Genomic DNA, 122,093 nt, shown 5'->3' on the forward strand with positions numbered 1-122,093 from the left:
TTTTAGCAAGAAGGAAAACACCAGTTTAGCTGAAGACAGCTGGACACAGTACTGAAGGAAAGCACAGATGTCCTAATTCAAAGGAGTCCTGCTGTGTTTGAAAAAGATGAGACAAACAGCAAGGTTAAAACTGAGTGGATGTGTACAAATGCCACTGCCCTTGTGGGGAGAAAGATATATATGGGTAGATGGATATAGCAGAAATAGAAAGCCTGTACTTCAGTAATTCTTGGGCCTTCAAATAAGCACTAGATATGCAGGAAATCCTAGTGACCTACAGCAGTGGGGGTAATAAACTCTTTGTACTTAAGGGATTCCTCCACAGCCATCCATTCAAAACTAATGGACTGCAGAGGTCAAGAACATACTCTGTCTTGTTTTCCTTTATCCAGTATTGGATAATGATGTTGAGCATTGGCCAGATATCCATGTTAAAATGTCCAGCAGAAACTAAAGGCACTATCAGCAGCATTTCAGGTAGATGGTTTGCATGAATAGCCTATTACTTCCTTCATTTCTATGGGTTTTCTAAAATTGGAGGAAAAATCCATCCAATAAGGCTTTGCTGTGTATACTGTAAAAATTGATTACAAGTTTTATAAATCTGGAGACTGCTTCTATATTTGTCTCTTAAATATGTTAGTCTACTGTAAGATACCAAGACAGACATATGTTTGCCATATATACTGGATTAAAACCTCTATAGCAACAGGAAGGATTACACAGGTAAGCCCCATTTTGTGTGGGTAGAGAGACAGAAAGTTCCTTTTTTCCTATCAAAGGAAGGTACTGAGTTAAAAAATAGTTCAACAGGACTAACAATAGCTCTTGGTAGCTACTGCTAGATATTAAACTGGAAAAAAAAGGAAAAAAATGGAAAAGTAAGCCAGGCTTACATACATACATACTTACTTGCATATATAAAGAGATTTTCCATGAATGCTTAAAACCTCAGTATTTTCTCTTAGGATAACATATATATAGTGTGCAAGATAAAGGCATAAATTATGATTTGACCAAATGTTACAAACACTGTTTCTGTAAGCAATCTGGCTGGTGGTAACAAGGGAAAAATTTCATGGAGAAAGAAAGCAAAATGATGACAGCCTCAAGAAGAAAAGGTGAACGATGAAACATTTTTTCAGCCCTGATACAGTACTATGGGCCTGAAAACAGGGGTTTTTTGGTCGTCCAAAGAAGATAAAACTGTGTGTGTTTATATTAAGACACTTGATTAAAGATAATTTGATCTCTTCATTCCTTGTTATTATGGAAAAGGTAGATAGCAAATAATACTGGTCTGCAGCTTAGTTTAAATTATACCTGGAGAGACCTGACCTGTTGTGGTTTCTGACCAAAAAGAGGAGTCTGGAGTAGAATAGATATTCTAGATTTTTAAGCTCTAACCTCTGTATTTCCTATTTAACAAAATGTAAATAAACAAACTAGCAATCAAAAAACTCCAACAACAGCAACAACAAAAGCCACTACAATAACCCAGTAACAAACCTCCCCCAAAACTGCCAACTAAATACCACCACCTCCTAACTCAAACATTTTATTCAGAGTAAAATGAAATTTTTCTTGATTTTGTTTATCAATTGGGATTGTTCTTTCATTACTGCAAAAAACTTTGCTCCTCTCTGTCTTCCACTTCCCATCCTAGGTAAATCCATTTTTAGTTTTGATTCTCCTAAGGTGATCTTCAGCACTTTTCAGCCTAGATCTACCAAAAGCCCAACTGGTCTCTTTCCATATACAGAACTTTCCAAGCTCTCTCCTGCCCCAGTCAAAAAGTGACAATTGCAGCCTTTGTTAAACATCTGATGACTTAAAAATTGTCAGATTATTTTCAAGCATATCCTTGCAGAATTTCTTCCTTGGGCAAGTGCTAGCTTTGTAGAACTACAAGTGGAAAAAAATGCTTTTCATTGAATTAGGAGGGAGGAGTGAAGTAACAGTTTTAATGGAAACTATTAAAAATGCTCAGCTACAGGATCTCTATAAGAGACACGTATATGCAGCTGCTAAGGTAGGGACACACTCTCAAACTACATGCAGGGTGTAAATCTCTGTAAATATGAAGATTAAACTTACAGAGCTTGTCAGGGTGTACTTCAAAATGTCTCTGGAGGTGACAAAATCTGTAAGACAGTGCAGGTGTGAATCCCAGGTGCTGCTTGCCATTTAACTGCTGCTCTGTCCTGCTCATACCTTCAAACTTTCTTCTGATAAATTTGGCTAAAATGGCAGGAGAAATGTCCATTCCATGTAGGAATTTGTATCACTGCCTGTGTAACGCTGGATGGAAGGATGTTGGAGGTCGTATTTTATTCAGTAAGTGGAGGTTGTGAGCAGGCGGGAGGGGAAGCTGGAGACGCTGTGCTGCTGCCTGTCAGGGTACACAGCAGTTAAAGACAGGGCTGGGTAATGACAGGGCTGGGATGGTGTACAGCAGTAAGGGGTGTCCATCCATAAATACAGTAGGAAGTTTTCGGCAGTGGTCTGACAGGAAAGTCTACACGGAGTCAGATTTCAGAGCTGGAGCAGTGAATTGCAGTGAGTCACACAGAGAGCCTGAGTGCTGCCTTTGTTCCACTTGTGTCTGAACGTTGGAGGCGAAACAGCAGGCTCCAGTTTTTATTAACTTCTTATTTTCATAAGCATAAAACTCATGTGCACTGCACTTTTTTCTCACTTAAGTTCTTTCCACTGACTTTCAGAAAATGCTCTCATGGTAAGAACTCTTGCTTCTAAATTTTACTTTTTCTTTTTTTCCCCCCATGTGTTTCTGTGTTATACTCTTTGGTCTCATTCTTCCCCCACCCCCCTTTTTTTGGCACACCTGCTCCAGGCATGCCTGGTGGACCTGGGACTTGTCGCTACTGCTCTTTGGCTTGTCAATCCATGCCGGTGCAGCAGCTCAGATCATAGAAGGTAAGGCTTCTCCAAATCATGCTTATTATTTGAGAGTAAGTGTGGATTTTAAGATTTGCCTTCCTAATATGGAAAGAGACTCTACCATTTCAGATCCTCATTTTATCTGCTGCTTACTGCTTTATCATTTCATATAGGAAAGCTGCTGTGAGTTAGGAGCCTAAATTCCCATTCATTCTGGATGAGGGTAAATAAATACATTGGTTCTCCAGGTCTAAGGCAGCCTATCATGACAGCTTTCACAACATATCTTCAGAGTGTAATCATTAACAGAAAGTACTGTAAGGAATTCAGAATACTGCATGTTTTTACAATTAGGATAGACAGATGTGTCACTGTGGGCACATCAGGAATGTGCCAGGCCTGGTGTGAGTGCAGACATAGATGTGATGCTCCTTCCAGTGCATAGAAATTTCTCCTGGTAAAAGTCTGAACAAATTGAGATTTTCTAATCTCTTGAGTTAAATGTTTCATTTTACCAGTCCAGTCTTCATGGACTTTCAGTGAAAAGTCTTTTTGTAATTTCAGATCATACGTTCTTGTAACACAGCCAAATTGCTCAGCATCTCTGGAAGGCACAGCCTTACATTTAACTAGTGAGAGAGAACACTGGTTTAAAAGTTTACATGTAATTTTGAGAAAAAACTTTCACATATTACTTTGCCATTAGGAATGGTGATATTTACACCAAAAAGCTTTTTGAACTCTCTTGCAGAACTAGTTGGCATTTGTTATGTAAATGACCTCTAGATAACTGTGTGATAGGAGCATTAGAAAGTATTGATGGGAAGTAGACATTAAAGTCTTCATGTTACTCAATGGTTTTTCCCTTTCAATTGACACTGTCATAGATCACTGACACTTTGGCATCTAAAAGCCAAAGCCCCAGGTAATTATTTCAGTAGGAGAAAAAAGTCACAGATTAGTTATCACTAAAAAATGCTATAGGTACAGATGAGAAATATGTAATGATGTACATGTAATTAATTAAGGAAACAAACAGAAACCAGCTCTTAGAATTAAGAACTGTATATTTAAATGGTGACTGATATATTGTTTATCCACTGAAGGCAGATCTGTTGCATCAGGTAAAAATGTTTTTCTTGAGCTAATGAATTACAGTGCATGAGAGAGGTCTGGACAGGAGAGAACAAAATTTTGGCACACATAAGTAAATAATCAGAGGATCATTAGAGCAGCAAGTAAAGGGACAAAACCTGCAAATATTTATTTGACGCACAACTTCTTTTTGGTGGATCTATGCTTTCCATTACCTGAAGATCTGGTTTTTTTTTTTTTTTTTTAATCTCCTACCTGTGAAAGTCAGATCAGATGTCAGAAGTAGGAAAGATAATCACTATTGTTTCTGGACAGTTTCTTCCAGTGCAGAATTTTACTGCTGCTGGAAGGACTCCTAACCTTACCATGAATGAAGATCAAGTGAGGTTATGGAAGTGTCCTAAGATCACTGGAGACTTAGACACTGCTCTGGGAATATGTTTCATCATGATTGTCTTGGCCTTATATTCCCTACTCATTTGTCTGTTAATACAGAAGATTCTGTTCCCAAATGTTTACTAAATATTTTCACATCTGATTTTTAAGTGCTTGATATAATGGAGGTCTCATGCTTTTCATTACACAGCACCTTTTCCTAATTCTTGATTTAAATTATTTCATCTTCTGAAATCAGGTGTTGAATGCTAGAGAAAGGAATAATATTCCTTTCCTTCTGGTGCTGCAAATACATAACTAATAGAAACCCTACCTGTAACTGAAGAGAAGAATTTCATACTTTAAATCTTTCAGTCTAGCTTCTGGAGAAATAACCTCATTTTCCTTTCTCACAGTTCCGTTCAGCAGTAAAGTGCACAGAAATAAACTGTGTATTTAAGATGAAAATGCTTGGAGACACAGAGTGATGAATTGGCTCTGTGGTATTCAGCCTTTTGCTGCTAAAAGTATGCTTTATCCAGTGATCTTTTGATCACTGTCTCCTTCTAGGTTACTGCTTTCCAGGATTCTCCAGCCCTGTGAATAATGCTGTACTGCTTTTCTGAGCCTCACTCTACTCCATCTACCCATAGCACAGACGGGTATCTCTAAATTCATTTGAATGAAAGAGAAACTGTGAATGAGTAAGTGCAGTTTAGAGCAACAGCACAGGTGCCTTCTGTTGTACCATTGTGCTGGCTACATGCAAAAAGGAAAAAATACCTTCAGATGTTCTTCAGTTGGTTAAATAATAGCAAGACAATTATTCAGGGATTGAACTATTCACTGAGGGATGGGGAAGGGGTAGCTTATTTTTTACAAACCTGAAAACAATGCAGTGACCCTCAGATTTTAGAAATATTTGCCATCTTTGCCTTCACCATCTTTGTCCTCTTGTCTTCCCCAGGGGACCACTGCATTGTGGACTAGGGTTGAGGGTGCTGAATAAAGCAAAAACCTCAGCAGATGTCCAGCAGAGGGCTTGAGCTCTTTTATGACTTTGTGAGTGATACTAGAAAGACCAGAAAATTTTAATTTTTAAAAAAGATTTCCTATCAGGAACAATGTTTTGACCAAGTCTTGTTTCTCTTGAGGAAATTGTGTATTATGATCATTTCCTACATAGAAAAAGGTGTGGGGGCGAGAATGATGGGAAGTTGTCATTCAGATGACAGTCTCTGAAATTGTTTGAGAACTTCTGGGCTCTATTTTAACTTTTTAGTAAACTTATGAGATGTTGGGTCTTTTAGTAGAAGTGTTGCTTTCATTTCCAAGTCCTGGAATTTCTGGCTACTGCTTTCATGGTAAAATAAAATAGCAAATAAAAAAAAAGAAAGTATCTAAAAACTTATATTTGAAGAAATGAACTACTAGTTGTAAACCAAATATTTAAAATTTTGAAATATTTAGTTCAAAACTTTAAAATTCAGTTGCACGGTCTGCAAATTGATGGGATTTGATTATTATTTCAACAGAACTTCAAAGAAATAATGTCACCTTGCTTCAGGGTGAAACTGAAGAGGAGTTCTGACATCGCAGCAGTTTCTCTGAATTAGAATGATGAATTTTACTATCTCTGCTGAAAGTTTTCAGTCCATTTCATTGCAGCTAGCATTGCACATGTGCAAATAGGTAAAGAATAAAATGCTTTCTTCCTCTTCACCCATATGTTGTGTTATTTGAACCATGGGGACCTTTTGCAGTTTTTCTCTTGTGTTCACAAAAATTTTGCAAATACAGTGCCCTATTCTTCTTGGGTCTGTGCAGGAGGACTGGAGATATGTTCGTATCTTAATTACTTCATCACTTCTCTTTTGTTCAATTGACAATTAAGCATGTATCTATCTGTTCATAAAAGTGTGGTCTGTCTTATTCATCTGGCACTGCCTTGCAGTGCATCTGCTTGGCCCTTAATGATGCCTGATAATGTATCTTGATTTACACTAATTACCCTGGTTGCTTTTAACATGTTTTGCTTCTTCAACAACAAAATAAGTTAGTGAACTGAAGGTACTCAGAGCAAAGCCTTAAACTTGCTAGCACCCAAACTGTGGACAGACATAAAGTTAGAAAATCTCAATGCTAGCCTTGCTGAAGTTTGAGTGATAGACTTGCTCTAGCTTCTTGCGGAAGTGACATTTATTTTTCTAGGCTATCTAGATATTTATCAGTGTTTTTCAGTTCTTTACAGTCAAATCAGTGCCTGCATTTTAAAAAAATGTTTTTAAAATGTTTAAATGTGTGTGGCTCTGCAGCTTATGTTATGTTTATGAGCTCTAAAAGAAGCTTTACAAATTTCTCATTGACATCTGTGTTTTATTATTAGCCAAGCTGAACAGCTCTTTCTTGGCCTAAGTAACATGCTTAGCTCTAGTTTACATAAAGTAAATATTTGTCTCTTTCATTGGCCCTCTGTACACAGAAAGGCTGTCATTAGGCTGTTGACATAAACTTTGCGCTCCTGACCTGCTGAGTTTAATGGAGGAATTGTGAGATATTGACTTTCATTGGCTGATGATCAGCTGGTGTGATTCTTACAAGCAGAGAACCGGAACTTCTGTTCACAGCAAACTGACATTATGAGTGTAAACAAACCTGTCTATGCATCCAAAATCTTGTTTCTACCAAGTAATTACTGTACGTGCTCTGAGTGTCAAATGTGGGCAATCACATGTGTCATGGGGATGGCTCAGTCCATTCTTTCCAAAGACAGGACACAATTACCGTGATAATAAAGCACAGTCCTCCTTAAAGAGAACTCAGATGGCACTGCAATCCTCTTGTACCAGAATGAGCATTTGGACATCATCAAACTGCAATTAAGTCTAAATTGAATGAGCCACTGTGATCCTTCAGGCACGTCTTCAAGCTGTTACCAGCTGTTGTGCATGTTTTCAATGTGGAGCTGAGCCTGATTTCATAGTTGATAAAAAGCCTTTCCATGCAAAACACAGTAATTTACAATAGAAAATCACTTTGTTTCAGATGGGGCCATCTCTTTCAGTAGCTGAAGAGACTAATAACACCAGTAGAACAAACCTGATTTAGAAAATTTGTTCCATTCTGTCACTTTTCTAAATGGATTCTTTTTCTATGCAACGCTCTCTACATGTTATTTCTCTTGGACTATAAACTACATGCTTCCTAAGCAACTCTACCAGGCAACAGAAGACATTTTTTAGCTTTTTTTTTTGAGGCCTCAGAAGAGGAAACCAGCTGGGGTAGATATAGTGTTATAATGACAGTCTTCATTTCCTCTCTGAAGGCGTCCTTGGGCACACTAGAAGTCTGGAGTAAGCAGTTGTTTCCATGATCTTGAATTGAACTCAAAATCACATTTGTGTTTGCATTTGCCACTTGTATTTAGATTTGAAGGATCATTCCAATAAATGAGCATCAGGAGGAAAGATTTGACTGTATTACTTATGTTTGGTATATTCAAAGGGTTCCAAAGAACATATTTCTTACTCCAAAGAACATGTTAATTATGAGATCAAATGCTTGTTTTGGAGGATGTCTGCCCCTTTGGTTGTGATTTCTTCCCCTTGCCTTTGCTGTGTTAGCTATGGATCAGGTTTTTCTTGTAGTGGTGTCTCACATTTAACCAAATTCATGCAGTACCTTTGCCAATTTATGCAAGAGTGCCTTGTCTAGAAAGACAGTAAATTTTACAGTTCAGTGAATTCTGATTGCTTTATTTTGGCTGTCATTAATGGTAACTATTTAAGAGAGTATGTCTATTTATCATCATTAATTTTAAGTCCTCAAACAATCTTTTGCCATTTGGCCAACCCACACGATTACAGCAGGTTCATAAAACAACAAAATCAAACAGCAGTTTAGACTGTGGTTAATTCTCTTCATGAAACCTTCCCATCTCTAGCAGCTCCTGCTCCCAAACCTAAAAATTCATAAATGTTGCAGAGGGTCAAATACAGATAGAATTCTCCCAAAGAATGAGTAAAATTAGCAAACCTCAGTTTTAATGCATTTGCAGCATGAAATGACAGATGTATTATTCAGGATACTGGTCAGAAAACCTTGGAAAAAGCAACTGAAGAATGTATCCTGAAAAAGAATTGGAGTGTTTTAAATAATTTGTAGCTGCCTTACAGCCCAGTATGAGGAGAACTGGAGTCTGTACCAATTTTTCCTGAAGGGTTCTGAGAAGAACCAGGGTTTTCTGCAGCCACTCAAATGTGTTTCATTCCAAACATTCAATTGCTGGAAGCCTAAATCTGGTAATAGTGATTCAGCAATGAGATTTGAATATGAACTGCCCCATCACTCATGGGCTTTCGCTTCACCTTTAGTACAGAAGACAAAATATTAACAAGTAAGTGCTTTAGCCAGTTCATTCTATATTTGAGAACCTCTTGGATCTTATAACATTGGGTCTACCTCCTCTGCTGCTTCTGAATCCACTTCTTGCTGTGAAGAGTTACTGCAGTAACTTAGAACTGCTCAGGTAGCATTAACTTCCAGTCCTATTTGTGACATATCTTCCTCTGAACTGTGAAATGAGAGTTCCAGACATAGTCATGATGCCTGGCTCTGCTTCTTTGGAAAGCTGAATATAGCTTTTGGCTTTCTCTGTACTTTTTTGGTGGTTGGTGACCAAGACGGCATTATAACATCTATCATTACTGATTGCATTTTATAATCACTGCCCTTCTTACAAGTGACAAACATAACCTAACTCAAGGAGAACAGAACCCACCTAGAAATAATTTTAAATTCTGTGCTGCCTGCTAAAGAGTAAGTTGACGACTCTTGAGAGAAAAGAATAGTGCTCCAAGACATGCTTCAAAATTTCCTATAAGCAGGGGATATTTTGAATAGCCTGTAACTGGAGTTTGCTGAAAAACAGTTTCAGAACATAAACCTGTGTGACATCCAAGCTCTGATTCATCTCTGGTGATATTTAATGTAAGTACACTCAAACAGCAAAATGAAACATAGGAAGTTGCAAACAGGATCAGGTAGCATGGGAAAATTATAGAGACACTGTCTGAGAGCATTGGAATGAGCTCAGGAAAGTCAAAACCCAGTTGGGATTAAATTTAGCAAGGGAAGAGAAAAGCAACAAGAAAGGCTTTTACAGGTATACCAGCAGAAAAAAAAAAAAGTTTACAGCACTTCATGAGACACATCCATGAGGGCTTATCAAACTGGCTGATACCACTGAGATAGAACTTTGAAATACAATCTTTGAAAGATTGTGTTGATCAGAAGATCCTGTGAATGGAAAGAAATCCAGTGTCACTCCTGTTTTCAAGAGCAAAGAGCAGGACCTGGGGATCTGCAGGCTGAGCAGCTGACCTTGGTTCCTGGGAAGGTGTGGGAGCACATAATTGTGGAGGACATTTTAGTAAGAACAAGGTGATTAGGAATAGTCAGCACAAAAGTGGGAAGGGGAAAATCTTGCCCAAAAATCTCATAGCCTTAAGGAATTAAATGACCAGCTCAGTGTGTGAGGAAAAGATAGCTGATATTCGTGGTCTTGAGTAAGACTTTCAGCACTGTCTCCTGTAACTTCCATGGAAATAAACTCTTGAAATAAGGACGAGATGAGCAAGCAGCTGACAACAGCCTGACCTACATGTGCTTGAAGGGGTGTAACCAGTGGTATGAAGTGCAGTTACTGGGTGCCAGTGTCCTCTCCATCAGTGTACTACTCTGTGGTGCATTCTGAGCCCAACACTCCTTAACTGAACCCTGAGCATCTCAGGTAGAAGCCGGTCCTGAAATCAAGAGCGATCCCTTCAAAAATGTTATAACTTGAGTACCCTGGCTCTTGGAGCCCGGGCTGGCTCTTGGAACTCTGGCTCAATGCCAGGAGTGGGGAACTGCCTTGGTGTGGGGATTTACCAGGGGCAGAACCTTTAGAAACACTTGCTCTAAGATGCCAGACACAAGCCAAAGGACCAGGCAGAGGAGAAAGGGGAAGGCTCTCCATCTTGAGGTTCCACAAGAAAGCGATTCCATGTAAAGCGATCAGAAACAAAGAGCCTTGGGCACGCCTGTGCAAGGGGCTGAGTTCAGATGCAAGTCAGGGGGTGGATACAAACAGCTAACCAATAGGGAATCCTCAGGGGCAGAATGAGGGGATTATATCGAGTGTCTGGGGCCAGTTGGGGTAGGAGGGTGGAGAGGATGGGTGGGCCAATGGGGCTTCCAGGAGTAGGGGAATTCCAAAGGGATGTTGCAGACAGGGATTGGCCCGAGGTTTAAGTGGCAGGGAAGGTTAGGGAACAAAAGGGGCTGGGTTGCTTTGACAGGCAGGGAAAGAAATGGAACAAGGGGCGCAGAATGGCATGAGGGACAGCTTTGAGGGAGGGTGAAACCACGGGTAAACCAACACAGGGAGAACATGGGGGTACAGCAGAATGAACCACTTAACAAGGAATCAATAAAATAAATTCGAACCGCAATGCTTGAGCTGTGAGCCATCCCATGGGAAACAACAGGCAACTAGAAAGAGTGGATCTGTTTGGGGCTGGAAAAGAACTGTATATCTTTTCTAAATTTATTATTTTCTCCTCTTTGACCTTACCAAAGAAATGGAACCAGATGACAGTATGTATCAAGATCAGATCTTGTATCTATGTATCTTTTTTCCCCCACCATTATGCATATACACTGTATCATTGTATGTTTGATGTCTTAATTTGATACTAACAGCTGTCAAGCACATGCTGCAGGTACAACATTTCTAGAAATATATGAATTTAGAGTTGTTGCTGCTTGTCCCTGTGTTTCTTTCTGTCCCACAGAAGATGTCTGTCTCAGCACTGTTATGTTGCATGAGAAAGTAAATCTTCAGGTGTAAAAAAGTTGTGAATAATTAAAACAAATGTGCTGGTAGCTTGAATAATTATTAGGCATTAATGTGTACATAGTGGTCTACAAAGCAAACTATGGGGAAAATTATGCAAAAGCTAAGGCTTTTCTAGGAATCCTCTCATTTTTGGAATTCTTAACATCAAAATATCCATTGATCAGGAATCCTTCTTGCCAGTGCTTTGGCTACCTCACAGAGGGAGGTGTGAGGGAGCAGTGTCTCCCCACAGTAAGGATTTTTACTTCTGCCATTCTGCTTTGGTTAGCTATGGACCAACTTAATACACTGCGTCACTTGTGTGAATGTGATGCTTTTTTATTCTCAGAGGGCCAAAGTCTTAGCTTTTCTTAGTCTTCAACTTTCCAAAGGCTGTTCCAGTTCCATCTGTTTCAACACTCTGCCAAACCAGCACAGCTCTTGACTTGGTAAGGCAGAACCACTCATCTGTAATGAATGCTCCACAGTAGTGCTGCCACTTTGTGGCGCTTGTGGGTGTGGGTATACATTACTTGAACCCTCTCATGCTTTCCACAGCAAAAAACAAGAAAACATTTCATCCTGTTCAGGCTGGCCATAAATGTGGTTTAACCCACATGGTTTGATTTTTTTTTAGTTTCTGTCTTTAGTTTCTTTCACATGCAATTACAGGAAAGGTATAAAACACATACTAGTTTTGAAAGTTGTCTCAGCTGAACAGATCTGGCTCTTGATCAAAATAACCTATTAGTTATTGTAGTGAAATAGTATTAATGTAAAAATACTTACCTAAAAGAGTTTTACTTTTCAGTGTTCTATAATATCATATTAGTGTATATAGCTCCATTTGTTTTTACTAAACAATACTTGACTGAACTCAAAGTACTGCTTAAGTTGTCCTTATATTATAATCAAGGCTTTGATTCTACATCTATTTTTGTTTGGTTTTTTTGTATGTTGGGTTTTCAGGGGTTTTGGGGGTGTATGCTTTTTTTTTTTCTGATGCACTTAAAGTGAAACTTAAATCTATCACAAGATGCAGATCTGAGAAATTAGTACCACATGGCAATATCCTGGTCCAGAGATATGATGAGTTGGGGAGTGGGGGTGGTGTTTAGTGCAAGTGTAAACATTCATAAAATTTCAAGAATGCTTTCTCAGTGGAAAAATAAACAAACCACTGGTGACCTGAGTATTGCAGCTCCTTTTTTATACTTCTCTTGCAGAATTCCAAAAGACAGGATGGAATTGTGCCAATTCTGTTACTGCTTTGCCCACATGAGCTTTGATTTGTTCAAAAAAGTTTTCATTAAAAAAGGAAGTGAGGTTAAAACTGCTGCTCCAACTAGGAGTTAACACAGACTCCCAAGTATTCATAGTATGAGTGTTAAATGAATACTTGCTCACAAGCCCTCTGACACACTGAAGCTACTCATATTTTAAGTGTCCTATTTCAAGACATATTGTTTCCAGACACGTTGCAGAATTTCCATTAAGAGCAGTCAAAAGAAGCTGCTGTCTCATTTAGCTCCTATACAGTCCACCAAACAATAGTAAATACATGAGCTGGTACAAGTGCCTGAAACAACTATAGGGAAAGCAAGACTATCTACATGAATACCTTGTCTTGTCCTCTGTTCTGTGTGTAATTACAGTACCGTAGACGTACACTGAAGTATTTTGGAAATATTAACTATCCCTGTTATCTGTGTGTGATATGTTTATCTGATATGAACAAAAGGTTTTCCTGTGTCTGAATACTTAGCTCTGCTGTGTTTTCTTCATGGATGAATTTCTAAACCTACATCAGTGTAACACAAGCAATGCAGACTGAAATCATGAAAGAAAATTCATGTGGAACAGTCTGTTAGAATGACACCATCATCAAAATGCTTGACAGATGGTAATTTCCTCACTGAGGAGGAAACACTGTGTGCTTCCAACTTCTTTCAGCCTTTCCATTTTTGATTCACAGTATATAGAAGGAGCAAACTTTGCATTTTGAAATCAGAAGAGGCAGGGAGACACTCAGCACTTGTCTCCTCATCCTCTTGCATCTGCACAAGGATCAGAGAGGAACTTGGTCGTAACACCTTTATCTGTCCTGAAGTGGAAGTGGATCAGTTTAACAGGCTTCAGATGGTTCTCTACCTCTGTAGTGGACATGAAACAAAGAGTTCTCAATGGCCAGTTTACTTAAAATACATCTCATAAGGTGTAGGGAAAGCCTAAAGATTGAGGGTCATATTCACATTATCTGTGGGTGTCCCAAACTGAGCCTGTCTTGCTGCAGTTTAGAAACTTCAGACATTATTCATCTGAAGATGAAGCTTTTTTGTTAAGCGTCTAGAATAGTCTGCAGTGTACAGCACTTATCTCTGACAGGCTCTCTCTCTCACTTCATTGGTATATCAGCATTTTGTCAGCTGCTCCTATTCAATATTCTAGTATTGTTGACTTGTAGATCCTAGGTGTCTTTCTTAACAACTTCAGCTACCTTGTACCTCAAAAAGTTTCCACTCTTGGGCAAGGTGATGACATGGTCCTCATCATCTCTGTTTGAATGGTGGTAGAAACAACAGAGGCAGACTCTTTTTAGAGAATAAAACAGAGCAAAAGAATAAGTAGCAGCCAAAAGATGCAACAAAGGAAATTTTGATTGAGCAAGTAGGGAAAAAAAATCTTCACCATCGCAGCAGTTAAGTCCTGGAAGAAGTTGGTGAGAGGGTTTGTGGAATCTCCATTCTTACAAGCGTTCTAAACTTGACTAGATAGAGCTCTTGACAACATTATTCTTCAGGATAGCCCTGCATTAAGCAGCACATTGGATTAGATGACTTTTGCAAGGCTCTTGCAAACTAGTTTTACCTGTGATTTTTAAAAAGGGAACTTAAAATTGGGTTTTGCATAATTAATTTGTTTCTGAGCCTCATTCTCAGTGATGTGATCATAGAAAAGGGCAGTCAAAGATGAAGAAAGCGAATATAGTTAATTCTGAAAGACCTGGATTGTGCTTGGCTGTCTTAATCCCTTGCTGTTTGTGAGCCTTGTTAGAATAATCAGAGTCCTGATACGCTGTTATACCCTACAACCATATGGAATCAAATTACCCTTTTCCACTTTATATGCTTGTCTAAAGATAGGTCAAAGGATATACCCTTTTCGTTATCCATTTTTTGCTTTTTCCTTTTTCCCCTTTCCTTTTTCCCTTTCTCCATTTTTATTTCTCCATTTGCCCCTTTCTCCTCCTTTTTAATTTCCACTTCTGTTTCTTATTTTATTTTGTTTTGAAATTCTGTAGAATGCCTTTGGGAAAATAATCTTGGAGCAGAACACAGGAATATGTTACTGTAACCTTATGATTTCTCATCTTTCCTCATGGTTCTGCAGATCATGAAGCTCTTTAAACAATGCTCTTTTCCTCCCTTTCCAAGAGAGCAGACATGAAAGATTTTTTAAATTTATGTGCCTTCTTGCTCTCTGACCTTTCAGGGACTCATGGTCAGGCAGGCTACACTGACCACAAACTCTGTGGTCCATCCTTCTCTGCAGCTGTTTGCACTCAGTATCAGAAGGATCCCGTCACAGTGACTTTAGTCACAAACTTCAGCTGTTTGGACAGAGGCAGACTGTACCTCTGCATTAACTCAAGCAAACCTGTTACTGTCATGACTGTGATGGCATTTGCTCCTGAGTTATTGTCCTTCTACTAATGCACTAGATAAACTCTCAGTATAAAAAGTCTCCCATTTCAAGAAATACTTCTCAAACCAAAACAGACCTGAGCATGGGCACGTATCTCAGGACAGAAAATGAAAAGCTGTTGTATTAACTATATGACTAGCAAGACCAATATAGTACATAGGACCAATTGAATTTTTTTGATGTCCTGTTTACATATATTTTGATTTTTGCAAATGGAGGAGAATTTCCCCTCTGTCTAACTCAAGGACCTAATTTGTTACCTGGAGTTAGTAATTTTAAACTATCCTATTCTATCTGATAGGCTTGCCTCAAATTTAAAAAAAATGTCAGACCCAGAAGACTGTACTAAATGGGCCAGAGTCCTAAAATATCAGTGACTATGTGAGCTAAGCTGAGACTTATTGTTCTTATTCTGTGTTATTCCTGCTATATGCATGTCACAGAAAGTAGCATTCTATTTTTGGGTAATCACTGAACATTATGAAGGGTTTCTACCTGCAATATAAATGGAAATTTTAAACTTAAAACCGACAATGAGTCCTTGCTTAAACTGGTGCTTTATTTAGCTCTTAAAAGCTAATCTCAGCCCTGTAGGGTCAAGGCTTGAATAAACAAAAAAGAGTATGCTGTAAGATCAAGAAAGCAAACACATATTTCTTCCCTTAGAGGCCAAAATTCATAAAATGCAGTAAAACCTCGCTCAGTTGTACTGTCATTGTCTATACTGTTTTCTCCTCATTTTAACTCAGAAACAAATACATCTGTTCTTCTTTAACTGGAAATCATTCTGCTGGAAGAGACTTGGGTCTGGATAAGTTGTGATATAAATCACTAATAAATTCTTATGTGTATTTCTCATTATATAAAGTTTTACAGCCATGCCACCTTACAAAGAATTAGTTGGCTGAATTTTATCCTCAAAGCACTGCACTTAAAAAACTCTTTGTGTCTTCTTATTAATCTGATTACACATTGCATGTTTCTCTGGATACAAGAAAGTTTTGATGCTCTGTTACATGAATATATTTTTCATTCATAGTTTTTCTTCATTTTGAAGCTATATCATGAATATATGTATGCTCTAAATATATACTTGGCAAGATGTTACTGTAGTTTTCATTTTCTTGATAGCAGGTGTAGACTGTCAGAGAACACCAAAGGCGGGCTGCTCTGCAGTGGTCAGGGAGCTGGAAGCCAAACCTCTGAAAAACTTACCTCACCAGCAAGGACATGGTTCCACAGAAAGAAAGCAAAATTATCAGAGTAGTTTGTTGGTGGCACCCAAGTTCAGCCAAGAGTCTGCATCATTGCACAAGTCCACAGTGATGAGGAGGCCAGAAAGTCAAGCCAGGAATACAAGTTTTTGGGTAAAGCCCTGGGTCTGAGTCAGCAGGACTCATGGCTGGCTGGACATGGAGTAGCCAGCTGCAACATAACACAGGCATGGGCCAAAGGCAAGATCCTCAGTTTGAAGGCAACTGCCAAAAGAAGGAGTGAGGGAAAGCCCTGCTGTGGCTTCTTCAAACTGTTTTTACAGGGAATGTTAAATGCATGAAACCTACACTGTCACAGAGCAATGAAGTTTCTGTACCTTCTCTGGAGGTGAAATTTTGTTACTGACTTGTCTTCAGATTTTAACATTATAGTGGAGAGCGCTGTCTTGGTTTCCTGTCTGGACACAGAATAAAAAAGGTCCTCCTAGCTTTTACTACAGCTGAAGTGATTACTTACTGGATGGTGTCTAAAATTGTCTCAGAGAGAACAGTACTTTCACTGCAGGATCTTCTGATCCAGACTTTCACTTCAGGATGTTGCCTTATTATTAATTTGTGACTATTGTGTGCCTTTGTAGCAGAGAAGCAATGGTGCCAGCAGCAATTCTTGTCAGATGGAAATGGCAGAAGGGTTGAATATAAGCCCTAACAGATGGTCCCATAAGATATTCCTGAAGCATTTTGAACTTTGTACAGCTTGAACTTTGTCTCACCTAGTTATGGAGGAAGGTTTGAAGGGTTTGTGGTGCAGGGCAAAGCCTCACAGTAGCACAGGCAGTTTATGATTTGGAGATTGAAAAGCTTAGAGAAGTCACTATACAAAATGCATTCTTTTACACAGTCAGAAGTTATTCTGTCATTGGTGATGATGATGATGATGATGATGATATGAAATCTTTCTGGGTCCTGGGATTCCCTGTTCCATCATACTTTTACAGGACTATTTATGCTTGCACACTGAGAAAAAAATATGCCTATTTGCCAAAGCAGAGAACTAGATCTTTTCTGAATTTGCAATGCTATTTCAATGATTAAAATTAATAATTAATATGGTAACTAATATGATAACTTCCAACAAGAAAACCTACAGAGACCTGTGTGCAGCTCATAATGACTTTGGGGTACCATAGCTTACCCTTAGATGCATGATATTTTGTCCAGAGAAAACCATGTTGCCTTCCTATTAACAATAATTTGGTTTTAGTTTTGCTGCCTTGCATCTGTTATTTTAATGTGGTCAATAGTAGAAATTTGAGAGATGCAATGGCATATGTTCCTTGAGAACCTCCTTTCTAGGCAGACAAGAAAAATAAAGGTGGTTTGAAATTCTCTTTACTCTGTCTGACAAAACCCAGTGGCCTTGTGGCAACTGCAAAACCTCATGTATTTCAGAGATCAGTTTTGTCTGTGTTCATGCTGTCTTTTTTTCATGCCAAGGGTACTGACCAAATCCATTGTAACTGTCATTTATTAAACTGTACATTAGGAAAAGCATATGGGAATAGCCACATTGTTCAGAGAGAAATTGCTGTTTGTAACTGCTTCCAGCTTGCTCTTTCTCTATATTAAAGCTTTCATGCTACAGCCAACTGTTCAAACATATAGTTCTGTGTATGTAGAACATTGACACTTTGAAGTCTGGATCATTTCAAGACATACTGTCCTCTGCTTTCTGAACTCAGTATTATTACTGGCTTCTTTTTCCCCTGATTGATTTGAATTTCCGCCAAGTGAAGGCAGTTTTGCAGTAGTTGAATGTAGCTCTTCTCCAGAAAAGTTGATTGCAATGTGTTGTATGGAGAAAGTAGTTTTATTTTCTTAAGCATTTCTGTAATGCCTCTGACCCCTGGCCATAAACCAGCACATTTGTGAGGGGAGGTGTTCCATGTACCCAGAGCGAAGGTACACAAGTCTGACACAGAGGGCAGCCGTTGATCTACAGAGATTAATGAAGGAAAACTGTCTTTGGATATCTGTCAACTTCTAGAAATTTTTCGTTGCAGCAGATGGTCTTGGGTCATTTACTAAAGGAAATGAACATTAATTTGGATAAACTAGATGCTAAAATTCATGCAACAGCATGAATTTTTAAGGTCTTTTTTTTAATAAAAACAAGGACTTCATTTAAAACATGGCAAGAATACAGCTCTTGTTCCTCCAGGAACAAGCTGACCAGTAAAAAGATGTAAGGGTTCTGCAAGATTTAAAGGATTAATTTTCCCAGTGAACAGTCTATTCCATAATTACTCATTTCCTTGTGTTCTGCCTTGGACACCGGCCACCACTGAGGACTGAAGCAAACAGATGTCTTGTGAGGTAGCAAGAAGGTGCCTTCTTTGTTGCTCACAGAGTATGGCTCACATTGTGCAGAAAAACAGCTGGCACCTGCTGAGGCTGTGCTAAGGATTTTATTTACATCTTTTACTTCCACTGTAGTCCAAATTTGGTCCAACTGCTGCTGGATATATTCTACATTTGAAACTGTGCCAAAGCCAAGGGAAACCTGCTATGATTAAACATAATAAAGGGTTTTAACTTGTAGCTTTGCCTTCCTTAAACAGGTTTATGCTTTCCCCACTTATGGGTGTCACTACAGAAAGGTTGCAGAAGTGAGAAGAAGCTGCAGAATCTTTCTATAGATTTAGCTCTAGATAAAGTCTACATTTGCTTTTCTTAGGCATTTCTGATACTCTTAAAAATGACAGTAGCCATAATAATTTGTGTTTCTTTTTAATGTAAAGTGAAGCATTGACCTTTTCTCAACAATTTTCCCACACTTATTCTGTAAGATATGAAATTTTACTAACCCTTGGAAATGTGTTCCATCATCTCCCAGTTCATTTGTGGTTCCAGAGAGTCCAACTCCTACCTCTGTGACAGCCACAAAATGGAAATTTCTGTATTATGGAACTGTCCTGAAGCCTTGAACTTGAGATATCCACGTGAATTGAAAAAATCAGTTACAATTTTGTGCTTGATTTTACATAGCAGGCCAGACCCATCTAATGAAGCATGACTGTGTTTTGGCAGAAATTCATTGGCACTTGCATGTTTTCTATAATTTTTAATCAGTAGGCTTTTTAAAAAACTTGCTTCATTATGAAAATCCTCCTCAGAACAATTAGGAAAAAGAAATTAGAGCTATGGACCTGAATAATAGGAGTAGTTTATGTGGTATTTATTGTGGGAGATGAAAATTCAGGCCAGCTGGATGCTGAAATGAATACAAAAGCAATGGAAAACTGGAGCCAGAGGGGTTGAAATCTTTGCTGTTTTCTGCAAGCTTGGATCCTAAACCAGCACACAGTGTGATAAAGCCGAGGTAGCATCATGGAGACCCAGCACTGCCTTGAAAACAGAAACTGCCAGAGAAAAGAGTAAGGGCAGATGGGATTTACTAAATGCTGCCAATTTTCTTTCCAGCTTTGCCAGTTAGTGACTGTGATATGATCAAATTGTTGCAATCTATGAGTAACGAGTGGTTCAGTCATTCTGTGTTTGAGCTGGAAAAGTTCAGTAGACACTGGAATGGTGTCGACAAAATTTGTGTCAAGACACTTTGGAAGATGGCTTCATTGCAAAACAATTAGTGCTGTCCAACATAATTATGAGTGCTTTATACAAATTGCTATTAATTCCATGGGTGAATATGGATTCCCTGCTATATCAAACACATACAAATTTTTGAACAGAGACTTTTTTTTAATGGCTGGGAACCTTATGAATACTGTTAAGATCAAAAGGATTTTCATAAAAGATATAAATCAGAGAAAACATTTTCAACTATCTATGTGGAGAGATTGTGAATTTGTTGCTAAATTTTGTTTTCAGAAATTCTGATAAAAGTTTGAACCTTGAGGAAGAAAGGAGAAAAAATTGTCCTAAATGAAAAATTTTATAAATATTAGAGAGGAATTTTAGTTGGCCAGTCTTTTTCTATTTCTATAATCTGCCATGTAAAATGACCTCATGAAATTTGCCAAGTAAGTGATTCTTTGTGTTTTATTAATAATAAGCCTAAAGATAACCAAAAGTCTCTAAGATGTCATTGTCTGTCTCCCTTAGCTGACTTATATGGGAAGTATGAAATAACTGGAAAAATTAAGAGCTGATTTGTCTTTCTACATTATGTTGTACAAACAATTTTAATTGCATACAAATGAGATAAATCTGTAATGTACTGCAAATTACATATCTTTTTTTCTTTAATAATGTAATGGCCATAGAGCTTGATTCAGAAAGCCTGGACAGGATGTTTGGATGTTGGTATTGCTGTCTTTGTTAAAAGAAGTTATAAATAAAGCAGATAATCAAAGGCAAAACATTCCTATGGTGACTAAAAAGTAGACAAAAAATACATGGACCAAAGGCATACCACTGTCAGTGTTTCAACCATTTCATCACAGTCTACAATCAATCAGAATACTCAAAAGTAAAAATTTGAGTATGAGAAAGACACAGAACTTCTTGAATGTGTCCTGAAGAGGGCCATGAAGGTGGCCAGAAGGATGGAGCATTTCTCCTATGAGGACTGATGGACAATTGGGGCTGTTCAGCCTGGGGAATAGAGAAGCTTTTATGGCATCTTACACTACCTTGAGGAGGCTTAAAAGAGAGCTAAAGCTTGACTTTTTACAAATGCACTTCATTTTGGGACATGGTGAATGCCTTTAAGCTAAAAGAGGGTAGGTTTAGATTATATATCAGGAAGAAATTCTGCTCTCTGGGGGTGGTAAAGCACTGGCACAGGTTGCCCAGAGAAGCCTTGGATGCCCATCCCTGGAAGTGTTCAAGGCTAGGTTGGACGGGGCTTTGAGCAGCCTGGTCTAGTGGAAGGTGCCCTTGTCCATGGCAGGAGGTTTGGAACTAGATGATCTTTAAGGTTCCTTCCAGACAAAACCATTCCATGATTCTATGATATTCTGCCTCTGAACTGTATAAAAATAAATTAAAAAAAAATCCTATCACAGTCAGACACTGAGACATCTCACAGAGCCCCTGTCTCTCCCTTGCTAAATGCCAGGTTCCACAGTAAATCCTAGTAGCTCAGGGATGGGTGCTGACATGCAGTTTGGTTTATCTCAAGAAAGTAAATCCTTGCCAAGTAGTTTTGCTATACATTTGCTAGGCTCACTGCTGGCTTTTCAAAAATGACAACATATGCAAAAGTAGTGAGAGTATTGTAACATCAAGACTTGTTTGGAAAAATACTTTGCAATGTTTTCAGTAAGATTCTGAAGGATTTCTGGGAGTTACTAGTTTAAGGGCATGTATTTATTTCTGTAAGTTTTGCCTCATTTGTATAATTTTCTTCCTTCACATTCTCCATGTGCTTTCTTTAATGCTGTTTCAAGGATTAAAACATTTTTAGTTTTCTTAAAAAGTTTTTGCTTGGTCATCCGCTCAACTTTATTTTATCTGTTACAGGTGACAGAGGGGTATCTATTCTGAGGCTTTTGAGATCATACTTCTCCAAGTCTATCTCTCGTATACCAGCAAAAATCTCATATCATGTAGTAAATCTAATATTGATAAGTTGCTTGATAAACTGTTAACAAGATAACAGAAAAATTTTACTCCACAGTCTTTCTAAAACAATAATATTTGTGAAAGGAAAGCTAACATAAATGCTATTAAAGTCTCATGATTTGCTTCTGCAAAATGTTCTGGACTATATCACTTAGAGTGCTGTTAGTATATACAGCCATATCGAGCATGTTAATTATAAAAAAAACCCTCCCTGCTGCATGGAAAATATTTTCCATTATATGATCCATTCCACAGTGTGTAGGATGAGTGATGAAATAAAAGTCTGATTTCCTACTGGTTGCAGTCAGATTAAAGAATTACACGAGGATTAATCAGTTCTGTAAGAAGCAGAGTAACAACCAGATTCACTATTAGCCAGTATCACAGAGCTGGACAACCTGTCTGTGTCTAAGACAGGTAACTATTTCAGTAACTCTTCACACAAATGTGCTTTTTCTTTCCATTTGAAATAAAGAATCCTTTAGCCTTTAGCTTTACTTTTGAGGGAGTTCCTGCTGCCTATCAGTAGGATATCTGTTATCTTTTCACAATAATGCTATTGGATAGGATTATTTTGCTGCAGCTATGAGAAGCTTCATGAGATGTGAACTTAACATAAATTTAACCAGAAAATACAAAACTGTGTTGTCAGGAACAGTGAGGATATCACCAGACAATAGAGGAGAAGATTTTCATCTTTTTAAAAGCACAAAGATGCTCAGCCTTTTAAATGATCATGAATAAGAAGACAGGCACAGCCACTGCTCAGGAGAGTATTTGAGTATGTCTCAATTCTTAGAAACCTAAGTACTCACATCTGTGGGGTGATGTCCCAAAAGATACATCCCTAAGTACCGTTCTGAACCAGTGTATAAAACACCATCCTGCAGCCTACTGACGCCTTGAGATGAGGCTTGAAAATATCCAGTTTCTTCTGAAACTGATAGAAGTAGAACTTGGCAAGCTGCTCCTCTATATGTTCCAGGATTGTGTTCATATTAATTATTAGGAGGGACAATACCTGGCAAGCAGAGACATAGGAATGTTTAGGTGTTAGTAGCCTTGGCATTTACCATGCCTGGATTTTCACAGCACTCCAGGAGACTGCAACATCTTCCAGGTTTCCTTTACTGCAATCCCTATTCACCTCATTTCCTAGCATTTGTTGCTTGCAGCTCCTTCTCATCTCCACATGCATTTCTATAACAGTTTTGTAAAGGTTTCTTCAAAAGAAATTCTGTCTACAACTCTTCTGCTCCACCAAGATTTTTCTAAAGTTTTGTTACTTCCTTAGCAAATTGGTAGAGCAGGCTCAAGTCTGTGCATTAAAGTTTGTGAAATATGGTCTCAGCATTCTCATAGTGGAGAAAATCCCAGCAATATTCACAGTGACCTATCAGTGAGAAATGGCAGCTACAAAAGATTCTTTTCTACCTGTAAAGCAAAATAATGGAAATGTAAGTTGGAAGGAAAGGAACTCTGAAGATCATCTATTGCAACTTTCCATTCAAATTATGATTGTTATTACTAGATAAAATCAGCTTTGGCTTAGCTGGTTAGCCTTGAACTTCCTAGATGTGATGGGCCTACTTGGAGACCAGTATTTTAACCCTTCTAATGGGTTAATATACATGGCACTCCCTATAGCCTGGCAATTGAAAGGAAAACACCATGTTTCTTGGGTAGGTGATCCTGCAAAGCAGCACTGGCAATGTCATCCTCTGCTGTGTACACTGTTGCTCCATTCCACCTTGATGTAACACTGGATTCCAGTCTGTGTCAGAAGGGTTTGTACTCTAAGGCCAAGGAAGAAGTATCTGGTTTTATTATCTTAAGAAGTTCCAGTGTCAGCATTTAAGAAATGGGAATGAAAAATGAACTTACATTTTAGATACATAAATGGTGTAATTATTTCAAGAGAAGTTATTTTATTCTGTAATCAAATATTTTCTACATTATCTACTTATTTCACTGGCATTAGAAAACAATTTGTTGTGAAATGTGTGCATGGAGAGTATATTAAATAAGCACAAAATTCCGACTGCTTCTAAATATGATTTGCAAAATCTGTGCTTAAAAATCTGAGCTATTAAATGTGATTCTAAAATAAATAGTTTTGCTCTTCACAGCCTTTATCACCCTTAGCATGCTAGGGACAAATGAAGTGTCTCTTCACAAAAAAATATTTAAAACATGGCAGTGGCTCCTTTTTTAAACAGATCTGCACCTAAAAAAACATCTTTCACAAACTGTGAAGCCAGACTGCTGTAAATCAAACAGTTACTCCATTGATCAATGTAAGGAATGGAAGAAATTCCTATGGAATGTAGGAAACTCTAGAAAGAGAAAGGTAGCTACTGGAGCACTTTGTAGAAAGAAAACAGTAAAGCAGTGTGTGCTTTGAAAAAAATCTAATTTTCTTGCAATCATGATTTGGATCTGATGTTGATTGAGGTATTTAACATTTAGATGATATGTTTACCAGATGATACTTTGCTGGGCTTCATTTTTTGAGCTAAAACACATTTTGTCATAAGTGAATCTGATTCACAAGCTAAAGAATAAATTTCCATCCATTTTTACCATCAAACTGAAAACTGAGAAATTAATTTTAAACTGGTTGTCAGGAGCATGGCTACCATAAATATGTATGATGAAATTATAAAGACATGAATAAAAAAGTGAAGCAGGATTATGTTTTGGTGTCCAGTTAACTTGCTTCCTCTTTCAGCTTGGGATCCTCTTGGAAACTAAATAGAAAAATGTGACAAATATTCAGTAGTCATTTCAATTTACCTTTCCCTAGCTCTAAATTGTTAAAAGTTGAAACCAAATGTGTTCTGTAAAGCATTATTTCTTTTCTGTAGTGGAGAATGTTTAGTTCATTGAAGAGAATTAACTCTAGGAAGTATAATAATGGAGTAATATATGCACTATAAAAATCTCCTGTGGATTTGGTTATATTTCACAGTTTCCAAAAAAAAAAAAAGAAATTGAAAGAAAAGGCTGAAAATCTGTTAGCCAAGTAGAATAATTTCAGCAGTGAAGACCCAATCCTCTGAACGAGCTGAAGGAGTTATCATTTCACCTGCAAGTAGGTTGCAGAATTGGGCAACCCAGGAATATCCAAATTCAAACATTAATTTGAAACACATTTGAACATTAAGCTCATTAACTGAGCTCAAGACTCAATCCCATCATATTGGCTCTATGGTACCAGCAAGGAGACAAACAATTACTCGCAAACTGTAAAGGAATTTTACAGACTCTACAAAGCTAAACTGGAAATTTCTGCCTTAACATTAGGCGATGAGGATATTTTTATACAATTGCAGAAACCTTGGAATCCAAATTTACTGTATTGTTAAACCATGCCAGAATTATAATCCAAAGACATTTGGCATGGCTTCATGTATTATTTTACAAAGAGATAATTTATATCAAAGCATCCATCAAAATAATTATTTCTGAATAATAAGAATTGTGTTGCACCGATTTCATCAATTAACAAAGGCTAATTAAAAAAGTTGTAAAGCAAACACAAAATGGGTGCATGAAAATAATCACAGTCCACAAAGTATTTCCAATCCCTCTTGAGGGATTTTCTTTCGCCTCAACAAAGTCTCCTTTTTACTCAAAAATGGCACAGTCAGGTAATTTTATTGATGATTACAGTAAGCAAATGCTTCAGTCCTGTTAGCTCTTAATGACCCAACAGTAAAGTAAATTTTCAAAGGAAGCATGGTTTTTCCCAGTTGTCTGTGGAGGGTATGTGCTTTGTTTTTCACTTTTCAGCATATTATCTCTCTGCCTTGTGTCCACTATTTGTGGTTGGGTTGGGTTTTTTTTCAGGAGAGAAAACCACAACCATTCCTGCTTGAAGAACTCTGCATATTCGTGTTTGTTGCATTTGGGTACAGGAAGCATGCCATAGAATTAGGCTTTTTTTTTATTCTCTTCCACTACTGGACTAAGTACAAATACAAGGACCATTTCAGACTTGTCTCAGTGAAAATGAATGAGCAATAAATACCTGATTTTTAGTATGGAATATCTATAGCTGCCACATAGGCAAAACTGGATCAAGCAGCATAACGCCATGCTGTTAGCAAACACTTCACCACTGCTTCAAAACTAGACTGAGCAGCTCTTGTTAAAAAAAAAAAATCTGCTACCACATACTGTTTTAATGTTTAAGGAAATTCCAGAGCAGTTGCATAATTTGAATTAATTTGTCACACTTCCATGTTTTGTTTCATGCAGCCTCAGAAAGAAATTTTTTATCATTATATAGTGACAACTAGATAAGTTAATTTTTTATAAAAGTGTATTTTTATGTAGAAACCTGTCTATACACACATGTACCTGAGCAGCTTTGATCAACAGGAGAGTTCAGGCTTGTAGGCTTTTGGTGTATCACCTGCTATCATGGTTAACTGCCTGGGCAGTCTGGCTGCTTGCACAGCAAGATCTATTCAGTCTTTGGTTTTTAGACAATTTCTCCTTAGTGGCACATTATGTTAAATAACATAAAAATTATGTTAATGAATTGATGCTTCCAAGTGGGAAGTCAATCAGTGTGTCTTTTCACTATGAAAAACATTGAAAGTAAAGGACAAAAAAAATTGGGGAAAATAAATGTAGTCCATTTATAGGTTGAAGGGGACCTCTGGAAGTCATGTGGTCTAGTCTCCCTGCTCACCTGTTGCCCAGCATCATGTCCAGAACATTTTTTAATATCTTCAAGGAAGGAGATTCCACAAACTCCCTGCATGACCTGTGTCAGTGCTTAGTCATCCTCAGGGTGAGAAGGAGCTCCCTCATGTCAGAGGGTTTTCTGCGTTTCAGTTTGTGCCCATCACCTCTTTTCCAATCCATGAGCACCACTGAAAAGAGTTTGGCTCCATCCTTTTTCCATCCTTGCTTCATGTTTTTATATAAATTAGTAAGATTATAATAATAACTCAGATCTGTGTGTCAGATCATTGTCACTTTTTAAGAAAGTTGCCTCTAATAGCTACAAATATAAGAGACTTCAAAGGATCCAAGCACTCTTTCCTCCAGCCACATTTCCTCTGGAAAACATATGTGTGAGTGCGTGTAAAAATATGAATATATATAAAGAAACTCTGTCAGGTTCTTTACAGATCATTCCTCCTTTGATTACAAGGAGTTCTTTGCTACATCCTGAAGTCTTTGACACTGTGATCATACCAGTGGATGAGGGTACCACTTTCTCCAAAGGTGTTTATGAAGAAAAGGAAAAGTCATAAAAGGAAGGACAATGGTGAAAACATCCATTCTTTTATATCTACATGTATTATGTTGTCATTCAAATACAGCACAACTTCATAAGTAGATTGTTTGTTACTAGCAGATCTGCCACTAACTGTGTTTCTAAGTAGATATTACTTTTTGTAATTAATAGCAGTTACTATTAACCAGCAAAAATTGCCAAGTAAGATGCATGTAATAAAGATACTGGCAGTATTTCTGGTATTTCTTTTGAACACTGTTTTTCCTGCTGATCAATATTTGTATCTTTCTGTTTGTTCCCTTTCAGTCTGGCACAGAACCTCTGCTGGGACACAGTTCTAGATATCTACTAAGGGATTTTTAAAACCTGTCTTTATTTTCTGGCCTACCAGAATTCACTGGGTTACTTCAGATCACTGCAGATGTTCAGATTCCAGATATGAGAGTGTAGGCAAATACATTAATATCTGTGTGGCTTTGGCTATGTGGTCATGATGTAACAGAACCACAAAATTTCAGCTGCAGAAAGAGACATCCTGTCAGATCCAAGATAAACCTCTTGCCCCATTGAGTCTGAAGTCCTGTATTTGCATTCTATAAGCCAAAGTAATTTTGTGATTCTTTTCCTTACTTCAGAATAACAGAAAAGCCCCGAGACATGATCTCACAGGCTGTATCACTCAGTTCCAAAGCAAGCAATGCAGCTGCAAGACAGACCACTGGGAACTGACCTGGCTCACAAGGAAGCTAATCCATATGGAAAATTTCTTGAGGATGGATCTTTCAATCTCTGCATTGCAAATTTCAATGTTCTGTTTATACCCCCTGCATTCAGCTGCTGTGATCATGCCATTGTAATTTATGTTTCTATGGAACATACTTAGCATTTTAACAAGAAGGTGATGATTAAATAAGAAAGTGATGACATAACTGATGCCTACAAGTTTGGGTTTGCCATCAGCCATGTGTTTCCATACTTGCAGTCTCAATTTGGGTATTGAGTGGCTGCTGTATTATGTAAAAATTATAATTGCTGTACTAAAAGCAGCAGAATGACCATGATTCATCCCATGTGAAAATTACTTACATTTCTTTTTTTGACTGTATGTAAAGAGCTCCTGAGAATCAAAAAAGCTATTTAACAGCAATGTATTTTCCTCAATTTTCATAACTGTTTCAGGTGTAACCTACTACAGCATGATTCTGTTGGTCTTTGAATACTTTTTATTCCTGCTGAATTTTGTGCACAGAGTAGCATGTACAGAGAGGGTCAAAGCTCACAGAATGTAAACTGAAGCCCTAATGTTCAGCCTCCAGGCAATGAACCAGAACATACTGAGGTTTTTGTCGGCAGCATTTGTGACCTGTGGACAGGTTATCTCTATGATTCCAGAGCAGTCGTGTTAATTGCCACATACCTAGAATAATGTACATTGGTATTACTATTCAATGACTAGACTAGTTTGCAAAAAACAAAAAAATTAAACCATATAAGATTAATATTCTTTTCAAAGACTGATAAAGGGGAGGATAGTTACATCCTGTTCACCCTAAATTTTCTTGATAGGTCTGCAAATGTAAGTAGGGAATGGGAAACAGGAAGGGAAGGTTTGGAGGGTTACTGTGACTTTTTTGTTGACAAGAATGTTGACAGACTCAGAAGAGGCTGAAGACTTTGGTGCCTGTTGGCTCGTACAAGCTCATTGCTGCTCACAGATCTGACGGTATGTGCTGCATGTGCCAGAGAACAAGAATAAGCTGTGGTACGCTCTCAGGGAAAAGGGTGACAGCACTGCCTCTAAGATTTGTCATAAAGCTTGCAGTTGGAAAAATGCCTCCTGAAACAGCAGTTCAGCACATTGGGATGGCATGTCTTTGTCCAATGGTCTTGCCAAGAAGCTGCTAAACAAAGAACAAAGATGAGGTGGTATTTGACTATATAGGGAATTCTAGAGGAGGAAGGTGATTCCAGCTGATGGTGGAAGAAAAAGGAGGTGAGAGCAGACAGCTGAAAGGTCTGGAGAACTTACTGCTCAGAACATGGAAAACACAGCCTTTAGGCTGCATGAAGCTGTAATTTCCAGTACCTGGAGACTTCTGTTGGAGTCTGACCCATCAAAAGGCATGCTTTAATTCAGACCTAATTAAAATTTTACACAACATAGTTGTCCTATTACTAATACACAGCTGTGCTTATCATGAGTGAAATTGGTGAAACCAGTCTTAAAATACAAAGGAGGGCTCAGACAGTGAAAGTATAGAGCAAAGCATATAATCAAAGGCAAAAAATGCCAACAGCATTGTGCTTTGTTGTTTATGGTGTGAGTTTCTTTTTTTGACTTTCTGAATCTTCAGTTCAAACGAGCATTAAGAAAAAACACAGTAAATTCTGAGAACATCACTCTTTCTTATTCTTATCACAACACTAATGGCCTTGAGAAAGTAACCTTTGAAATTTAAGCCAAAAGAATAACATTTTGTGTCAACCAACTTTTTTAAAAGCAGAAGGCCAATATGCCAACACATTTTAAATGGATTTATAAATATTGGATGCAGATGTAAATCAGTTATATTTTCCAAGTTAGGAACAGCATGCAGTTGAGACTACTCTGGGAAAGACTTTCAACTGTATATCCAGTATCAAGAACTAAGAATTACTGGTGTATGCTACTTTAATCTCTTTCTATATTTTCAGCTCTTTTCTCAAATAATATTTGAGTGAACTAAAAATATAGTATTTACCAAGACTAAGACTTCATCTATTCTCTAAATACTCTGGAGGAAATGAAATTATTTTTAGCCATGCATATGTAAAACATAATATATTCTCTGTGTGATTTAAAAAAAATATTCATTTTCCCCCTTTGTTTATACAGCTTTAAATCCTGAATAAAATATAACAGATGTTTCAGTTATTCTAGACAGAAGCTATTGATTAATTCACATTGTATACAAGCAGTGGAGAACTGCTCATGAAGTCAATAAGCTGTGCACAGAATTAGTTCAGTAATTAGTAACATCAGAATTAGTTCAATAATTCTGCATTATAGTAGACCTGTTAAAATTAATGTCACCAAGCTGGAAAATGCATTATCTTCTACTTCCCTTTGAGTCAGTGTTCTTATGGTTAATTGTGATCTGGCAATCTGGTCTCTGATTTAGTCATCAGGCAGTGATCAATGATGTCACAGCTAGATAACTCAAGATTTGATGCACATATGTGTACATAAAAGGTCTTAGTAGCATGCTAGATCCTGATTAAAACAGTGAACTGCATTGCTAAAAGGTCTGATCAATAGGGCTGTTCCAATGTTGCCACACGGTTCCTGCCATATTTCCGTGGAAATACACAAGAGAAATGCAGCTTTGAATCAGGGTGAAGTTTGTTTCATCTCTCTCAAGTTTCTCAAGCTGCTGGTTGATACAGCATTATGGGTCTTGTAATGATAGGTAGACAAGGATGGAGTGAAAAGGGGAAATACATGCCTGAAAATCCAGCTACACCATAAGGAAAGACTCCTGGTCATCATCTACATAGAATAACATATTTCATAGCATGGTCACTTTCTTCATGATGTCTTTTTGGAAAAAAGTCAGCAGTTTATGGGTGTTCCATGGTAGTATGTCAGTGAAAATATAAAAAAATTATAAATCTTGTTTGTAGAACTAATTGACACTTTTTGAAGTATTTGAAAATACAGCAGTGAGTAGGTCTATATCTGAGGATTTTATCTGAACTTCCAGAGTTTCTGGTTGTGAAAAAGTCCCAAAACTGGATAATGTAAAGTATGAGACTGTGCACATTTGAAGCTGTGTAAAAGTAAAGTCACTGCACTGCATTCTTCATGTGTATGAAGGGGGTAAAATACCTATATCCAGCATCTCATTTTTTTACTTCAATTGTCTTCTAAAGGAAACTTCTATGTTCTTGTTAATAAAGACAGCAATTCCTCTAAAAGATACTTGACAAAATATTTGTTTATGAAGTCAGGTAGGTGAAACCAGATTTACTTGGTTTACTGTTGCATGGGACCATGTGTGAGGTCCCTAGTGGGAAATCTGTGGTTTGTAAGGAGTAAAGCAGTTACTCCACTGAGCTGAAAGAAAGAACCCATTATATTTGTGTTTAAGAGGATATCTGTCGGCAGATATTACAGTGATGCTTTGAGTTTAACTTGGTTTCACTAGGAAATAATGCACATATTATTGCAGCACATGTCTGTGCAAAGATTTCTGAGTCTGCTTTGAGCTTGAACTTCTATGCACCAAATTTGACATCACGAATGCCTGATGGCCATTAAATCCTTACAAACCTCATGGATCAGGAACAGAGTAAAGTTGGGAAACATACTTGTGCCTCCACTTAGAGAGGGATTGTTTGAAAAAACAACATATTTGCATAAGAGGCCTTAAATGCTGGAAAAGCTTTTGTGAGTGCTTACCCTTTCCTAGCAACAGAATCCAATCATAACACAAAATTCCAGGAAATTATATCAAGTAATAATTGTAAAAGCAGAAAGTCTTTCACTTAGGACTTTAGCCAGGACTTCAGCCTAGAGCTTTTTGACTAGAGATGACATTTTTATGCTATCTTGTTTAAAATCAATCAACTTTTTTTAAAACTTCAGTGTGTTCACTGGGGAAAAGCAAAAAACTAGGAGCATAATAAAAGCATGTGTGATTTATACTAAGATATAAAAGTACTGTAACACAGCTCCTGGGAAATGAAATTCTTGGGAAACAGGAAGATGGAAAAAGAAGGACTATGTTGGCTAGATTTTATTTCTGCGTTCTTACTGGTGCATTCATGCTATAAAAGCATTTAGTTTTCAGAAATGTTAGTGTTCAACACAAGACACTTCTAGTATTTACTGTTCCCATATCATCTACCTCACAATCTTTTTTAACTTCTCTGAACCCTGGCTTTTTATAAATCAAATCTATTAGCTACTAAATCCAATAGTGTAAAGAATACATGAGAATACATTTAGAAGGATAAAAATAAATTCTAAATTTCAGGTGCATAAATTTAAGAACATTTATGAAAGGGATGCTCTTAGAAGAAAATAGAAGTCCTCCTAAGGAATTGAAAATGAAACATTAGTAACAGAATATCAACTTCTGTTGCTTAGCTTAAAAGAATGGATAGCTTAGTCATCTGAGAGAGGCACACTGTCCACCAGGTCTCAAAGTGCTGTGGAAGAGTCAAGGATGCATAAAAAATCCTCTATCTTACCGGGTTTATAGCCCTTAATTTTTAAAAATAAAAACCAACAATAACAAAACCCCAAAACAACGAAGTCCAAAACGTAACCTCAATTAGTGCAGCAATATTTATCTTTTTCTGTTCTCACCTAGTCTGAACTGGAATAAAGTGATTTTCTACTCTCAGCTTAGCTGTGTGAGCAAGGTCTTATAATGCTGAGCCTAAAGCTCTGATGCTGTGTTATAAATGTATCAGCCCCTATCACACAGAGACCATAGAAGCTACAAAAATATCTATCAGCACTTTGTTTCTTTCATGTTCCATTCAAAAACTACTAAAGGCACCCTTTCCAGCCATATAGGAGATAATGCTTGTCCTTGGGTGGTCTTGGGTAGGGTCTGCTTGCAAGATCAAGCTGCACACAGCATACAAAGTCGGCCTGAAGGCTCACTGAACATACAGACTTTTACTGCTGTGATAAAACAGATGTCCTGACAGTGGTGTGGGCAGGGAGCATGGCATCTGTCTCCTTACACAGGCACTGACTATGTACATGATTGCCAGGAGCAGGATTCCCTGATGAGAGAGAGCTTTCTGGTTCGTTCGGTGCCAGAGGAGAAGCAGGAGGGCATGATACTCATGGGAAACACAGGGAGAAGGCAGTGTTCAGGTCATTCACGTGTGAGGAGCAAAGGAGAATTTTTGGCTGAAGGTTTTTAATTTTCATTGAGCAAATTATAACTCACAAATCCCACCTGTCCATATCCTTCTTATGCCCCTGTTCTATGACAGACCCTTGCAGTGGAGACAGGGTCTGGCAGAGACAGCAGGGGCAACTGCAGGAGCTGCTGATTAAGTGTTCTATATCCTTGCTTCCCATTCAACCTCTTTATATGGGATGAGAATTTATATTCAGGTCAGTGTGCCAGACTATGCCAGTGTCTGTTTTTCCACATTTGGGCAGAGACTCTCTGCTGGCATGTACAACTGTTAAATCTAAGAGCATCAGCTCCCTCAGCCAGAATTTTCTTCTTTTTATGTCCCCCCCAACCCCCCTAAGAAAATAAACAGAAGACGATGTACTTTGTCTGATTTTCAAGGTCATTGTGAAAGAAGAAGGGTAGGGTGATAATTCACATCTGCTTTGTTAGACACGTAATGGAAATTAAAACATCCTAGCTTAGATGCTGTAAAAGAGCTTGCACAGCAGACACTGGTGATTCATAAGCAATGTTCTCCTCAGCCAAAGTTCCCATCTGATTTATGAAGTGCTGTGTTGCTTCCTAGTGGTGAAATGCAAAAGCTTCTGCTCTCCTGCAGTCATTAAGGGCTACTTGTCTCTCCAGCTGGCAATCAGACTGCTCACTCACAGCTACACACGTGCATCACCACAGACTTTATTTCATAAAGTCAGTGTCCAACCTGGTCACAGGTGCCTGCTATTGAACAGCTGCAATATTTGATGCAGACTCTGTAATTCTTACGCAGGTTAGTTTTGTTGAGTTATCTTTAGGAGTCTGGATGTCCTAACAAGTCTGGAAATCTTTTTCCATGAAGGGCTTCTAGCTATTTGCCTTTGCTTTTTCCAGTAATGCATATGGAAAATATGGAATATATGGAATATGTGCAACTGTAAAGAATAATGTCTTGAAATTGATGGGCCTGGTACATCCCCAAGGGATTAGCATGAAAAAAGGATCCCTTTCACAGGTAATTAAATGGCTCTAAAGGCCTCATAAGTAGACTGTGAACCTTGCATGGTAGGAGTAGAGCAAATCCACACACGTCAGGGGGCTGCAAACTCAGAAAGAGGAAAAGGACTCTGAGTTTCCAGATAGTGCTTTCAGTCTCTTGACCCGGTTAACAGCTCAGTTAGCTTTGCCTCACTACTGGAGTTGAATGGCTAAATATTTCCCACTTTTTCCTCTTGTCCATTTGTAAGGAAAGAAGGACAATGAATATTTAGTGTATATGCTGTATTTTTTATTATCTACTGCTGTGGCTCAAGGAAACAAGTGTATTTAAAAAATAGATTTTTGTCATTATAAGAGTTCATTGAGTACACATTAAAAAGCCTTGGGTTTATGTACAAAAAAAAAGGTTCCCAAAAATATGTAGTAGGTCTCCTAGTAGAACAACTGACAAAACAATAAGAAAATAGTGCAGTATTAGATCAGGGGGAAAAAAAAGAAAACCAGAAAAACTGATTGTATGGAAGACACCATGTTGGTGGCGGTGGTGGTGGTTAGTTTGAAAGCATTGAAATGAAATATAGTTTCTCAAACAAGATAAAACGGGGACTGGGGGGAGCCCCCAAACAGTATTTTTTGCAAAATAGATGTTTATTTAATTGTCTATATTTAAGCTCTTTAGCCCAGTAGAGGGCAGAATGACAATGACGTTAAAGCAGGAGCAGGAGGAAAATGCTCGAAAGCGGTTCTCTCAAGGGAGTGCCCGCCCTGCCCTGGCGTGCCAGTGAATACCCCAACCCCTGCTGGATGCAGCCCGACTTCCAGGTGTGCAACACCACCAGAAAGCGCTTCTGAGGTCTCCTGAGTCATCTGGAAGGAAACGCTGCAGCCTTTAATACCAACACATTCTATCCATGTTTTCCAACAGTGTATTAATGGCAGCTAAAAATGTGTTCAAGCACAGTTAACGCTGTTTTTTCTGGTAGCAGCAATGATGCTGGCCTCTTCCATTTCATGCAGCACATCTGGGACTGTGTTACAATATTTCCCTTCTTTTTATCTCTGCAATACTTGATTAAATTTTATTCATTTGGTAGATGTGGAAATCCTTCTCTGCTTAATGGTATTGCTACGAATATTTCTTGCTAGTTCAAAATAAAAGTACTTTGGCAGCAGGGAAGAAGGAATTCTCTTACTGCACATAGTAACTGCATTCTGTATAAAAGAATGTTCTGTTAAAGTTACAGCATCTCTTTGAATGCAGAGTAGGGAGAGCAGAGGCACTGCACCACTGACACAGAGATGGTTTCTTTATGCTGCTGGAAAGGGAGCTTACAGCCTGGAGTTGTGATTATTTGGATGGGAAGAGGACAGGGAAGCAAGGTCACCTTGGCTCAAGTTTACAGACAAAAGAAGTGCCTGATCTTGGCTGCTCTGAGCCTGGTTTGGTTATGAAAGCCTCAGTAGAATACTGCTTTTATCTCATGTCATTAAAAGAACATGGAGAGGAGCTCCCAGCAAGGCTCATGCAGCAGTGGACAGCAGTGGAATGAGCTGTTCTTACACAGGATGAGAGTCCACAACCATGGAGTGAATGGAGTTTTACAGGCATGGGCCAGGGGCAGCTCAAATAAAAATGTCTGAAGAGGAACAGGGGGAAACACAAGGTGAAGTTAAGCTAGAAACAAAGGGAAAATAATAATTTTTTCATTCGAAAGCCAGCACCCATCCCACTCCCACCTGTGTGGAGCCTCCCAAGCCCTCCCTTGAGCGAGTTAAAACCAGCTGTCATAGTCTTAGCAAAGGGTGGTTAACTTCTTATATTTAGCAAATAGCAGTATGCTAGAGCATGTTATTCTGACCCTTATGTACCCATCATGGTTCATTAACCTGGAGCAGAATTGGGCTAAATGTGCCAGCTGATATACCTGAATAATTTTTAACAGGCATTTCTAGCTAAAAACATAACAGAAAACCTAAATGGGACAATCCTTAAAATATCAGCTGAATGAATATTACTGCTAAAGTGTAAGCGGTTGGGGCCAAATACGACAAACATCTGTAATTTCAGTCTTTGTATTCATGTAGTTGAGATAGTTCAGCTCGAGCATCTTCTCACAGTGAGGAAGACAACAGCAGTGTGTTTGTTTTGCAGCAGTGTGATTTGGGTTGATCTGACTATACCACTGCCAATCATGTTCTTTTGCTCAAAGGACTTGTCAATACTCCTTTTTTTCAGACTTGGAACATGGGAATTGCATATTTTAAAATTAGGCTGAGATGGGTAATTCTGTCTGTGTCAGAGGTGAGGGCCTTGCCTTTGAACTCTGCTTCCATTTTCTAGTGGTGAAACCGTGGATAAAAGTGGACTGACAGTGTCCTTATCTGTAACCCTGTAGCCTTTGACTCTGTTGCAGTAGTTTCCCAAAGTCTGTGCGGCAGTGTGCTTTGAAGTTAAGTTGTGTTGAAGTGTGCTGTACCAGCTAGAAACAGGGACTGTGTATTCCAAGTTTTATATGAGCTCTTGAAGACAAGATATACAAATACCCTACTCCCCGTGAATATCCTCATGTTTTAAATTATTATTTGTAAGAAAATTCTTGATTCTAGTAGCTGGATTCCTAGAGTAGCTTTTAGTGTAGCATCCTGATAGCATCTTCTCTGGAGAAGAGAAAGATTTCAGGAAACTTTATAGCAAGTTCCAGTACCTAAAGGGGCCTACAAGAGAGCTGGAGAGGGACTTTTCCCAAGGGCATGTAGTGGTCAGACACATGAACTGAAGGATAGGTTTAGGTTAGATGTTAGGAAGATATTCCCTGCTTAGAAGGGTGGTGAGGCAGTGGCACAGGTTGCCCAGAGAAGCCTTGGGTGCCTCATCCCTGGAAGTGTTCAAGGTCAGGTTGGATGGGGCTCTGAACATCCTGGTCCAGGTGCCCGTGCCCATGGCAGAGGGGCTGGAAATACTTGACTTTGAAGGTCCTTTCCAACCCAAAGAATTCTATGATTCCATTATGCAGCTTGATCATCCAAGGGTTTTGCATCAGGCCTAGCACTGGGGCTACCCTGCTCCATGATGGAAAATATGAGGAGGAGGCAACCAGGATGACATAACACATGTGCACAGTCCAGAAGCAGTGCTGTGGGTGCCAGAAACTGCATCTGAAAGGAGGCTCCTAACCAAAAAGTCACAGTGTTACAATTAAATTATATGAGTGTGGACCTTTCTCTGCCTCCATTCCCTTTTATAATATATAAATATTGTGTTTGTGCCCCAACATCTAAAACAAATGTAATAGGGTCCAAGCAAGTGGTTATTTTTTCTTTCCTCTACTTAATCCCTTGTAAGCAGTGAAAAAGCATTTTAGATCCCACAGATTTGAAATTCCACCCTGCCAAAGTAATTACATGCAAAAATTGGAATAAAAGAAAAAAAACCCCAACAACCTAACCCCTACTATTGTAGTCTGCAGTCTTGAAACACTCCATATACTGACTTACCAGATGACTTTTACTACACATTGGTGCTTCTCAAATGGTCCCTGAAGCTACTCAGTGGGAATGGCTAGCTATCAGCAAATTCTATAACAATTCCAACTATGACATACACTAACAAATAGTAACAAATTAAAAGTACAGCTCATAGCTCTAAATTATAAAAGTACCAGCCCAGTTTATGGGGTAATGCTTGTTGAGCTAAAATATAGCTAATGTTAAAGCTGCTTCTGTACTATAACTTCCAGTCCCCCAGGTCTAGGAAGCATGGATATAAATTAGATGAATTCTGGATGCTCCCCAATATCCAATGCCTTAGTAGTGTTTGAAACAAAACTATTCTGATGCAACATAGTCCTCTGCTGGCCTACAGGTAATTAAAATAGCATGGCATTTACCTATTTATGTAAGGGAATAAGTGAGTAGTTTTATTCTAAAATTAATAAATGGAGCATTAGGGACACGTTATTTTGTCATATATAATTGAAAACCTGTGGCTGTAGGTCTGAATTCTGCTTTTAACTGTGTCTATAGGTCCTCATAAATCCATTAAGAGCTGGGTATGAGATGTAAGTATGGAATTTGGCTGGACACTTGTTCCGTTTTGATTTTCTGCAGTGGACAGGTACAAGCTTCTACCCCAACCTCAACTGAAGTGCAGACTCTTCCTGGGCCTTCTGACTTATTTTACTCAAATGAAAATCCTGACTCTTTGCTGTCTTTGCTGCCACCTTTTGCAGACACATTTTGTTTGTCTTAGAGGCTAAAAGAGCTTGTGTTTGGGGCTCTGTCTGTTACTGTTGGGTGAGTGACTGGGAAACTGCAACGACACTGCAGCTCTGCACATTGTGTGGGGAGAATGAATGGTTCCTTTCCAATCACTAGAACTTCCCTTGCGAATGGGAAATGTGAAAACTACAGTTGTATTTATTGATTTCTCTCCTAGGATGCATCCTGCTGTCCAAGCCTGATTGCTGAACATCTTAGCTATTGCCCATCTCCTTTCTTAGTCACTTTACCATGACTCTTTGGATGTAGCTTTGGAATCAGTGTACAGCTCCTATATTATCCCTCAAGATCACTATTTTCCTTACCTTCTTACCCTTGTGTAATGGCTTGCGTATTTTGTTTGTAGTGCAGGTTTCTTTTTGTGCTTGTATGTGTGAATAGGAAACATGACCCAATATTAGACTGACAATCAAAATATTGTTAGCTGTGTTTGGCCAGCAAATAAGTATATCCACTTCAGCTGTTGGGAAGGGGGGGGGGGGGGGGGGGGAATCTATCTGGCAAAGCATTTTAAAGTGCCAAAGGGATTTGGTTTCTGGATGAGGAGCTAGTTTTTCTAAACAAAACATCTATAATTTTAAAAATATTTCAGAGCAATTGTTTCTGTATGAAGCACATCAGCCTTTTTTTTCAGTTAATGAGCTCCCTTTGGAAGTGTTCAAAAGGTGTGTGGATGTGGCAGTTGTAGACTTGGTTTAGTGGTGAACATGGTGGGGCTGGGTTTACATTTGGACTCAATGATCTGGGAGGTCTTTTCCAACGTTTTCATTCTATGATTATAAAGTACAGAGAATAAGATAGATTAGGATTTATTTCAATTGTGCTATAGCATTTTTGGCACAGGAAGAACACTTGACAATTTCTTTGCAAAGCCAGTAGTACAATGGAAGACACTTTGCCATGCATATTCCAGGCTGGTACTGCATATGAACAATGAATAACAGAAATACATTGCAGCTGAATAAACTATCTAGCTTTTCATTAGAACCAGCTTGCCAGTTTACAGAGCAAAGAGTAACATTCTTTTGTTTTGCCTGATTTTAATCAGGTATTTTAAGCAGTTTTTCAGTTCATTTTGCTTGTGGTGTTCAGATGGACTGTCACACCTTTTCCATTAATGATCCATTTGGATTCATTCAGCCTATATAGCTGTTATATTCACAGGTAACTGAGTAAATTTAAAAATTGAAAGAGGATTTCTGTATAGATTCAGATCTGAATTGGTCATTATGATTAAAAATCTTTTCTTTTCTTGCTTGCTTTTACTTCTTAGAAGAAGAAAATTGGTTGTTGTGTTTCTGATATTTTGCTAGACTGTGCCACCCCAAATTTCTAGTTAAAATTGGGCACAAATATTTAGCTATTGTCATTGCTTCTTCATTACCCGGTGGGAGTTGTCTCTCTGGGCATGTTTGGCAGAGATACATAATTCTGTCTTTTTGCCAAAGTGAATTCTCCTTACAAAACTGAGTTTTCATTGCTGAATAGTATTTGTTATATATGCAGTGCAATTTAGGAGGCAAATGTGGAAATAGGGCATAAATAAAATCTAACCTCTGTTGTAGACATAGGTAACTGCAAGGGATAAAGCAAACCCACTGCAAATTTTATCCTGTTTTGTGAAACTGTGTCATGCTGTTTGTAGAGAAATATTGCTGGTTTTTTGAGAAAAAAAGGATCTCAATATATTTAAGAAATCAAGTGTTGCTCATTTTCCACTGCATTCACTATGCAAGCACATTCAGCATTTTTTGCAGTTTATGGACAGCTGAAGTAAATATATGTTGCCAGAAATACTTGTTGCCATTCAATTTCACCAAATGTTTACATGTGCCTTCCTTTAGTATATGAGTAATCTCTATTAGTCAAAGGACAAATAATGACGTGTACATACACTAGATGGGTTTAAGCACTACCTAGACTGTGGCCTGAAGTACCAGAAGTATGTTCCTGGTAGAACAGCACTGCATTTCAGTTTTTCAGGCCTTTCTTAAATCATGTGAATCAAATGGGCTGCGCACCTCTAGGACAAATAACACTTTTTTTTCTCGTGTACAGAACGAGGCTCGAAAGGACACCTTGACCTCACAGAGTTAATAGGAGTCCCTCTTCCTCCTTCTGTCTACTTTGTGACGGGCTATGGAGGCTTCCCAGCTTACAGCTTTGGTCCCGATTCCAACATTGGCAGACTGACCAGTGCTATCATACCATCGCCTTTCTACAGCGACTTTGCTATCGTGGCTACCGTGAAACCAAACAGTGATCGTGGAGGAGTGCTCTTTGCAATAACAGATGCTTTCCAGAAGACAATCTACCTAGGACTGAGGATTTCCCCAGTTGATGACAGCACCCAGAGAATAATCATGTACTACACAGAGCCTGGATCCCATATCTCCCGAGAGGCTGCTTCCTTTAAAGTGCCAGTGATGACCAACAGGTGGAATAAATTTACAGTGACTGTTGAGGGAAATTATATTGCTTTGTTCATGGACTGTGAAGAGTATCAGAGGCTTCAGTTTCAAAGGCCTGCTCGAACCTTGGTATTTGAATCTGGCTCTGGCATATTTGTTGGTAATGCAGGAGCCACAGGACTGGAAAAGTTCACAGTAAGTGCTGTCTCATGAATCCACATGCCTCAGTGTTTAATGCATGTACTCCCTACCCAAGAAGTCCTTCTTGATGTGGTTATATCCCAAGTGAGGGTCAAATCATACAGCTTGTATTTTCCATAGCTAGCTAGGGTTTGGACAGTGAAGTTATATAACCTCTGATTTAATATACAAATATTCTGAGAGCCTCAGAATTTTATTAATAGTCCAGATATTAAGCCAAATCTTCAGTTTGAATATAGGCTATATTATGTGACATACTTATTTTCAAAGTAAATACGTCACATAATTTTTATAGCCTATCTAAGAAGGACAGATTTCAGAGAATTAATTTTGTTAATTTTTGGGAATATTTTACTATTAAGCCAATTATTTAAATTGTTATTAGTTAGGTATTTATATTCAACATCAGAAGGAGAATGATGTCATCAAAGGGAAAGATAGTTGGAAGATAAGGGTGTATTTTTAAAATTTATTTGTTGTTTGAAGCATATCAGGCGCTTTAGGAAATAGAATGCGCCAAAACCTTTACTACAAGGCTCCCAAGCCTTCTTAGATTGAGTGCAAGCATCCTTTCTGTTGCATCCTGACTGCAATTTTCAGCCACTGAGAGCAGACACTATGTCTGAGATCAATTCTGTCAAATGGAAAGGAAAATGTGACATTTTGTCTGTCCTATTTTTGTATTTCCTATACTTCAGAACTTGTACTGTGTTTTGTGAAATTAATATCTCCTCTAAATTTGTCAAGCAGCAGCACAAAACAGAGTGGATCCTTTTCTTTAGGGAATAAAGGTGTTCTTTCCAAAATTGGCAGGTTGTGAACTCCACCTGGTAAGCAGCAAGTTTAATGTACTTTTATAATTTGTCTGACTAGTCTAAGCATCTAGAATCACAGAACTATATGGATTATCAGAAAATAAAGGGTGGAAAGTGATATGTAGGAAAACTGCATGTTGGTGCTACCTTTCTTAGGCAAATAGGAGGACTGGAGTATTGTGAATGCCTGACCACTAAGTAGGATTCAGAAACATTCAAGAAAAGGAAACCACTTTGGTATCTGTCTTGGTTTGAAAAAGACAGGTGTCTGCTAAGGAAGGCAGGAGCTTCCCCTGAAATGAAAAATGTAAAGCCCCTCCAGTTGTTATAATTTTGAAATTAAGGGGCTCTCAGGCAAAGATATGGGAGCAGGAATAACAGCTCCTTATTAGGGAAGAAAATAAAAAAAGAAAATAAACAAGCTGGTAATACAAAACAACATAAACAGAGTCAGAATATGACCTGACATCCTGTGGGTCAGGGTGTTGGTAGCAGCCCTATTGAAATGGTGGCTGCAGTCCTCCTGGAGTGACAAATGTGGTTCTGTTGGAGCAGGGATCCTGTAGAAGGGTGTAGTCTTCCTCTGAAGATCCAGCGGTGATATAAATGGGCCTGGTCTTCCTCTAGGAACCCCGTGGAGAAGAAAGCTGCTCCTCTGGGAATGCAGGGGAGCTGACTCTGGTGTTTCAAATCTCAGAGTATATGCTGGTAGGAGTGCCTGGCTCGTCCCCCTGGGTGGAGCATCTCACAATAGGATGATGTCATTTTATCAGTCATGCAGTGAGATTCAGTGGCCCATTAACAGAACGTATCTCCCCAGAGGCAGGATTGTTTTGTGGAAGAGATAAAGAAAAACTGCCCAATTAACAGAAGATAACCGCCCCACCTCTAACAGATGGCAATAGAATACACACCCCCCACCCACATCTTGCAACCCAGGACATTATCCCACCTGGAAAACACATGTGGTGATCCCTTGCTGAGATGATCACCAATAAATCTGTAAATATGATGACAGAAATGCATGGTGGATAACACTGTAATGCATTTCCATGGAAACAGGCTGTTCTGTATGCTATATTGAGTACATAAATTTCAGCCAATACTCTGAGTGCTTCATTAGCACTAATTATGACTTGTAGTCTAGGTTTCCGTGCCTTTATTTCTTCTTGCATCATATGTCACAATTGCTTTTGAGTAGAAAAACTGAATGCTTGAACCTCACTCAAACTCTGTTTCTATGCCAAGAACTGTTTACATTAATTGCCCGAAACAGAAACAAATCATAGCAGATTGTGCAAATGAATAGATGTCAGATGGTTTCCTCTGGCTAATGGGAATTCATGTGTCTAAGGCTGTGCTTGTCAGACACAAAAGGACATAACTATCATCAGTTTTATTGAAACCAAAGGAAAATCTAGCCCTGATGCTTGTAAAGAAAAGTAGAAACCAGACAACAGCCAAGTATAGCTGAATCAGTGATGATGCCAGATGCTGCAAACCAGTTTTCACAGGGAAGGCAGCAGCAGCTATAAGACCCAGAGAGGGAGTAAATATCACATACCTACTACCCCTCTCATGCAGACTGGTCCATGATTTTCCTAGTTGGAGGAATCGGCTAGCAGTAACACTTGGGAAACATTAGAGCTTTCCATTTTACTTTATCATCCAGGGCCACAGATTAGAGCAAGAGGAGAAAAATGTGCTCTCCAAATGTGATTCACTTGTACTGTGAAAAAAAAGAGATCACTTCCAAGAGACTGCTTAATTGGTTGTGCCTCCTTTCATGTATGATTTGTCAGTGAATTGTTCAGTCAGTCTGACATCGTTCAATATCTGAGTTGCCCATTAAGTTTTGAGAGAAATGGGATGTTGAGATTACAGAGAAGGATGCTGCGGAAGTCCAGCAAACTCAGGAGGCACCAAGCACATGAGTTTCATAATCTTCAAAGGCAGATAAATTAGAGGATTTTTAAAGATAGAATCAAAAATTTTATTCTTTTCTAAAATATTCTAGGTTGTGTGTTACATAGAAACATGTTCTCAACTTGAATATCTATCTTTGTGCCCTATTGTGCATCATGTGAAATCTTGTAGTAAGGAAACATCCCCCACATTTCTTAAAGCACTGTGAGTCTTTGCAGAAACAATAGTTAAATGATTTAAATGAAATTGTTACTGCTCCTTCAGCATGTCAGACTGAGAAGTACAGTTGGTGACTCTGAAAAAAGAAACATTTATTATCAGAAAATCCATCTCCTTTATTTCCATTCTGGAAAGGTTTTACTTGGTTTCTTCCTAACTCACTTCGTCACTTATTGGTATTCCTTTCCCATCCTTTGTCTCAATTTTTAGGGGTTTCACATGCCACTTCTGGAGCTCCAGTGCACTTCTTACCTAAAAAAGCAGAGTTTTTTACAGCATGTGTGACATAATCCAGGACTAGATTCTTCAGCTGGGGCACTAACAATGCAGTGTGGTGATCACAGTGTCACTGGGACATGACAGTCATTATATTCTGGCAGCTTCTGTTTGCTCAACATTTTGCAAAAGAAAAATTTGTGAACATATTTATATCTTAAATTTGGATTACTGTAATGAAATTTTATACTTTAGACCATTTTCCAAGTAAATCAGAGCACAATTTGGGGAATTTTGTTGCTTTATTTAATTTCCACCCCTCCACCCTCACTCCCCTTCACAAATGCTACTTAAAATATTACTTCCTTGAAATGTTTTTGGTGTTCCATGTAGGGCTCAATTCAACATCTGACAATCAAATCTGATCCAAGGACTACTGAAGATCATTGTGAAGATGATGACCCTTATGTAAGTATTCTTATAAGCACTACCTCAGCACCTCAGAGATTTCAAAGTAAATTTCTATTTGACATCTTTCATAACACTAAATATGGAAATTTTTTTTCTTGGAAACATTGTATTGTACTTAAAACGATATGTGGGGTGGATTTTGTCTCCTGTACAATCCCCCAAACCTATTTTTTCAAAAGTATAATTTTGTTTTGTGAAAAAGAGCTTTCAGGAAATGAACTGTGGCTTTTATTTTTCTGAAGGGTCATTTTCATGGAATGCTATAAGTACTGAAATAAGTTAACATCATGATGACACTGAGGCTTCACCAGCCAAAAAAAGGAGCATTTTTCTGCATTTAAATAGCCAATTCCTTGGAGATCATGCTTTTTTCCCTGACTTTTATGAACTTTTCCCCAATAATTTGCTTTTGCACAGGCTTCAGGGGACAGCAGTGGCAATGGCAGCATTCAAGAACATGACAGTTCTGAGGCACAAGAAGCTCTGGCACCTTCTCATCTTCCCATAAGGGTAAATTTATTTGACTTATCTACTTTAAAACTCTGGTTTAATATTACTCTTTTAAAGGGTGGGGTCTGGATTTGATGAATGGCTTTCATAATTGGCAATTTCCAAGGCTCCTACAGAACAATGTGCACCCATCCATGAGAATGATGGCACAGTGCCAGATAAAAGATCTGGTATATTTGATAATAATCAGCAACCAGATCTTGGGAAGAGTGTAATACAAGATTGGGAAAATACATATGACACTTCCTGGGAACACTCTCACTCTGCACCAATTTTTATCTCAGGAAATGCTTGTGCTAAGACTATATGTGGTTAGTAGAACTCAGCTGAGCTATTCATCTTTGAATTTCTTGCTCTGTTGTTTGGGACTTTTTTAACACATGAGAATTTTACCACCCTCTGATTCCTGCTGCATAATTCCTTAGCTAATTTAATGACATGATTTGTGAAGGACGTGCACCTTTTTCTTGCCCTTCTGAACATGCTGACTGCCACTCTCATTTGGTAGTTAATTGACTGGATAACAGAGTAAACAGCCGTTTCTTACCATTTTTAGAGATTTCCAACACATTGTGTCCGCCCCACTTTTTGTACCTTAAATATTAAGGTACAAAGGCTTAAGGCCTTTTTTTTATTAAGGCTTAAATATTCTAGTCCATTCCTCACAATGAAGATTTCCATGCTTCTTGTGTCAAACATTCTTTTTTTATTTTAAATATAAGTTCTCATTGGTTCCTTTAGAGAAAATCAGTTGTTTTCTGAGAAATGTCTTCACAGAAACTATGCTCACATTTGTCTGATATTGTACACGCTTCAGCTATTTCACTATTGAATCTTACAGAACCCATGGGCAAACACTTTTTGGTCGTGATGTCCTGTCATTCGCTTACTGTGTTTCCAACCGTTTTCAAACAAAGACTTCCATTTTAGTCATATTCACTGCTGAATTTCCTAAGAATATCTTCCAGGGTCATGAATGGAAGAAAACCTTATTTTCTATTATAGACTTCAAATTCTCTGATCACTCTTTTTCTAACTTTATTAAGTATTGACCCAGCCTCCTGCTCCTGATGTGTTTAAATAAAATTTTATTACTTTTTTGCCTTTTACATATAGCTCACCAAACTCATTTTGGCCTGCCTTGTGCTTTGCACAGAGTCACAGACTAGTTGAGTTTAAAAGGGACTTTTGAAAATTGCCCTGTCCAATTCCTTTTTCAAAGCAGAGCCAAATACAGCAGCTTGCTCAGTAAGCAGGTTGTTCAGTGCCAGTTGGTTTTTGAATTTCTTCAAGAATGGAGACTCCACATCCTCCCTGTTTCAATGGATGTTTTTTTCTGACACATAGCCTCAATTTCTTGTATTTCAATGTGTGTCCATTGTCTCTTTTCCTTTCACTGGCTACAGAAAAGGATCTGGTTCTGTCTCCTTTACTCCCTCTTGTGAAGATCTTCTACATATTGATAAGATAGTTCTGAGCCTTCTTGAGGCAGTCCTTCCTCTCTCATCTTTCTCCAAGTGATCAAAAGACAAGCAGCTGGCCCCAGCTGGTACTGCTACGTGGGTAATTCCTCACTGGATGCAGGATTTGCAGTTTACTTTTCCTGAATTTTTGCAGCCAGGTAGGGTTTTTCCAAATGGCAGCAAAATCACCCCAGTGCTTGATGACTCCTCTGCATTTTACATCACACCACAAAATTTAATCCAGGAAATCTTACTGTGCCTTGACTTTTTCTCATTTGGATAAAACTATAGCTCATTCAGAAAATATGTCTAGCTTCTTTATCCAGAAAAATATAAATTCTTTTAGCTATTGTTTTTAGCTTCTGTTTAAGAATCTTCATAATTACCACACTATTCAAAGTTACACACAGCAGTAGTAGAATTTTTGGCTTTTATTCCTCCTTATGAAAGATGTGATTCAATCCCAGCTGGCCACTAAGCACCATACAGCCATTTCCTCATTGCTCCACCAATGGGAGGAGAAAGAATTGGAAGAGAAGTCAGAAAACTCATGGGTTGAAATAAAGACACTTTAGTAGGCAAAGCAATACCAAGCCAAGCTGGAATGAATCAAGCCAAAGGTCCTACCTCAAAATACAGTCTCAGACAAATGTATATTGCTTGTGATTTCCTCCCTCTCTATGGGTTCTCGAGTGTATATCCCTTGCTTTGGAGGAATGGAGTCCAAAGGTACTGCACTATTTTTTGTCAGAATTATGGTTTGCTTCACAGATATGGTAGTTATGATTACTGTGCTTTAAGGAAGGTAATCTAGTGATTCTCCCTTTAAAACATGTGATAAGCCTTTACTCTAAATCATTCTTTGGGTTTTTTTTTTTTAGCCTGAAGATTCGTTGGCAGAGCCAGTGGAAGCCCCCCCGACCATACTGGCTTATTTGGAAGAGAATGATTTCTCTGGAAATCACAGATCAGAAGAAACCTCAGAAGCAGCTAAATTTAAAGAACAAGGCACTGCTTCAAGTTTTGGGGCTTTTTTTTTTTTTGGGGGGGGGGGGGTAGGGTCATTTACATTCTCTGGTTTTGAGTCTGTCATTTCCCCGTGTATGGAAAGCCACTGTCATATTTTGAATGCTGCCAGGAAAGTAAAATCCTATGGTTTTGGACATCCTGTGTGCTAGAAAAGAACTGGCTCATCAAACATTTGGTCTTTCAAAGTGCAGTCTGATAAATTGCAATTTATTAAATGCAGCAAAGGTAAGTGATAGCAACTACAATCACTGTTCAAAACATCTCTAACTTCTCCCTCCATATAGGGGTTTATCCCAGACTCATTGTTAAACATGCAGAGAATGGATTTACCCTTCTATAGTGTGGAAGTTTCAGTTACAGAATTGTAGTTAATATTTTAAAATCTTAAAAAAACATTAGTTGGATAAAACTAAGAAACTGACCTGAGGAGCTGCTGGGACAATCTACTAAGAAAAAAAAGAAATGCAAGTGTTAGGCAAAGGGAATGAAAGGAGAAAAATCATCTTCATTCTGCTCAGGCTGGTGAGAAGCATGGCACCCCTTGAGTCCTACCTCTGCAAACTGTCCTGCTGGCTCTAAAACCACATGGCACCTTTAAAAGGGATCTAAGATGGACATTTATTTGATGACTTGGTACAGTAAAGCACAGCCTTTCAGTAAAACTGAATCCTGCCAAGGAATAAACAACTATTTACTACTTCTATTTCCTCCAAAGGATGTGAATGTGCCTAATGCACCAGTGGGGTGTTTTGGGTGCAAGAGTAGGCAGCAAAGCAATGACAGCAAGGCATAATGCAGTGAGGAATCCTGTTCTCCACAGCTAGGACAACTTCAGGACACTCCTAGAAAACAAAAAAAAAAGCTTAATATATTAATAAGGCCAAAGACAATGTTGCTATTTTAACTCCACACATAGTTCAGATAGTACCTGTTGTAATTAACTCTCTTTTTTTTGTGTTACATGGATGAAAAATAGGCAACCATTAGACTAGAGCTTGAGGAAAACATGATGATGCAATACAGTTCTGGACATTAAAATAGACATATTTTGTAATTTTACTCTCACCTTTTTCTTTTTTTTCTTTTAAAATTTTCAGAGTTGTAAAATGACTAATATTAATCTTTTGAATGTACTTTAGTAATAATTTGAATAATTTCTTTTTTCATAAAACTAGTAGCATTTGTCTAAGCAGGTTTTGTTTTGCTCTGTCATTAATAAGTGATTGTTTTATTTAGATTTAGCTGTCATGGAAACTGGACAAGACAACAATGAGTCTACCACTGTCACACAGAAAATGTTAAGAGAAGAAGATGGCTCTGGTGCTGGTATTTTGCCAGGAGTAAGCAGAGAGGAGGTCTGTATAACAGGTGGATCACATGCCTTATCTTTTAGTCCCAAGAACATAAAAATCTGGGCTTTGAAACATATAGCATTTGTAAGGCAGTGTGTAACCTGAATTCTGTGTGGTTCTACAAATTAGAATTACATAGGTCACCCATTTGCAATCCTGTGAGCTACTGGAATACTTGCCCTATTTGTTGTTATGTTTCAAAATTATCATCTGGCAGTGCATTTTTTATTGATTAACATTCCTACTTCAGCAGCCAACACAGATTATTCTAAGCAAAAAAAAAGTAATGACCTTTCCTTCCTCTTGCCTTGAGACTCCCACACCAAAAGTTCATTCTTTTTATTATTTAAAACTACATTCATGACTGCTTCTTTTTGCCAGTAAACACACGGTGTCATAAATTACAGAAATTTAGAATAAAATTTCCACATCATGTGTGTTTAGTTCAAGTGTTTAAGGCTGCTCCTTGCAGGGTCTTCTTGTGTTCCTGTGTTTACTGCGGTAAAATATAGCAAGAGGTGAGACATTAAGTTAAGGATCATCCATTAGAGCTGACATAAAGAAGTTCTGGTATTTGTTGGAGAGCTTCCAAATATAATTCCTCTAACATTTTCATGCCGGCATTCTCATATTTTTAAAGCAGCAATTCTAGTATTAATTTATATAAATAAATAAACCAAATATCAGATGAGCTATTACCATCTTGTTTTTTTTCATTTTGGGCCATTTTTCTTAAATAAAAAATCAGTCTTGATTTAGTAATTGTGCCACATTAAGCTTAAATCTGTTGTGACAAGTAGTTTTGCTACTTACTGATCTTTATAAGATTTCCTTAACTTTATTTCAATTTCTACATATTTTTCATTACATAGATACCCAAGAGGATTATATATTATAATAATGACAAATCATTTAGAAAATAATAACTTTAAAGAGTTGTTACTGCCACTTCTCTCTCAGCTTTTGCTTTGTTTAATGCTATTAATCACTGCTCAATGCTCCAATCTCTCCCTTTGCAAGGCCTCCTGTCCTTCAGGAGCGCCACCAGCACCTCCCAGTTTGGAATCATCAGCAAACTTGCTCATGGTGCATTCAATTTCTGCATCCAGATCACTGAGAGATATATTGAACAGAACCAGCTCTAGAATGGAGCCCCAAGGAACACCACTGGTGACCAGTCACCAGCCAGATGTGGCCCTGTTCTCTGCAATTCTTAAGCTCTGTCCTTCAGCCAGATCTTCACCCACTGCACCATGAGCTCACTCATCCCACAGCTCGAAAATCTGCCCCAAAGGATGCTGTGATGGACAGCATTACAAAAACCTAGGGAAATTACATCCACCTCTGTCTCTTCATCCTTCATGTGGGTGACTTCACCACAGAAAGAAAGCAAACTAGTTAAACAGGATTTTGCTTTGTGAACCCAGGCTGAGTGTTCTTGACAAGTGCAGTGTTCTTTAAATGCTTTTCAGTGGTACTCAGTATAATCTTCTCCTTGATCTAGCCTGAGTTTAGGCAGACAGAGCTGTAGTTCTGCATCTTCCCTTACACCCTTTTTGTAGACTGGAATAACAGTGATCATGTTCCAGTCAACAGGAACCTGCCCAGACTCTCAAGATCTTCAGAAGATGATTGAGAGGGGTCCTGCCATACCATCTGCTACCTCCTTCAGTACTCTAATACTGAATCAAGAATCCTGTTGTCTCATTCAGGCTATGATCCCTACCCACAGTTTAACCAAATAGATTCTCTTCTCATTTTTTTTTTTTCCAGATGGAAAATAATTCTGTAATTAGTCCAGATTTAAAAAAAAAATCCTGGTGTTTGGGACCTTTCCTTTTAGCAAAACCCAGAAAGGTCTTTTAAAAAATGATCTTACAGTTCCTTCGCTGAAAGCTGTCATCCTGTTAACTTTAAAATGCTTTGAGATTTATTATACTTCATCCCTCCTAGTTTCATTAGCTGCTAATGGAACTCAAAATATTTCATTAGTGCTTTAAAATGTGAGTAAATTCTAGTGTTTCTTTCAAAACACAATACTGACTTAACGTGTTTTGTTCTGTATACTTGTTTTTCATTTAAATATGTATTAATGTCCAAGCTTCATTCCTGGAAGGTTTTGTTTTGTTCCTGGAATATTTGAATTATTCCTTTTGTTGTTATTACTTTCTCTTGACCAAATACTAATGTTTAGCAATATTTTAGTCTTTCTGTTGTTCATTTGCACTCTTTGTTTCATCTTCTGCCACTTTTTAACCAACATGTAACTCTCCTTTGATAGAGTAGAGGATCTTGGGGAAGTTGGCTAAAACACTCCAAAACATGTCTATCTTAACTCTTGCAACGTTTTCCCTGGCAGACTGAGTATGTGAAAACTGTACTTTTTCAAATCTACACTATTGACTTAGACTATGCAGGTTTATATGGATATGAAATTAGATCATGGTCATTTGCATCTAGGTAACCAGCTCAGAGAGCAATTTATTTTTAGGTGCATGAATGATCTTCAACATGGATTGCCTTTGCTGAATGGAATATACAGTTTGCATGATGCCTGTCAGGTTCTCACTGCATAGAACAAACCAAGGCTTGGAGGAGAAAGGGAAGGGGGAGGGGGGTGGCTAGAGAGAAAAATGGGGAAAGTAATACAACATATTTTTCATATTTCACATTTTAATTACTCAGGGCCAGAAAGGTCAGGAAGTAGAGGACGGGTCCACAGAGTCTCTAGGAGGGTCAGGAATAGAAGATGTGGAAAATAAAGATCAAGGACCTCCTGGATCTCCAGGGAAACCTGGGCAGCTTGGTCAGCCTGTGAGTATTTTCTCTCTGTTGAACAGAACATGTATTTTAGAAAGGGTAATAGTGATCCATCACACATGCATGGAGAGCTGGAACTGCACAGCCTTGCACACTGTCACCAGTTACACTTCTATGAGATGGATTTTAGCCCAGCAGCTCAGGAGGATCCTGCCTGCACTGCACACTTGCCAGGGGCAGGGGCCTGGTGGCAGCCACCAGAAAGCAAAGGCCAACAGCTGCTGTGCTGACACAGAAATGTTCTCAGAGCAGCAATTCCACCAACTCCTTGGGCAGTACTGCAGCACCCTCCCAGCTGTCATGTCTGAGTGCGGACAAAGGTGCAGAACTCACAGGCCTCCTTCAGTGGCTTCTCTATATCCAGGATGTTTCACAATTCAGATCCTTGTGAACCATCAGCACAAGATGCATGGGATTAAAGAGAGGCGCAAAACATTGCACTGTGCTTGATACAGTTCTGGTTTGTCATTTTGTCACTTCATGGCACATTGCAATTTAATTATTTGCTTTTACCTTTTGTTACTTCTATATTACAGTGTTTTGTTTATCTTTCTAACAAAGATTTTCTATTTTAGGGCATTCCTGGTAAAAATGGGTCACCCATAAGTATTTTTTATACATATTTTGGTTAACTGAATTAATAAAAACACAACATTTTTTATGAGGCTCTGCTACATTGAGGCTTAAGCAGCCTTCTTCATCTCCCCTCTTTAGAAGACAGTTCTGGTGCCATAATTGACACCCTCAGGTTGTTAAGAGAGCAAAATTCAGGTTTCTAAGAGAAATTTATGATTTCCCAGTTGCAAAGAAAGTAAGAGGCATGGCATTGCATAAGCAGCTGTACCAGGAATTCAGCTCCGGTGAAGCTGGCTTTTTTTTGCAGAGGAGAATTTCAAAAAGGGGACATAGTCAGACCCTTTCTAGAGGGGTGCTTCATTGACCCTCCATAGACACATGCTTCCATGTTGCCTGCTCCTAACTTCAGCTGCAATTAACTTTGTAGTTAATTGAGAGTACTTTTGAGTTAATTGAAATGTACCTCTCACCCCTTTAATCTTGCGCAGTAATTCAACTGCATCATCTATTCATCATTCCTGCTTTCCTTTCTCTGAGTTCCTCTACTTTACCCTTCTCTGTCACATTTGCTGTCGTCTTCCTGGGGTGTTCCTTTCCAGCTTCTCCAGACAACTCCCAGCCCTGGGTCAGTCTACCAGTTGCTGATAGCCTGCACATGTGTCCTCTGTGTGAGGTATTGCCCAGCAACACACAAAAACAAACCTGTAGTTGTCACATTCCATGCATGTCTCAGCTGCTGTTCTGTATATGTCCACCACAGATGTTCTGCTGCCTGGCTTCTTTGTTTCCTTTCTCATTTGTTTGTCACTGCCACTCTGTGTATCCTTCCCTCTCCAGGACCTTACCACCCAGAGGCTGTCATCATTCCATGCCGGCTCCTCTTTTTCTATTCTAACGTGTGCCAGTGCCAGGAGGTTCCTGACCCTTCCTGCCCCTGCAATTGAACCTCAAATGAAACTGGTGTGCTTTAAGATATTAAAAAAATAATTCAGTGGTCATTCATGGGGTGCATTATTGTGCTCCTTCCTGAATGCTGCCTTCAAACACTGGTATTTTTAAAGAAATATAGCCAGGTTTGCAAACATTTAGCCAAAACCCAGGTTTTGTGCCACTAGGGTGTTTTTGAACAAGAAGTTTATATTTTATGTATTAACAGAAGTCTGATTACTTTCATGCAGCATATCTTCAAAGAAAATTCGAATAAACCAATATGTCTTAGAGAAAATTCTTCAAATGTAATTCAAATTCTTCAAAACCAATTGTCTTCTCCTTGTGAACACAATCCCAATTTCTATTATAGACATTTTGTGACAGTGTCTTACATTTTTGTAGTTGCACTTTTGTCCATGTGCATCTGGTTTACAGTCTTACATATACCCATGCAACTTTACTTTTGGTTTGATGGGGCTTCACTCATCAATGAAATTAGTGTGTTCTACAGTTATGTTAGCAATGTGTTTGCTGCTTTTCTATGAACTTGCTACCAGTTTCTCTACAGGAAAAATCATCATAGGAAAAAAACATCCTTCAGTCTTAGAGATACATTTTTCTCCCTAATGACTTTATATAACCCATCTTTAAAATTAGGGCAGTCCTAAAACTTGTCCAGTAGAGTCCATAACCCTAGCTGTTATGATTCCCAAAATGCCAAAATAGTGGGAAAATTATTTATTTCCCTTCTGAATATTGTCTTGAGTGTCCTAATTGAATTCATAACCAGCCCCATTTTATAAGAACACTGACTTTAAAGCTGGTGGAGTTCTTTCTAGCCAATGAATGAGCCTCTATACATATTGTATGGAGGTGATATGAAGATGTAAAGAGTAATTTGGAATTAATTTGACTGGTGAAGTTTAGAATGGAAAATGGGGTGAAATGCTATCTAGCATACCACACTGCCAGTCAGAGGCATCTTCAGGAAGGATACTAGTTTTAAAAGTTGAATAAATTCAAGTTGGTTAAGGAACAAAAAAGTTTTAGTAGATGGAGGGAGCAGGCTTAAGTTAATGGTATGATTTTGTGCACTCAGAGAAGCAGCTGGTAGTAGTGTGTAACCAATATTACAGTTTTAAAAATCCTTGTCATCAGAGCTGTGGCAGTCCTGTTGGCACTCTGTCAAATCCAAATGCAGCCTGCAGGTGTTTCCATCAGCATCCCCCAAATAGGCTTCTCTTCTCTGTGGGAAGAGTAGGCATATTTTTTGGGTACTGCCAGGGGCATTCTATGCCAAATCTCTTACTTCCTTCCACTGTACAAACCAAGAGTTAGAAAGAACCTAGCACCATTAAATCCAGCCACTGCTAAGTGTACAGCCTGTTCAACCTACATGAAAGAAAATGTCTAATTAAAAAAAAATATTTCCTTTTAGGGCAAAAATGGACCTCAGGGGTTGCCAGGACAGAAAGGAAAAGCAGGCCAAAAAGGTGAAAAGGTATGTGTCCTGTTAATCCCCAACAATCAGTCAGATACAATTTATTCTTAGATATGTATTAATTTGGTACAGTCTGAGAGAGGCATAAAATATGGAATCACAGAAAGAATTTAAACATCCTACTGTTTATTCATGAATGGCTGGATGGCACCACACCAGAATAAGTATTTTTCAAGGATGTGAATAAATTTCAGCAGTAGAAAAAGTTGGGCTTTCACAGAAGAGCTAAGGAAGATGTACTGAACACTTAATAAAGAAAGGTCAATTGTTGTATATAACCGCTCTGGGCAACTTACTCTACTGGGTAAGTGATTTAACGGAGGCAGTATAATCATATTACCCTTAGGAAATGAACGTAATTGAAATAAGACTGAAACCATCTGAAGTAACAGCTTGTATCTCTTCTGAGATGAAGTGAGATGTACTGGATTCATCTATTATTAAAGTACGTGTTGTACACAAAATTGACATACAGATAGTAAGTCCAAGTGTCAAATTATTAATTCCTTTCATCTGTTTAACACAACAACACAGGCTTCATAAATTCACAAACATGACCCTTATAAATCTCATCTATTCAGATTAGTTTGAAATGATCCAGAATCATTTAAAAGGTAAAATTACTCTCCAGTACAGGAATCAGGTAATGAGATTGCATGGCAACTCCCCATCTCTCTGTATAGCTGTAATAGAAATTTGTTGAGCAGAGTGTTCTCATAAACTGTAGAGAAGTGAAAGCATGTGGGGCAGTCAGGGAGCATCTCAGGTACATCATGATGGAGACACTCTTGCTCTCCTCTGGGACCTGTCTCAGGTACGTGTTCACAAAACCAGGCAGTGTGGGAGACAAACAGGAGGACAAGTCCATGCACAGTCATAGGGCTACCACTTCTCAGAGGTTCCAGAGATATGGTGGGATCACTCACAACAGGAGTGCTACAGTGTATGGAGACAGGCCGTCCAGGAAAGACAGGCTGGTGTTATGTTTGCCCAATTATCCCATCAAAAAAAACCAAACAATATTTAAGGTAGCAGCAATTTTAATTGAATAGTTTAGAAAATATATAAATAAGGGATAATTTGGTTCCAATAATAGCGCATAAGCAAAAGATACTGCGGGGTACGGAGGGCAGAGTTCTGGAACCCTTGCGACCTCATGTACAAGCTTGCCAAGTGAAAGTCACCCCTTATATGCCATGTGTCAATGCCATCTCCTCCTATTTTCAGTTCATCATATCTCTATCTCCACCCTCATTACCACCCTTATCACGCATGCACCACCACTCAGTTTGGGGGTCGCACAAGTCTTTGGGGGTCGTTTTGGATGAAGACCTCTCCTCTTCCTCTTTGTCCTTTAATTCACCTTTGGGTTACACATGCGCATCAAGCCAGTACAATGTAAGCCAAGACTAACGTATCACTAGATCTACATATCAAGGCAATAAATCCCTTATAATTAGCATTTTCTGGGACTCAACCAGGTTCTTGGTAATTTTTAGCAACTGTATCTTCAGCTTCTTTCCTGTGGTCCTTGAGAACATCTGCTGGGAAGGGGGGATGGAGCCCCTCCTCTCCCTCTCTTCTTTGGCATAGCAACTTTTAACTATTTTATTATTCTCAAATATTAATTACTGTATCAATATTGATTACTGTTTCAATTTTTATCAGCACAAATCATACTCATTTATCACACTGGGAAGGCAGATTATCATTAAAATACTCTGTCAGTTGCCAGCAGGCATCACAGGCACATAAATGTCATTTGACAATTAGTTTTTTAGGTTTCTTGCAAATCTGCTTTGGTCCTTCTTGTGACCAGAGTTATTTCTAGGGTACTTGGTACTGACATAAATAATTCATCTGTAGGAAACCAAAAGATCAGTCAGGATTCTTTTAATGAAAACAGAGCAAACTGAAAAGATGCCAAGATTATTTTGCAGCTGCTGTAGTGGCAGCTTCTGTTAGGTGACCATTCCAATCTTCAACAGAAAGTGCTACACCTACACTGGCCCAGGAACTGATTTGCTGATGGTTCAGACTTGCAGGCATGGTCCCTGACAATGTTTTGGCCTGTATCAAAAAACCCTCACTCAGACAATGCTCAGGCCATCAGTGGTTAACTACTCCTATCACACTGCAAGATGAGACTGAGCATAGGCTCTGTACTCCTCCAGTGCCATCCCAGGAAGCTTTTAACTTTCAGATACTCATGTTGATAGAATTCAGTGTATGTCTAAAGTTATTTCAAGCAAAATGCACAAAAACACGTGCTCAAAATACTAGCTTTGAACATGCAGGGCTAAAAGGAGTCCCAGAGTCAAGTACCTAAGGATTGTGGGTCCAGCCAGTCTGTTCCAGCTGACCTCACAACCAAAGGCCATCCAGCCTTAGTTTATTGATCAGAATAGCTATCAGAAGGAGAAAATTCTAGCAGCAGGAGAAGCCACTTAGCTGTAGACAGAAAAAGTTATATTGGAAAGGAAAATACTCCAGTAGTCTATTCCTCATTACTTTAATGTCTACTTTAGTAAAGACCTCTTAAGCTTAGTTTTTCATTTAAAAATTGGACGAATGTTTTCAAGAGACACTTCAAAGAGACACTGTGAAGTTAGCAAAAGAGTGCTAAAAATCCTAATGATACATTCAAGAGCACTGAGGAAAGTTGACTGCTTCATATGCAGAGCTTTGTCTTGGAAATACTTTAAAGAGACAATTCCTGCAGTAAAAACAGGACAAACAAGATGCTGCTCTGATCCTCTTTTATACATGTGAATTATTTTTAAGTTATCAGTTGTTCAGCAAATTGTTTCAATATGCTAATCAGTATGATTTCCTAGGCCTGGCTGTGTTGGTAGGGTGACCAAAGCTTAAAGAATACACAAAAATTCAGAACTGTTATGCTGTCTAAAGACAGTCAGCACCTTTTCCAGTATAACAATATCTAAATTTCAGGAACAGTGGTAGGATCCACCTTCCTTTTTCTGATTCTTCTAACTGAAAACGGAAAGCCGAGAATGAATAGAGCACTATGTATCAGTGGAGAATGGGGAGCTGCTGTCACTTTTCCACCATGGTCCATGTTCTGTGTAGAAATACAGCCATGAGATGCTCCTTGGGAACGGATACAGTCAGGCTTCCTAAAAATGACCATGACCCAAATGTGATATCTGAGGTTTTTTCTTTCCTGCAGTGCGCACAAAGTGGAAGAAATTGCATGAAAACAAGCACTGCCAGGAACTTATGTAATAGTCATTGGAAAAGAGCGAGGATGTTTTAAAATGAATGAAAAGCATCTGTAACTGAACATGCTGGCAGACAGTGAAAATAGCCCCAAATTAATTAAACACACTCTCTCTGGATATGACTGAAGTATTACTATAGGAACCATTTGACAAAGCTGCAGGGAACAAAGAACTGAAAGAATACATTCATCCAATGAACTCTCAAGCATAAAGAGCAAGTGACCAAGAGACAGTTAAAAGTCAGTGTTTCCTGCTATGTGACCAAATATGTGAATTTATAGAACACAATTTAAATGCTCATAAGCCTAGATAGCAAATTGTCAGGTTAGAGGGTAAAGCACAGATCAGTGGAGGCAAAACCTCAACTCTTGGCTTGAGTGAAAAATATTGGACCTGAGCAGAAAAATTATTAAAAGTCACAAACATCTTAGTCTGAAGCAATTCAAACTAACTTCAGCAAAATGTCAGAGATGATGTAAGAAAGACAAATTATAAGAAACTGTAGTAGTTATGAGAGAAAATGGCACATATTTGAACAGCATCTTTCATTGTGTTGGCAGTAGATAAAGGTCAACACACAGAAGAAAAATCATGCTGTGGTAATATTGAAAAAACCATTAGAGAGATTAGCAATAAAATCAAGACATTTACAGATTGAATACCATGGTGTGACCACAGTGACTACATTTTTTTCTGGTTTGGTTTGGGGTTTTTTTTTTTTTGGTTTTTTGGGGTTTTTTGTTTGGTTGGTTTTGGGTTTTTTGTTTGTTTGTTTTGGTGGTTTTTTTTGTTGTTGTTGGGGTTTTTTGGGGTTTTTTTCGTTTTTTGGTGTGGGGTGAGGGTTCATATATAATATGCCCTAAAAATTCAAGACTCACAGTTAAACCTCATTCTGGCAAGACATATGTTCTGCCTAATGCTGTTAATGCTGCTTGTACATTTTCAAATTCATTGCAGAAGTTAGAAAAGGAAGAATTCTTTCTTCCACTGCCAATGTGAAGATCATGTTCCTTGGGAGCTTGTCTTAGAAATGAACAAAGTCCAACCCGGCTCATAAGCAGCCACTCTTGTGACTGGAAATCCATTGAGATTGTAGCTAGTCCTTATAGTCTTTATATGGTTAAATCCTTGCTGACTTATCTTAATTCCAATTTCAGGGTGATCCTGGTGAGGGATTGCCAGGACCCCCTGGACTACCAGGACCCACAGGACCATCTGCTCCTTCCAGAGGATTAGTGAGTATTTGGGGCTCTCTGTCAATGAGCTCAGCTTGCCACAGAGAAATCCAGAACTAAATAGGAGGTTTTCTCTGGGAAAATAGCCTGACTGCCACAGAGATAATCATGTTTTCTAAAACATTCATGCAGAAATGCAAATAAATGTCTGACTGAAGTGTAAGCTACAAAACACCCAGTATTAACTTTTTAAAACATCGGTGGATGTGTGTGCTCTCATGTGCAAAAGCAACAATATATGGGAGAACACAAAAATTTCCACAAAAAGGTATTCTAAACTTAAATTATTAATGTCTTTCTGCTACTGAACAGAGAAGTGGTTTGACAGTCAGTTATGTTTGCTGTCATTAAATACTAGAAGACATACCAACATGATTGCAGTGTTTGTATTTTGAGTGCTCAGTACTCAGGCAATGTTAAAGAATGAGTTTCAGATCCATCGCACTGCAGTACTTGGACTTTTCTCTCTATATCCATGAGGATACATGTGCATGCAGCTAAAGAAGGAATCTGGCCTGAATTTTGGGTTCATGTTGTGAGAGCTGATTTTATGCTTAGACATAGTTCACCACAGACACCAGTGGAAATCCTGGACTTTTACACAAAACCATCTGTCACACTGGATATCGTGAGTGTTTAACAAGAGAGTTTGAAACATATTCCACTGGCCAAAATGGATTATATGCTCCCCTGATTTTGGGTCTGCTAAATTAAGCCAATATATTTCTGCAGCATAAAAACAGATTAACAGTGTTCTGCTGCACTACTGAGCCTGCTCTGATGCTGACTTCAGGAGACCAGCAGGGCAGCTCCAAATCCCTAGGAGAAGGTGCTCCAGGCCAAAAGTTTTACCCAGTCAAAGGTCACTTCTACAAATGTAGCAGGGAACACCAAGTCCTACACTGCCTTTGCTTCCTGGTTCTCTGTGACAGCAAGTTTCAAGGCCTTTTATTCTGTGGTGAGATGGAAGAAGTCTCAGTGCAGCCAAGGAATGCATCCCTAATTCCCAAGCATTTGAAACATTCACTTTGGTACTATGATAATTTATTCAGGTAGTACTTCTCGCTGTGCTTTTCTTTGTAGTCTGCAAAATGTACAAAGCTATGAAACTCACCAAGGACTAAACACTAAGGTGTTTTTTCAACAGAAGGTTTTAGAAATGGCTTCAGTATATTTTCTCCTTATAAAAGTAATCTTTTTAATTCCAGTTGTAGTAATCTCAGAATTGGGCTTTTTAAAGGAGGGATGCATTGTAGGAAACGGGTTATTTGTAAGATCTGCATTTTAGGATATTCTTAATGTTGACAGGTACCTCTCTGAAGTTAAAATTTGTCTGAGATATTATTTCAGTTCACTTAAACAGTTTCATGGCATGTGTGTCCTGCAGGACAGTTATCACTGTGCTCATAGAGCACCTGCAGGCAAGTACAGTGCTCAGTGACTACAAAAGAAGATGGTATGAAACACTAGAAACATAAGTGAAATGTTCTTGTTGTATTATAATTTATTTTACCAATGACAGACTGCTGTAAAGATATTGATGATGGCTGTATTTTCAGTTAATGTCAAGTGATATTTCCATTTGTCATCTTTAGAAGCAGTAATTTAAAATGGAATTCTTCTAATTTCAGAATAGACTGGAACCTGAAGAATCAGGTTCTGGAGATACTGACAGAGAGACTGAGATTTTAAGGGTAAGCAAATATTGATATTTTTCATGATAAAAAGCTTTATTTTACTCATGCAGGTTGTAGAATTTTTCATAATGCAAGTTTAATACATGCTTAATTTACAGCATCTAGAAAGGATTTGTAGGGTTTTAAGGTCAGAAAAGGCCTAAATGCTTGTGAGTGGGGAAGAAATATGACACAGGAGGCGGCCACCAAAGAAATACTGGCAGGAGGACTTTTCAAAATGAGAAAATGCTTTTAATCTGACTATGAGAAAGAGGAGAGAGATGGGAATCATAGATTCATGGAGTCATAGAAAGGCATAAATGATATCTTGTTCCAGCCCTCCTGCCATGGGCAGGGAAACCTTGCACCAGACCAGGTTGCTCAGGACCCCATCCAACCTGGCCTTGAACATTTGAAGGGATGGGACATCCACCCCTTCTCTGGGCAACCTGAGACAGTGCCTCACCACCCTCAGAGTAAAGAATTTCCTCCTAATGTCTAATCTAAACCTACCCTCTGTCAGATTGAAGCCACTGTCCTCTATCTTGTTACCGTAGACCCATGTAAACAGCCCCTCTCCTGCTCTCTACCAAGCCCCTTTTAGTCAGTTGAAGGCATTACATGGCCCTAGTCTTTGCTTTTTTCAATATGGAGTATCTGTTCTAAAAAAATATAAGTGTATCTGTATGAAATGCTTTATGGTGCAGCTTTCTGGCGAACTAAACAGCAGTAACACTGCAGCTTTCTGAGTTCATTATGGTTCCTATGAACTCCAGAATGCTCTAGCACACTGGAGGCCTCTGCTTTGTAGCACAACTAGTGATAGTTTTCATTCTCTCAGATTGGTTTCTGCCTCAGGACCCCCCTTCTGTTTCTTTCTTTTTACTCAAAAGTGATTAATACCTTATTCCCAATGCCCATCAGGAGTTAGTTGCCACACGCTGGAAGTCAGCAATCTTGCCTAATTTAGGAGCTTCTTCAGATGCCCTTTGTAGGTGACAAGACACATGAGTGCACTGCAGAAGGCTCTGTTCAGTGCACTGAAAATCCAAGATGAGCCTCTTCCAGATAGAATCCTGTACATGCCCCAAGTCAGAATTAAAGACTACCTGACTTATAGTGCCATGGCCCAAAACTTCAAACTCTCTGTCTCTGCCTGCTAATGCAACCAGTAACACAGATGAACTTGGACATGGGAAGAAATATTTGCAAATGTACTGCTCCTCCTAAAATAACATTTCACTCATTTCATTCCATTTGTTTGATTTAAATACCTCTGCTCATGTCCATGCAGGATAGATCTTTAGAGCAGAGGCCAGTTTTACAGCACTAAGCAGGTCTGGACCATGAGTAGGGATTCCCAGTTCTCCAGCAATAACATTGACAAACCCTATGAAATGGTAGAGGAGAAAAAACCAACCACTTCCCTCTGTACAATGATGGTTTCTTTATGGTTAGGTCTCTTATAATTAGATCGATCCTTGGGATATGTCTGAGATCTCTACTGGGTTACAGAGAGTTGACACCTTTTTTTTTGTTTTGTTTTAAATGCTTCTATTTCAATGCTATGAGGTGGCAGAGTTCAGAGAGCACAGGTGAGGGAGGTCAGTGTGACCCTATGTAAGGGCATATCTGTGAAACCAAAATTGGTTCTCAGTAAGCAGAATGTGGGTGGAAACCCCAGCTGAGTTTTATGGTTTTATGAGCCTGAAAAGTCTATGTGAGCTTTTTCCTGTTCCATGTGTATAGAAATGAACCAGGCTAGGATAATTTCTAACACTCCTGCTGATTTATCCAGGGTCTTCCGGGGCCACCAGGCCCTCCAGGACTGCCTGGTCTTCCAGGAAACCCAGCACCTGATTCAAGTGTAGGACCTCCTGGGTCATCAGGAGAAGATGGAGCTTCTGGGGAGCCAGGCCCTGAAGTGAGTACCCTTTTGTGCAAAAAGCTTGAATCTTATGCAAATTGTACAAAAAAAAAAAAAGTCTTGTTAACCAAAGCACAGCACTAATGTACATTTGACAGACAGATACTGGTGAATCTGGACCAGAATAAATAAAAATTAAGAATGCTTTTGCTTTCAGGAAAATAAAGTTTGCTAAATCACTTACATAATCTTTAGGGAATTTGTAAAATAAACTGAATTTTCCTCTTTCCTCTTCTATCCTTTTCTTCAGCTAGGTATAAACACTTATTCCTCTGGACACGTGAAATATAATTTTACTGTAAAAAACGCTGCTAAAGTTTGACTTGCAAATAAATTCTCAGTAAAGTGTTTTTTTCAGTGAAGAAAATAAATTTTTTTAGCATTGAACAGCTTTAAACATCCTCTCTGGAATGATGAGATTAGCTCAGCTGTTTGGAGCATGGTCTTAATAAAGCCAAGGTTGTGGGTCTAATCTCTGTGCTGTCCATTCATCTAAGAGCTGCACACGATGATCCTTCCCAATTCAGAACAATCTCTGTTTCGATAAATTTACTAAAATAGTTGCCTTATTCCCTATCAACAATTTGCCAGCAGCAGTTGTTCTCAGGACAGGATTTGTCCTGTCCATCACACAGCCCTCAAAGTGAGTGACCATTTCTGTACCTGACAAGGTGTCATTAGCATATATCAAGGAAGTGTACAGGTGACAGGTGTTAAAAAGATCTCGCTATTTCTCAGCTCTCTTGGAGGGGTTGTTTTTTGAGGATAACCAAGTTGGGAGTTGATACAAAATCTAAAAAGTGTTTGGTCATCCAGATGGAAAGCAACATCTTTTGTGCAGAGAGAAATTAGGCACCTGAAAGTCTTTAATATGGAATTCAAGAGTCAAGTGCATGGGAAGCCAAGGAAATCCATTACTCTCTGCATCTACTGATTGTTATATGGATGACAGTATAAAATAAAAAAGTCTGAAATGCTGACCAGATTTCATCTAATTGCTAAACTCCCAACAGCACTTTTTTATTTTCTGAATCCGAGACAGATCAATCTGTATTGAGGATTACAAATGTAATTTTAAGAAAATGTGTTGGCAAGTCTTTCAAAGAAGACAGTTACCCTAATGTTTCATCTACTGCATTTGATAAAGTGTAGTGTTAGATTAAAAGATTCTCTATAACAGCTTCTTTGCAATTCAAACTGTACCTTCAACTTTCATGACTGTGGCTGTTTCCATATCTTTAGAATATGAAGTAATTCAAATGGTCTAGGAAGCAGTACTAAAATTTGCCATAAAAGAAAAATGTAAAAAGGAATGAAAAGAAAATGGAGAAATAAGTATTGATTCTTTTTTTTTTTTTTTTTTTTTTTTTTTTTTAATGAGTGTATTCCCTCTTGTGCAATTTGGGATTTCACAGGCAATAGCATGAAGTACTTGTAGACAGTCAATTTTCTGGTGCAACAGAAATCATTGTTTCAGGATAGTTCCTGGGAAATGTATCTGTTAAAAAAGCAGAAGCTAACTGTAAATAAGACAACTAAAGAACATTTTCAGAAGAATCAATCCAGGAGACAACTACACAGGCTGCTGAAGGAAAACTCCAGATATTAAGAACACAGACCCATGTATTCCCACAATTTCAGATGACCCAAGAAACTGTCATTCTGCTATTCAAACATTTGCACACTCTGGATAAATGAGGTGAGCTCAATTCCCAACAGAAATGTTTTGGTTGGGAATCCTCATTAAGTACCACATTAACACATTTGTGTTATTAAGGATTTTCAGCTGTGAAGTCTAATTCCAGAAGACCAGCCAATCACTTGAAGTTGGGGACAAGCTTAAGTCCTTGCTAAATCAAGAACTTTGTGATGTAGTACCTCTTCTCTCTATAAACATGCCTTAGAAATGTTTCAGTAAAGGCTGCATTTTATAATGGGAAATACCCCTGCACAAACTCCTTCACAATGCATTTCGTACTGATATGGTATTGATCTGATTAAATACACATTTTCTAAATGCTACATGAAATTAAATTGACTCATAGCATTGTATAGGGATAGTTTCTATCATAATTTTTTGTTTGAGATAGCTCATAAATACGTTAATATACCCTGAGGAGAATAACAAATGTCCCAGCAATGCCTGCAAGCTACATAAGAGAGACTGTTCCAAAGCTCTTGAGGAAATTAGTAATTTTAGCACAATGAAGCCTAAAATTGCCAAGCAGTAGAGTGGAAGTAATCAGTAAACTTTAGAATAGTTATTGTTCTTAGCTCAACCTCTTTTCTTACTCTCTTCTGTCTATGTAATCATGACAAAATACAATATGAAAATGTTTGAAACATACTGAAAATATTTCTGATTATTCTCAATATTAAAAAAATCCATTACTTACTCTATGACTTACAGCGCATCCTAAGAGCAAAAGCAGGGTGGGGGGGGACAGAGAGAGCCAGAAAAATGAGACTTTGTGATAATTCTGAGAGCATCAAAGGGAAACAATGTTTTCTATCTGCTTTGCTAGCCATTTATATCCTTCCCCAAAAAAGATGATTAAATAAATATTATTAAAGATCCCCAGAGGCCAGAATACGCTCCTATAAATGTAGTCAAAGGCTTTCAGAGCCCAATTTAAAAAATGTAGGCTGTGAAACATGCCTGTTACCTTTCATGCATGTCTCGTTACTGTGGGCTGGACTTCAATATCTGTACAGATTTATTGGTTGACCCTACAAACCAGTGTTTCCCAGCCTGCTTGCTCACTCAAATGCATGCAGGATAAAAGTCATGGATACAACACCAGAAACTGGGTGGAAAACTTAATATACACTTTTCAAGGCAAAACTAAAGTGAGGTGTCATGAACAACATGAGCACCATCAACCAAAGCAAAGTGGCAGCACCTTTTCTTCTGCAGAAGGACTCTTTAGGAGTACTGCTCCTGAAAGTGTAGGAATGCACCTCCAGGCTCAGCTACCCAAGAACACCTGGCAAAGTGAGTCTGAACAAGCCAAGTGCTTATTCAGACTGCCCCATGTGGGAAACTGAGGCCCAGCCTCAATGTTCCCAAGGGAGGATATCACTGGAGTTTTATGGATCAAGACCTCTGTCAGCCTTCAGGCTTTTCTGTTTGTAGTGACAGCACAGAAGTCTCCTGTTTGACACCATTCCCTCCATATCACAACTGCTTTTAGTGATTCTACCACACAGAAACCATGGCCTTGATTTTGTCAATACCAAGGTTTCCTCAGCTGGGTCTCATCTGGCACTGACATTGCCAAAAGTGTAGATAACTGAGGTGCTTGGGGATTTCAACCCCATTGTGTCTTTTACAGTGTTGTCAAAACCTGCTTGGATAGCACCATAATCTCTCATGCTAAGGTTATATTTACAATATGCTGGGGTTTATTTTCGCTTACAATTTATGATTGTTGTATTTAGTTTTCTATTAAAATGTATTAAAATATTGGTTTGATACAAAGCCAAACTCTCAGAAAAAAGAAATAAAAGTGATAAAGCTTAGTGGTGGGAGGTGCTACACATTAGTCTTTCATTATGCTGTATCATCAGTTGGTCCCTAATACTTAAACACATGTTCTAGAAATCAAGCTCTCAAGTAGCACCTGCTTTAGATTTACTGTCATCTATAGGGCCCTCAAGGTCCTCCTGGCCGTGATGGAGTGGCTGGCCCACCAGGATGGAAGGGAGAAAAGGTGAGTTAAATGTCTGTCTTGCTCCTACGTCAGTGCAAAATCTTGGTCAATTCTAGGCTGTAAAAATCATAAGCAGTTGTCTCTGCAACCCAATAGCATCTGGCTTCAATATTTTTTAATGGAATCCAGATACTGATAGCTTATTAGAACACATCTCAAAAGGCATATTCAGAAATCCAGAATTTCCTATTGGCTACTGTCTCATTTTCTGAAGCATGCAATATTGATATGCAGTATGAACTACTCTGTTGTGATTTGCCACTAAAAAACCAGTAGTGACTGGGCTCAGACAGGTGAATCTGGAGGGGGAAAGGGAGAGCTCCAGTTAGCCCAGCCTGGCACAGAGTGACAGCACATTGTATGACAGGGGAGAAGAGTCTGAAGGAGCACAGACCATTTAAATTGGCAAACAAGAGACAAAGTCATGGCCTACACTGGCTGGGCACCAGATGCCCAGCAGTGAAAAGCTGATGGGTCAAGATAAGGACAGAAAGATCATTCAGCAATTATTGTCACATGCAAAACAGGCTTGACTTGGGGAAATTAATATAATCCATTGCTTATCAAAACATCATTTGAGCACCATTTTTTATACCCCACTTCAAGAAGGATGTGAAGAAAACAAAGACAAAGACTACAAGCCAATTTCATCCTCTAGTGAGCTTCAACAGCACACCTTATGCACAAGAAATTGAAAGTAAATTCCCAAGTGTACATTTTAAGCTCACACACTGTAACAGAAATGAAAAAGCAAGTCTTAAATGGCCAGAATATTGATTTATTTTTTATCTCTGGAGGCAGGAGGTTCTGAGTTGTGATATCAAAAGCCTGAGGCTGGTGAAAGTGCAGCACCCATGAGAACCAGCAGCAACCCAGAAAGTGCAGTATGTGTATTGCAAAGCAGGCACCTGAAACCCGTGTCCATTGTAATCAGTGGTGTGTGTTTTACATGAGGGAGCCTAATAACAGAAAGAAGTCTAGCTGAAGTAAACAGAACATGAATCACATACTATAGGAGGAGATTGATGGGGAAAGAGAAGCAATTTAAGAGAAATTAAATTTCTTTTAAAATCATAATCTTCTAAAAAAAGGGCTGCAATATTTTGCCTCACCGAGTCTGTTTGCTGCATTCTGTACATTTGATAAAAGTTCCATTAGAATTGAAGCAGTATGTTTCTGCATCTGTTCAATACAAATAGGAGTATTTTTCAATTTTTGCTACTTTTTTTCTGAAAGCCTTGATTTATTTTATATTGTAGTATCTGTTTTGTTCTTTATTTGAAATTAATCCAGAGAAGATAACAAGAAAGAAACAAACAACAGGATGTACTGAAAGTAAATACAGTTTGTTCATTGAGTGACATTCAACATGGAGTTTAGCCATTGTTTTTAGACAAAAAAGTACTGCTGGTGCTTACTCATTTTTTTTCAGACTTTACTCAAGAAATATTTCTGCTGAGTGAGTAAGGACAGGAGCTTGTCAACATAAAAAATTATTCTCTAGATCCAGAGCAATTTTGAAAATAATTATTAGCATGCATTGTCTTTCTGTCTATTCCATGTAATAGAAATGGAAGAAAAACAGTAGGCAAGTAATGTGTATAAAAGCAAATATTGATGAAATCTTGATTGCAACAGAGGAATTTTAAAATATTCCTAATCATCACATCCTGTGTTTAGAAGGGCAACCTGTACAACTTCAGCAGGACCAGTTTCCATTTCTGTTATAGCCCATAAGAATTTTGGCATTTGTGCTCAGAAGCAGGTGGATGTGACCTGCAATGTTTAATTCTCTGTGCTCCAAACCCTTAAAATCTGCAGCAATAATTGAAATACAAGATCGAGTCCAGTCAGCATACCAGACCAGTTATCAATGTGTTATTGTAACACCTGAATTACAGATTGTTTCCTTTTTAACTGAGAGGTCTGAGGTTTCAGATAAAGGGCTCCGTGTAAAGGACATCAAATTAAACAACACAGAAGTCTGTGGGCATTTGTATTAAGGAAAAAATACCATAAATATGCTTTTGTTGCATAATGGTCTTATTCTAACTATGCACAATTTATTTTCTTTTACAGGGTGATCAAGGTCTACCTGGTTCTGCTGGTCCAAAGGTAACAAAAAAGTGTCTTTATAGAATGACAGTATCACTATGATACAGCACATTACTGAAAAGGGCTGAGAAATCTTGGAGACTTACTGTGTAACCTAAGTTTCTCAGTTGGCCAGCATGCTTCCCTATGAAGTGTCCTGTAGTCAGGTAACCTTGGCTGGACACAGCTCTATCTGCCCCTTCCAAATGGGACTAGGGAGAGAGAATAAAACAGAAAGCAACTTGTAGGTTGAGATAAAGTGGTGTTTACTAAAACAAAAAGAAAGTGAAAATTTCCATGTGTATAAGCAAAGAGAAAAAAAGTTTAATCTCTACTTCCCATCAGTGAGTAATATTCAGCCACTTCCCGGGAAGCAGTTGCTCTGGAAGGCAAATGCTATAAAACAACAAATGCTGCCCATTCCTCCTCTCCCCCATAGCTTTTATATCTAAACTGACACCATATGGTACAGAGTAACCCTTTGGTTAATTTGGGTCAGCTATTTTTTGCTTAGTTGTGTCCCCTTCCAGGATACTGCTCACTCCCAGCCCACTTGATGGGAGGAGGGGATGAGAGAATTGTTAAGGAGACAGTGCTGATGGCGTGCCAGTGCTGCTCAGCAACAGACAAAACACTGGTATATAATCAACACTTTTCCAGCTACCAATGCAAAGCACAGCATTGTGAGGGCTGCTGGGGGAAAACAAACTCCAGCTCAACCAGAACCAATACACATGATCAGCAGGTTGAGAGAGGGAATACTCCCTCTCTACTCTGCCCTCATGAGAACCCACCTGGAGCACTGTGCCCACCTCTGGGACCTCCAGCAGAAGAAAGGCTGTTAGAACAAGTCCAGGGGAGAACCATGACCATGATCGATGGATGACCTCTTCCTGGGGATGTTCAAGGCCAGATTGGATGCGGTTTTGAGCTACCTGGCCTAGTGGAAGGTGTCCCTGCCCATGGCAGAAGGATTGAAACTTGATGAGCTTTCCAACCCAAACCATTCTGTGATCCTGTGAAACTACTTATTTGCCTTTGCTTAGACATATTCAGTATATCAATAATCTGAATTTTTATTTTAGGGTGATACTGGAGTCACTGGATCAATAGGCCCCAAAGGAGAGGCTGGCCCTATTGGGTCTCCTGGAAAACCTGGACCACCTGGATCGCCTGGGCCTCCTGGACCCCCTGGACCTCCTGGACCACCAGGACCAAGTTACAGCTTGGGATTTGAGGTATTTTGCTATTCTGAAGCTTGTTGTAAGTATGGATATATTTCCTCCAGAAGAAAGACAGTGTACCTGTATATTTCACAGGTATTTAAGTCTGCATTGATGACAAAGTCATTTGTTCTAGATTGAAATTTGCCAAGGAGCGTAAATACAGAGACACATGTTGCTTATTTCTGACCTCATGGTCTGTTCTACTTAGGACAAAAATATTCTATTTAAAATATAAAATTGCAGATGTTACTTTTTCTACTTCTGAGAATAATACCTTCATCACTTAAAAATATGAGATCAGGCCAGCTCAAGATGAGCTTTACATATCATTTGAGAACTGCTCATTTGGATAATGTTGTTGGAGCAGAAAGTGCCTTGCAGTAAAGAAAGGCAAGGGAAGAACACTCAGGTTCAAGAATTAGAGCTGCTGCATTAACATTTTTGTGAAGAGAGACCAAGAAACTTTCATTATCAATATTCATATTTGTGTCTTCACTTTTTTCTTCTTTATTTTCCATGCATATTTCAATTCTAATTTACCTGTGTGGCTCAGCAAAGTCTTTCTAGAGTTTTTTATGTCACGTGATATAATCGAATTGGCACAGTAACTCAGGGTAGCCTCATCAGAGAAGCATGTTTGACCAAAATTACTGGCCCTCTGTAGAGTGGCAGCAGTGAAGTGGTGGTGTTCAAAAGATACCAGTTTTCCTACACATTTCTCTTAGTATCTACTCCAACTCTTCTGTATTTTTCTTTTCTTTACAGACACTGTGAGGTGCCACAGATGTGACCACTAGTGCTTGTTTAGAGACCTAATTTGCTTTCTGATATCTGACTAAAGAATATTGTACTATATACACTACTGGTTAATAATCTCACTGATGTCAGTGAATTTCAATGGAGAAAAATCTCTCCATCAGTTCATAAGTTCTTAATTGCCAGCACTGAAATTGTTAGCAAAAAGCAGCTTGAAGTCTAAGCAAACAGTCCTTTGCCTTGTCTTAGGCACACTACACTGGTACACAGTCTCCCCTGAATAAATATCTAGGTGTCTCAGAATGAGTTAAGGACCACTGGCTAGTCAGATCTTCATCCCCAGCCTGGTCTGAGTTTTAGCCCAGAATGATAGCTTCTCTGACTTACAGTCATCTTCTGTGGCCTCTGAGGACCCATTCTCCACTTTTCACTATATGCACTATTTGACTGAAAGGCAATGTGCCCTTATTATGTTACCAAAGGGTTCTGCAATTATGTGCTAAGGATCAAGCTCTGCCACTTTTAATACCTAAGTCTCAGAGAAGAAAACTTAGCAGATGAGCAGGAAAGGGTGAAAACTGGGAGTCCCCACTTTTATGGAGGCAAATGCAGAAGGATTTGAGCCCTAACTGCAGTAACAGTATCTTGACTGGCTTCATCTTGAATTATATGTAGTACAAACAAAACTGGTATGATTGTCATTTCCCTGAGAGGAATATTGCTTTAAACCGACTTGCTAGCTGTAGCTGATCTTTTGGATGCCTACCCCTGCCATCTGTTGAGGCAGCACCATGGTCTGCCAGTTTGTTAGGGTGACACTACCTTTTGGTTGGCAGTCTGTTTATTGCAATAAGGCTGTTGCTGCAAAATACTCCTGTTAGCACTTGTTAGCATCTGTGATCAGCTATGTGCAAAAACCAAATGGCATGGTGTTTGCTGGCACTTATACTTGCCAAAAGAACAGTTTGAGCTGTAGAAGGTACCTGGTAAACCCATTAAATACACGCAGATGTCAAAAGAGACAATGTGTTATATAAAGCAGGCATCAAGCACTCTCTTAAAGGGAAAAACAGACTGGCACAATGCAGTCAAGGGAAAGGGCCCAGAAACACAGTATGGTTTACCCTTCACAGTGAGAGTTTGCTTAAACAGGCCAAAGAGAATAAGAGTAGATTTTCTGCTGGTGTTTGATACACTGATAGCTGACGGAGGAGCAGAATGAAAGTCTGAATGACATTAAATCAATCTCAGGTGAAGCTGCACAAAAGGTCTCTCACCTTGGTCCTCCAAAAGGAAGGACCTGATTCCAGTTGTGCATTCCTGCTGCTTCTCTTGCTCTTGTAGAGTTGGCCGAAAAGGTCAGAAGAACAAGATCTCTCTTTTTCAATGGAGTCAGGTCAGATTATGTTTTCCATACCTTTGGTGTTAAACTGTCATTCAGTAGTAGCTGAAGGTGATCTCCCCCTTACGCCATCTCTGAGTGCACCACAGCTGGGCTAAGCTGGGCCATTTCAAGTCACTAACTGGCAGAAATCTAAGTGGGCCAGGAGTGGATCCTCTAAACATAGTAAGCTGATACAAGGGCTTACGTCACTAGGAGGCGGAGGTTCTCCTTCGCTCCTCTTCCTTCCCCATCTGCAGACATTCCTGGCACATTCCTACCCTTCGCATGCACTCACACTCATTATTCCACCAATTCTTCCACAAGCCAATTTAATATACTAAAATTTCAGAGAAAACTTGCGCGGGTTTTGGGGTCCGGCCAGCTGCCGGGAGCCCCAGCTCTGGGCGGCTGCGTGCAGGCCGCTCCTCAGCGTGCGCCGCCGCGGCGGGATCCAGCTGCCGTCATGCCCACGCGCAGCCCCGGCTGGGCAAGACAACACGGCCGACCAGAGAGGTCTCGAAGGGCTCCGGTAAAATTCCAACAGGCTTTATTTTCGGGAAGTCCGAGTGTTATGGATATGAACGAAGCCAAACTTTCTCCAGAGAAAGAGGTTCTCGTTTATTAAAATAGCTACAAGGAACGGAGTGTCCAGGATAAGCCCAGGCACCCACACAGCAAGCCAAAAACGAAAACAGTGCGCTCACACCAAGTGCACTGGGTTCTCCCAAACAACAAGTACCCCAAAAGAAGAACAACCCCAACCCAAACGAACTCCCCACATTTATAGTCCCCCTGGAGTCCAGGATTGGTGCATTTTGGATCCTCATGATGATTGGTCCATTTCCAGGCTTCTCATTGGTCTTTACCGCCGTTCATTCTGGACCAATCGTTTCTGCAGGGCTTCGAATGATTGGTCAGATGTTTCATCCAATCTCTCTTGGACCTTGCCTTGCCTCATCAGACCCCTGTTTCACCAAACCCTGGACCCTTCTAGCACATTCTTATAAGCCCCCCCCTTTAACATAATACAAATAATATAACATAATTAATACAATATAATTGAACTATATCCTATTTTAACTTAACTTTTACCTATAACATGAGGGTGCCGACATGAGAGAAAAACGGGATGGAGCTCGGTTGAATGGCACCGGAGCCGGGGTGCCAAGCCCCGAGCCCGGGCGGGGACTGGGTTTAAAAAGGGGAACGGAGTAGGCGGGCTTGGGGGTGCCATTTGACCACTAAGAAGGGTTACAGGGATAGTCTTTTTGTGGGGTGACTGTGGTACGCCCATAGGGGAACGGGGAGAGGGTGGTCTCTAGGGAGAGCTCCAATGGAAAAGTGGGAAACGGAATTTTCTGGAACAAAAGTTATGTTTTTACATCTGATTGATGACTTTGTCCCAGGGAGTCCCAACTTCATAATCTTTGGCCCCTCCCCCACACAGTTGCACCCGAAAGTAGCATATTTTCTGCCCTTTTAATCATCTAAACGAAAGCGGGGTTCAACACACGATGCTGATGTTGCATGTGAAGGCTGTATGGCTGTGAGTGGGGAAATAAAACTAAGATTAAGATTTTCTCTTTCAGAAAAAGGAAACAATTAAGCCAGCACAGCTGCAACTAAAATTGCAGTTAAAACCAAGTGAACAGTTCCCTGCTGGCATGGCTCATGCAGATGTTTTGAAGAACAGTCTGACAAGTTTGGACTAGGCACAAACCAGGGGATAGGAACATGAGACGTGCTGGGCCTGAAGCAAGTAATTGTGGCGGCTGCAATTTTATTTCTTTACTGCTTTAGAACTGGTAGCTCCTGCTTCTGCCGTAATCCGTATCCATGTATCCGTAATGTCATAGAACAATGAAAGCTGGAGGGAGGCTTTCTGTGTCGTTCCCTTGAAAACTACTAAAAATCTCCATGGGAAATAATAGGTAGTTTCCTCTCAAGGACTCCCACTACACAGAGACTTATTTCTGAAGTTATCAGAGGGCAATGGAAACAGACGGTGGGCTAGAGCAGATGACCTGTAATGAAAGCCTCAGGGAACTGAGCTTGCTCAGTCAGAACACTTAACCTTAATCTCTGGAAGGTTCCAAGGCCCGAGTTTCCAATGTCCTAAAGAACTTGATTGGAATTCAGTGTTGACATTGCTTTTGACGGGAAGTTGGCCCAGGCAGCCTCTGAGAGACCCTTCAACATAATTAATTCTACAATTTGATGGTGGAATTTTTTTCTGCTCCATTTCAGAAAGCGGTATTTTAGGCAGGAGTTCAATATTTGACTGTGAGAATTGGGAAGAACCTCTATTGATAAAAAGTGATTGCTGCCTTTAAACTGCAAGTTCTCCCTGACATAAATCAGTTTTGGTAACCCTTACTAGTCATTAGTGCTTCAGTAGCTGGGTGGCAGGTAAATGCTACACAGAAAAATACTGCTTAAAAGTGTGCTTAAACACAGTACAAACTGTCTCACTTCTGCTTGATGCTCTTCTGCCTGAAGTGCTGGAGCAATGGTGTCAAGTTGGCAAGACAGTAAAGACCAGAGTTTCTGTAAGGATGACCAGCATGTTTTTATCACATTTGAGCAAAGCCTATCTCCAGAACATTATCCATTTTTCTCTGAAAAAAAAAAAATTAATGAGAAAAGATTAAAATATTTGTGTTCAGTATGTTTCCAATTTTTTACAGAACTTCAGAAAACAGAGCAGTTGGAAAAAAACTAAACAACACAACCAGAAAAAAACCCCATAAGATAAATTCTTAAATTCTGTAGCATTTTGTCTCTTCCATTAGGATATGGAAGGATCAGGTAGCATCGACCTCTTAAGTGAATCAAGAATTCCCAGACCAAGGGAACCAAAGGTGAGTGGATGTTTTAAGGGAGGGGAATATAAATTGTTGCTGAGTTGTTTGGTTTGTTTTGGGCTTTTTTCCAAACAAAAGTTTCCTCCATTCTGCTCTTTGGAGTCAGCTATATTCAAATGGAGAGAGTCACTACATTCAAATGGATTCACTTGCCCTAAAATGTCATTAAAATAACTGTGTCCTCCAAAGAGTCTGAATTTCTCTGACACCTCATTAGCTAATGTTTTTTTTTATTCTGCTCTGGTATATTTTTGATATATCAAAGGGTGAAATAAGGGTTTTATGTTATCTAGCTCTATGTTTCTCCCTTCACCGTAATAGATTCCTTTCTCTTATATGAAAGTGACTCACACATATGAAGATTAAACTGAAATGTTATCGTTTGACAAACAAATGTGCGTAATACAACATGCCACTTTAAAACTAAAAAATTTTTCCCAGTAGTGTGGAAGCAATGTCACAGAAAAAAGCAATGCTTTTTTCTCCTTAATTGTGTCTCAGGAGACTTTTTGCTAGTGTGGACCACTTCAATCATCAAGTAGGGAATATGGGAATATAATCTATTGGTATCAACCAGATCATTTGGATTTATTGTCATTCTTAACAATAGCAGGAGTTCCAGTGGTTTAGTCTGGCAACAAGAGGAGACAAAGGCACGATCCAGTAGCTACTTAATGAGTCTCTGAGGGGCAGCTGCAAGTATGATGGAGCTGAACTGTTCCTTGGAGTGCCAGATGGTTCAGCAAGGGACAGTGGTCACAATTGGCAGGTTGGGATGTTCAGGCTAAGCCTTAGGAGACGACTGTTCACTAGAAGGTTGGAGCAGTTGCCCAGAGAGGTTGCAGAAGGTCTGGTCTTGGAGTTATCAAGGCTTTGCTGGACAGAAACATGGCTGACCTGATCTGAAGCTGGTGACAGTTCTGCTTCCAGGGAGTGATTGAATTAGATGGCCTCCACAGGCCTGTACAATCCTATGCCTGTGATTCTGTGAATCATCAGACACTGACTGAACACTGAAGGCAGGAGTGACTTTGAGCAGCACTTTACTGTGTTGGTTTAAATTACTAGTAATTGTGAGTCACTGAAACTGTAGCTGATAGCTTAGAGAACTTTGCCCCCTCTTATGTCTTTTCCTAGATACTAAAAATAGTACAAAAATACAGTTACAAAAATAAGTATTGAATCTGTTCGCTGAAACAAGAAGGCATCCACAAGCAGGGCTAAAGTTCCACATTCTGACCTGCCTTAGTCACAGTCTTACTTTCACATTGGTTTTATAACAGGCATTGTTTCCAAGTCACTCAGCTATAAATATTCAAAAAATGTCTTGTTGCAGTTGAACAAAATTTTCATATTGCTGGTTAATTACTCTGCAAAGTTTGAGTCAGTACAGAAGAGAGATGAGAAAAAGGAGATAAGAAAAATAAGAATTTTGCTGAAATTATGAAAATGCTTTTACATACTTACTGGTACTGGACTATCAGCCATTTACACCTTATCACAACTCCAGAGTACCCAGTGGTGCTGAAGTGAAAACTGAGAATCTGCTTCAAAGGGGGTAGCAACTCAAAACAGCTGAGAGATAAATTACATTTATTGGCACTGTCTTCATATCTGTTGAGATTTCTATTAATCTTTTATCAGAAAATAGTAATTGGGTTTTAAAGGAGAAATATAATTTTTTTCTGACAGCTCAGTTCTCGTTTCCAGGGTTTCTATTTTTTTCTTCCACAGATCAGTGTAGTTTCATTGGTGTTTTCTCATTATTTAGTAATTCCATTTATATTTGCCTTCATGTTCCAGATAAAGACAATTCAATCACTTTGTCAAATTCCTTTCTCTTCCATTCAAATTTCTACAATGTCCAATAATGAACTGTTGTCCATTTTACCATCAAAGAGCCATAATTGTTCTTTGCAACCCATGTCACCATATAGAGACAAGAGGAACTTGAATTTCCAAATTATTTTTGAAACAAACCTTTTAGGAAACTGCTTTTAAACTTAGCAAGACTGTGCTGCCTCTAAACTGGTAGCATATCTTAATTTTAGTCAAGAATGCAAATTCAAAAAACTGTAAGCAGTTGAAAGCAATACATCACAACAAATGCTAAATTTGGACGAATTTATTTCTAATATTTTCTAAAAATATGTATTGTATGCAGTGACAGCACTGAAGTTGTATTTGTAAGAAAAGGTGCATTTTATTGCTCTCCATTAACACTACCGGTCTCCAGCATTGTTTTTGTAACAGTTGCGGTAGCGAGTTACATTTTTTTTCTGAAAAAAATTTATTTTTAAGTGCCATGTGGATTTACAAGTAAATTTTTATAGGGTTCTGCAGGAAGACCTGGACAGCGTGGACCATTAGGACCAAAGGTAAAAATATTTGAAAGATAACCTATATTGCTTTAGCATATTTTTTTCTTTTATTTTTTATTTCTACATTCCCAGAATTTGCCTGAACATAATAGCTTTCCTTTAAGATTCATATACGGATTAAGCTGGGACAAATTTTGTTCCCATTTGCACTGGATGTCTATGCAGATTGTGTATTATTAAAATTATTTCACATCCAACAAGAGCAGTGAGTAGATACTAACTGGGCTATTACATTCCATCACGTCTTTGTTAAATTTTTTTTGGACATCTGGCATTTTCTCTTTTTGCTCATTTATATATCACTCTGGTCTCAGAGAGGTTACATGTATGCTGTTGAAAGAGATATCTGCATGAGGAGGCCTTCTGATCCCAGAAGGTGATAGGAAAACATTCTGGAAGGCGCTGGGGGGAAGAAGGGAGGAGCAATGACTATTTTGCCTTGGTTTTATTTGAGCTTAGATGTGCCTGAATTTTTGCACTTTGATGCTGCTACTGGTTGTGTAAACGATGAGGCAAAAAATGGAGAGATGAAAAATCACAGAAGAGGGCAGATTTGCAGAATGGGTGTTTAGACGGGAAAAGGCTTTTCCTATTCCTATGTAAAGCTCGACTACCACTCAGGGTAACAGTACAGCATGACAACATCTTAAATGTGAAGTTAAAGAAATTTAAGGTCTTCATTGCCCTGGGAAATAACAGTAACATTGAAAGAGCAGGAAGTGGAAGATGAGAAGTGGCAGTGCCTATCCTCTCACTGTGAACTTTTCACCTGAACTTACACCCAGCACTAATCACTGACTGCCCATTGCCAGCAGTAGCTGCACACACCTAATTCATAGCACAACAGCCACCAAAGATCTGGCCAGCCCCCTCTGTCTAAACTCTGTAAAGCTCAGCTTCTAGGGCTGAAAAAAAGTCCCTCCATAGTGTACTACTCCTGCTGCTGCTGGAGCACATTTCTTATGAGTGAAAAAAACACAATTTGCACAGCACGTCTTGGTGAATGATGCTTGCAGGACTCGCAAGAATAGATGTGCTCTCACATGATGCTGCTCTGTGCACATGTGTAGGTGCCAAGTCTCCATGCTGACTGATTTTTTTTTTTTAAGAAGTTATTCTCTGCCCTTAGCTAGAAATTTTGTATCTAAGAAATTCTGCTTCACAAAGATTTCAGAAATTGAGGTAGCAAGATTCCTAGGATTTAGGAAATGGGCTGGAGTGGTATAGATAGTCATAAACCTTGGCCAAGAGACCTCACCATCACCTTGGTTTAATCCTGAGTCATTCTTCCCCAAGATACAGGAGAAACTGAAAGGAACATGCCTGACATCTTACAAAACCAGGTATACTATGGCAGAATTATTATAAAGTGGTTATAATACACTATCATTCTCATGGGGATGCATTTTACACCCACTTTTCATGATTATAAATGACTTCACTAGGCAACAGTGGCAAAATACAACAACCACCCACTTCCCAAAACCAAGATCTAATGCATCACGAGGAATTGAAGGATAGTTCTGTTTCATGTATCTTTCATCCTTCAAACGCCCCAGACAAGTACAGCTGTCAGAGAAGACTAGCTATGATCAAATTTTTTCTCTTTCCTAGCAAGTAAGCATGGATCAATCCAAATTCTGCTTTCACTTTTATTATTATGAAAAGTGGTTTTCGTTAAAAAAGAGTCTAGAGTCTTCATACACTCTTGAATATATGAACTCCCAAAAAGCAGTAAGCATAAACATAACATTTGAGGCAATGGCTGATTATCCCAGTTTATATTCTCTGTCTCCAAAGAAATAAACTGAAGTAGATGTTCTCTGTCTGTTAAAAAATTGAGGAACTGTGTCTACTCAGGGCTAAAATCCTGCAGAATCAGTCCCAAAGGTGGAACAGTGCAATGTTCATTATTTCACTCATGGTTTGACACAGTGCCTGGGGAGGTGGAGAGAGCAGCAGTGTGAGAGGACTGTGTTAGCTGGTTTGGAGGAAGACAGTGAGTCCTTTGTTGAGGCGCAAGGTCATGGCTGCAGTGGTAGAACTGGGGAATGTTACCATGAGCTGATTTCAGATGTCAAAATGAGGCTCCAGGAAGATGGCTCGGTTGATGCTCAGCAAAAATAATGAGTCATGACCACAAACTTCAGATGTGGGTGGCAACTGAGTGATTAAAATCTCAGAATAAAATCACAAATGTATACCGAGCAACACTTTACCAAAAGTATGCCATACTTTTTCTGAGTGTTTTACTCCATTGGGTTCCTTTGTTTTTAAGGAAAGTAGCATACATGTTTAAAATCCTTGCAATTACAGCTCACTTTAATACTTGAGCCCTCCTGTGTCTCTGTTTCAGGGAGAAAGAGGCAATATAGGTCCCCCAGGTTCAAAGGTGGGGAGTTGATTTAAGCTGATCTAAAACCTCAGTTGTTTCTTTTCATCTCTTCATGCCCTTAGTGAATGCACTTAATGAACATTTCTTGCTCTGTCAGCATATTAAAGCCCAGGGTGGCTTCACAAACCCCTTTCTCTGGTGAGTTGTGAGTATCAGGAGCCTGTATAACCTAGTGCTTACGACTTCTGTCTAAAATGTGGTTAAAATTGTGTCTAAAATTGCATCTCAAAGGTGCTTGTCTTTAAAGGCATCTTGCGAAGCCCTGCACATTTTCACCAGAAGGAAGATAAAAATCAGCAAAGCTTAGAAAATTCACTTCCATGTGCCTCTGTTCCTTCATATGGTGGTGTGTAGCTCTCACCCCACCCCAGAGCATCCCACAGGTCTGTGCTACAGTCGGAGACTCATGTCTGTCTTAATCCCTGCCTGTTCTGCTTTGAACTCCTCTTGGAGCCCTTCCCAAAACTCCTGTTTGGGACTGTGCTGCTCCTTGCTGGTCCCTGGGTGACCTGAGTGTCTTTTGCAGCCATAAGCCAGCAGAGAGCGCTGATGTGACTCATAGAAAAAATTTTAAAATGAAAATAAAATAAAATAAAATAAAATAAAATAAAATAAAATAAAATAAAATAAAATAAAATAAAATAAAATAAAATAAAATAAAATAAAATAAAATAAAATAAAATAAAATAGCCTTCTCCTGCATTTGGGACAGCCTTGAAATCAAAATTTACTCTAGGAAACAAGATAAATGCAGTTATGCTTGATAAGTGTTTACAAGAGTATTATCACAGTCTTCTAGCAGCATCTGCTTGTTTATTTTTTAAAAATACCAACAATGTAGCAGGACTCTTCTTGCCATAAATTCCATCTGCTGTGCATATTATGAGTGTTGTCATTTCACATAGATATTTGTCAGCATGATAATTAAAGCTGATGCATTGACACACAGGACAGTAGTTTAAGTCTTATTAACCAGTTTGAGACTATGGAATATTTTATTTATTATTCCTACATGTCCTTTCTTCTGAGGTCCTTGTTCTACTAATTATTATTGTTTTATGTGAGAGTGCATTTGAAATATGTGTATATTTTAAGTGGAGTGACTACAGGATTATTTTGAAAATAAGCAATTTATCCCTTTAACCCTCAAACTAAAAAAGATATTTGTTCTCTTGTACCTGAGCAATAAGCTACATTCTTAAAATATGATGGGAATTAGAAATAAGGATGTCTCTGGATACATCAGTTGCATTAAAACATCTTACCTATCCTGAATCTTTTCTTCCCATTTAAATTTCATTAGGAAAATGAATGGGAGAAAATTTTCAGCATTTTTAATGGTAGGAAGCTATCCTGCAAGTATCAACGTGCCTGAAATTACAACATTCTGTTGCAGAATAGCTGTTGTTCCAAGGTTATTTCCTCTGCCCATTTACGTTTGCTGCAGATAGATACTTATAATTTTCCATAAGCACTTGAGAAATTTATGTCCCAAGTACCATTGTTACTGCTCATGCAGATACCAAAATCCCAGTAGCTGCTTTGATGCCTAAATTCCATTACCAGTCAGACACCCTTTATCCTGTAAAATTGTTTATAAAATGAAAAACAGAGTACTTCTGAAATCATACTTTATTCCTGACCCACGTGCTTCACTGATCACTGGCAAAAACAGAAATAGCAGAAATGTCCTTTCTTAATGAAGCAGGAACATTAAATCTCTTATGGTGGTACTATCTACTGTTAAAATCCAAAAAACATTTTCTTCAAACAGAGCAAAAAGTTGGAAACAAAACAGTATTTTCCAAAAACAAAATGAAACAAAAAAAAAAAATCTCCAGCATATTAAAAAAAACCTTCAAAGCAAAAAAAAAAAACAAAAACTAAAAAAACCCCTCAAAACCACATACAAAACAAACACGCAAAAACCCCACCAGAAAAACAAGCTAACAAGAATAATTGTTCCTTTGGATGAATCATTAGGCTGCTCTGTGTCATTTCCTTTGCTCTTTCATATGATGCAGAGAAGAACAGATGCAAAAAGTGTAGCTCACTGTTTATCTGGTCTTTAAGAATTTAGAACCTTCTTTTATCCATTTTTCTCAGGGCAAACTGCACTATCCTTAGTGCTTCTGTTTTTCCCATAGAGCAGAGTAGCTGTCAGACTCCAGCAGTCATATCCAAATACAGCAGGGGGTGGGTTTGCCCCACATACTGGCTCCTGTCTACATCCAATGCCAATGTCTACATCCCTTCTCTTCTCCAGATTGACAGTCACTTAACTGAAGGGTGGAAATAACTCATCAAATGTATTTTGAGGGAAAGCAACAAAATTCATCCTTTTGCTAAGCAGGGTTGGAAGCAGTGAAAAACTATTGAAGCTGCAGAGGAAAAAAAGCCATAAGCCTGCTCTGGAGAGGGGGAAAGAGCAGGAGGAGTGGAGAGAGCAGATGAATAATGAGATAATGTGTCTCCCCCAAACCTGCCCACCAGCCCGTTCAGAGCCATATTGTGACCCTCCCCAGTGGCAGCCTCCTGCTTGTGTAAAACTGAATGTTTAGTGAGAATAACTGTGTGTTCTTTGTGGCAGGGGATGCCAGGCACAGATGGAAAACCAGGCCTTCCTGGCATTGCTGGGCATCCCGGAGAAGTGGTAAGTAGGGTTATCACCCTCTCTGATCACTGACGCACACTGGCTCCCAAACCTACCTCTTACAGGTCAGCAGGATCAGCGCTTGCTAGCAGAGTGTGAAGAGCTGGGGCTGTGTTTGTCCTACGTAACCTGGAGCAGTTACCTCAGACAAAAAACACAGAAGCAGACTGTACCTTGCCCATGCCTCCCTCATCAGTCAGAAGAGATACAGGCATCTCCAGAGGCTAGTTCTGATTTCTCAATGCTCCTTCTGCTTTTAATTACTCAGCTCTGCCTTTAATTAGAGGAAAGCCAGCAGGCTCATAGGTGATTTTAATGTATTTCTCATGCTTAAGACCCTCAAGGATTACAGTGTGCTTTGCTTGGGAAGTCCCACGACTCATCCTCTGGCACTTTCCTCTCACTTGTGCCAGACAAGCATCTGCATTTCCAGCACAGGGAGTTCTACAGAGGGGCTGATCAAGCTTAGATATAAACTGCCAGAGAGATGACAGTTTAGCTTCCCTGTCTTCTCCTGTCTGGTCTCCTGGGAAATCCTGGGCACAGCTGATGTGGTCGATGCTGGAAAAGGACAGCACAGCCAGAGATGGCTGATTTCAGTGCAGTGAAAGAAACTTTCACTGGATTAATTCCCAGCTAATGAAATGTTTTGTGCCCATTGTAACTCTAGTTGTCTGTGAACTCTGTCAAAGTTCTGGGAAATACTTTTAACCATCAAACCTTCAGAAGATCTGAGTTGAAACTAGTTGGCCCCATGTGTGTTTTGAGAGAGCTGGGAATTGATCGTTCTGTACATGAAACTCACTGCTGTGCTTTTTGTGAAGCAAGGGAGAACACATTTCATAATTTCCCCTTTTAGATCACTTATGCTCTTTTTTTTTTTTTTTTTTTTTTGTCACCTGAAGGGTCCGAAAGGAGAGAAAGGTGACCCAGGACCTCGGGTGAGATTATGTGGATTTCACTCTTCGAGAAACCTATATGAAATGTAGTGCTTAGTGTATGGGTTTTCCACATGTAATGCTTTTGAAATAGGGTGAACCAGGACAGGATGGGAACAGTATTGTGGGACCACCTGGACCACCAGGACCACCGGGACCAGTCATAGCAATACCTGAGGTAAGTGTGCATGTCGAGCATTGAGGTCGGTAACTCCCCTTACAGAGAAGAGGGCACAAGTAGTTAACACACTGGCAATTCTGCTGCTCACATTCAGGTCATAAGTCTATTCCTCAAAACAAAAGAACCTCAATATGTCTCTGTATCAAATTATTTAGTTTTGAAAATGTTAGATTGGAAGAAAGTGGGTAAAGAGCTTAACTGCAAGAGTTGTGAGATCATATTGAGCATCTCGCACAAACTCTTTAGGCGATTTCTATAGAAGTTGTGAACATGAAATAGAAACCAACAGAGAAATACAAAACTGGGAATATTTAACACAGCATAGCACCTGAGGCGCAACAGTATGTAGGGGAGAGTAATTTCCTGATAGTTGTCCGCTATACAAACCAGAGCACTGACTCTGGAAGAAACAAAGAGTAAAAAAATAGAATCCCATAAAAAATCTCCAGTGTGCTTTAGATGCAGGTATATTTTCAGTTAGTTTTGCTGTGTGTACATCAGCCTTTGCAAAAATAGTACTATATGCAGTAATGAAGGATGGAGGTTAGGATGAATCCCACTCGGAGCTAACAGCAAAATTCTTAGTAGTTGGCCTGGTGTAATAACATTAAGATCTGGAGGAACTGTGAGTGACTGCAGGAAACTTCACCTCTGAGAGGTGGAGGTGCCTAAAACAGCCAGACGTGTCCACAGGAATACATATAAGGGCAGTAAGAAGTGTTTTGTAATTGCAAGAGAAAATGCCCAGCTGAGAAATCTGTGTTGAGGGCTTGGCACCATCATTATCATAAAGCTGAGCTACACATAACCTTTTTTGAGTGAAACAACTGGGCTTCCAGTTAAGCTTCTGCTACCAATAGCAAATATAGCATTAATTTTCATCCCATAGGCCACATCAGCCATCTCACCCGTCCTACCTGAAGTGTTTTTTCTTTACTGACTTTACTGGGAATCCATGCAGAATACTAGGATCTTGGATCCTGAATCTTGGATGAGCAGAATTATAGACTTAGAATTATAGAAATGTTGGTTGTGGCCGAAGTCCTGCTCGTAGTGGGACTGTCAGCAGCTCTACACTTTATCTCAATTCTGTTGGAGTTCCTGGGCAACTGCTCAATAGCTGTGATAGAAATGCTGATGTAAAATTCATGTTCTTTCTCACAGCCCTGCCACGATGCCACCGTGGGACCTTAATTCTTATCAGTGACTAAACAGCTCTGTTTGCAGAAAAAATGAACCTCAATGTGTTGCTCCATAGTTCATTAACACTTGAAAAACCACTAGGACAGCCTCAGAGGTGGAACAGTACATATAAAGAACATAAAAAGATTATTGAAGCTGACATAAACTAATGACGCTTGCTGGAGGCTGCATGGCTCCCTATGTACACTAGTCCCAGTCCATGCACCTCTCAAACATGTAGCTATGTCTGAAGAAACCTAAAGTGCATCCTCTGAATCCTCCTGATCCCCTGTATGAACTACTTTTACCATGTATTACAGAAATGTATAGAGCCTGGTAGAATCTGTATAGCTTTAGGTGTATTACAAGTCCATACAGAGTCCCATTTCCTTCTCTAAGTACTTTCGGGTTTTAGAAGTAAGCTCCTTTAAGAAATTGAGAGCATTTATGGCTTTATATACATTTGTAATATAGATGTTCTGGGGAGGTACATCAACAGCTGTCAAATCCTCTGTATTGTTAATCAGAAGATTTCTCTGAGAACTTGGTGTACTGTATTTTGATACAGTTAATGAAACGTGTGGGGAAGTATACGTCACTATGTATGACATTGAATTCTTCCTGTCTCACAAATGTTTGTGTAAGAACAGGACATTTGTTTGCAGTAAGTTTGCTGAGATAGACATTAAATTATCCAAGTGTGTTTTGTTGACTCAGTCTCTCATCTTTCATAGTAAGCTTTCAATATGGAAAAGAGCTATTGTAAGCAGACCTATCAATTGCAGTTGGAATTGCGGAACTAAAATAAATAACACTGCCAGCTGTTGTAATATAGATATTGGCTTGATGTAGATAGAGCAGCAGAGATCAGTGATCGGGGTAAACCACAGGGCACTTAGATTACTCTCCAGGTCAGGGTCATTCATTTAACCATCGTGTAGCCAAGAACCATACTTCTTGGGCTACAGAAGTCCAATGGACTTATCCATCAAAGTTGGAAGGAAGTTTTCTTAAGGGCTATGTGGCTACAACTAAACCAATTTTATGTAGCTTGACAAAAAAGTAAGCAAATCAATAGTTAGTTCAGTTTCAGCACTGTTGAAATATTTAGAGCTGACCTGGACAGCTGTGGCTCAGGGCCAGGCCTCACCAGTGAGCATCTGGCTGATAGCACATTGATGGAGCTGCACTGAAAAGTCGACCTTGGTTTCTTTCTCATTTCACCTGGCCCCCTATGTGAATGGAGGGGATATGGTTCCTTCAAGAACCACTTCTCATACCATGAAAATAAGTGTTAGGGGAAAACTGAGGTCTGCAGTGGAACCCATCCATATCCAGGCTTCTGCAGTTGCCACCAGCAATGTGGGTCTCAGAAGCTTCCTGTCCTTACTGCCTCTTTTGTTGCCTCCTGTGATTGATCAGGAAGTCTGCTCTGACTCATCATGTTTTAAAAAAAAGTGTTCCTCTGTTTGCTGCTGCTTGATATTCCAAAACACTAAAATCAATATTTCTCATCCTATATTGACTCTTTCCCTCTTTCAGAGCATAGTTGCTGATACTCAGTGCATTTTCATGAGTGGAATCATGATAACCAGAAAACCATAATATTTGTTGCTATGATTTTATCACACAAATTTAGTTTGGTATAGTACAGAAGTAATTTTGAATAGAGAAATGTTATTGGATTTAAATTTCAAACCTTTATTTTTATTGGATTTAAATTTCAAACCTTTTATTTTTAAACCTTTATTTTTGGCTGGCACTATTTACCCATAGTTTAGGTAGAAGAAACAAAAGTCACAAAGAAAGGTTAATGCTGAAGGTGTAAAGCAGATGTCAAAAGATTTTGTTCAGCCTGTCTTTCTATAATTCTGGTAAGGCCAGAATTTCTATAATTCTGACAAGGAATTTCTATATTATAGAATTTCTATAATTCTGACAAGGCCTTTTGGATGCAAAGCTGAAGCTTTACTTATAAACGAACCCAGACAATCATCCTAAAATATAACAATGAAGAAAATATGGGAAGCAATGTTGTCCTTAGTATTATAGTTAGCACTTTCTGAACTAATTCAATGTGTTGAAGAGTTATATTACTGGATTGTTGTTATTAAAGCTGTTTGCACATCCAAACTCAAAGCTGAATAATTATATACCTGGAGGAGGTTGTGAAGAGTGCAATCTTTTCCTCTAATCATCACTCTTCTACCTTTTGTTTTCAAATGTTCTTCAGCATTATGTACAGTTTTCTGACTTCCAATCACAATTTCCATTTGCAGATCAACTGTATGTGTAAAATATACAATGTGCCTGGTCCCAAACTCAACAAAGCCTTTGGGATTTTTTTCACTGACTTCAATATAGTTTGGATTGAGCCCACAAACAATGAATAATGAGTGATTCCACAATGAAAAGACCATGTAAACCCAGGGCTCCTGGACTTCTGCCACCAGATAAAGCAGAACAATTGCAGCAGCAGGACTCTTTTATTACTGTCATTAAAGTAGCAGTCCGTGTCCTGTTCCTTTTCTGGGCCATGTAAAACTGGAAATAGAGTGGGACCACGGGCATCATACTATCCCTGAAGAGTGCAGCAGAGTTCATGCAGTCTGGGAGAGGGAGTGCTGCCTGTAGGATCTAAACTCTATTTTTACTCGATTTTTGTAGAACATGAGGGCAGGGAGTAGAAAGAAGCACCCAGTAGAAGCAGCAAGCTTTAGCTGTATGAATTATTCAACATGACCTCAAAGTACAGAAAGCTGCCCATACACTTCCATGCTCAGATGACGATAGGATAGGATAGGATAGGATAGGATAGGATAGGATAGGATAGGATAGGATAGGACAGGACAGGATAGGATAGGATAGGATGGGATGTGTGATCTAGATTCGAAAAATAGTATTCAGAGACTCATAAGTGTATTGGAAGTGATCTCTGGAGGGCATATGGTCAAACCTCCTATTCAAAGCAATGGAGTTTCAAACTCAATTCCTGGATAATGTATTCATAACAAATGTTGGAAAATATTGTGGTCTGGTCATGTTGATCTACACATGGTTGCAGGCTGTAAAAGAGGCATTCAAATCTCACCAAACCTCAGTGACAACGTGTTTATTCATGGGCTAAGTAAATCCCTGCCACCTGAAGGCATGCCCTGTCCTGGAATTGAGGAGTCCTGGACCAGAGCTCCAAAGTTCCTGTCCAACTTCATTATTAGGATTCTGTAATTGAATTGTACAGAAATGCCTGGGCTAATGGGGAGCTCACCATAGGAGCTCCATAGGATAGGAAGTAGTGCAATTGCACTGTGCTGTTCAGGCATCCTGAGACTCGGTGCTGGGTGGTGCAGGAGCTGGTCGCCATCACAGTTTGGGGTTCCAGGCTAGTTTCAGACACAGCAGTGTGATCAGTGCTGACTTAGGAATCACAGCATGGTGCTGCATGGTGAGATGCAGACATGTCCAGAATATAATTAAAACTTCAACTCTGCAGCAGAGGATGAGTATGCTCAGACTGATTCCCCATCTTAGAATGCTAGTGACACACTGAAGCATAAAACCTCCATTTGATCCTTATCTTACTGAGGAGAAATGTCTTCAGGCTGCAAAATTTGGTGTCATAGCTTTCAAATTAAAAACATGACTCAGTTAATTAAATTTCTAAAAGCATTCTGAGATCTTTACAGAATAAACATAAAAGAAATTCTAGGTTTTTTTATTCCAGATGTATAAAGAAAATTAGAAGTAGAGAGCCTTTTCTGTCACCTTATTTATCTTTGGGGGTTTTTCACAGTTATAAAGAGATAATTTACCTTTCTAAAAATGTGTGTGAGCCTTAGATAAACCATTTGAAATAACCTGTTTCTTAACCCCTTTTTCAGTTACTTCTCAATGAGACTGATGGAATTTCTAATTTTACTGAAATTAAAGGACTGCTTGGGCCTCCAGTGAGTATATGCTGCTTTATTAAATCTTCAGATTTGCTCTATCTTCAACATCTTCTTTTGAGTATCAGCTTGAGATGAATTTCCTGTACTTTAGGATTGTGTTTCTGCTAACTTTAGCACCAAACTCTATGGAAGTACTTTCAGGCAAAACTCAGTTCTGTGTGAACAAACTACTTTTACACATTTGTATAAAATAAATTGGCTTATCTCTGATTCTGAACTATATGCTCAGAATTATAGAAATGTAGAACTGTTGCAAAAATAGAGTCCAAGATTGACATTTCTTCCAACTTTTTTTCCTTCTTGTTTTTCAAGTTACAAAGTATTGGGATAAAAAGTATTTTGCTCAGTTCTGCTTGAGACTTCAACTAGAAATGCTAGGCTCCTGTCTATTAGTTTAGTCTCACAAAAGTTATAGCTGTGAATGAAAAACTAGGTATTTCATAAGACAACAAAAGATGTGAAATTGAGGTTCTCTTCTAGCTGCAAAATAGTTCAGTCAAATACTTGAAATGCTGAATGCTTCTTGGTAATGATTTGAAGTTCCTAGGACTGGATCCAAAGAGAAATATACCTTTTCCCGTCATGGAGTCTATTCAAACTTTCCCAAAAGTGTTGCAATTTGCAAAATTTAACCACCACAAATTAAGCACCTTACTTTACAGCTACTTTAATTTGTGAATTCTAGTTTGTGTATTTAATTTTGTCTGTTTTTTTGTTGGTCAGCACAGTGATCTCCTCCACATTAAATCCCTGATGAAACAAAGAAAGTCAGAATGTTCATGGCCAATAGCAGAATTTCACTCTACATAAAGTTTGCAAAAACTTTGTATCTTATTATTACAGCTGCCCCAAACAAATATTTACTGAATGTGTCATTGAACTGGGAAGAAGGGCATTAGCTCCAGCAGCAGCTTGTAACCTTTTTCTGCTAGCCTAGCATGGATCTTTCCCACTTGTTAAACCATAGGACAACTTCATGTTATTGTGGCTGCATCCAGCCATGCTTATGAGTAAAACAGTTTTCATGGAGGGGTATTTTCATGTATTTCCCAAAGACCTGGTTCTCCTAATCCCTGAACATAATAGGATGCCAGGACAGTATGGGTCCCCTTGTGTGAGCTCTGCCATAGTACTTGCTACAGGTAATTCAAACCTTTGTTTTGTGATAGATGTTAGAGTCACATTCCCACAAAAAAAGAAGCAGGCTCTGTAGCTTGAAGAGCAGTTGCACTGAGAAAGATTTGAACCTCAGTCTCAAAGCTCTAACCCTTGTCAGGTGCAGTCTCATAGTGGATGGGGAAATAAACATTCTGCTGATCTGAACCAGAATTAAAGTGTCTCTCTGCAGTTGCCAAAGCAGGGTAATCTTAAATGTGCCCAATACAAATCCCCATCTGTGATTCTATTCACAGCCTATTACACACTCTGTTTTCTATCCAAAGACATCCATGACCAAAATGGGAAAGGTGAGTGGCTGCTGTGGTCTCTGTGCCAGCATCTGGAAAAGATTCAGAGAAGGCTGAATAATGGCTGCATGCCTTTCATATGTAGAAAATGTCTTCCTTTTTCAGTCTTTTCTGGATCTCTGCCTCACCAGTTTTTGAGAGTAAATGCTAAATTAGAAGCATAGGGTGTTGTGGAGGTTCACACCTTTACTGTCAATGGAATGAAGTTCTTAATTCAGTAGCAGATGAGTTGATATTCGCAAATCACACAATACATGAAAAATGCATATTCTGTTTTGCAAGTCTGTAATATGTGTTTGTAAGGATGTGGGTTTTTTAATTTTGCAGGGGCCAGATGGCAAGCCAGGTCTACCAGGATTTTCTGTAAGTATTAATTGCCTAGGATTTAAATGTATTTCCTAGGATTTTTAAGTATTTTTCAATACAGTTTAATATTTTTTAAATGTATCTTGTACACAATTTGCATGAAGTCTAATAAATTATCATAGAGGGTGCTGCAGGCCTTAGGAAGTTACCAACTGAGCTAGAAATTTATTCTGTCGGAAATGAAGTATATTCTGCTAGGCTCATCTCAGTTCTGTAGTTTAAATATGGGTGTAATTAATGGAAAATTACTACCTAAGGAAAGGCCTATGCTGTATAAGAGAAACAGATGGAACAAATGGAATTGTAAATGTTGTCTGCATGTATATGTATGTAACTGTGCTATTCCTCAGGCTTTTTTGTCACCACTACAGAATACAGGAAAGCCCTATAAGATGTTGCCTTTTTATTTTATCCTTTAGGAAATATTTATGATTTTTCAAAATAACATACCAGGGCTATCATATAATCATTTCACAACCATAGTATCAAAAGGTGCCTTTTGCTGTGCTACCTACCTATTGTGCTCAGACTGCCATGCAAACACGTTTAAGCATCTTCATCGATGACTTAGACATGGGACTTGGAGGGATACCAACTTTGCAGAGAGTACAAAATTGGGGAGTGCTGTTAACTCCCTCCAAGGCAGAAAGAGCCTGCAGAGATAGCTACATAAATCAGAGGGCTGAAGGATCACCAGCTGTATGATGTTCGACAAGGGAAAGGAGCACATTCTGCACGTGGGATGGTCACCCTGGTTGTGCATGTAGACCAGGGAATGAGATGCTGGAGAGCAATGCCAGGGAAAAAGACCTGGAGGTCCTGGTTGGTCTCAGGGTGAATCTGAGTCAGCAGTGCCTTGGCAGCCAGGAGGGCCAACTGTGTCCTGGGGGGCATCAGGCACAGCATCACCAGCCAGGCAAGGGAGGGGATTGTCCTGCTCTGCTCTGCGTTTGGGCTACCTTACCTCAAGTGCTGGGGACAGTTTTGAGTGCCACAATATAAGAAAGACATAAACTGTTAGAGACTGTCCAAAGGAGGCCTCTGAAGATGGAAAGGGCCTTGAAGGGAAGCTGTGTGAGGAGCAGCTGACGTCATTTGGTCTGTCCAGCCTGGAGAAGAGGAGATGGAGGGGAGACCTCATTGCAGTCAACAACTTCCTTGTGAGGGGAAGAGGAGAGGCAGACAGTGCTCCCTTCTCTGTGGTCACCAGTGACAGGACCTGAGGGAATGGCCTGAAGTTGTGTATGGGGAGGTTTAGGTTGGGTATTAGCAAAAGGTTCTTCACCACAGATTTGTTGGGCACTGGAACAGGCTCCACAGGGAAATGGTCACAGCACCAATCCTGACAGAGTTCAATGAGGGTTTAGACAATGCTCTCAGGCACATGGAGTGACTCTTGGGGTCAATGGGCAGAGCCAAGAGCTGGACTTTGATGATCCTTGTAGGTCTCTTCCAACCCAGAATACTCTGTGATTCTGTGATTATTTAGCTTATGACTTCAGAAGGTATTGTTCTAATTATTGTGTTCATATTCTGTGTGATGGGATGGAATTACTTTCCCTTGTTATGATAGTTTGACAGTTCAGAGCATGCATATGGTCTCAGGATCCTTTGTCTATTGCCTGAGAACAATTAAGCAAAAAAATGGGAAAGCTGACAAAAGGTGTTAACAAAATGCTGGCAAATTGCCCAAAATTCCACAGAAGGTTGCTTGCTGAGTCCTGAATGTCATGGGCTGCAAAGAAAGGGGGGAAAATCTCCTCAGACATACATTTCATTTGAAAAAAGCCGATAATATTCAGAAGATGGTATAATGAATTCTTGGTCTCTGTCCCTTATAGAATTTCTACAGACATGAAAATACCAGTCTTGGTCTCACCTCATGTCTTTTATTTATCTTTTGACAAATGCTGAAATTATGTAGACTTGAGTTTAGACCTTAGTGGGCAAAAAGAATGTTTCTGAGTGCTCTTGGAAGATTATAAAGTACAATTTGATCTGATGGGAATGCTTTCCCCACAAAGCCGATAAAGAAATAATCTTGTTTTCAAATAGATAAACTCTATTTCATATACTCTTTTTTTTTCTTTTTTTTCTTTTTTTCTTTTTTTTTTAACATACTGTTAAAAATACACCTTCAGAAATTCTGTTGAAAATCAATCTGGCTGAATGATCATGGAGAGAGGATTGAGTACAGAACAAATAGAGAATTTTAAGTTAAATTTCCACTCTTAATAATGTTTGCATATTTCCCTTTCTGAATGTATGTGTCATCTACACTGTGATAAACATCAGGTATTTTTCATTTTGGTCTTTCTAAAAGACTTTCCTTATGTGATATCTGGTTTAGGGAATAACTTTATTCAGAGAGCAATTGAGTCTTGTAAGAATTCTTAGATTGCAACCAGAGTGATTTAAGTTCAAGTTTGCCAGTAATTTCAAATTACATTTAGTAAAATAACCTAGTTCCATATTGTTCACAAATATCACTGTGAATTTATGTACTTGTTTTTGCCTAGGGCCCTCGGGGTCCAAAGGGTGATACTGGTTTGCCTGGATCACAAGGACCTAAAGGACAACAGGTATGAAAAAATGCATAGGGGAACGTATAGACTGAGAAATGTGTTAGATGACAAGTACTTAGTGACATTAGAAGTTTAATGATTCTAATTTTTGTGGGAATTGGGATTTTAATTAAAATGTGAAAAATGTACTAGGGGGAATGTGAAAATGCTAAATGACATCCCCTGATATAATCCTACCAAGAGCTAATCTTCCTGCACCAGTGTTGAAATTCATCAGTGCAGTATGCACTTATCAGGTTTACTCTCTTTAAACATTAAACATGAAGTGACCTCTTCTTGCCAGCTGATTGTTGTACTAACACCCTGGGATCCTATCCAAAAGCCCAAATAAAAAAAAAAGATCGATCTTTTTCTCCTCCTATGCCGGAGAGGGCTTTGCCTACAGAATGAAGACTGCAATTTTCAATTCCCAAAGTTTAAGACTTTAAGACTTGAGGCGCTCTCTTCTTAGGATTCTTTCTCCTGTTTCTTCACAAAAAGTGTGTATTTTATAGCTCTGCAGAGAGGTACTAAAGACTGACTCTGTTCTTCTGTAAATACTGCAGCTGTTCCTTTTTTTTCCCCTTCTTATCAACCTTCAGGAAGCAGGGGAGAGGAACATCTAATATATTGGGGATACCAAGAAAGAAAAAAAAAAGACTTTCTGCTTAGCTGAGCTCACTTTCTCACAAGTAATAGGAAGACTTGGAAATGGTTAATTATAGTTTAAATGAGGTAGCAGATGAACAGCATTGTCATTGCTCAGAAGGAAAGCTCTCAGGCCATGTATACCAGTCCCTGCTTATCATAAGGTTTCCCGTTCTTATACAAAATGCATTAAATGATCAAGCTCAACCTTAGAACTCATTGGGTGATTTTTGGTTTAGATTGTGGAGGTTTTTACTTTTGTTTTTTTGCTTGGTGCTCTTTGTTTGCTTCTGGTGTCCACACTGGCAAGAACTCAAAGCTTTGAAAGCATTTAATTTTGGATGCACCAAAAACATAGTGATGTATCTGATGGTGTTTCTGAGCTGTGAATACCAGGCTACGCTCAAGAGTGATGGAGTTTGGGAATTCCAGTGAAGATGTACAGACACCTTTACTTAACGATCATGAAATTCAACCTCAGGTCCATAGATAAAGTCGGTGAAGCCAACCAAGTCTTAGGGAGACTCCAAAGTATCCAAAGTATCTTCAGGGAGACTTCAAAGACTCACAACAGTTTAAGAACCTGTGAGAAGAACTGAGTTACAGAACCTAGAGTTCAATGAAAGGTCTATAACCTGGACTGGCATTTTAATCAGCAGTGCAATTGCTAGCTTCAAGCTAGATTTCTTCCATGACATCTTGGGAAAGATGTTGTAGCAAGCTGCCTGAGGTAGGAAGTGGAAAGTTACAGCTGAATGATCCAGCCTGGGAACCATGCGCTTAGCACTGAGAAGTGATTATTCGTGGTGGTGGAACAGGACTTCAGAGGGTCACAGTGTGAGTGCTGGGACTTGACCTTCAGTAAAGTTAATGAGGTTGCATCATGCAAGGTATGTAGAGAGAATGATTCATGCTTTCCTGATAGTAAAATCTGAACATTTACTGGTCTATCAAGACGGGACATTTCCAGCAGGGTTTACTGACCATTAAGCTGATGGTACACAAGAAGACACCAATAACCTGTCTACCTTTGCAGAGACCTTTTGTGAACACAGCATGTTTCACATACTTACTCTATGGAGAGCAAATTAAGTCTTTTTAGAAAAATAAGAACTTATTCTTCTCAGGGAGATATTTTTAGTGTACTTTATTATGTTTTTAGAAAGATCATCTCTTTTCTTCCCCAGAATCAAGATTCACCCTACTCATACTGATATCACTTTATGTTTGATATCACAGCATGACTAATCTGTCATACTTTAAACAAAAGTAATGCTGCCTTGACTTCCGATTCACTGGGAACTGCTTTGTAAACAGTAATTACTCTGATAATTGCAGGGTGAAAAGGGAGAACCAGGAGCTATCATTTCTGCTGATGGATCTTTAACTGAATTATTAGGAAGAAAAGGGGAGAAGGTGAGCTAATACTGTGTTGTGCTCCTCCACAATTATTTGATGGCCATGTTACCAGCCACCTCTGCTAGACATTGCAGGAATTCTCCTTGTCATTGGTCTCTCTCTGTGTTGGTCCTCAACAGGGTGAAGCTGGAGTGATGGGACCAGTGGGACCAATGGTAAGATGATTTCAAAGATGAATAGTTTTTTATTTTTTAGTTTTGCTTTGGCCTTACAAATATTAGTAAATGTAAAGGTAGCATGGTTAGCTTTTCTTTCCTTCTGAGTAGGGAGTAATTGTGCTTCAGGGCCATCAGTGTCCTTCAGAAAAGAATGTGCTTGTTACATATGTGGTGCTGTAACTACTGATTTGATGCAGAGCTTAAATTCTGGTAGAACAAATATATCTGTTACTGTCTAAGATAACTGTGAAATATCATCAGAGCTAGAAACTTAAATGATTTTTGGCTCTGAGTGAACTGGGTTTGTTTAGCTCTGAAGATAAAAGACTAAGAGGAGCTCTAATTGCTCCCTGCTGTGGCCTGAAAGGGAATCATTAAAAAAAAAGTCAGGTCCTTCTCAGATGTGCACAGGAAAATGACAAGTAACAATGTTGTGACGTGTAGATATAAAGGCAAAAATTCATGTTAAAAGTGATTAAACACAGAAATAAGTGCCCAGAGAGATGATGGATTCTGAAACAAAGTGTTGAGTGGCATGACCTAACCTACAAGCCTAACATACAAGTTTGTCTTGTAAGCAAGGGGTTGTGCAAGAGGATCCCTCTCTTTCCACCTAAATTATTCTCTGTTTATATGATTTACATTAAAACAACTAATTGCATTGGCTCAATTTCTGTCAATGCCAATAAATTGCAACTGTGTTGGATTCTGAGAAAGCTGTACACCAGGCAGCAGAGTAGGACCATGTACCAAAATCAGGATTTAGAGGCCTTCTTTGAGGTATTTGGTCTGCTACTTTTGACTGGACATGGAAGGTCATAAGAAAGCACAACGAATTAGTTATAAAATAAGAACAGTTGCCCAGACTCACCAGTGTTAGGGCGCCAATTTCTTCTAGTCTAGTATTCAAAAAATCAAGGATGTCAAGGATGTTTCTTTGCTTCTGCTTTTCACGTAGCCTGGTCACTCTTGTGCCTTAGTGAATGTTAGTGGGGTGTTGACATTTCTGCACATCGAGGTACATAGGAGATTTTTACATCAGTTTCTGTAGCCTTCCAAAGGGGATAACTGGGTCTGCTTTTAATTACTGTGTATCAGAATGCCCTGAGGAGGCTATCCTAACTTACCAGAAAGGATGCTCCTTTCCTTCTCTTTGTATGACTACCTTTGATGATCTACCCTTTTGACTTGACACAGAATAACTTTGAATGAAAGTGGACTTCAGAGATGATCTTGAGCACATCACTGCCTGGAGCAGGTCTCTTAAAATCAGGAACTTGTCAAGTGAAGTTTTCAACAACTCTTAGGATAGAAATTCCACAACCTTTCTGGGCAGCACATTCCAAACATTTGACAAACTCTGAAGTAAAAAAAATTGTCCTTATATTTATTTGAAATTCCTCATGTTCTGGCTTGTGTTCACTGCTACTTGCTGTGCAGCCTGCATCCAGCGGACATGTCCTTTTCCTCTCAGCCCCAAACTTTGTGTTTTACATCTCATTTTATACTGCCTTCATACACTTCAGCAAGCAGACAAGGAAGTTCTTGCCAGCACTGGTGGGAATGGTTACACTTCAGGAAAGTTTGGCACAGGGAGCTTGTCTCAAAGCTTTGCTCAGCCAGTTCTCTTCTGAGCGCAGTACTCAGATTTGATCATCACTGCTAATGGGGTGGTACAATTTGGTGTTGTCCCATAGAAAAAAATCCATCTGTAGTTAGTGTGAGGCCTGTGCAGCAAAAGTATACAGACTTCAAGTGCTGTCAGAGATGCTGCCAGATAACTTCTTGAAGGTTTTAGTGCAATGGTTCTGTTCCAGTTTGCTCCAAAGGAGTCTCTGGCCCAGGAACAACTTTGAGGCAGTGAGGGACTCTGATTGTTCCTCTCTGCTTTTAGACCCATACACAGATTTCCAGAATTTAAAATCAAATCCCAAGTCGTTGCTCTGCTCCTCTTTGAGACTTTAGGTGGACAGAAGGTAGGATCACAGGAGTTTGGAGCACAAGGAGCTACAGAGAAGTAGTAGTTTCGCAGATGAGAACTAGGGATAGTCAAGAGGTCAGTACAATTGTTAGCAAAAGCAGAAGCAACAGACTGAATCCAAGCTCCTGCCACCAGGGAAATGAGGATCTTTTACATGCTGTTCCCTGTGGGTGAAGGAAATGGCTGCATATCACTGAAGGAGAGCACTTAGTGAGAACCTCAGTGTCCAGATCTACTGTGCTGGTGTAAAAGAAACATTTGTGGTAAGCAAAACTCCTTTGGCTTCCACGCTTCCTTCTTTCACTTCTAGCTGTGACTGCTGGCTTCTCTCAGGGAGTTGCAAACACCTGACGGACTGGGCTAGCACTTAAAGAGAATAATAAAGGTGGCCCCAGCTGAGTCAACTCTCGCATTGGTAATGTTTGAAATCCCAGTTAAAGCATGGGATCAGACACTGCTCTCTATTTAAACTGAAAAAGTCTGTTTCTAGTTGTTCTCACTGCTGATTAAAGTTCAGATTTACATAATCTTTAAAGGCTCAGGTACCAGAGAGTGAAATAGGAAAATGCTTTTGGATTGCCTTTTTTTAACATTTTTTATTGGGTTTTTTTTCCCCCCAAACTTCATAACTGGATGTGGTATCATGGAAATGTGAATTTTGAAATTTTGGGGCACAATATTGAAATTTGAAATTCACCAGCAATCTCTTGCCTGATTGAGACACAAGCATTAACTTTGTTCACACGGGTAGAAATTACCTTCAAACAGGAAATAAAATAGAAGATTAATAAAAGTCTTACCAGCTGCAAGTAGTTTCAGCTGACATTAGTGAGCTTTAAATTCCGATTACAATGGTGACATTATAAATTAATATGTTCATATGGTAACTGCTTATGAATTTCAGGTCTAATCCAGTTTTCAGTTTCAGCAGGAGAAAAGTTACAACAATTAATCCATGTATTTCATCTAGATAATAAAAGAAATTATCTTCCTCATCAGATAAATTTTTCATTAATGTACATATCACTTTTCACTGAAAAGATATCATGTGAAGGGTTAAACACACCCACTGTCACATGTAAGTGGTATCTGTGTGAGATCTACAGACAGATTATTTAACAAGTAATGCAAGAAGGAGTATCTCAGCATTTCAGCAGACTAAAAAAAGGAAATGAAACCAGAAAGGCTGACACAAATGTAAAGAGTTTGTCTAGACCCTTGTGGTTTCGGTGAGTTTCAGGAAGCTGACATCAGTTGAAAGTTTGTAGATCCTCAGATTTGCTGCTTTTTGTTGATCACTTGCAGGCTGCCTGGAAGCTGCATGCTTGCAAATGCCCCATCATAGGCCATCCATAGTCCTGGACCACCTTTCCCAGGCAGCCTGCTTGTCCCTTCTTTTTGCAGTGGCTTGTATTACTTTTTGGAGCCTGGTGAATCTGTCAAACCTATATAAAGAAGGAACAATTCTGTTTCAGCTATCAGCCCCATGAATTCACAAACCCAGGCTGGTGTGAGGCAAGTAGAAGCCTGGCACTGCATGAATTCTTAGCCAATCCACAGATATTTCCTCACAGAGCATGTTTAAAAAATAATTGAAATAAGAAAAGGGGGGGGGGGGGGGGGAGAAGATGAACCAAGAAAGAAGATGAACAAAGCATATATCTCTTTCTTTTCTTTTCCTGAGTGATGCATTTAATTTTTCTTCAATAGATGGTGAGCCAGTTTTGAATTGCATGCCCTACAAGGGTCTGGGAATTCAGACTTCATTTCAGATAGGTGGTCTTTTCCAAACCAGAGCTGTTACATGAAGTCCTCAGCTTCTGAGATCACTCAGTAGAGCAAGCAGGGAGGATGTTCTGTGCAGTCACAGGCAATCACAGACTGATTTTTAATGTAGATATAAAATTATGCTTCTTATTCTTAATAATCAAATATAGATCAACAAAATGGGCCACAATTACTTTTTTTTGTTGTTCAGGGACCAATAGGACCTACTGGACCCAAAGGAGAGCTTGGCTTCCCAGGACGCCCAGTATGTATTATGCTCTCAAGTGGGATAAAGTGGGAAATCTTGCTTCTGACAAGATATATGACATTTATTATAATTATTTATAATAATAAATTATTTCTACTTATTTCAGGGCCGTCCAGGACTGAATGGACTGAGAGGTGTGAAAGGTGATCGAGGTGAAGCATTTAATGTAAGTTTTTTGTATTTCAATTAGTTGCAAAATAAAATCTGTTAAAATCTGAAGTCTGATTTATACTGATTGCTTTCAAATGGTAATGGGACTGAAAACCTGAAATGTTCTAGAAATAATTGTGTTTCTGCTACTTTTCCTCTCTAGCAGCAGTCATTAAAAAGTCAGCTTCTGGCTCTGTCTGGGCAGTTCTTGCAGATACACATAGTTGTGTCAGCTCCCAGGTGTAACAGTTATGTGTGACACTCACTGCTGCCACTGCACCTTCAAATAGCAAAAGATTTGGAATTCCAGACTTTTTAATATGTGTCAAGAAGTTCCTAATCCAGCCACCAGTGTGACCTCGCATGATGTGAAGATACTCCCACAGGCTCTGGCCTTTCTAGCCCAGATACAAATGGCACTTGAGCATATCACAGGGAAGTGGTATCTACCTTACTAACAAGGAGACACTCACTAATACCTGCTACCTGCTATGGTTGCCATGTGCAAGTGTCCAAAACAATGACCTCTGCACAGGTGACAGCATATTCATGCTCACCTCAGCCTGTAATTGTGGAATGACAAGTAATGAAGCAAGCTCCTGTTGCTGCAAGTCTGTTCTCATGAAAAGATTTCAGACAAGTTGTCTCATGACAAACATTGAAACTGGACAGCACAAGAGCTAGCACTGCTAAGCATAGACAATAAGCTTCACAACAGCAGAGTCGTTTGTGTGGTTGTTCTGATGTCATGCAACAGTCTGTGCTAGGAAAATTGGTACCCATGCCACAGCAGCAGCTAATGCTATTTCATCTGCATCAGAGATAATGCTGAATAAAAGTTACAAGAGTATGTTACTGAGCTAGCATAAAGTCAGTATCACTGTACCTCATTAGAGAAATTTTTATAAATGGATTCTGTTATAAGAAGCCTCTGGTTCTAATTTGCTCAAAAGAAAAAAAAATATGACACACAAACTACAAGGCACAAGTGTCTTGTCCATCTAGATAATAAATATAAGTGAGATGATACTGCTTTATGTGAGTAGCAGGGAGACTGAGAATTGGTAAGTATCTTTGCAGAATTAGTAAGTATTTAGGTATCTCCACAGTAAAAAAAGACCAGGTACTGAATGTGGCTTACACCCCTGGAAGAAGATATAAATAGAAATATAGTTCCTAGAAAGTGAAAACAAACAAATTAGATAAATTCTAATTGGAAGAAAATGACAGGAAAAATTACTGCTCACTGAGAGAAAATATAAGAGCAGATTTTCCTTTCCTCCATAACCTCAAAAATATTAATGTTCATTTTCTGGATTGTCTGTCTTAACCATACAAAAGCTATTGTAGCAAGTACAACTAGATGAAGTACATCAGGCTGACAGGTTAAAGAAAACAAGTAAACAAAGGAGGCTACATGTTCTAGTCATCCTTCCTGGAGTGCTCAGGGAAGATGAAATCTAATGGATCTCTAATTATTGATGAGATGACATATGTCACCATACAGAAACTTCCATTGATGTGGACTGGAAGGTGAACACAACCTTGTGCCAACTTTTCAAATTACACAGCTCAGAACTGACATCTATTTTTTGTAAAAGGCAATCATACCCTCTAGCAGTGCTCCTCAGAGTTGCTAATTAGCATGCACCTATCTGACTGGCACTTGAAAATTTATGAATTTTAGCAGTCTTGAGAGATCTAGATCAGTGTAGAAAACCTAATTTTCCTTGGATGAGAGATAAACTCTTTAATTTGTTTCAATAAGCAGTGCTTTAGGTGCTCCAGTTTGCAGTTGGGGTTTATTTTTTGTCTGATATCTTCCTTCTCCCACTTTCTCTTACCAGGGCCTTCCTGGCTTGCCTGGGCCCCCAGGGCCCCCCGGACCCCCAGGACGAATACTTTATATCAAAGGAGTAAGTGCCACTGGGCATCAGGGGCTGGTTTGCAGCAGAAATGTGCTGCTCTAGAAGCACTCTGCAAAAGGAAACATCAAAACTGGTTTCAGTCTACACAGGTCACTGTGGGTGACCTTGCTTGTGTGCAGAGAAAAAAGATCTCTTAACCAAAGCCACTGTCATGGAAGAGTTTTGCCCCCATGGCCCACAGAGAGGGACATGATGACAGACCTGGCAGCCAGCTGGGCTTTCTTCTAGGGAGGTGGGGATTTTGTTTCCAGGCTTAGCCTCATCATAACAGTTAGGTTTATGTGGTGTGGTACATGCTGTATCATACCTATGCTCACCAAAGTAATTTCCCTCCTGTTTTCAATAGACAGTTTTCCCAGTCCCTCCCAGGCCTCATTGCAAAATGCCAGTAAGTGACACATGCAGAATCTACTCTTAGCGGGATGCATGGCCATGACAGAACATAACCAAAGCAGCTGTACACCTAAACAGCATAACCTTGCAGCTTTTCTCCCTCTGCCTTCTGCTTTGCACCAGAGATGTGTTTTACTTGTTCTTCAGGATAACGGATTTTCAAGTGTTTAGCCATTTATGAAAACTTAGCCATGTATAAAATATATAGCAGAACTAGAAACACTAGGCTCTTTTGCTTAAAGTACTTTGATTTCTTGTTTTTTTCTAATACTTTTAATGCCTTTCAAAGTTTGTGTTTCCATAGTTTAGGAGTTGCTTTGGGGACCTGAATGTGTATACATACAGGTACACGTATTTTTTAGATATATATATAAATACAGTCCCCATGTTGTTATGTCTCTAGCTGTTTTTAATTTCTCTGTCCAAAATAAGATTTGTTATGTGTTTCATTGTGGCATGAAAGATGCATCAGAAAAGAAAGATCATGTTCTTTATTTGACCCTCAAATGCAAGTCCACATAGAATTGCAGCAAGTGAAGATCTGCCCCTCCTTTTCAAAGAGTATGAAAAAGCCTTCATCACCTTCAAAGAACCTGCAGTTTCACACATAGTATAAAAAGAAAGGAGATGGATTTCGTATTTTCAGAATGTCCTAGTGCCGTTTTTCTTTAATGAATTACAGAAATTGCATTCTAGAATGACTGGTGAACATAGTTCAGTCCTGGAAGTTTTTCCCTAGGGCAATATCCTACTGTTAAACTGTGGGGTATGTATTTGGAAAGGATTCTATCTTTGGGAGCCACAGTCCATCCCTGAACAGTGTGGGGTTATACTTTTCTGCTAAACAGCTGTAAAAGCTCCAAGCAATACTGTGCCCTCTCCTCCAATTTGCATTCCAGTTCTTTTTCGCTGGTTTTAAAGAAACAGCTCCTGACTTCCTCTATGCTAAATGTATTGCTACTCATCATCACCCTAACCCCACTGCTGAAAAAAGTTGTATCCCAACTTGTGATCTTTTTAGAAATTAATGATAAATAGCCATTACTCTATGGGAATTTGCCATTTCTGCAGTTTTGGCCTACTACCTCCACACATCATTTTTTTACCTCTATGAATTTCTCCCTTTAATCTTCTCACTCCCATTGTATAGCAATGTAGTACATTGATAACAGATGTCCTTAATCACATACATATTTGTCAGCCTCACTTCTGATACCTGACTGGATGAGGCCCTGAACAACTTAATGTAGATGATCCTCCTTTGGGCTAGACAACCTCCGGAGATGCCTTCCAGCCTCCATTCTCCTCTGATTCTCTGTGGAATGATTCAAACAAAACAAGCCTATTTTCTCTGAATTTCTCTGATAATAATAGCCACTTTTCCAGAAGGTTAAAATCAGTGAAAAATAGCACTAACTTTAATGTGCACAAGTAATAGAAACACGTACTTGTAAACATCTCTTCATGCACCTGAGTGTGCTGGATAGATCTGTCCTACATTTGTGAGTAATCTCCTAACTCTATCCAAGTTTATAGATAAGAAGTCTCCTGTTCATGCCTGTATTAATGAGTGCTGATAAATAACTACAGACTGAACCCCAGCAGTTTTTCTTCATGGAGACTGAACTTCTGAAGTTAATGGACCCACCCATGTGAGTAAGACTTCTATGGGCTGATACTACAGGATTAGCCAGATGCAGCAACTTCCATTTTTTCATACAGTTGCTTAGTTTCCTATAAATAGTACTAGAAAGTACCAAGATTTCCAAGCACTGTGCAACATTTCAGTTCCTGCATTGTCCCTAGTTTGAAGACAGGCACAGAAATAGGTGGCGTGCCCACTGTTACAGGTAGCTGGTGACAGAAGAGGATAGAGTAAAATAGCTTCAGTCTCCCCTCTGTGGTATCAATGCATCTGGAGCACAGGTTAACATCAAACATAACATAGCCCTGGTCTGATGAAGATAATTATAAACACAAGCTGTCATCTCACAGGCAAAAATCAAGTCCTGCTTCCAAACACAATATTGTAAATTCAGATACGTTCTTGGAGAATGAGTTTTCTGATGCTTCTCTGGCATGACCAAGAGTAGAATTTGCTGATGCCTCCGAAATGCATGATGTTACCCTTTTGCTGAAAGCATGTTGCATGTCAAAAAGAGCATAATCCTCATAAAAACTTGATCAGCTAATACTCAGACCGTGTCAAACTGGATAATCCTAGAGTGTTGTTATAATATTTCCTAGCATGCAAACTTGCCAGGCTTTTCAGTCACACTAAGTAATGCATGTCCACTGATTAATATGTATGGATGATTTTTAATGGATTTCTTTATCTGAAGGTGAACTCTCCCTATCCTGGGAATGTAGAAGTTCTTAATGATCATGGTGGGTTTCTTTCCTTGTACCTTAGTTTAAATAAGTTTTTGTTTGTTTGTTTTTTGGTTTTGTTTTGGTTAGGGGTGCTTTTTTGTTTGTTTTTTTGTTTGTTTTTGTGGGGAGGAGGTGTTGGTTTTGGTTTTTTGGGGGGTGAGGGTTTTTTGGGTTTTTTTGGTGGGTTGTTTTTTTGGTTGGGTTTTTCATACTTAAGAGCTCTTCGCTTTTTCTTGATTATTGTATAACTGGGGAAGGGAAGGGAAGGGAAGGGAAGGGAAGGGAAGGGAAGGGAAGGGAAGGGAAGGGAAGGGAAGGGAAGGGAAGGGAAGGGAAGGGAAGGGAAGGGAAGGGAAGGGAAGGGAAGGGAAGGGAAGGGAAGGGAAGGGAAGGGAAGGGAAGGGAAGGGAAGGGAAGGGAAGGGAAGGGAAGGGAAGGGAAATTCAAGAACTGTTTCTGCATCTGCTCCAGTGAAATTCACAAATGGAAAAATAGAACCAGGTCTGTTCAGAGGGTTTTAGGCTGAGTGGATAGGGAAAGGGGAGTAAAAGATTTTTGTGTGAGAGAGATTGTCTTGCACGTGTCGGGGTTGCTAAGAGAGGACAGTCAGGCAGCCATTCAATGGTCATGAGCGAGAGAGGCATCGAGGGACAGGAACCATGTACCCCACATGTATGGAAAAGTCTACTCCTACTTTCAGTGGTTTGGTTGTCACTGCTACAGTCTCTGCTGTTTCCAAGTTCTTATGAATTTGTGATGCTATTTATGGCAGGCGCTAAAGCAAACAGAGATTCCTGGGGACTGCACAGTTCAGCACACTTAAAAGGAGAGAAGGGAGACAGAGGTGCTCCAGGACCACCAGGTATACTAAATCTAATATGTCATTGACATCCTGTGGAGGAATATATGTCTAACTCAAAAAGCAATTGAGCAAGATGCTTGAATACTTATCTCTGCTGCCTTACCTGCCTAGAGATTTATACCCGTGTTCTCTGATGAACCGACACATAGAGCAGCAAAGCTCAGAATGTTATCCAAAATGTCTTCTGAAAAGACAGACTGCACATTTGTGAGCATTAGGAATGTGTTAAATATAAAAATAGATATCGAAATGTAAGTGGCCGGTCACAGATTTTCTGACATTTTAGAATATAATGGGCACTTCCTGAGATATCATTTTGTTGTCAGTCTTTCTGAGCCAGTTGTGCTAACATCCAGTGCTTCACATTTCAGGGTGGTATACCTGTGCATTCTGAGTTCAAGGCAGTCAGTGGTTGCTGAGAGTCCCACTTCTAACAGGAGGTGGAAATAGATTATTTCCATTTCAACCAATTTTTCAATATTTTCGGATTTATTTGTGAAAATTATGAAGAGTCTGTGTGTACTGAAAATTCCAATTCGCTAACAGTAGGAGCATCATAGGAATTATTCCTCACCCAACGATTTGCTTTCTGTATCAGAAAGTGGATACACATTGCTAATTCTTACAAATTCAAAAAGAGTTACAGAAACAAGCACCTGTTTGAAAAGATTGTAATTACAAGCACTTCATTTTCTGTACATTTTTAAAAATCTCATATACTGAGATAAAGCTTTGAAATAGAAAATGCAATATATTGAATAAGTGTTGCTATACCACATTAATAGTAATTTTCCTTTAATGCATTGATAATAACGATATTCTCCCCTTATAATAACTGTATTAACCCCTCACTAGGTCTACATGGATATATCTGTCTTTGCTCCCAAGACATAATTCTGCTGACTGAAGATGACATTTTGGTTATTATGAAGACAACACCTTTTTGTTGTGATAAAATCAATTTTCCTGTGTTGTCCTCATTAATTTTTATTCTGATCCAATATCTTAAAATAAGCAGTTAGTGATTTCCAGTCATCAATAAACTTGTCAAAAGAAGAAGCAAAAAACTTTCCTAAACAGAAAATAAGAAAATTTTCTCTTCAGTGCTGGCTCATCCACCATGAACATATCTGTTCCTTTCCAGGTTCTGTACTGAATGCAAATTATTGTCTTAGAAGTATTTTCTTGCCTATATCTGATGATTTCAGGTGCTTCATAAAGAGAAGATTATGAGAGGATTGTTCTTAAGATTTTGCTGTAAAACTGCAGCTAGTAAAGGATGGTGAAAATAACACAACAATTCTGGTTAAACTGGAAACTCAATTTACTTTTCTCCTAAAATAACAGAGATTCATATACTTGATCCAATAGATCAACCGGTTCCAACATTTTCTTCAACATTAAGTTGAAGCATGCTAATTAAGACCAATTCTGTTGCTGCTTTAAAAAATATTCCTATTTGGTTTTTGCTTAATGATGTAGTTGCTAAAATATTCTTTCATACAAAGCAGTTCTCTAGTTCTCACAGGTGTCCACATAACCACTGACAGGGAAAATGTACAAGCCAGTAGTTGCATAATTAAAGTACAGGAAATTTTTCAAAACCTTTTTCTGAAGGGAAGGTGGCTGAAATTCTTTTCACTACATTTGTTGAGTTCCAGGAATGAGAAAAGCTTTTTGAACTGTGGTATTTGTCCATGCAGTGGATTTATTTTTGCTTCCCACAAAATGTCACCTCTCCAGGTGAGGGTCTATTAATAAACAGGGTTTATTAATTGATAACATGCAAAAATATGAAGCCAACACAAAAAGTATGAGAGCAAACTCAACATGGGCTTCATTCAGACCTAGACTACTTGCTGGTCATCCTAGAAAGACCTCACATAGTGCTCGATGTAGACATTAACACTAAGCAACATCTGAGAAGGACACCTGCCATTCCATTCCACCAGTCCATTCCCTTCCCTCACAAGGATCAAGCAGATCACTGCTGCAAGCTGTTATTGGTAAGGTTGGAATAAAATCCAAACAGGTGCCATAATGAGAATGCTTTTCCACCCCACAATGTCTGCTTGATTTAATTTTACCTGAGGTGGCTCACTGGGAAATGAGCCCTAGGGCTTGCAGAGAGTTGGGCCCAAAGATCTCAAAAATTAATCAAAACACATTTGAAGAAAACACACTGAACTGTTATGGGAAGCTGCAAAATAGGGGTTTTTTTTCCAAATGTATATCAAGTAGATAATATTTAAAGGCTTTTTGAACCTTTTGTGCTGGCTTGACAGCTTTGGCTGACCGATTTTGGCAGACAACACTTGTTCTATTGGTTTTCATTGCAGAAAAATGTCAAGGAAGAGTTATTGTACAATTGTTGCAGCTCAGTAGCAACACTATGTTTCTCTTGTCAGCTCTAGTACTGTCTTTGCAGGAAAGATCACACATGTACTGATGGATCACCCCACTACTAGCAAAACACAGGAAATGCTTCTCTTTTGCCTTGGCTTTCATCAAAGGGGTTAATGTGGATACTTCTCTTTCACTCCTCTTCCCAGGTGCTATGTTTTCAGAAAATTGGGATTTTTTTGTACTTGAGCCTTCTTTGCTTCTAATTTTTCTGAAATCTCAATCAGATTCAGATGTTTTTAAGGTGGAAGAGGGACTGACAAGGCACAGACAAGATAGGCTATGTAAGTCTTGCTTTGTTAGGGAACAAAACTAAAAATATGTTTGATATAAAGGTTAATGCCATTATTGGAAATAGTTTTCCTTTAAACTCCTAAACCAGTAATACCAAAAGCAGTGCTTTTAAAAGGAAAATTACAGATAATTATTGTACTTTATTGTATTTTCTTCCTTTTTCAGGTCCACCTCTGCCTCCATCATATTTCAGCCACTTTATTAATAGCATAAAGGTAATTATATCCCATTTGTGTTTAAGTTCTGTTAAGCTTTTTTAAAAGTGTACTTTACTATAAATTAAGCACAAACCAATGCAACATGGTGAAATATACAAATATAAGGGCATCAGCAACTGCAAATTATATTCATTTCTTAAACTCTAGCTACATAGGCAAGTGTATTATGACTATAGAGATAGCAGTTGTCAGAGGTCTATAAAGATTACTTTTGAAAGAAACTTTATTACTGAGGCTTTTTACCTTCCCAGTGGTATTAAAGTGATTCATAATTCACTGTTACCTAACATATCTGCCTTAAATGAATGCTTTTGTTTCCATGTCAGCTCAGGTAAAAGACATCCATTACCTAAAGGGCTTCTAGAACACTGGGTAAGGGGAAAGGAGGTAGAAATCACTTGCATGTCATGTTATTTATCTTTTAAGTATGCTGAATAAAATTAAATTATGGAAACTACTTTTCCTGGAAGCTTTTACAGCAAAGTATACCCATACCTTAATTTGTTTAGTCTCTCTCTGTTCCATTATTCTCTTGACTGCTTCAAGTGACAAAAATTAATAAAAATATTATATTCTTCTAAATATTTTTAGGTGAATAGGACTCTATCAGTAGAAGAACTTACAATATGTAAATCAAATTATCATTTAATGACGCTATCAAAAGTGTTGTGCTGGCAGTCTCTTGGAAGGACTCTTAATGCTGCCTGGTTTTAGGACTTTATTTCTGCTTGGCTGAGTACACCCAAGTTATTCCTATGGTATAAAGTGTCCCATGTATGTGGCAAAGCTGATAGGGTTTCTTTGACCTTACAGTGTAATGTCTGTAGCTTTACAGATTTAACTGCCAAGAACTCATTTTTCATCTAGTCCTTCTATTCCCCAAAATGGCCTGGAATAAAGAAACATTTTGAGTTGTGTTTATTGGGAATCTACAGTGACTAAAAGTCAGAGGAGGAGCTGCACATAGCCATGTCCTCTGGCTGTCTGCAGATACCTGCCATTTTTGCTTTGCCCTTTGCCTCTTCTATCCGCAGGTTCATTTCTCAGAAACCTGGAAAAAGTCAACCAAAAAAAAAATTTGAGGGAAAAAAAAGCAGACAAACGGAAAAAAATAATGTGAGGAGGATGTATAAATGCTGTGGCTCATCTTGCACAGATATATAATAATGCAGTAATTAAATGCTGCTTCTTACCTATTGCTTTGTTTCCCAAACTAACTGATAATCAGCCATGCAGAACAGAAGACATACTCTTTCAAGTGTCTGCAATTTTGTGTGGTGTCTCTTCTGTTATCCTGGTGCACACTCCCACCCTGCTCTGCTCACTTTGTCAAATACTTTCAAATAGCTGTCCATTCCATGTCAATTTTTCTTTGGTTTTTCCTTGATGATGGAGGAAAGTGCAAAGCCAGGCTTTTATGCTTCCTCCAACTCTCTCTTCGCCTCCAGCTACAGCACTGAGCAAGGTTTTGCTGGGCAGAATAGCAGGAAACAGCAACAGAGGCATTTTCTCTGCCTCCACCAAACCCCACCTCCCCTAGCCCTTGCCCTGTGTGGGCCTTGCAGCCTCAATAGAGAAACCATTCCTTTTCATCCCATATCACAGAAGAAGAAAGAAAGTGATGTTAAAAACATTTCAAGCAAGTGCTTTCCTTTACCAAACTCAGAGATTTCAGGTAAATTTAAAAGGTCAGTGCATGGTATTCTGGTCTCACTTCAGCTCAACATTTTAAAATACATTTTTTTCAAAGGGTGAAAAAGGAGACAATGGAGTCACTGGTGTAAAAGGAGAAAAAGGAGAACCAAATGGAGAGTTTTTCCTGACAGGACCTCCTGGACCCCCGGGAAGACCAGGATTAATTGTAAGTCATGCAAGTTGTAGAATGGGAATATTTGTGACTACCCATTTAGAATTGATTTAGAAGGCACTAAAAAGAGACAAGCATCAGGATTGCTAGGAACTATATAAAAACTTACTAGGTGCTAGGTGAATAGGAGAAAATGTCATTAAGTGTAAACACAGACACTTCACTGTTGTGCGCAGAATTACTTTGCTATGAAATGCTGATATAATGTCATGCTCAGCTGTCTCATATAGCTACACCAGTATGTAGATCATGCTATTAACAGCATTACAAATCAAAGCAGCACATATAATTTGTGATACTACTACTTGTGCCCCCATAATACCAAAATAAGCCATATAAAATTAGTCAGAGGCTGACTTGAAAATTACTGGCTATCTAAATAATTAATCCTAATTTCCTAGTAATCCAAAAACATGACTGAAAAGACCAGTGTGTAGCCATCTGGACCATTTCTATAAAATTCGACCAGTGCCTACTGTCTACCTTTTAATTTTATCTTCTGGCAAGTGCCACCACAGCTGCTTTGGAATAAAATGCACCAGTTCTTTGGAACTTAGTTTATCCCTGGGATCTGGCAACAACTACATGCATTGGATTCCTCTATTTCCATGTCTGTGTCAAGAACCATGAATGAAACAGCTGAGGATTAAGTGCTAAATTAGCCAGACCACCCTTAAAAATCCCCCTAGTTCTATTCCACATTGCTGAGAACCATATCCCTGTTTAGAAACTGTTCTACTGGCACAGCTGAGCTCTCCTTGTCCAGGGTCCAATGTGTTCCACGTCTGCAGGATGGTGTGAGCACAGGGAACAGAAGTCTTCCTCAGTCAGGCTGAGGAATGAATAAACTGAAAATGAAGGAAGTTGAAGCCTTTTTATTCTGCAAGTCTGGCAGCTGGAGAGGTTAAGGGCTAACATTTGATCACAAGATGGAGAAGACAGCACTCGTCATGAGGTGTACACCTTGCATAGACACATTTACATTAAAGTTTTCCACAAACTCTCTAAGCCCATCAAAGCAAGCAGTCTCAGCAAGAGCAGAGTAGAGAGCCAGGATTTTGAGAGCACTGTTGAGAGTTTTGCAGGTATCAGCTGCACAGGGGTAGGTATGAGATTATTCAGAAAGCTTTCCGAATTTTATATCCTTGACTTAATTTCAGTATATGGTTAAAATTTTCATTTTCTATTATGAAAATGAAAATGCCTCCTTGGAGAAAATTACATACAGACTCATGTCTAAATGGTGGTGTAGGGGCAGGCACCTGGTAAATGTTGCCACCAGACATGATGGCCCTGCAACAGTGAAACCAATACATTCAAGTAAATACTTTTCATCACTGACAGGGACCAAAAGGGGACTCAGTTGTTGGACCCAGAGGACCTCCAGGGTTACCTGGCCTACCTGGCTTACCAGGTTATGGAAAAATTGGACCTCCTGGCCCACCTGGACCACCTGGACCACCAGGCCCCCCTGCAATATATGGCTCAGGTGAGCTTTTCAGTGTATGTGCAAGTGTACAGCCACATGCCCACAACCCACACATGACCAATTCTTTCACACCTGGCAGGTTGTCCCACCTGCCCACCCTCTCTGCATACCTGAGCGGGTTGTTTCCCACTCTCCTCCTGCCCTCCACCAGCTTCTTCTGGGGGGAAGCTAGAACTGAGAGCACAAAAGGGACAATTTCTCTGCACACAGTTTTCACTGACTAGTGCCATGGAGGTGCTATTGTGTGAAGTATCTTGCTGTGGATGTGGCTGGGAGGAAATCTGCATAGTAGAGATAGGTTACCTTGACAGCTGTGCAAAATCCATCAAATTGACCAGTTGGCTAAATCTGGGACAAAATGCTCCTCTTGTGGGGAATGGAATTAATCCAACTGGTGGCCAACACAAGGGGGTTTTCCCAGGGCTCAGTATTGAGTCCAGATCTATCTAATATCAATTATCTGAGCTACGGGATCAAATGCACACTCTAGTGAATTTGCCCCCAAACTGGGTGGGAAGGTTGATCTGCTGAAATGTTCTACAGATGTGTCTGGACAGACTGAACCAATGGGCCAAGGTCAGCTCTATGAGGGTCAGCAAGGCCAGGTGCCAGGTCCTGCATTTGCATTTGCGTCACAACAACCCTGTGCAGAGTAGCTGGAAAGCTGCCCTGCAGAAAAGGACCTGGGGGTGCTGGTTGGCAGCTGTTGAACCTGAGCCAGCAGTGCCCAGGTGGCCCAGGTTGCCTGTATCAGCAATGGTGTGGCCAGCAGGACCAGGGCAGTGATTGTCCCACTGTACTCAGCACTGGCCAGGCCACACCTTGAATCTTGTGCTCAGTGTTGAGCCCCTCACTACAAGAATGCACCACATTGAGGGGCTGGAGAGTGTCCAGAGAAGGGCAACAAAGCTGGGGAAGGGTCTGGAGCACAAGCCCTATGAGGAGCAGCTGAGGGAGCTGGGTGTGTTTAGCCTGGAGCAAAGGAGGCTCAGGGGTGACCTTATCACTCTCTGCAACTGCCTGAAAGAGGGTGTAGCCAGGAGGGGCAGTCTTCTCCCAGGTTACAAGCAACAGGACAAGAGGAAATGGCCCCAAGTTGTACCAGAGGAGGTTTAAATTGGATATTAGGAATTTTTTTTCACCTAAAGGATTGCCACTGGAACAGGCTGCCCAGGGAAGTGGTTGAGTCACCATCTCTGGAAGCACAACCATGGCACTTAGGGACATGTTTTAGTAGCAGACTTTGCAGTTCTGGGTGTTTCAGGTGGAGGTGATGATCTTAAGGGTCTTTTCCAGCCCAAGTGCTTCTCTGATTTTCTGGGGAAAAGGCATGACTCACAGCAGAGTTTAGGTCTAGAATCAGACTGCTGGAGAACTGCTTCTAAAAACTAGTTGCTATGCAAATACTGAATAGAATTGGAACTTCAGGTTGCTTACTCTGCCTTTAATGGTTGTCAACTTACTGGAAAAGGAGTAAAATGTGCCACAATTAGTCACATCAAGAGAGGAATTTTGCAAACAAGGTGACATCAAAGGGAGTATGTGGCTAGAAATCAGGTGTCACAGTACAAGATATTTTTGCTTTATAACTCCTTTTGGGTCACAGGTTTTTTAGTGACAAGCCTCATACTGTTAATGTCCAGCCTTGGTTTCTGGTGGATGGGCTCTTGGGGTCCTCTGACATTACTTGACAGATATGCCTGAGAAAATGACTGATTCCTTTAGGATCTGTGACCAGCATGGGAATCCAGCCAGGTGAAACCTGAGCAGAGCATTCCTTAACCTCAGCTGAAGATGGTGTACTAGTGGCAAGGGAGACTTTACCTGAATAGAGATGCTGTAATAGAGATCTGTTCTTCCTGAAGTTTTGACAGGTCTAACAAATACAGTTCTCCATTCCTGAGAACATACAATTAGCCTGTTTTCCCACAAGACCTGTGCTTCCAGTATGCTAGTCTGGGGAGAAGACATACTTCTCTTCCGTTTGTTCTCTCCAGGTATTTTTTAAACCTGGTCAGCCTCATTTATACAGCAGGGTAGACTTCTGATCTCTCATCCAGTCAATACTATTAATTTAGTGTCTATCAGAAGTATTCAACCTCTGAATAATATTTGAGAAAGAAAAAATCCTTAATATGTTCAACATTGGAATATGGGCTTCATGTGAATGAGCCCCTGACCATCACGATACAGACAGACCTACAGCATCCATGAAGCCCATAAAGGTCTTCAGGCCTTTTCCTGTGTAATTTGGAGTAAGTACTACTGGACATTAGCTAAGAGACCCAGTCAGACAAAACAAATTATTATTAGTATTCCATCCCTATACTTTCATTTATGCTCTCTGCCATTAGTCTTCATCATCCTCCTACACATTTTCCTCTTTGCTTTGTAAAAGGGTTCTTTAGGCAGCGCATATTTTAATAAATGTTCGGAACAGATGTTTATTTATTCCCTATCTTCAAGGTTCCGTTACCTCTTTTAAAGCTATTACTATCTGTAATTATGGAGTTCACATACTGTAGTATGAAGTTCAAATATTGTAATACAGGGAAAGAGGAATAGCTTATCTGTAGGTAAATAGCTATAAACACTTCTGAGAGCTGGCCTCCTTCCCCTGCCAATGGCATGAGGGACCTGCTCTGGAGTATCCTTGCGAATGCCTCAGTGCATAAATTCTTCTTGCAAAAGGTGATTTTGAGGTTCCTCTGGGATTCACAAAACCAAACAAGCTTGTGTAGAAGCTCCTTAAAAACAACTTCAAAGTTCCGTTATCATGACATGCATTTGCACAAAATGCATGCTTTTAGTCTTCCATATCTTTCAATCTTTCTTGACTTAAAAGAAATAAGTTTTTACTCCAGAAAACAGTTCAAGATGAAGAAATTCACTTTTGGAATAGAGACAGATACTAGGTACTAGGTGGTATGGACTGCAGCCTTAGTAGTCCAAGTTCATACCCCTGAAGAATTTCATTTTTGCTTTGTAACACAAGCTGAGCTTACATACATGAATATTTCATCTAAGGAAAAGTAAATTTTTGTTTGCCTTTAGAGCAAAAGATGTTATGAGTCCCTCGAAATCTACATGGGCAGGAGCAAAAAGGTCTTCCTCTTCCATGTGCACTAGCTGACAGAACAGCGTTCTGGTCAATTTAAGTGGGTTTTGTTCTTCATTTGCAGTTTCTACAACAGACTGCAATCTCTTGGCCCTAACCTCCCACAAAATAGAGAAAAGACTGTTCCATCATTGCTTCTAAAAAATCCTTAGAATGTATTTTCTGTCGTTGACTTGAGCTATTAAGGACACGACTACGGCTGTTTAAAACTTCTGCTGCTCCTGGACACCATCACTAAGTCCTTTCATTCTCTCAAAAAAGATGACCTTCAGCATGTATTGTATGCTTATTTTTTTTTAGCAGTTGCAATGCCTGGGCCACCAGGTCCTCCTGGAGAGCCAGGGTCACCTGCCACCAGGAATCTGGTAAGAGAGCAAAATAAGGAAGTTTGCTATAGAAAATTTTCTTCAAAACTTTTGGTGGTCAGTGGTAGCACTGAAAGAGGAGTGAAAACTCCATCCTGTGTTTTTATTTAGTAGAATATTTTATAAATCACATAATTTTAAGATGCAAACTGCAGGATTCCCTAGCAATTCTAAAAATTGTGCCAGAGACTACATGTAAATTTGTTTCCTTTTCTTATATTAATAAATAATCAAAATTGGGTCTAAGATATCCATGAAGAAAAAAAAATAGCTAAGGCAGAATTCTCAGTAGGTTCTAAACTAAGAACTCATAGTTTCTGTAAGAAAAAGGCAATAAATAAACAAACAAACAAACAAAAAACCACCAAAAAAGCCTGAGAAAACCAACCCCAAAAGCCCTATTCAAGCTAGCAGAGGGCATTCATTGCAATTCTCAGGGGAGAAACAAATGTTCATAGACTGATGCCCCAAGATAGAAGATTGTAGTTGCAGGCTGGGAGCTACTGTCTTAGATAGAAGGTCTGAGCTTACTTAAGATTACTTAAGATTAATAAGGTCTGAGCTTACTTAAGGTTAATAAAAAAATACTAATCTGTAGTAGGGTCTGCATTATTTATAAAGCATTCATATACCTTCTGTCAATGAGGAAATGAGGAAAAAAAAAGTTTTAAACTACTGCAGTTCTCTTCTGAACTCTGCCATTTTGACCCAGGATGCAAAATGGTAGGAGCACAACAATCTTCACTCTGCACAAAATTAGCACAAAATTGCTGTCGTTCTACTACAATCCACAGAATGAGGATGCTGATATGCCAAAGTAGTAAGATATTCATATTACTTTATGGATTAAATTCCATAAAACTGACTTTATGAGCCTTTCCTGCAGAAGAAGCCTTGACATTTATGTATCCAAATGAGACTATTTAACTTGCAAAATGTTTTTTATGTCTGATGAATTATGTTTCACTTTCCTATTTGACAGGTTACGACATTCCAAAACATTGAGGGCATGTTGGAAAAAGTTCATTATGTAGCAGAAGGTACACTAATCTATCTGAGGGAAACCAGTGAGGTTTTTATCCGTGTTCAGAAAGGATGGAGAAAATTGCAGGTACTATTGCACTGCACTCTAATATTTTCCAACTCCCTTCCTCACAATGAAGGTGAGGGACATATTTTTACAGAGGGAGAGAAGTGTGGGTGCAAAGACTCCATTTTTTTAATTCAGAAGCTCCTGATGATACATTTTGGTTCTGATCTCCTTTTGGCTCCTTTCAGCTTGGTGAGCTAATTCCTATCCCTGCTGACAGCCCTCCTCCTCCAGCCATATCAAGCCATGTAAGTACAAAATACTGGACTGTGGAAAACTGAGTCTAGATGTGTGATACACTTGGCAGAAGTAGTATGCAGATCTCTGCACAATGTGATTTTCCACCAAGATTTGTCAGTTCAAAATAAGCATCCTGCCACTACATAAGCTTGCAAATTGATTTGCTTGGACAGTAATCTGTTTCCAGTATCTTTTGAGATTCCAGACACTAAAGACACAAAGCAACATTTACAAAAAGCAGAATAAAGTAAGCAGCCCACCAAAAAAATAAAAAAAAAAACCAACCAAACAAACAAAAAACCCCAAAACAAAACAAAAGAGACCAAAAAACAAACAGAAGAAAAACCAAACAAAACCCCACAAATCCACAGAATACTGTTCCATAAGAATCAGTCATATCAAGCCCTCTTCCCTTCAAGGAAGGTCAGAAAAGGGTTTCTGAAAAGCAGATTTTCTTTGAAAGATTATAGTCCTGTATTCAGTGTACCATAATCATCACCTGAATGTAGCTTACCCCACAGAGGGTGCTCTTTAAAGGGTGCAGAGGATTCTCTCTGAAGCCTCAATTGTTAGTTTGGGCCTGACCCCATTCTGCAAGTTATTGTACCACCCTGCATGTGAATATGCTGTCTGTCCCAAAAAATTGTGGGAGGATGAAAACCAAGAAATGGCAAAGGGAATAGAGAAGGTTTTTTGATGACAAGTTAATTGATCTGCTGAGAAAATGAAAGGGCAAGAGAGTGCTAGGAAGGAGCAGTAAGAAGGAACATGGACAGAAACAAATAAAAAAGGTTAGAGTAGGTCAGGGAGAATTCACCTAGCACACTGGAAAAATGTCTAGACCTCAAGTTATTAGAAATTTTCTACAGCCTCCAGTTGACACCACCTGAGTTTCCCATCTGCTCCAGTTGGTGGCTTGTTACTCATACTTGCCATAACTAGAAAAGAAAACTTTGCTGCTCCTGAAACAATTAACAGGGTTGAGAGGTGTTTCTACCCATTACATTTTCACATCCTCCTTACCCTTTCAGTTTTGATTTTCCTCATCTGCTCTTCTGTTCCTACCAAGAGCAGGCTGCTTTCATGCAGGACTCCAGGCGTGATTAAATTTTTATTTAAAAAATTACAGAGTGTGTACAATTCTGATATTTAACATATTTTTTTGCTTGTGCTTGAATAACAGGGATTTCAGTCTATTCCAGCACTGAGGCCAATATCATATATGAACAATGGAAAACCAGCAGTAAGTATGAGATCTGTACTGCACCTGCAGAGCCATGCTTTATAATGTGACAGTTTGCATCTTTAGGGACAGTTGTGGTATTTGCTCTTCAAGCTCAGAGATTTACTTCAGAAATTTACAAATACACTTCTTTAATTTATTCAGACATCTCAAACACAATTTGAAATTGTTCCCTCCAGATCTGTTTTCATCATCCCAGCCCCTTTTCCATCTCAAAGAAAAAAAACTCCTGACTGAGTTGGGAATACCTCTTCACTTAATGATTGTACCTGCAATACAGAGTAACTTCTAAACTAACAATAGTGCTACAAATAATTAAACTATTTGTTACAACATTTTCAATCTTCGTGGTGCTGCTTGGCTTAGATGGACACTTTAGAACTTAAGGCTCTATTTAAAAGACTTTGTTTAGACAAAGAAAGCAAGGTAACTGACATATCTAAAAAATGAAACCAGAAAGGAAAAAAAAAAGGAAGAATGTGGATTAGTTCTTGCATCTGTGCTGCTTGACTTAAGCATGCTATTTCTTCTATTTTTAAATGGTACCTAGTCACTTCTTACTACTTTTTTCCATGTTTGCTGGATTTGTGATTTTGTTAATATGAAAACTCCAGTATTTCCAATTGAAAATATTAGCTGCTTGTAAAAGATTTTTATTTTTAGGAGTACATAATATTCATAGTTTCCTGAACATTGAAAGATGAATTGATATTTCCGCTAAGGGTCTCATGGCTCTGAGAAATGTAATGTTATGGCAACAAATAACTTTCATACTTGTTATGAAGGGTATGTGTTCTGTGCTGGCAGGAGAAAAGGGCACTGTTTTGTTTCCAAGATGTATATTCCCTGTGCCATAAACTTCTTAAAAATGGTTCCCTTTCTTCTTTTTTCTTCCAGTTGCATCTGGTGGCTTTGAACTTCCCATTGTCCGGTGACATGCGAGCAGATTTTCAATGCTTTCGGCAGGCCCAGCTTGCTGGTTTGACATCCACCTACAGAGCCTTCCTCTCATCCCACCTGCAAGATCTGGCCACAGTTGTCAGAAAAACAGACCGACACCATTTGCCAGTAGTCAACCTTCAGGTAAAAATGGGTACTTAGTGCTTGTTTTTTAGGATAGGCCATAGGTTCCCCAAAAATCTTGGAAAATAGCAAAAGCACTAAGTTTCAGCCCAAACTGCATTTTGTAAAGAAGCAGTTTTGCTTCATATTTCACAGCCAGACTCAAGAAACAAAGAAGCAGTGATGAAGTTATTATGTTCTACCTTTTAGTGTGATCATAGGATAAAATGCCTATTTTTCTCATTTCAAAGAAAAATGCAAATTCTGTGCTTAGGCATGATGTTGGATATACCCCAATGGAACTGAGAGGAGAGTCTAGAGCATGAGTCATTTTGTGGTCTCACATAAACAGACACACACCAAAACTGAGGAAAACCAACCATGTCTTTGTAGCATTGGCTGGCTCCCAGGACAGGCGGCCAAAGAAACCTACAGGAATAACACATGACTCTTGGAACACGTTGAGCGGATGCTGCTCTGAAGTGCCTGCAAACACAGAGCCTTGAGAGAAATTTGTGAAGACAATATTGTTTCAGCCTTGACTGGGAAAACTCAAAAGCAGTTTGAGAGGAACCCAAATGCAAAGGTTTTACCCTGAATGTTCGCAACACTTTTCACAAAACTGTGACATTAACAGAAGTTCCACTACAATTTATGTCTATATTTTCTCTACAGCTACAGTAGCTATAAGCAATTTTTCAAACAATGCCTTAGGAGGAAAAGGACAGGAGATGCTCAAACTGAATTTTTGGAGTGGCAGCAGAACAGAGAGACAACTTTGAGACAAAGGCATGGACCAGACAGCTATTTGCATAGAGTTGACAGACAAGACAAGTTTGTTCAGGAACATTATGCAGAAACTTGTGTGAAAGATGAAATCACACAGGTCCTTAAATGCAGATAAAATTTTCAATTTCCAGCTAAGTCTATGAAGGTAGACGTGGGATTTGGTGTAGATTAGGGATTTATTTGTTTGTAAAAGTGGCTTTGAAATTTTTACAGGGACAAACCCTTTTCAGTAACTGGGAATCTATATTTGATGGAAATGGTGGACAATTCAACATTCATGTTCCAATATACTCCTTTGATGGCAGGAATGTCATGACTGATTCATCTTGGTGAGTTGACATTACCTTTTATATGTTACATGTATCGGGTTTTTTCTGCTTTTACCAGATAGTAAAAGAAATAGTAGCAGTATCTTTAGCTACTAGCTGTGTGATAAAAATTTCTCTCTTTTTTATGCAATTTTCTTTCTCTTTTCTGATAGCCTAGAAATGGGATATCAGATTGTGCTCTCCTTTCCTTATCTCCTTTCTGTCTTCATCTTTACCTAAATGCTCCTTGTTTCAAGCACAAGGAATGCAGATCATCACACATACAGGTGTGCAGTTGAATAAATCAAAAGAGACTTTTGCAGTAAATAACTTCTTAACATTACCTTTCAGGCCTCAAAAAATAATATGGCATGGTTCAACTGCAAATGGGATCCGACTGGTTAGCAACTACTGTGAAGCCTGGCACACAGCTGATATGGGAGCTATGGGACAAGCATCGCCTCTGAACACAGGGAAACTTCTTGACCAGAAAGCATATAGCTGTAATAATCAGTTTATTGTTCTCTGTATTGAAAACAGTTTTGTCTCTGATCCCCAAGGAAAATAATTCATCTGCTGCATATAGGAATATTCCGTTTGACGACAGAAAAAGCTGACACTGAAATTTCATTTGTAATGATGTAAATATTTTAATTTTTGTGATTACACATTTCAGGAAAAAAATAGACAAAGAAAACATACCTCAACACAAACCACATTCCAGCTAGGTGGAACATCCAGTGCACACAACTGGCTTAAAGTCCTTAGTTCCCCTTGAACCCCATGTGGTTTGAAGCTTGCCAGCAGTTAACTCATGTTCTGCCTGAGCTGGAGGTCACCTAAGGGCATGAGCCAAGTGTGGTCTGTGAGGAAGATCCAGTAGCCTGCCTCATAAGCAGAGTGGCTCAGTAAGGCTGCTGCTGCTGCTTCACAGCTGAGAAGCTGCATGCTCCATGCTCTCCTTTCACTCACGTAGATTTTGGACACACAAGGCACCATTCATATGTACTCATATATCCCGTGAATACTGAGAGGCTCTTTTGCCTTACAGAGCTCACATTTGCAAAGCGAAGGTTTAAGAGCAAAGGTACTCTTCTCTGAGTTTCGGTGGAAGCCGAGTACTTGACTTCTGTAAGCTTGTATGCCTGGTGCTTACACAGAAATATAGCAGCTCCCACATCTTATTTCAGCTTTTCTCTTTGCAGATTCTAGGCATAAGACTTTATTCAGGAGGAATAAATTTCACATTGACAAAATCTGGTCTTTATTTTGGTGCTATTGTTACCAGGAAACCTGAAAGCAATGTTAATAGAAAACATCCTGTTTAACTGGTAGAACTGAACAAAGCAAATGCAGCCAAATGAACCATCTGACCTTTATTTATTTCATTGCATGTTAGAGGAAGTCACTTCCTTTTGTGTCAGACTGACGAATGAAATACATCTCTTGTGGTTTCTTTAAAATAGGTTTTACACATTGTTATCCCACTAAGTTATATGTAAAGTGATTTTCCTTTTTGTGAATTTACCCTTCTGGCATTCACATAATTAAATAATTGTCAATATAAAATAACTGAAACAATTATAGGCATGATCAGGAAATTGTAATATTCTTCACTAACAGTATCACCATAATATCTGAAGTCTTTTGCTGGTATATTTGTCTACTGCATACTTTTAACAACATATATACTTATGTTTTATCAGGCAGTGACTATGGAGGTCAAACTCCATATTATCTTTTTTTTAAGATTTTAACGAGAATCCGTGTTGGAAATACATGTTCATTTGCTGACAAATAGAGTACTAAATAACTAGACAGCTTTTGTCAACAGACAAAAGCAAATTACACTTACAATACTAAAATTATATAATTATACAACTAAATATTTTGAAATGCAGCTTTATTTTTCCGAATTATTATAAAAAGTTATTTCCCATGATCAGCTGAAAGATATCTTCTTTTTTTTTCTGGAAAAGCAAAAAAGGTAAATTAGTCCATTATTACAGCATGGTAATAAGGCAAAAGCCATTTGTATTACATTTAAAATGTATGCATAACAATTCACTGCACTCATTTATAGTCAGCCTTCCTAAAATACTGAGCCATTCTTGTGCCAAATTCCTCCAGTTCACAGAGCTGGAAGAGTTATTTATGTACAGCAGGGTTTTGCTCTGAGTCACAGAAGAATCAAGGGATAAAAATAAAGTGTTTTTACCTCTTCAAGCAGGAGCCATCTACTTTTAATCCTTTACAGGCAGTGGGGTCTCTGCTTGCAGCCACTCATTCACATCAGTCTCCGCTCTTCCTCTCCTGAGTTCAAGCAGCCCTCGGGAAGCTGGCTGTCCCTTTGCCTGGAATTGCAGTGACAAGAGGTAGGGGGGCATAGGATCACACAGAAGAGCTCTGTGAAGGGGGTGAGAGAAGACTAAGAAAAACATGCAGGTTTTAGGAGATACTGAGCTAGAGTTTAAGTTGGGTCCAGCAAAATGCATCCAGAGATCTTTGTGCCCGTTCTTCCACAGAACTGACCCATCTCTGTATCCTGAACAGAACTTAACAAGGAACTAAAATGATTAAGCACAATCAATAAGTTGCTAAAAACCTCTCCATGTTTGCTTCCCACCTATAAGATTAATCTGCAGGCTACTGCAATTTATTGCACACCATTTAACTGAATACAGAGCATGAACTGTGCACCACCTGGGCTGCTGTGGTGCTGAGTTCACAGGCTTGCTTACACGCCAAGGGAGACACCTTTACTAGAGAATGGCATGAGAGGCCTGTTAGAAATATGATGTTTCCCTTGGGGAAAACACCACCACACACTTTTT

The 122,093-nt window shown here is 39.1% G+C and overlaps 1 protein-coding gene across 2 annotated transcripts; it reads left to right on the forward strand.

Annotated features, from left to right (window-relative positions):
• The first annotated feature begins 2,533 nt into the window (after positions 1–2,533).
• On the forward strand, positions 2,534–121,448 carry COL15A1 (collagen type XV alpha 1 chain). Of its 2 annotated transcripts, XM_058825440.1 has the most exons (41): positions 2,534–2,737; positions 2,855–2,937; positions 40,252–40,799; positions 44,375–44,449; positions 44,870–44,962; positions 47,307–47,433; positions 48,691–48,809; positions 51,492–51,620; positions 54,571–54,633; positions 59,033–59,110; positions 60,742–60,804; positions 62,585–62,710; positions 66,364–66,426; positions 68,506–68,541; positions 69,606–69,758; positions 74,679–74,747; positions 77,084–77,128; positions 82,117–82,179; positions 83,085–83,120; positions 83,212–83,295; positions 88,362–88,427; positions 90,224–90,259; positions 92,782–92,844; positions 94,813–94,890; positions 95,013–95,048; positions 99,011–99,064; positions 99,174–99,233; positions 101,065–101,133; positions 101,492–101,533; positions 103,881–103,926; positions 104,684–104,773; positions 107,636–107,685; positions 109,439–109,549; positions 110,900–111,044; positions 114,463–114,527; positions 115,510–115,638; positions 115,806–115,865; positions 117,041–117,100; positions 117,998–118,183; positions 119,165–119,280; positions 119,611–121,448. In XM_058825440.1, the coding sequence occupies exons 1-41, from the start codon at positions 2,727–2,729 to the stop codon at positions 119,825–119,827; spliced, it is 3,843 nt and encodes a 1,280-aa protein (XP_058681423.1). In that variant the 5' UTR covers positions 2,534–2,726; the 3' UTR covers positions 119,828–121,448. The 2 variants fall into 2 exon arrangements, with proteins under 2 accessions (XP_058681423.1, XP_058681432.1); XM_058825449.1 differs by lacking the exon at positions 54,571–54,633.
• Positions 121,449–122,093: the final 645 nt, after the last annotated feature.

The sequence above is a fragment of the Ammospiza caudacuta genome, chromosome 1 (assembly GCF_027887145.1).
Source record: "Ammospiza caudacuta isolate bAmmCau1 chromosome 1, bAmmCau1.pri, whole genome shotgun sequence".
Lineage (NCBI taxonomy): Eukaryota > Metazoa > Chordata > Aves > Passeriformes > Passerellidae > Ammospiza > Ammospiza caudacuta.

Coding starts and splice junctions, on each gene's coding strand:
- COL15A1 (XM_058825440.1), top strand. Junction 83,296..88,361: donor CAGTCATAGCAATACCTGAG/GTAAGTGTGCAT, acceptor CCCCTTTTTCAG/TTACTTCTCAATGAGACTGA. Junction 115,639..115,805: donor AAGGATGGAGAAAATTGCAG/GTACTATTGCAC, acceptor GGCTCCTTTCAG/CTTGGTGAGCTAATTCCTAT.